This window comes from Oryctolagus cuniculus, chromosome 2, assembly GCF_964237555.1.
Source record: "Oryctolagus cuniculus chromosome 2, mOryCun1.1, whole genome shotgun sequence".
In the NCBI taxonomy this organism is placed as follows: Eukaryota; Metazoa; Chordata; class Mammalia; order Lagomorpha; family Leporidae; genus Oryctolagus; species Oryctolagus cuniculus.
This window is the reverse complement of record NC_091433.1, coordinates 65270315-65412893: the sequence shown is the minus strand read 5'-3', so window position 1 is coordinate 65412893 and position 142579 is coordinate 65270315. Positions and strand designations below refer to the sequence as shown.

Sequence of the window (142579 nt, the reverse complement as noted above, 5' to 3'; positions counted from 1 at the left end):
TCTCTAATCATAAGCTTATGGAACCAGAATTTCAGTGGCCACGTAAGACAAAAAATTCAGACTTTATGGAACTATTTCAGCAGAGTTACTAAACAATAAAAATACACACACTGGCAGTAAGAACAAACTCCAGGGGGTGGGGAGAAGCTGATTTCCAGAGTCATAGGATTAAAAGTGTACAATTTTCAGTGAAAACTTAGGAGATATGCCAAGAAACAAGAGTGTTCACAGTCAAGATAGAAGTAATCAACAGAAACCACCCCTCAGGAAGCCCAGATGTTGAACTTACTAAATAGAGATTTAAATCAGCTATTTCTAATTTGTCAAAAACTAGAGGAAACCACATTTAAAGAAGTAAAAGCAAAAATACAAAACGAAGTCAAGAATGTTAATATAGAAATGGAAATGAGAAAAAAAGAGAGATTCTGGAGATAAAAATTTACAATAATTGAAATTTAAAAGTCACTGAATTGTCTCAATAGAAAAATTTGAGCCAGAAGAAGAATAAGAAAACTAAAGACAGCTTAGTGGAGATTATCCAGTGTGAGGAACAGAAAGGAAAAAAGAATGAAAAAAGAGAAGAGCCTCAGTGACCCGTGGGACATCATCAAATGTGCAAACCTGTGTGCGCTAGGAATCCTGGAGGGACAGGAGAGACAGAAGGGAGCTGAAAAGTGTGACACAATAATACTGAAAATCCCCAAATTCGCTAGCAAGCATTTGTCTGCACATCTAAGAAGAGTAACAAGTTGTAAGTGGAATAAGCTCAGACGCATATGTGGACACCTCACAATCTAACATCAACATCTGATGACAAAGGGAGTGTTTGTAACATTATTTATGTATGGGGGGGGGGGGTCCATCCCCTGGTTTACTCCCTAAATGCCCACAACAGCCACGACTCCCACCTCAGCTGCTGCAGGCATTTGAAGAGTAAACTAGTGGATGGGAACTCTCTCCAATAAATAAATAAAATCATCTTTAATGCTGGCGCCGTGGCTCACTAGGCTAATCCTCCGCCTTGCGGCACCAGCACACGGGGTTCTAGTCCCGGTAGCTCCGGCCGTAGTGGCCATTTGGGGGTTGAACCAACGGAAAAGGAAGACCTTTCTCTCTGCCTCTCTCTCACTAACTCTGCCTGTCAAAAAAAATCATCTTTAAAAATTCCTTTCTTGGTTTCCATTATTTTCTCTACTGCTTTTCCTGTTTTATTGATTTCTGCTGTTATCTTTGTATTGCCTTTCTGCTGTTTGATTTGAGCTTAATTTGCTTTCCCCGCCTCATTTCATAAAATAGAGGGTTGCATGATTGATTTTTCACTGCTCTTTGTTGTAATATAAGCAGTCAGTGCTCTGATTTCCCAGTAAGCCATATTTTATTTTCAGTCCACAATTTTTGAAACTTTGGATTCCATTTTTGTTCAACGCAAAAGCAATTCTAATTTTCCTTGTGACTCCTTCTCTTATCCTTGGATTATGTAGAATATTGTTTGATTTTTAGATATTTGGGGATTTTCCAGATAGCTTTTCATTAAAGCTTTCTCGTTTAGTTCTCCATTGTTCAGGCAATACACGCTATAATTTTGAGCCATTTAGATTTATTGAGCTTTGCTTCATGTTCTTATGTGTCAGAAAAAAAGGGTGTTTTCCTCTGCTCTCAAGCAGAACAATCAACACAGAAGACTTCTGTGACTCCAAAGGTCTGGGGGTTTCTCTCTACGAGCAACAAGCAAGCTACCCTGAGCAGCAGACACCAGCCGGGTGCCCTCACTCCACTTCAGACGTGACACCATCTGCCTGGAGCAGCATCAGCTTCCACAGGTGGAGGGCTCCCCCCAGGGAATGCTGAAACCAAGCCAACTCAATGGTCACTAAGAGCACAGCCAAGAGGACCCAGCCTGCCACTCTGAGCCCAAGATGACCTTGCCTGCCCTTTAGGACCCAAAGGAGTTCACTGAATTGAGAGAGTGGCACCAGAACCAAGAAGTAATTTGTCCAGCGGGGTTTTTTTAGGGGAATTCCAGGTCCAGACAGGGTAGCTTCAGGTTTGGGGCACATGGTAACCACCACCTGCATGTAGTACCCCCAGATCAATTGAAGCCCACCTGGCCACCATGAAAATGTCCTAAAGAACATGGCGTCACTGACCAATCAAAAGAAAGTCACGAGTACCACTGAGCAGCCAGGAACTTGGACATGTGCTGAATTGCAGTCTATAATAACCTTTACCCCTGACCCCTTGGAAAGCCTGGGGAATTACACTTAATTCCCTGCCTGGCTCCTCGCTCTGTGCTTTTCAGATAAATACCTATGTTCTTCCATTACTCCAACATCAGTTACTGTGCACTGGGTGAACAGATCTAAGCAAATCCTTCAGTTAGCTTGGGGAGTTATTCTGTAACACTGCCCCATTTCAGTCCCAGTCAAGTCTAGGCCTCCAGAACTTGTGATTAACTGGCTAAAAATTGGGGTTGCCATAACCCCCTCTTCAGGTTTCATTAATTTGCAAGAGTGGCTCAAAGAAACACTATGCTTACCTTGAGCAGTTTGTTATCAAGGACACTGTAAAGGATACAAATAAGCAGCCTACTGAAAGCAGACACAGGGTGAGGTCTGCGGTGATCCTGAACGCAGGAGCTTCTGTCCCCACGGAGCTGGGGTGTGCCCTCCTCCTAGCATGTGGACGAGCACTTGTTCACCTTCTTAGGAGCCTCCGCATGGTCAGTGGCCAGAAGCTCTCCAAACCCCATCCTCCTGGTTTTTTATGGAGACTTTATTACATCAGTGTGATTGCTAATAAACTGGGTGGGAAACCCAGCAAAGCCTGTCTGTTCATATTCTGCAGCATTGCTCCCTGGCAGGTTCGGGATAGGATCCTGCTAGAGTGAAGTTTATGGTCTGTCACCTGAGCTTCCATGGCCTGCCTCATAGAGGGGTTTTGAGCCGGAAACTGTATATGTTGTACACACACAGAGACACATACACACAGACACACTCACACTCACACACACACAGACACATACACTCACACACACGCACACACACACGCAGAAAAGATGGCTTGAGTTTGAGTGCTTGAGTGGGATGGCCGGCGCCATGGCTCACTAGGCTAATCCTCTGCCTGCGGCGCCGGATTCTGTCCTGGTTGCTCCTCTTCCAGTCCAGCTCTCTGCTGTGGCCCAGGAGTGCAGTGGATGATGGCCCAAGTCTTTGGGCCCCGCACCCGCATGGGAGACCAGGAGGAAGCACCTTGCTCCTGGCTTCGGATCGGTGCAGCGGGCCGGCCGTGGCGGCCATTTCAGGGGTGAACCAATGGAAGGAAGACCTTTCTCTCTGTCTCTCTCTCTCTGCCTAACTCTGCCTGTCAAAAAAAAAAAAAAAAATCACTTTGTGGGATGGGGAGGTGGGCAGGGAAGTAGGAGCAGTGAATCCCATTAGGGTAGGTGTGGAGCTGACACCGGTGGTTGGGCCATGGGGTCACCTGGCTTCCGGCCATGGCGGTGGGGGCTAGAGCCTAGGATGGTGTCAGGGTGTAGATCGCGCCATTGATAAGACTGCACCATTTTACTAACTTTCCCCCCTTTTGTTTTTTATAAAGCAGGAGTTGTATGGGATTACATTAGTCCCAAAAGCCCAGGACAGGTAGAGGGATGATGATCTGTCTTAAGAGCTACTTCCTGGCGACACGGGGCGACAAGATACTCTCTGCTGGCATGGAGTGGTCTCAGGTCACTGTCTCCTGGGTGGGGAGCCAAGTATAACCCTGTAGCAGCATTTGGCTTGCTGTTTTGTAAATTCATTTATTAAGTCATGAAAAGTTCTACTTTTAACATTTTTGTTTTCAATTGATATTAAAAGCAACATTAGTCCCTATTGGCAAATGAAATCTCATCATTATTGATAATTTTTAAACTTTAGAAGAATTAAAGTGTTTCTGGGGCTGGCACTGTGGCATAGCAGGTAAAGCTGCTGCCTGTGGTGCCAGCATCCCATATGGGTGCCGGTTCGAGTCCCAGCTGCTCTACTTCCGATCGCTCTCTGCTATGGCCTGGGAAAGCAGTGGAAGATGGCTCAAGTCCTTGGGCCCCTACACTCGCCTGGGAGACCCAGAAAAAGCTCCTGGCTCCTGGCTTTGGATCGGTGCAGTTCCAGCCATTGTGGCCGATTGGGGAGTGAACCAGCAAGTGGAAGAACTCTTTCTCTCTCTGCCTCTCCTTCTCTCTCTGTGTAACTCTGACTTTCAAATAAATAAATATATCTTTTAAAAAAGAGTGTTTCTGGAACTAAGAACTTACAACAACACAGGGATATATTTCTTTTTCTTTCTTTCTTTTTTTTTTTTTTTTTTTTTTTTTGACAGGCAGAGTGGACAGTGAGAGAGAGAGAGACAGAGAGGAAGGTCTTCCTTTTTCCGTTGGTTCACCCCCCAAGTAGCCGCTGTGGCCGGCGCACCGCACTGATCTGAAACAGGAGCCAAGTGCTTCTCCTGGTCTCCCATGTGGGTACAGGGCCCAAGCACTTGGGCCATCCTCCACTGCACTCCTGGGCCACAGCAGAGAGCTGGACTGGAAGAGGAGCAACTGGGACAGAACCTGGTGTGCCGGCACCGCAGGAGGAGGATTAGCCTATTGAGCCACGGCGTCAGCCCCTTTCTTTCTTTTTGTTAAAGATTTATTTATTTATTTGAGAGGGAGAGCTACAGAGAGAGAGAGAGAGAGAGAGAGAGAGAGGTCTTCCATCTCCTGATTCACTCCCCAAATGACTGCAGCAGCTGGAGCTGGGCTTATCTGAAGCCAGGAGCCAGGAGCTTCTTTCAGGTCTCCCATGTGGGTGCAGGGGCCCAAACACTTGGGCCATCTTCTACTGTTTTCCCAGGCCATAGCAGAGAGCTGGATTGGAAGTGGAGCAGCAGGGACTCGAACCGGCACACATATGGGATGCTGACGCCGCAGGCAGAGGCTTAACCTACTACACCACAGCACCAGCCCTGGGATATATTTTTGATAAATTAATTTAAAATATAAATTTTAGCACATCTAGAGGTGATGATTTTCATGGAATGATTTTTCTAAAAAAGATTCAACTCATCATATAGGTTAGCTTTGCATACATCTGAATTTGATTTTAAATGTAAATTTACCCTCATTGGTATTTTAAGATTTTCCATGACATTTACCCTAACTTGTTGAGGTTAAAATTAGCTTCATGAGGGCCTGGCTTTGTGGCGTAGCTGGTAAGGCCTGACATCCCATGTAGGGGCCGCTTTGTGTCCCAGCTGCTCCACTTCTAGTTCAGCTCCCTGCTAATGGCTGCAAAAGCAGCAGAAGACGGCCCAAGTGTTTGGGCCTCTGCACTCACATGGGAGGCCTGGATGAAGCTCCTGGCTCCTGGCTTCGGTCTAGCCTAGCCATGGCAGTTGCAGCCGTCTAGGGAGTATAGCAGCATGTGGAAGAGTTCTCTCTGTCTCTCCCTCTCAGTAACTCTGCTTTTCAAAAAAAATTTTTTAATTGTTTCATGATTTTTATATAATTTTTTAAGATTTATTTATTTGAAAGACAGAGTTACAGAGAGAGGCAGAGACAGAGAGAGAGGTCTTCCATCTGCTGGTTCACTCCCCAGATGGCCGCAAGGGCTGGAACTGCGCCAATCCGAAGCCAGGAGCCGGGAGCTTCTTCCGGGTCTCCCATGTGGGGGCAGGGGCCCAAGAACTTGGAGGCCATCTTCTACTGCTATCCCAGGCCACAGCAAAGAGCTGGATCAGAACAGGAGCAGCCGGGACTCGAACCTGCGCCCACATGGGATGCTGGCGCTGCAGGCCAGGGCTTTAACCCGCTCCACCATAGCACCAGCCCCCAGATTTTTATATAATTTAAATCACTTATTTATGCATTCTATAATTATATCTTCAAATTATGAGGAAACTTTAATTTTAAAATTTTTTTCATTAATAATTAGTTCACTGAAATTTATTAAAAAATACCATTTTCTATTCTAAAAATGAAATGACCTTTAAAGTTTAATTTCTAAGGTGGTGGATATTTACTTTGCAGTGTTCCAATAGTTTAAAAAAAAACACCACACACACACACAGATTTCACATAGAATTCTTTGAAAATTCTAACAACTTCCTGACATGGTCTCTTTTTTTTTTTTTTTTTTTTTTTTTTTTTTTTGACAGGCAGAGTGGACAGTGAGAGAGAGAGAGACAGAGAGAAAGGTCTTCCTTTGCCATTGGTTCACCCTCCAGTGGCCGCTGCAGCCGGCGCACCGCGCTGATCCGAAGGCAGGAGCCAGGTGCTTCTCCTGGTCTCCCATGGGGTGCAGGGCCCAAGCACTTGGGCCATCCTCCACTGCACTCCTGGGCCACAGCAGAGAGCTGGCCTGGAAGAGGGGCAACCGGGACAGAATCCGGCGCCCCGACCGGGACTAGAACCCGGTGTGCCAGCGCCGCAGGCAGAGGATTAGCCTAGTGAGCCGTGGCGCCGGCCTCTCAGTATGCTTTTCGTCTGTAACAAAGTTTATTGCCTTATCACCTGCAGTTCCTGTCCCAGCTCTCAGGTAAGAGTTAACATTTGTGTAGACAATGCAGAGATGGGCTCCAGAGAGAGGACTGAGAACCAGCACTGTCCCATATGGAACCTCTCCTCTTTCACTACCACTGCTTCCAAGGTACCACTGAAGCTCATGGTGTGCCTGGCTGCCTGGCCGTGGCTCAGTGCCTGGGCCCCTGGCATATTTCCACTGCTAATATGCATGTTCTATTTGACTTCCAAAACACAAATTCAAAGATAAAGGTGTTGAGCATAAATAAACAAAAGGATTTCAAGATAACAATGAAACAAACCAAACATGATACCGACTGAAAGAAATTAGTCATAAAAAAAAAAAAAACCTCAAACATAATAGGACCCACTTATATGAAACCAAATCACACATCATAAAGCCAACCATTTCACTTGCTGGTTTAGTACCTGTGGTGCCATCCCTCTCAACAGCTCCTGAGAGCCCCTAGGGGTGGGAGTAGGCATCTTTTACATCATGCACACCCCTCTGCGGTCATCCAGTGCAGTCACCCCCTCTCCTCCTCCTTCCCTGCTGTGTCGGGAAGTCCTCCCAAGGTGGCTGAGACCGTCTTCTCCACAGGCTTTTGAGACCATCGCTCCACAGCACCAACGGGACTGCTACTTCCTATCAACATGCTGCTGTTTTCCCAGGACTGACCTCCGTGCATGAACAAAGGGCTGACACCCCTTCAAAAACAGGACCATTCTTCTTCATGACCCCCCACCTGTTCTCTCCGCCAGGTGGTGTCTACAAGGTTGGGATTCAGGCTACATTCAAAAGATGGTCTGCTAGCAAGGTAAGGGTTACAATCTAAGGAGAAGACACATTTGGGTACTGTGTTATTCTATGGCTAAGCTGTAACATTCCAGAGAAGTTAACATGACAGGAAAACAAAGCATTGCTGAAGTTTTCCTGCATATTCCTGATAAGACTTGTGTGTGTGGGCTTTGCTCTACATGGAGTTTGTCCTCCAGAAGTTCATGAGCTGAAAGCTTGGTCCTCAGGGTGGCAAAGTTGGGAGGCGGTGGAACCGTGATGAGGTGAGACCTGATGGGAGATGTCCCAGTCATTGGAAGCATTGCCTTCAGGAAGGATTAATGCTGCTCTTGCGCCCTGAGTTAGTTCCTGCAAGAATGGACTGGCATGCAAAGAATGACCCTGGCCCAAGTCTTTCTCACTTGCTACGTGATTTCTGCCACGTGTGTTCCCTCCACTGCCGTGCTATATACCACGAGGCCCTCCCCAGACTCAGACAGATGCTGGTGCCATGCTCTTGGACCTTGTGGGTGACTCTGTAGGACTGCCTGCCCTGCCCATGCAGGAGGTTGGGAGGGACCCCACAGCCCAGCTGCTGGCAGGCGGCAGGAGCTGCGGCCCATTTCCCCCATCCCCCCTTTCTTGTTGGAAGCCTTGTGGCTGTGCCTTTACGATTGAGATGGATAAACAGAGCCGATAAGCAACTCCCACATTCCAGATGTGGGCCAGTTGCACAAAGGAGCCCAGGGGCCTACATGGCCTACGTGACCTATAAGTCGATTGGTTAGGGGTCTTTTGGCACGCTGCCCCTTCTACCCTATAGAATTGCTGTTACTACCCCAGGTTTTTTCTTCCCCTCTTGCCCTATAAAAGTCTGTGTGTGATTGCTAATAAATGGACATGCTCATCAGGCCTGTCTCCAGTATTTCTTGTCAAGAGATGCCGTTGTTCTTCTACCTTGACAGCTGAGGGTCTCACACAGAGACTTCAAGACCTAAATAAACCTCTTTCTTTTTCACATTGCCCGGCCTCAGGCATTTTGTTATGGCAACCGAGTGTAGACTAAGACAGTCCTCATCAATGAAGCACAGGTGTAACCTCAGGGAGTCACTGGAAGCCAGTGCTCATTGCCCAGTGGATCATGCAGCATCTTGAGTAATGATGCTATCAGCACTAAATAAGTGCAGGGAGCTACAGAGAGAAGACCTCGATAGCCATCAGCACATTTGGGTTCTGAAGAGCCATGCTATTTGAGTTTTTTGTTGTTGTTGTTTTGACAGGCAGAGTGGACAGTGAGAGAGAGAGACAGAGAGAAAGGTCTTCCTTTGCCATTGGTTCACCCTCCAATGGCTGCTGCGGCCGGCCACCGTGCTGATCCGAAGCCAGGAGCCAGGTACTTATCCTGGTCTCCCATGGGGTGCAGGGCCCAAGCACTTGGGCCATCCTCCACTGCCTTTCCAGGCCACAGCAGAGAGCTGGCCTGGAAGAGGGGCAACCGGGACAGAATCCGGCGCCCTGACCGGGACTAGAACCCGGTGCGCCGGTGCCACAGGCAGAGGATTAACCTATTGAGCCACGGCGCCGGCCTGCTATTTGATTTTTAGCAACACTACTTTTACTCTTGATGGAAAATGTGAAAGTAGCCAGGAACAGGGTACTTGACAATAAAGAACAGAAAGAGATGATTTCTGGACCTGAATAAAAAAAGATGGTTCTTGGACATGAAAAGAAATTTTGTATGCATCAAATAGACAAACACTTTAGTCTCTATTCTCTAGCCAGTATTCTATATATTCATCAATATGTCAACCACTACACCATATGCAGGCCCATGTATTTTGCAGTGTGTTCTTAAAATCCAGACAAGGGACATATAGAATCATATTTCCCCAGAACTCCCAAGCTGTTCGCGGTAGGAGCAGCTCTGACCTCCCCTGGGAGACTGGAAGCTGCTGCTGCTTTTTTTTTTTTTCTTTAAAGATTTATTTTATTTATTTGAAAGAATTACACAGAGAGGTAGAGCCAGAGAGAGAGAGAAGTCTTCCATCCGCTGGTTCACTCCCCAAATGACTACGATGGCCAGAGCTGAACTGATCCAAAGCCAGGAGCCAGGAGCTTCTTCCCAGTTTCCCACTGGTGCAGGGGCCCAAGGACTTGGGCCATCTGCTACTGCTTTCACAGACCATAGCAGAGAGCCGGATCAGAAGTGGAGCAGCTGGGACTCAAACCGGTGCCCATATAGGATGCCAACACTGCAGGCTGGGACTTTAACCCACTGTGCCACAGCACCGATCTCTGTAAGCTTCTTGAGGGTAGGAATTGTGTCTGTTTTGCATACTATGTATGTATCCCTGGTAATGTTGAATTGAACTGACTCTTCCGCACAGATCATCTGCTAATGAAATCCATAGGTCTTTCGAAATGACTGTTTTGTAAAGAAACTGTTTGGATGCTATTGCAATAATTGTGGCTTGGAAGCTGTTTTGTAAAACAGAGATTTCTATATTAGTATTTGACATCCACCAAGTTGGAATCAATTCTCTCTTCTCAGATTCAGATTACAGAATGCCTGCCCTGTTTCAGACACTTTTGCATACATTATTTCCATTCAGGATTCTGAAATTATTAGACCGTCTGGGTGTGCAGGGAAGTAAACAGACATGAAAGATTGGTGTTATATTAGCAGAACAAGCGAGACAACACAGCACCTGTGTTTCTAGGGCATTTGTTGCCAGTCTGGGCCTCTGTGTTCCCTTCTCTGGCACCTCCTCTTGCCTCTGCACCCCATGCTACAATGTTTTGCTCATAAATCCTTCACATCCTTCCAACCGGTCTGTTATTGCTTTCAGGGCGCTTTTTCTCACACATATCAGTTGATGAGGGTCACCTACAGATTATGATAGTGACAACTAAGCCGACCCTGTCACTGCTACAGCCAGTGCTGTAACTACTAATCCTGAAGCAATGAGATAATATCATGTATGAGAATGATTACTGGCAAATAAGCTGCCCAGCTCTGTAAAAGTTGGCTGAGGTTATGTCTGCACCTGAGGCCCGAGTGTCCTTCATGGACAGTGAGTCATCGCACGTGGAAGTGCCCCAATGAGGTGTCCCCCATCTCTCTGTAGCCCAAGACTCCATGCAAATATCTCCTTACCAGAGTTCTAGCTGGGTAGTCGTTTGGAAGACTTGAAAGTATGCAGAGCATTTATTTTTGGGTAGTCTGGAAGCCCTGACCACCCAGGACATTCTTCGTTGAGCCATCACCAGGTGAATGCTGTATGAACTTCGCTGAAGCGTCCCGGGCAGTCTCTTCAGAACACTCCCATCCGACTGTGTCGGCAGGACCACGCTGGACGCATGCTGTGTGCAAATGTCAGAGCGAACTCTCTGCTAATCCAGAAAAGCCTGACTAAAACACCACACACGCTAGCACCCACGGTCTGTGTCATAATTCATACCCACACTTTCAAGTAGGATTTTAAAATGATCGCACAACATGTGTAAGGGACAGAGAAACTTCTATGATTGTATATGACACGACTTTTTCTTAAAGAAAACTTTTGTGTTGAGTGTTTATCAAATGATAACTGGGTACATAAATTGTGGTATGTGTGTATAATGAGTACTATGTGTCAATAAAAAGAAACAAAATTCTGACACATGATAGGACACAAGTAAACCTTGAAAACATTACACTTAGTGAAATAAGCCACCTCTCAAAAGATCACATATCATAAGAGCTGTTTGTAGGCAATGTCCAGAATCAGTAAATCTGTACAGATAGTACGTGGTTATTGGCTGCACAATCTGGTGGAATGTATGAAAAAACTCTCAATTGTCTATTTTAAAGGGGTGGCTTGTGTGATACTTACATTTTGTCTCAATAAAGCTATAAAATGTTCATTTGAGGTTTTAAAGTGTCAGTGGTTTCCTATAAATTACAATTTAACTCTAAATATCACAAGAATCTCTGTTCAGAACTGGGGCACGAGATCAATAACTCCAGGTTAAGGCCACAGGCATAGTACTCAACACGACCAGCAAAAAGGGCAACGTTATAAATAGTCTGGTCTGGCCCCTCTCCTGCCTGTAACATGACTACTGCTCTTCTCTGGCATCCTGTCAGATTCTGGGGTGAGGATCTAAAGAAAGCTGTTAGGACACTGGGGGAGGGTGGAACTAGTGCAGTGGGCCATGCTCGTAGAAGCAGAAGCTTATAAATCAAGCTGGAAGTTGGTGAATCTGCAAGAGTTATGGCTGTGTGAAAATGTGCTAACTCAACTGTAAGTTGATCCTGCACCAAACTGAGCTCCATCTTCTTACACAGCAGTGTTTAAGCCGTCAGGCCTAGCCTTGGGAGAACTCAGTGTGGTGTGTGAGTGCTGCCTGAGACAGCACACAGTGGCCTCCAGCTCGCTTGCAGGAGAGATGGGAGAGGTTATCTCACACATCTTCTGCCAAAGCCATGGAAGAGGCTTGCAAAAATTAATTGCTAAATAGCTTACTAAACCAGTCATCAGTGTAGCACTCAGGCTGCTGCTGGGGACGCCTGCATCCCATACCAGAGTGCCTAGGTTTCAGATTTGGCTCCACTTGACCCAGTTGACATTTCTAAAGCATACCACCCCAACAGCAAAACACACTTTTTTCTTCCCAGTGCATCACTCAGGATTCTTACTAGCCCTAAAGCTTCAATAGAATGGTAGCTAGTTCTCTCACAAGACATTGGGGCCTGGCATTATGGCACAGCACAGTAAGTTGCTTCTTGCAACGCTGGCAGAGTTCTGGTTCAAGTCCTGGTTCCATCCTAGCTACTCCTCTTCCAGTCAAGTTCAATCCATCTTCCTGCTAATGTACCTGGGAAGGAAGTGGAAAAGGGCCCAAGTGTTTGGGTCCCTGCCACCCACATGGAAGATCCAGACGGCGTGGCAGGCTCCTGGCTCTGGCCTGGCCCAGCACCAGCCATTGTGGCCAGTTAGGGAGTGAACCAGTAGACAGGGACTCTCTTCACCCCCCACCCCCCCCACCCCGCCCTTTCTATCATTCTTTCAAATTAATAAAAATCAAGATTTTAAAAATTAAAAATAAAGCGTATGAGAAGACCATTTACGTTAGAGACTGAGCTTGCATCCTTGGGAGCCCTGGAACCAGTTCTCCACGGATAGTGAAGAGCAACTGCACGTGATGTTTTTTCACATTGCTTTGGGGAACTAACTTGAGACCAACTTACTGATTTAATTATAACAGGAATTCATGACTCTGTGTTACCAAAAATCAAAGTAAAATCAAATTCTGTCTGACTAAACAGAAGGCGAAGTATAAGAAGCAGTCAGTGATGAAGCCATGAAAAAAAAAGTCATCATGGCTGAAAGCCCAGAAATATGCCAAGTATGTAGTCAAACGGGGACAGTCTGGAATACAATTTAATCTGGAGTCACAAAATTAAAATGTTTTAGCTGATTGTGATCAATGCTGATCCCCTAATTCTGTTAATTCTGACAGAGATGTTTCCTGCTCACGGCTGAAGCTATAACTTCTATTGAGCAGGAATGGCCTTGGCCTCCTCTATGCACAAGTCCTGGAATTTGATGCTGTTCCCCAGTAAGACACTGCATGCATTGCACTAGGTCCAGTCACAGCTTCTTATGCCAGATCCGGCTGTGATCTGAAGCCAGTCACTGTCTCCACTCCTTACTAACACTGAATTGCTCACTTGGATAGTGCTTGAGAGAGGTGATTAAGCCATAGGGAAGAACTCACGTTGGTGTGGAGGTACCAGTGCCCAGGTACTTCTAGATGAAGTATCTATGCACTAGAGACCCTAAGCCTGCTTCTAGATTAGAGCTCTCTAATAGAAATAAGGGAGGGGCCGGTGCTCTGGTGCAGTGGGTTAATCCTCTGCCTGAAGCACCAGCATCCCATATGGGCACTGGTTCTAGTCCCGGCTGCTCCTCTTCTGATCTGGCTCTCTGCTCTGGCCTGAGAAAGCAGTGAAAGACAGCCCAAATGCTTGGATCCCTGTAGCCACATGGGAGACCCGGAGGAGGTTCCTAGCTTCTGGCTTTGCATCAGCGCAGCTCCAGATGTTGTGGCCATCTGGGAAGTAAATCAGCGGAGGGAAGACCTTTCTTTCTGTCTCTTACTCTCATTAGCTATAACTCTACCTCTCAAATAAATAAAAATAAAACATTTAAAAAAAAAAAAGAAGGGAGTCACACATGTAATGTTAAACTTTTTTTTTTTTTTTTTTTTTTTTTTTTTTTACAGGCACAGTGGACAGTGAGAGACAGAGAGACAGAGAGAAAGGTCTTCCTTTGCCGTTGATTCACCCTCCAATGGCCGCCGCGGCCGGCGCGCTGCGGCTGGCGCACCGCGCTGATCCGATGGCAGGAGCCAGGTGCTTCTCCTGGTCTCCCGTGGGGTGCAGGGCCCAAGCACTTGGGCCATCCTCCACTGCACTCCCTGGCCACAGCAGAGAGCTGGGCTGGAAGAGGGGCAACTGGGACAGAATCCGGCGCCCCGACTGGGACTAGAACCCAGTGTGCCAGCGCCACAAGGCGGAGGATTAGTCTAGTGAGCCGCGGCGCCAGCCTGTAATGTTAAACTTTCTATACTCACATTTAGATAAGCAAAAAAGAAAAGAGCAAACTTTATATTATTTACATATTTTAAATTTTTTTAAAGATTTATTTGCAAGGCAGTGCTACAGAGAGGCAGAGGCACAGAGAGAGAGAGAGACAGACAGACAGAGAGAGAGGTCTTCCATCTGCTGGCTCACTCCCCAGATGGCCACAACGGCTGGAGCTGTGCCGACCCAAAGCCAGGAGCCAGGAGCTTCCTCCAGGTCTCCCATGCGGGTGCAGGGGCCCAAGGACTTGGGCCATCTTCCATTGCTTTCCCAGGCCATAGCAGACAGCTGGATCGGAAGTGGAGCAGCCGGGTCTTGAACCGGTGCCCATATGGGATACCAGCACTGCAGACTGGGGCTTTAACCCGCTGTGCCACAGCACTGGCCTGTAAAATTTTTTAATTCATTTTTATTTATTTAAAGAGAGAGAGACAGAGACAGAGAGAGAAATGACAGAGATCTTCCATCCACTGATTGACTCCCCCAGTAGTCACAAAAGCCAGGGTGGGGCCACGTCAAAGCCGAGAGCCAAGAACTCAATCCAGGTTTCCCACACGGGTGGCAGGAACCCAGCCACTTGAGCTGTTACTTGCTGTCTACCAGGGTGCCCATAAGCAGGAAGTTTAGAATCAAAAGCAGAGTCAGGACTCAAACTCAGGCACTCCGACATGGGATGTGGGCATCCCAGTGGCATTTTAACCACTTTGCCAAAGGTCCGCCCCATTAATTGTGTATTTTATTTAATGCAACATATCTAAAATATTTTCATTCACATGTATTAATACAGAATTTATTACTGAGATATTTCATCTTTTTCTATTCCAAGTCTTCAAAATCAGGTGTGTATTTTATGCTGTCAGTCGATCTCAAGTTGAACTAATCACACTACAGGTGCAGGAGAATCACACGTAGCTACTGGTGACCATGCTGGAGAGTGGAATTGCAAAACATATTCTAGAAAACCTTCAGCAATACAAAAGTATAAATGAAATATTTTTATGAGCAGAAGGAAATACCAAATATCAATATCTGACTTGTTGAAGTCTCCTGTCATTCTGCTTTTCCAATAAGTAACACCACTAGGTGCCCCATAAATATGTACAAGTTTTATGCACCAGTTTAAAAAAAAAAAGAGCAGGCAATTTCAAGTTAAGGACAAAGACATCTATGTGCCTATTAAATTAAACCTAATCAAGTTGCTATTGTTGCTCCTTCAAAGGTCACAGTCTACTGAGCTAGCAAAATCCCTCCTAGTAACAACACAGTTAGCTCTCTGCATCCTCAGTTGCCCTTGTCTGAATTCAACCATCTCAAATTTAAAACATTTTAAAAAATTCCATTTGCAATGAACTTGTACAGACCCTTCTTCTCCAGGAGCTTTACCACCCAGGGTGCTGCTTCCAATTCAGCTGCGTGCTAAGGCACCTGAGAAGGCAGAAGTGAAGGTCCAGGTGCTTGGGTCCCTGCCACCCATGTGGCAGACCAAGACGGAGTTCCAGGCGCCCGGATTCTGCCTGACCCAGCCCTGGCTGTTGCAGTCATGTGGGGAGTGAACCAACAATTGGAAGACCTCTGTCTGTCTGTCTCTCTGTTTCCCTCTATCTCTGATACTCCGTCTTTCAAAAAAATAAATTTTTAAAAAGGTAAATAGGTAGGGTCCCTTGAGAAAATAGCAAACAAGTAGTATGTGTCCAAGCTTATGTGTATATGTATGCGCATGTGTGTGTGTGTATGTATACATGTCTGCCATGGATTTAATTTTGTATCATTAATCACATCTGAAAATCCCAGCCACTAGGCCACAGTCCGGTGCAGACACTGGGGAAGGAAGAAGACAAAGAAGGGGAGAGGAAAACCATCCTCGAGCCAGTACTTCCTTGGTGAGGAAAGAGACGGGGCCTCTTGCAACCCTGACTCTGGGCAAGTGTGGAGCATCACCCCGATCCAGGAAATTCTCTGTTTTGTTTCTTGTTCAACCCAGGCCATGTAACTAAAAATCCACTCCAACCTTTGGCAAGCTCACTAGTGAATTCAGAATTGCGATAGGCTGATATACGTCAGTGATATACGTCAGATAAAGAATAAAGTCTGCTATGTCAGAGAAGGAAGATAGGGTTGTTTTTTTGTTTGTTTGTTTTTTACAGGCAGAGTGGACAGCGAGAGAGACAGAGAGAAAGGTCTTCCTTTTCCATTGGTTCACCCACCAAGGGGTGATCAGCACCACGCTGATCTGAAGCCAGGAGCCAGGTGCTTCTTCTGGTCTCCCATGTGGGTGCAGGGCCCAAGCACTTGGGCCATCCTCCACTGCACTCCCGGGCCACAACAGAGAGCTGGCCTGGAAGAGGGGAAACCGGGACAGAACTGGCGCCCCGACTGGGACTAAAACCCAGAGTACCAGCACCGCAAGCGGAGGATTAGCCCAGTGAGCCGCGGCGCCAGTGGAAGGTAGGTTCTTAATCCTAATGAGGTAGGAGGTGGAGGAAGAGAATTTATTTCCTGGGGACAAGAGTTAGCAAGGAAGGCTGCGTAGGGAGAAAGCACTTCTGTAGAGAAGGAAATGCCTGTGCCAAAGCCTCAGAGGGAGAAAACGGACAAAATATAAAGAATGCGAATACTGTAGTTCACAATTATGGGATGGAAAAGTGATGAGATCAAAACCAGGCTGACTTTTATTTTATTTATTTGAGAGGCAGAGAGACAGAGACAGACAAACAGACAGAGCAAGCTCCCATTCGTTGGTTCACTTCCCAAATGGGTGCCACACCCAGGGCTGGGTTGTCGGGCTGGGGTCAGAGCAGGAATGTAATCAAGGTCTTCTGTGTGGGTGAGAGGAATATTTAATAGCTACTTTTCAGCATACAATTGCACATATAATTTATACATAGATATATTTGGAGGGTAGGTACCCAATAAGTGTTAGGGATGTACAATCAAAGGGAAACAAATGCTTAGTGACAGGGAAATAGAAGACAGATTGAAAGAAAGGCCAGGATGTCTCTCCTCTTGGTAGGCTTGCTCCCCACACTGGCAGGAAGGGCTCCATCCAAGCCTCATTCACAACTGACGCCCACAGTAGGAGCCACACAGCACCGTGGGCTCGACTGTGTAGAGAGTACGTGGAAGGGTTTCTCAGGTGCCCAATCTGCCCTGGCCCCAGCAGAGTGTTTTCTGGGAAATGGAGGAGTCCCAGGGGCCCAAGGTAGAAAGGACAGAAATAGCAAGTCCTGGCAGGACTCACGAGAGAGAGGCTAGCAGGACCATTTGGCCAATGGCCCCAAGGTTGAGGGAGCCTCCAATTTTGGCTGCTGTTCAACAAGGAGTTTGTGCAGAACAGGATGAGGCTGTTTTACAAATGCAGAGTTTGACCTTGAACTTTATCTTTTTTAAGAGGCACACTATGAAGCATTACAGAGGCTGTTGTCATGGTTATGCATGGCCCTCGGTTGTGGTAGTAAGAGCTGCCCAGGCTGCACAGCGAGAAAAGAGAGTTTTTCCTGTTGAAACTACTTCTACACATTTGGTGATCTCTGAGACAGCACTTGGAGATACAAAGACATGTTTATTGTATATTGTGATTGTATTACCCAATTGAAAACATCTATTCTTTTATTTGGACTTGCTTTGTATGAGGTTTTGAAATGTTTTAATTTAGTATTTACATTTATTTCAGCTTTAAATTGAGCTTATGCAGGGCCGGCGCTGTGGTGTAGTAGGTTAAGTCTCTGCTTGCAGTGCCGGCATTCCATATGGAGTCCCGGCTGTTCCTCTTCCGATCTAGCTCCCTGCTAATTTCTTGGGGAAGCAGTGGAAGATGGCTTAAGTTCTTGGGTCCCTGCACCCACTTGGGAGACCTAGAAAAATCTCCTGGCTTCTGCTTTCGGATAGGCCCAGCTCCATCCATTGTGGCCATTTGGGAAGTAAACCAGCGGATGGAAGACCTCTCTCTCTCTCTCTCTAACTCTGCCTCTCAAATAAATAAATAAATCTTGAAAAAAATAAATTGAGTTTATGCAAACATAATAGGATTTTGCAGTCAATTTTTTTATTGGTGCATACCCTTTATAAAATCTGCTCTGTGTACTATTTTCAGACTATTTTAATTTTTTACAATCCTCATCACTTACATCAATAATTACATCAATAATTAATTGTTGTCAATTGCACACCCAATTTTTTAAAATGTCAGCCCGATTCAAAATACAATATAAGTAAATAGTAACCAATGAATAATGTAAAAATTCAAATATTGTAGGTGTATAAATGTTCACTGTGCTCATAAAGTCACTAGGCAATTGCTTATCATCCCATGGTTCACTGCTAGAACTTATGGAAATCTATGACCAGTAGTATTAGTTCAATGTGAGGAGAGAGTGGGACATCCGAGTGCTAAAGTGCACCGATTTTACTGAAGTTCCTTGAAATTGTTTAGAGAATGACAGAGGAGGAAAATTCAAAATCTACTTAGGACTTATATTAGCAAAATTCGTGCTGCACTGGACCTGGAAGGTGGAGAGAAGCAATAGTTAGGGGCAACGCCCAAGTTCTTGCTTGTTCACCTGAGTGGAAGGGACAATGAGGAAGACCAGCTTTACACGAGAAGGGAAAAACAAATTCAGTCTTGGACATGCTGAGGTTAGGAAACTTGAGATAGACAAGTAGAGAAGATATGAAGTGGACAAAATTTGTAGTTAAGAACAGAAGCCTGGGCTGGCGCCGCGGCTCACTAGGCTAATCCTCTGTCTGTGGCACTGGCACCCCGGGTTCTAGTCCCGGTTGGGGCACTGGATTCTGTCCCGGTTGCCCCTCTTCCAGGCCAGCTCTCTGCTGTGGCCTGGGAAGGCAGTGGGCCCTGCACCCGCATGGGAGACCAGGTGGAAGCACCTGGCTCCTGGCTTCAGATCAGCACGGTGCCCCGCCCATAGTGGCCATTTGAGGAGTGAACCAACGGAAGGAAGACCTTTCTCACTCTCTCACACTGTCTAACTCTGCCTGTAAAAGGAAGGAGGGAAGGAAGGAGGGAAGGAGGGAAGGAGGGAAGGAGGGAAGGAGGGAAGGAAGAAAATGGTCAAACAAGCCCTAGAACACCCATACCATGAATTATTATCCAGCAACAAAACCACAGGAACTGGTGATACCTGTAACAGCTTGGATAAATTTCCAGAGAATCATGCTAAGTGAACAAAGCAAATCTCCAAAGGTTACCTACTCTGATTCCATTCATATGATATTTCTAAAGTGATAAATTCCTAGAAATGGAAAATAGATTCATGGTTGCCCAAGTGCTTGGACACCTGCACCCACATGGGAGACCAGGAGGAAGCACCTGGCTCCTGGCTTCGGGTCGGCACAGCATGCCGGCCATAGCAGCCATTTGGGGGGTGAACCAACGGAAGGAAGACCTTTCTCTCTGTCTCTCTCTCTCACTGTCTAACTCTGCCTGTCAAAACAAAACAAAACAAACAAAAACAAAAACAAAAACAAAACAGAACCCTGGGCTATCAATAGCAATGTGGGAGTCATTGTCATATAGTTATTGAAGCAATTGTTAAAGCTATAATTTCCAAGTCAGCATAGAACGAGCACAGTACTTAGGACAAAGCAGTAAAGAACCCGATATTTAATGGCCTGGGGATGAAAGTTTCAAAAGGAAAGTAAATTGTTAGCCGGTGCCGCAGCTCACTAGGCTAATCCTCTGCCTGCGGCACCGGCACACCGGGTTCTAGCCCCGGTTGGGGCGCCGGATTCTGTCCCGGTTGCCCCTCTTCCAGGCCAGCTCTCTGCTATGGCCCGGGAGTGCAGTGGAGGATGGCCCAAGTGCTTGGGCCCTGCACCCCATGGGAGACCAGGAGAAGCACCTGGCTCCTGCCTTCGGATCAATCAGCGCAATGAGCCAGCCACAGCGCGCCAGTCAAGACGGCCATTGGAGGGTGAACCAACGGCAAAGGAAGACCTTTCTCTCTGTCTCTGTCTCTCGCTGTCCACTCTGCCTGTCAAAAAAAGAAAAGAAAAGAAAGTAAATTGTTACTGTTCTAAATGCTGCTCAGAGATCAGGTAGAACAAACATGAAATGAGGAGTGCCCTGGAGATCCTGATATAAAGTACCTAGGTGTGATGGGGGTGGGATGAACAGTGAGAAGCAAGGAAATAGACATAGAAGTCTGGGGGGACCGGTGCTCTGCCGCTGACTGCTGTGCCAGCATCCCATATGGGTGCCTGTTCGATTCCAAGCTGCTATACTTCTGATCTAGTTCCCTACAAATGTGCCTGGGGAAAACAGCGGAAGATGACCCAGGTGCTTGGGCCTCTACACCCACATGGGAGACGGGGAAGAAGCTCCTGGCTCCTGGCTTCAGTTCTGGTCATTGCGGCCATTTGGGGATAGAAATATACTCTAGTTGTTGGAAGGAGTGCCACTCAAGGGTACATTTGCTTTTTTGTTTGGTTGGTTGGTTGGTTTTGCTTTGTTTTAAGATGGCAGAGATATGAATATGTCATGGAAACAAGCCAGTTGAAAGGGAGAGGCTGAAGTCATAGAAAAGCAGAGACCGTTGAAAAAGTGGAGGGATTAGAGATTCACAGATCAGGAAGAAAGAACACTTGCAAATACTACAGGGTTGGGCCAGGCAGAAGCCAGGAGCCTGGAACTCCATCCAGGTCTCACATGGGTGGCAGGGATCCAAGCACTTGGACCATCTTTTGCTGCTTTCCCAGTAGCATTAGCAGGGAGCTGGATCAGAAGTGGAGCAACCAGGACTGGAACCAGCATCCATATGAGATGCAGCAGCTGCCTAACCCACTGTGCCTCAATACAGACCCTGTTTTGTTGTTTTTCCCTTTACTATTAGAAAAAATTACTAACGTGGCTAAAACACATTAATCCTTGAACCCCACTCCCCAGATACAATCTCAGTGTTAGATTCTGGAATGCTGATTAGGGTATATACGTAAAAGCGTGGCATGAAAACAGCAACTTCTGCAAGGTGGATTGGAGGAAAGGTAAGCTAAAAGTGTGAAGAATTCACAATTCATGAGGAATAAAGAAGCCACTAATATTCAGTTAAGGAGACTGTAGTCAGTACTAAACTCAAAAAACTAAATAAACCCAACAACTTGGCATTCTACACCAAAGCAGCCATGTTATCCTGAAGAGGACTATTAGACCCACAGAAGGCTGTGTGAGGGTTAAGTTTCTGTGTTGACTTTGCTGGGCTAAGAGATGCCCCGATAGCTGATAAGACATGATTCTGGGTGGGTGTGCATTTCCCGAAGAGTTTAGCATAGAATCAGTGGACTGATTTGACCTCACCAACATACATGGGCATCATCCAATCTACCGAGGGCCTGAATAGAACAAAAAGGCAGAGAAAGTGCAAATGTGACCCCTGTTTCAGTAGGAACATCCATCTACTCCTGCAGTTAGACATCAGAGCTCCTGATTCCTGGGCATCAAGACTTTGGGATTTACACGAGTGGCCCAGGTGCTCCTACCGTAGCCTCAGAGTAAGAATTACACCATCAAGGCCGGCGCCGCGGCTCACTAGGCTAATCCTCCACCTACCGGCGCTGGCACACCGGGTTCTAGTCCCGGTCGGGGCGCCGGATTCTGTCCCGGTTGCCCCTCTTCCAGGCCAGCTCTCTGCTGTGGCCAGGGAGTGCAGTGGAGGATGGCCCAGGTGCTTGGGCCCTGCACCCCATGGGAGACCAGGAAAAGCACCTGCCTCCTGGCTCCTGCCATCGGTTCAGCGCGGTGCGCCGGCCGCAGCGCGCTGGCCGCGGCGGCCATTGGAGGGTGAACCAACGGCAAAAGGAAGACCTTTCTCTCTGTCTCTCTCTCTCACTGTCCACTCTGCCTGTCAAAAAAAAAAAAAAAAAAAAAAAAAAAAAAAAAAAAGAATTACACCATCAGTTCCCTGGTTCGCAAATCTTTTAACTTAGACAGAATTCCACCAATGCCCTTCCTGGTTCTCCCGCTTGAAGACAGCATATCGTGTCACACTGGACCTGTGTGAGCCAATTCCCATAATAAATCTCCTCTTCTATATCTATACACAATAATTCATTTTGTTCCTCTGGAAATCCCTAGTTAATAGAGACCGATACAGTACGAAAGGCAATGAAACAAAGGAAGAGGGCAGATGGTGAATGAGGAAGACAAACACGCGGAGAGGAGTGTGCACATAGAGAGGAGCAAAGGCAGGAACCGAAGACAGTATCTTAAACGCGCTACCGTGGACGGTGTCATTCGGTCCTCGCTGGTGGGAGGTTCCTGGAGAGAGTAGCAGCACGTGACTTGTCCCAGGTGTTTTCACTCTACAGCAATCTCTTCACTGTTGAAGGTTAGGCAGACCCTCACCTGGGCTGATCACGTCTGTCCTCAGCGTTAGTCTTTCCTCTGCAGATTCCCATGAGAGATGACCTTCACTTCATACGTGTGCACACCTGTCTTTCTGTGTATGTTCGAGAAATTCTAAGTAAGTCGCGTCAGGAGGTTCCCCTGCCATCCAGTCAGTTCCAGCAGCCTGGAAATTGTAGCCAACCCCACCATTTCGCTCGCTGCCCACCCACATTTAACCCACACCCAAGCCGTCTCCGTTCTCCCTCTGACACGTCTTTCTGTTCCCTATCCCTTTCTCTCAATCTCTGTTTCTATTTTGGGTCAGCATCGTTCCTCACACAAGTTACAGCTACCTTTAGATTAGTGTCCCTGTTCCAGTATTTTTTTAAAGATGTGTTTTATTTGAAAGGCAGAGCAACACAGGTACAGGGTAGCGGGGGGAGCAAGAACGAGAGAGAGAATCCTCAAACCACTGGTTCACACCCTAGATGGCCACAACAGCCAGGTTTGGATGAAGCTGAAGCCAGGAGCCAGGAACTCCATCCTGGTCTCCCACGTGGGTGTCAAGGGCCCAAGTACTTGGGCCATCCTCCACTGCCTTCCCAGGCATATTAGCAGGGAGCTCAATTGGAGGTGGAGAACTTGGGACTTGAACTGGTACTCCCATATGAGATGCTGGCATTGAAGATGGTGGCTTAACCTATGGCTCCATGCCAGCTCCACTTGTTATATTTCATTGCTCCTATTTGCTTGAAAGCTCACTGATGGATCATTTATTCTGCTCAATACTATAGTCCTGAGCACAGTGGTTAGGCTGTAAGAAGCTTCCTAAAATAAAAGAGTACTTCAAAAAACCTTTGGGAACGTGGAATTAAAAGATACATTTATTGACCGGCGCCGCAGCTCACTAGGCTAATCCTCCGCCTTGCGGCGCCGGCACACCAGGTTCTAGTCCCAGTCAGGGCGCCGGATTCTGTCCCGGTTGTCCCTCTTCCAGGCCAGCTCTCTGCTGTGGCCAGGGAGTGCAGTGGAGGATGGCCCAAGTGCTTGGGCCCTGCACCCCATGGGAGACCAGGAGAAGCACCTGGCTCCTGCCATCGGATCAGCGTGGTGCGGCGGCCATTGGAGGGTGAACCAACGGCAAAGGAAGACCTTTCTCTCTGTCTCTCTCACTGTCCACTCTGCCTGTCAAAAAAAAAACAAAAACAAAAACAAAAAAAAAAACAAAAAAAACATTTATTCTGCTGCAAAAAATCCACTTACAGTTTTTTCATAATACACATTTTGAAGTACTCTTCTTTGTGCTCAATTGAACAAATGAGTAATGAAATGAATGTCCAGTGCAGCCCACAGAGCTGTTGGAACTTAAAAAGCAGATTTGGCCCATGTTATAGATTGGACCAGATGTGAAGGAAATGCTAAGACACTGATTTATATTCATCAAATTTCTAATTTGTCTATTTCAATGAGAAATATTACTGATAAGTGGGCCCAGAGTTTACTTTAGTTCCTCTGTGGATTTGAGAAGCCAAATCACAGAGTGCTTCTTGGTGAGCATAGATAGAGAAAGAAGTTATAATTCAGTTGTTTGAGAGCAGAGGACTTTAATAGCCTGATTTCTGATCTTTATAACTGGTGGGTACACCTGCCAGGTGAAGCCACTGCCTCCTGTCTGTGAAAACATCACCAAACTCCCGTACTACAGTGATGCATGGTTTAGACAAGCTGGTGTCTGCCGCTGGTGGGTAGGCTCTCCAACCAGCCCGAGAGTTATTAGGAGATTGGCAGGCACATTTCTATGCTGATCCCTTGGAATTTTTTCTTTTATTTATGGTGGAACTTTCCCAAAAACAATCCCATTTCCTTCATTTCCAAGCCCTTGGGGATTGCCTGTCACATTCTCCACTTGGGCATTTCTGATGCTGAAGCAGAGATGGGTGGAGCTCTAGACTGCGTGAGGTTCAGTTGCGGTGAACTTGGTTGAAATTGAGGGCTTCTTGACAATGATGTTTGAGAAGAAGAAAATGTTGAGTCTAGGATCCCAGACAAGCATTAGAGGGCTTTTGAGGTCTAACAGCAGATGCTCAGACCAAACAGCAGAAAGGCCGGTGGCAAAGTGCCAACTCTTTGAGAGTAGGGCACAGTCCTTGTCAAATGAAAAACCTATGTTTTGTAAAATGGCATGTGTAAAGCCCTTGTCATTTGTGTCTTCTATAATTATTTTCTTCTGCTGCTCCTGTAAGGTATGCAAGTTCTTTATGTAAACACTGAAGAGCCTCTTACCGGTGCTCAGGACTAACAACAGCAATCTTTTCTATGTAAGTGTTCATTACGTCTTCTCCCACGAAAGCAACAGCTCCTTTAGGAAAGAGTCCTGTCTGCTTCATTCATCCCTGCTGCTGGGACCTGAAGGGGATTCAGCACAACAAAGACGGAAGTTGGCCGTCTTCCAGCAAGTGCACGCCGTGACTGCTCGGGGAGCCAAGGCCAGGCTGTTTTGGCCAGGCTCGAGTCAGGGTTTGGAAGGTGGAAGAGCACGCTCCAGTGACCCAGAGAGAAGGTGAGGAAGGCAGCGCAAGGGAGAGATTCACACTGGGAAATGAAGGCAAATTTCAGCGCCAATTCAACCCAGACTGGCCGGCACCTTCCAGCATCCCCCAGGCTGAAGCCCGGGAGAACCTGTTTTTGTATTAAAAAGGGAGGCGGAAGGCAGGCAGCGAACACTGTGGCGCAGGGGGTTAAGCCTCTTGGGACACCTGCATCCCATAGCAAAGTGCTGGTTCGAGTCTGGGCTAGCCACCTAAGTGGGAGATCTAGATGGAGCCCCTAGCTACTGGCTTCACACTGGCCCAGGCCAGGCTGTTGTAGCCATTTGGGGGAGTGAACCAGTGGATGGAAGATCTTTTGATCTCTCTTTCTCCCCCCTCCTTTTGTCCCTCTCTATTACTCTGGTTTTCAAATAAATAAGTAAATAAAATGAGAGGTGGCTTCCTGCTAGACAACTAAGCCACACCCAGAAGCAAATAACTCAGAAGCATTTGAGATTTGAAAAATGTCAACTTACTTAAGGTAACAAGATGTTAAATCATTTACTTTTTTAATCAAAAAATAAATTCATTAAATCAAAGTAGAACAAAGGAAAAGAAAATTTGAAAAAGTCATCAGATAAGTAATGACTATACTACCTTGACTTCCTAAAACTCAGTTTTGAACTGTTTTTATCTTCTCTTTTTTAAAGATTTATTCATTTATTTGAAAGAGTTAAACAGAGAGAAGAGGCAGAGAGAGAGAGAGATCTTCCATCTACCGTTCACTCCCCAATTGGCCACAATGACCAGAGCTGCGCCGATCCGAAGCCAGGAGCCAGGAACTTCTTCCAGGTCTCCCACCTGGGTGCAGAGGTCCAAGGACTTGGGCCATCGTCTACTGCTTTCCCAGGCCATGGCAGAGAGCTGGATTGGAAGTGGAGCAGCTGGGACTTGAACCGGCGCCCATATGGGATGCCGGCACTGCAGGCAGCAGGTTTACCTGCCGCGCCACAGCGCCGTCTCCCCTCTCTCTGTAACTTTGCCTTTCAAATAAATAAATAAATAAATATTTAAACAAAACAAAAAGAAAACATCGGAGGGCTGACAACAGGCCTGGGGAGGTGGGAGTTAATCTCTCAGGCTGACATACACTAAACCCGTAATCAGAGCAGGATAACAGAAAGGGTGCTTCCAAAGAAGGAACAAAAGAATGAAGGAATGCGGTTGTGCAGATAAGAGGCTCTGTGAGATGGGCGTAGCACATGGAGATCTTCCTCAGCATCAAGAGCTATCTGAGCTACAGAGAATCTGTAGCTTCTGTGGAAAATCGGGTTTGGATAGAACTGCAGAGAGGATAAGAAAAGGAAAAGAGTACGAAATGTCAATTTTGGGGGCAGATGTTGTGGCATAGTGGGTTAAGCCGCCATCTGCAATGCCAGCATCCCATATGGGCACCAGTTCAAGTCCCAGCTGCTCTACTTCTGATCCAGCTCCCTGCTTATGTGTCTGGGAAAGCAGCGGAAGATGGCTCAAGTGCTTGCCCTCCTGCTACTGATGTGGAAGACCGACCGGCTAGAAGCTCCTGGCTCCTGGCTTCAGCCTGGCACAGCTCTGGTTGTTGCAGCCATTTAAGGAGTAAACCAGTGGATGGAAGATCTTTTCTCCCTCCCTCTCTGTAACTCTGCCTTTCAAATAAATGGCAATTTTGAGTTCAACAAAGAATAGTAACAAAAAGACCGAAGATTGTTTTTAAAGATTGTATTTATTTATTTGACAGGTAGAAGTTACAGACAGTGAGAGAGAGAGACAGAGAGAAAGGTCTTCCTTCCATTGGTTCACTCCCCAAATGGCTGCAATGGCTGGAGCTACGCCCATCTGAAGACAGGAGCCAGGTGCTTCCTCCTGGTCTCCCATGTGGGTGCAGGGCCCAAGGACTTGGGCCATCCTCCACTGCTTTCCCAGGCCACAGCAGAGAGCTGGACTGGAAAAGGAGCAATCAGGACTAGAACCAGTGCCCATATGGGATGCTGGCACTGCAGGTGGACGATTAACCTAGTGTGCCACTGCACAGGCCCCAAGACTAAAGATTTTGGCACAGGGACCTGCGCTGTGGCATAGCAGGTAAAGCTGCTGTCTGTGGCATCAGCATCCCATATGGGTGCCAGTTCATATCCCAGCTGCTCCATTTCTGATCTAGTTCCCTGGCTATTGTGCCTGGGAAAGCAGTGGAAGATGGTCCAAATCCTTGGGCCACTGTACCCACGTGGGAGACCTAGAAGAAGCTCGTGGCTCCTAGCTTCTGTCTGCCCAGCTCCAGCCGTTGGGCTATTTGGGGAGTGAACCAGCAGATGGAAGATCTCTGTCTCTCTGTAACTCTGCCTTCCAACTAAATAAATAAATCTGTAAAAAAAAAAAAAGATTCTAGCATAGTACTACTGGCATATTAGGGCTTAATGAGTATTACTGTTGTTATCATTATCATCATTATCAGATTATTTTGCATTAATGGATGAATAGAAATAGAAAGTAAGGAAACCTGGCATTTTTTGTGTGCCAGTTAGGTTAACATCAATTTATTTTTCTCTTTGCTGTAACTCTGAGATGAAGATATTGATTCCAACAGTTTTGTAGTTCAAGATATAAGATTCAAAATAGCTAAGAAAAATAGAGCTTGTAAGCTAGATTTGGACTTAAATCTGTCTGGCTCCAAAATCTATGCTTTTTCCACTCTGCCTTTGAACTGGGAGTCAAAAGAGCTGCCAGGAGCTAGAAGAGTAAAAGTGTGATTGGAAGCCATGAAATTCTACAGACACACCTCAGGAGTAAGTGTGCTCGAGGAAGGAGGATACTCATCAAAGGGGCACAGGAAAGAAGGGAGCTGGGGGCAGCCCTGGAGTGGATTAGCTCTGTACAGAGGAGGATGGGCACTCTGCCTGGTAGACGGTTGAGAGGTTGCCCTGAAACGCTCTCGGTGCTCTGATCTCACAAGGCTGCGGTGCTATTTCCCTTATCTTTCCCAGTTTCCCAGAGATTTTATCACTGGTTTCCTAGAAATTCATTAGAGGGAACTCTGTGCTCTCTGTTCTGGAGGATTTCAGCAGAGGAAAGGAGACAGCACTTTATATATTAAAACACTGCTGTCTCATTTATATCCTGGCCACGTGTGAACTGTATTAGCCTGCACCATTTTCCCCATGAAGCCAATCGATGTCACACCAAGAAGATGAAGTTTCTGGATGTGCGTAAATGAGACAAGAATGTCATAAAGGAAATACTACAGTGAGGCCTGGATGGCCAGCCACACGACTTCCTCCTGGTGGGGTCACTCCTCAAAAAGCTGAACCATGGCGACTCCATAGCACTTGGCACTTTAGATCCCTTGCTGTGACTCCACTTTCTGAAAATCTTTTCTGCTCAAATTATTCTCATAAAAGCTTCTGTGTGGAAGCGATATCTCTCAGGGCAGGCATTGTGGTGCAGTGTGTTAAGCTGCCACTTGACATACATCCCACATCAGTGTGCTGGTTCAAGTCCTGCCTCCTCTACTTCTGATCCAGTAGATGTGGCCAAGAACTTGAGTCCCTGCCGTCCATGCAGGAGACCCATATGGAGTTCCTGGAACCTTAGAGAATGAACCAGCAGTTGAAAAAATTCTCTCTCTGTCACTCTGCCTTTTGGATAAATTAATTTTAGAAATGACATCTATCAATCCATTCACATTTCCCTCAATAAAGCAAGTCCCATGGCCACACCTGATGTAACAGTGTGTGGAGGTACATTTCATATGAGGAGCAGCTAGTGACTGACAGCAATAATATAATCTACTACACAGCCTGTGAGTCTTTGTTCACATATGGGTTTAAGCCAAGATTCTATTCCTGGGGCTGGTGCTGTGGCATGGTGGGTAAAGCCGCTGCCTGCAGTGCTGGCATCCCATAGGGGCAATGGTTCGAGTCCTGGCTGCTCCACTTCCAATCCAGCTTTCTGCTATGGCCTGGGAAAGCAGTACAGGATAGCCCAAGTGCTTGGACCCCTGCACCCACGTGGAAGACCTGGAAGAAGCCCCTGGCTTCGGATCGGCCCAGCTCTGGCCATTGAGGCCATTTGGGAGTGAAGCAATGGAGTAGATGGAAGACCTTTCTCTCTCTCTCTCTGCCTTTCAAATAATAAATATTTTTTAAAAGATTCTATTTCTTCCAATAGTCAAAGATAATATTTTCTGTCTTCAGTAAATTCCCTGTTACTTTATTGGTATTTGGTTCCAGGGCTCATGTTTAAGACTATTTTGTTGGGCCAGCGCCGCAGCTCACTAGGCTAATCCTCCGCCTTGCGGTGCCGGCACACCGGGTTCTAGTCCCGGTCGGGGCACCGGATTCTGTCCCGGTTGCCCCTCTTCCAGGCCAGCTTTCTGCTGTGATCAGGGAGTGCAGTGGAGGATGGCCCAAGTGCTTGGGCCCTGCACCCCATGGGAGACCAGGAGAAGTACCTGGCTCCGGCCATTGGATCAGCGCGGTGCGCCTGCTGCAGCGTGCTGGCCGCGGTGGCCATTGGAGGGTGAACCAACGGCAAAAGGAAGACCTTTCTCTCTGTCTCTCTCTCTCACTGTCCACTCTGCCTTTCAAAAAAAAAAAAGGGGGGGGGGACTATTTTGTTGATTGTTTCAATCTAAGAATTTTGGGCAGTAAAAAAAAACTATTCCAAAAAATACCACCTCTGTCAATTGTGTTATTGAATTTTTTAAAAGATTGATTCATTTATTTGAAAGGCAGTGTTACAGAGAGAGGAAGAGACAGAGAGAGAGAAAGAGAGAGAGCACTGGTTCACTCCCCAAATGGTCACATCAGCTGGGGCTGGGCCATGCCGAAGCCAGGAGCCGGGAGCTTCATTCAGGTCTCCTTTGTGGGTAGCAGGGCCCAGGCCCTTGGGCCATCTTCAGCTGATTTCTCAGGCACATTAGCAAGGAGCTGGATCAGAAGTGGAGCAGTCAGGACTTGAGCTGGCACCCTTATGGGATGCCGGCACTGCTGGTAGCTATGTAATCCACTGCGCCACAGTGCCAGCCCCTGTGTTCTTGAATTGACCCTCAGCTTCTTGGAATTTATATATATATATATATATACTTTTGTCTTGCTCAAGTTCTCAGTGTGGCAGCAGTGAGGTGGTGGAGTCTTTACGAGACAGAGCCACAGAGATTAAGTCACTGGACGCTGTGCTTTTGGAAGAGAGTAAGAGAGTTCTCACGGGACCCAGGAAATTCCTGGGGAAGTAAGCTGCTATGAAAGCACAAGCCTGACCCCTCTCTCCTTCCTGTCTCACCAGGCGACCTCCCTCTCTTGCGTGTGCTCCTGCCATGAGGCCGTCTGCCACGCTATGACACAGCCAAGGTGGCCGTCACCAGATGGGGCCGCCACCCCATCTTGGGCTGTCAGCCTCCCAAACCATGCGCTACATAAAACTCTTCTCTTTATGTGCTACTCAGCCTCAGATATTTTGTTACAGCAGCTCCGGGCTGCGGCTCTGCTCCCACAGTGGGGGCTAGTGGCAGCTCTGCTCTGGGACACGCGATGGCAGAGGGCAGAGCGAGAGTCCGTGCCGAAGCAGGTGAGTTAGTCAGGGTTCTCCAGAGGAGCAGGACTGGCAGGGTAAACACAGCTACGCACGTGGGAGATTTGTTGTAGGAACTGACTCACACGGCGGTAGAGACAAGACTCACCATCTGCGGTAGAGACAAGACTCACCATCTGCCCTGTGCAAGCTGGAGAACCAGGAAAGCCAGTGACGTCACTCAGGGCGAGTCTGAGGGTCTGACAATCAGGAGGACCAAAGGCCCTGTCTGAGTCCAAAAGCCCTTGAATCAAAAACTCTGATGGCCAAGGGTAGCGGATGAAGGAATGTCCTCCCTCAACCAGAGGGAAACAATCGGCTCTTCCTCCTTTCTCCTTTCTGTTCTGAGCTCACAGATTGGTGATGTCAGATCCTCTTCACTCAATCTGCCATTTCAAATGCTAATCTTTTCTGAAAATACACTCACCAACATATGGAAAAATAGTATTTTTTAATGATTTATTTTATTTATTTGAAAGACAGAGTTACAGAGAGAGGTAGAGACAGAGAGAGGTCTTCCATCCACTGGTTCACTCCCCAGACGGCTGCAACAGCTGGAATTGCACCAATCTGAAGCCAAGAGCCAGGAGCTTCTTCCGGGTCTCCCCCGTGGGTGCAGGGGCCCAAGGACCTGGGCCATCTTCTACTGCTTTCCCAGGTCATAGAAGAGAGCTGGGCTGGAAGAGGGGCAGCCAGGACTAGAACCAGCTCCCATATGGGATGCCAGTGCTTCAGGCCAGGGCTTTAACCCACTGTGCCACAGCGCCAGCCCTAGAACAATAGTGTTTTACCCATTAACTGTGGCTCCATTAGCCCCATCAAGTTGACACCTAAAATTCACCATCACAGCAGGCAATCACATGGAAAGCTTCTGCTTGATCATGACCTGCGTTGCACTGCTCACATTCCACTGCCCATCTGACAACAAGGACTGGACACACTGGGGCCAGCGTTGTGACATAGCAGTAAAGCTTCCACCTGCAGTGCCAGCCCGCCGTGTGAGTGCTAGTTCCTGTCCCAGTTGCTCTACCTCCAATCCAGCCCTGTGCTAATGCAGCTGGGAAAGCAGCAGAAGATGGCCCAAGTGTTTGGACCCCTGCACCCACGTGGGAAACCCGGAAAGTTCCTGACTCCCGGCTTTGGCCTGGCCCAGACCCGGCTATTGTGGCCATCTGAGGAGTGAACCAGCAGATGGGGTCTCTCTCTCTCTCTCTCTCTCTCTCTCTCTCTCTCTCTCTGTCTCTCCCTCTCTCTCTAACTCTGCCTTTCAAATAAATAAACAAATCTCAAATAAATAAAATAAAACGGAATGGACATGCATCCTGCCCCTGCTTTGGGGGAGGTGTTCTGAGATAGCCTGTAAGGGACAGGGATACCTCATCATCTTGTGTAGAAAGAAGCAGGGAAAGATCACAAACAATGTAACTCCCCAGGGGCAGGCATTTGAAGCAGCAGGTAAAACACCATTTAGGATCCCACATTAGGATCCCACATTAGGATCCCACATCCCAGCCGGCGCTGCGGCTCACTAGGCTAATCCTCCACTTTGCGGCGCTGGCACACCGGATTCTGTCCCGGTTGCCCCTCTTCCAGGCCAGCTCTCTGCTGTGGCCCGGGAAGGCAGTGGAGGATGGCCCAAGTGCTTGGGCCCTGCACCCCATGGGAGACCAGGAGAAGCACCTGGCTCCTGCCCTCGGATCAGCGCGGTGCGCCGGCCGCGGCAGCCATTGGAGGGTGAACCAACAGCAAAGGAAGACCTTTCTCTCTGTCTCTCTCTCTCTCACTATCCACTCTGCCTGTCAAAAAAATAAAAAAAAGGATCCCACATGCCATATTTGAGGGTTTGTGTTTAAGACCCTGCCCCACTCTCCATTCCAGCTTCCTGCTAATGTGCACCCTGGGAGGCAGCAGGTGATGGCTCAGGTGTGTGGGTCCCTGGCACCCACCTGGGAGACCCAGACTGAGTTCCTAACTCCTCAGCAGCAGCCTTTCCAGGTGCATTATCAGGGAGCTGCATTGGAAACCAGCAGCTGATGGTCCAAGTGCTGGGGCCCTGCACCCACATGGGAGACCAGGAAGAAGCTCCTGGCTCCTGGCTTTGGCCTGGCCCATCCCTGGTTATTCTCTCTCTCTCTCTCTCACTGTCAAATAAAATAAAAAGAGCTCTGAAGATGGATGAGGGTGATACAACATTATGAATGCATTTAATGCCACTGAACTTCACACTTAAAATGAGTTAAGATGGTAAATTTTGCTTTGTGTGCACACATTTTACCATAACTATTAAAAAATATTTTGAAAGGCTAGACACTATGGGGAAGTGGGTATCTCTTCTAGGTAAGATTGTTAGATAAGGATTCTTTCCATAGTCTAGGCATACTCTTATCAAATGGCTGAGGGCTCCTTTGACAACCCATTCACCATGAGTGTGTCAGCACCCAGAGCTGGAGGAGGATAAAGTAAGTAAGGCGCATGTGGGAGTTGGTGGGGCTGGAGGTGGTGGAAGGAGGTGAGGTTTCCTAGCAAACATTTTGAATGACAGAGTCTGGGCATCTCAGACAATGCACTCATCTAAGAACACATCTGCCTCCTTTCACAAAACAAAGCCTCATCTTTCAGTGCTGGCAGTTGGGGGTGGGGGACTCTACACCAAAGAGGCCACTGTCCCTCACTGCAAATTCACCTTTGTGCGAGGCACCTCTCCTAATTGTTGCTGTTCCTCACTGGTGGGGAGGGAAGGGTTATATGCGTACAGTTCTTTCATGTTCTCAAAGCCATTACAACACTACTACAAAGAGGCTCTAGTATTTTTACAAGACTCTGCTCAAGGACAGGAAAACACAGAAAAACCCATGACCACACATAAGTATGTTGTTTGGCTTGTAAAATGTGACCTCTGAATCATCTGGTGACAATCTACCTGCAGTCTGACCTTCAACTTCTGGAAATGCGGCCTGCAGGGAGGGGGCTAGCGGTGCCCCCTGCTGCAGCCCACGTTTCCAATTGCAGCTCCTTGGCTGAGGAAGTTCTTCCTCCCCCAGCTGCCTGCCACTGGACCCTATGCCCTGCCCTCCCACACAGGGGCGGCTTCCTTGTAGCCCCCACAGGAAAAGCCTATCCCAAGTCAACACAGTCAAGGACCGGCTTGTTCCACTCCAGTCCAAGATGAAACTCTCTGTTTTTCCCTGAGCAGAGAGGAATGCGAGGTCTCAAGAGACACGCAGAAGACCCAAAGAAAGATAAGGACATTGTGTGCACCAGACAAATGAGAACCAGAAGGCACTGGGAAGATGTTCAGCAATGAAACTGAAGGAGGGAAAATACAAAGTTAATTTAGTGCGAAGTTTAGTTTAACTTTTGCTATCTATGGGGAATGAATTCTGTAAGTAGTGCCATTGATCTGTTGGGGAGAAGAAAGGGTATAATTTTCCAGTTCAGTGATCCTCAAAAGGTCATGAAGGGGATTGCTGGGTCTCCTAAAGTGATAAACCTTTAAAAATTGGGGGGGGGGGGGGCATAAAGTGTGGTTGGGGCTATGGAATGGCCTCTGTATTACAAAATAAAGCCCCGGATTTCCTCATTCCTCAGTCAGTCTGCAGGAGCCTGAACTGCTATCACTGTCACACTGCTCTGCAGTCGCTTCTGTTTGTTCGTGTCCTTTATCGGATTGTGAAAGCAGAACCTCCACCCTTGTACCCATAACACTGAAGCGAGTCTCAGCAAATATTAATAGTGCATAAGTGAGCTGGCGCCGCGGCTCACTAGGCTAATCCTCCGCCTTGCGGCTGCACACCGGGTTCTAGTCCCGGTCGGGGCGCGGGATTCTGTCCTGGTTGCCCCTCTTCCTGGCCAGCTCTCTGCTGTGGCCAGGGAGTGCAGTGGAGGATGGCCCAAGTGCTTGGGCCCTGCACCCCATGGGAGACCAGGATAAGTACCTGGCTCCTGCCATCGGATCAGCACGTTGCGCCGGCCGCGGTGGCCATTGGAGGGTGAACCAACAGCAAAGGAAGACCTTTCTCTCTCTCTCTCTCACTGTCCACTCTGCCTGTCAAAAAAAAAAAAAAGTGCATAAGTGACAAGAGTAATGCAATGTATGATATTCACAATGATGTGATGGGGTGAGCATTTGGTCCCCACCCTAGGGCTGTTGGCCATCTGTATAAAACTAATCTTTAGTATCCTGTCCCTTCAGAGAATAAAACTGATTTAAAGGAAGGGGGAGGGGTGCTGGCACCGTGACTCACTCAGTTAATCCTCTGCCTGCGGCACCAGCATCCTATATGGGTGCCAGGTTCTAGTCCCAGTTGCTCCTCTTCCAGTCCAGCTCCCTGCTGTGGCCCGGGAGGGCAGTGGAGGATGGCCCAGGTGCTTGGGCCCTGCACCCGCATGGGAGACCAGGAGGAAGCACCTGGCTCCTGGCTTTGGATCGGCGCAGCGCCGTTCGTAGCGGCCATTTGGAGAGTGAACCAATGGAAGGAAGACCTTTCTCTCTGTTTCTCTCTCACTGTCTGTAACTCTTCTTGTCAAATTAAAAAAAAAAAAAAAAAGGAGGGGGTCAGGGAACAGCTCTCAAATCATTCCATTTCTCTCCATCCCCAGTTGCACTACCTCATTACCCATCTTCATCTCTAACTCCAGGTGCCATGCACCTTTAAGGCTGTCTTTCTGGTCTTTCTGTCTCCTCTTCCATTCCAGTCCTGTCATCACACGACACACACTGAGTTCCCCAAAGCCAAAGCTACTCACATCAGTTTGTTACTCAAAACCTTTTCACTAGGGGCCAGCGCTGTGACACAGTATGTTAAAGCCCTGGCCTGCAGTGCCAGCATCCCATATGGGCATGGGTTTGAGTCCTGGCTGCCTCACTTCCAACACAGCTCTCTGCTATGGCCTGGGAAAGCAGCAGAAGGTGGCCCAAGTGCTTGGGCCCCTGCACCTGCATGGGGACCTGGAGGAGGCTTCTGGCTTCTGGCTTCTGATCAACTCAGCTCTGGCCGTTGTAGTCACTGGGGGGGGGGGGGGTGAACCAGTGGATGGAGGACCTCTCTCTGTAATTCTATCTTTCGAATAAATAAAAAAATAATTCTTAAAAAAATCATTTCACTGGTCCCCCACTGCCTACAAGATCAACCCTAAAACTCTCACAAACAAGTTCCAACCTCCTTGTCTTATTTCTTCAATGGGCTCAAAACATCTTATCCATTAGCCTTTGGAACTATTTTAAGTTTCCCCAAAACACGGCCTTTCACAGCTCTCCGAACTTGTTCCAGCTGTTTCCTCAGCCCAGAATGTCTTCACATTTTCCACCGAGCAAATTCTTAGTCTTCCTTAAAAACTCATCAAATGTCTGTGTGTGTAATTTCCAGTGGGAGGTCTCCCTGACTCCCCTGGACAGCTAGCAGCTTCCTTCTTTCTTATTGGAATTTTTTTTTTTTTTGATTGCTGAGTTGAAAAGTTCTTTACATATTCTGACATACATTTCTTACTGGAAATACAATTTGTACATTTTTTAATTTTTTTTTTTTCATTTTATTTTAAAGGCAGAGATACGGAGAGAAAGAGACAGATAGAGATCTTCCATTAGCTGATTCACTATCTCAAATGAGTGAACAGCCAGGGTGGGGCTGGGCTGAAGTCAGGAGCCCAGAACTCATTTTGGGTCTCCCACAAAGGTGGCAGGCACCCCAGTTCTTGAGCCGTCACCTGCTGCTTCCCAGGGTGTGCATTAGCAGGGAGCTGGAAGGGAAGCAGAGCAGCCAGGACTTGAACCGGGCACTCCAGTATGGGACACGGGCATCCCAAAGGCTGTGCCCACCTGGAAGTTTCCTTCTCTGATTCTAAAGCCCTTTGAATAGAATCCTAACAGCTTTTTTCAGATTCTGTGGTAATGATTTGTTTTCAATTCTGACATTCCTCCTCCTCCCCAGCACGCTTCTGAAGAGAGAAGACTGTCTTCAGATTGTCATCCATTAGCACAAGACCTAGACCCAACAGAAGCTAAAAAAAAAAAAAATGTTAATTCATTAACTTAAAATAGTCATTCAGTGTCTGCTGCCTGCCAAACCCTGGGCTCAGTGATGGGGATGCATTAGCGGTGAAGAGAGACGCGGTCGCTGCTCTCTGGGGACTTGAAAGATGGATGAATTTGCTAAACATCCTTCACTTCTTTAAAGCTTATTTCAGTTTAGCCTTGCCTTGTCCCAAGGAATTCAGATTAGTTGATGCTTATGCTACCATCGCTGTCTTCAAATGCCAACTCTGCCAAGTGACAGTGTTAATTAGGGTGGACAAGTATCATTGTGCTGGGAATTGAAAAAGTTTAAGTCAGACCTCTGCCTTCCAGAGTCCGCACAGCGCAAACCCACACATGGAACAATTAGGAGACAATATGGAAACATAATGAAGTGCTGATTGTTTGGGACAGATTGCATATTTTCAGGAGAGGATAATGAAGTCGGCTATGCAATTAGTACACAATTTATAATGCTGCTGTGCACACCATCAGTGAATTTAGCACGGCAGCAAAATAGCTTCCGATATAATAAACAAGGCCTTGCTCCCTATCTTCCTATAAGCACCAGATCTGGGGAAATACTGATCTGTTCATCTGCTTGGAAAGTGAACAAAGCTGTTCTCACAATGGTATGTAAAAAGAAACAGAAAAAAGAAAACACTGCCCCAAACTCAGATTTCTGGAGTGCTTTCCAAGGAGCTTGGACTCTCCAAGGATGGAAAGAACTAGAATTCTAAGTGTCCGTTTATTTCAGAGTGAGGAATTGGAGAACAATTAGGGGGAAGGCACCATTCTGGGCCCCAAAGACCTCAGCGCCCCTAGGGGAATTGTGTCAAACCTATGGGGACAGCATCCGCCTTAGTCAGGTGTTTGAGTTCTCATCTGAATATATTTTTCCCTTTGAATATTCCTTTCCCACCTTCTCTGCTCCCAATCCCTCGTAAGCCAGCAAGCCCAGGCTGTGGCTCTGACAGGAACCAGCAGGGCTGTAAGCTACTCTCTCCATACCCAAGGGGTCAGCGACAGGGAGAGAAGGGCAAGTGCAGAAAGAAATTCCTAAAGCTGTTTGCAACTAATCCCTTCTCTTGGAAATCCACACAGCTAGAAGATCCGGGGTTTACCCTGATCAGCCACATGGATAGGAGAGTAAAGCCTCCTTACTCTTGCCCTTCATGCCACACCTGCCATCCAGGGAATCTGACCCAGGACCAAGGACTCATCGTCCCCATTTGGCCAAAGAGCATGGGGGAAAGGTAGGGGAGTCGCTGCCTCAATGGACAAACTGCCTTTGTCAAACTTCAGGCAACAAGCAACAGAAAAACTAGAAGTCACTTTGAAGGCATAAAGACTGTATATTAAATGCCTTAAACAGCTTCAGGGAAGACCTTCACAAGAACCCAGCCTCGCAAGCATCCGCACATCACTGAGCAACACAGGAGCAGAGGGGAGGAAGGGAAGGCAGGCAGCCTATGGTACCGTGAGGACTGCCCTTCCTGGTCTCAAGTCCACGTGGCCCTAGCTGGGTTGGCCCAGGCTCAGCACTTGAAATGAATGCACTGAAGGTTCTGCAAGGGACAGAGGTGCAGACCCCTAGACTGCTCTGCTCCATCAGGCTCTGCAGGGATGAAACACACAGCTGCCCTTGGGAGTGTTTCAAGGACACAGCACGCTCCACATGTTAGCCCCAACAACTTGTAGCTGTCGAAGAAAAAAAAAAAGCCGAACTCGACTTTCATTCTTCCCTTCCATAGGCACTATTTTTTCTCTGTATTTCTGATAATATATGTCATATGGGCAATCAGAAACATGATTTTTTTCTTCTTCTTCTTCTAGCACCATACCTAAATTTTTCTTTAAAAATCTGTTTCCAAAAAGATGAAACAAAAAATTCCATTTGAAGGAAGCCTGAAGATTTTTCCTGTGCTTTGGCTCCTGCGGGTGAAATTAATATTCAGACTCAGATTCAGCCCCTGTGGACTGGCACGCGCAGGCCTGTGGCTCCCAGGCAAGCCTGCAGACAGGCCGGCCTCAGCTGTTCAGCAAATCCACCAGCCTCGCGGGTGTGAAAGCTGGTGCGGCTCAAGCACTTGGCCTGTCTTGGAGATGCGGTGCCATGGCCATTGCTGATTAAAATGGCTCCTCTGATAGAGAGGTCAAAAGAGGCTTTTCACACTGTGCAATGAATGGCCATCGACATTCATGGAATATCCATGATGAAAGGGGCTGCAGAGACCACCCCGCACAGCCTCACAGTTGAGAGATGAGAGAAGTGGAACTCCCAGCGGTGCTGGGACCGGCCCAAGCCTGACTGGCTCCAAGGTCATCCACCACTGCTTTTATCCCCATGGTTCCCAGCTCAAAGCCCAGAGGCCGCATTCAGCAGCCTGCAAAACTTTTTCCCATTTGGGGAAAACATCCTAAAATTTTGCAAATGTAATTCTAGGAAATGTTAATCAGTAGGATTTGATTTTCTTGCCTTTTAGAGCTGCCATTTTTACAACAATTTTCTCTTTAAGAGTAGGTAGTACATAAACACAATACAAGATTCAAAATACAGGGGCAGGCTTGTGACACAGCAGGTTAGGTGCCTGTGTCTCATATCAGAGTACTGGCTTGCAACTCAGCTACTCCGCTTCCAGTCAAGATCCCTGCTAATGTGCCTGGGAAGTGGATGATGGCTCAAGTACTTCAGTCTTTGCCACCTATATGGGAGACAAATGGAGTTCCTGGCTCCTGGCTTCAGCCTGGCCCAGCCCTGGCTGTTGTGGGCATTTAGGGAGTCAATCAGCAGATATAAGATCTTTCTATCTCTCCCCCTCTCTGTTGCTCTGCTTTTCAAATAAATAAGTAAATCTTTTTATTAAAAAAGATTCAAAATATATAAACGGGTATATAGTAATAGAAATAAACCTCCCACTCCTGGCCTCCTGTCCCACGTCCTCTTCCCTGGAGACAGGCACTGATGCTAGCTAAATTTTTATCTTTAGACATACCCTAAAATGCAAGCTTTAAAATGTTTAAAATGCCGTTCTGTCACTTTTTCCTTGTGATCACTGATGGAGTAATACCCAGGTGGTGAGCAGATCCAGGTCATTCCTCACGAAGGCTAGAGAGCGATCCCCTTGGAGGACTGCAGCGGGGAAGAATGTGCAGTGTGGCCCGACTGCTGCGTTCCCTCCATCATCAGCATTTCTGTGTCCACAAGCAGATGAACACACAGAATGAACGGCTCACAGCACGGCTGCTCAGCATTTGCGGCTTTCAATGACCACGTGTGAGATTTAGAGCAACAGAAAGCCAGAGAGGTGAAAGTTGACAAGCCTGCCTTTTCAGATAGCTCTTCATTATCTGTGATCTAAAAATCAAGCGCCGTAGAGGATTATGGGTAGACGTCAACGATGAACCTTGTTGCTTCCTTTAGAAACGGCTCTAAGATCTGCACTCCTGCTCATGCGCTCCCTGCCCCAAACCCCAGTGTTTGCTTCAGGTCAAGTCATCTTTCTTTACTGGACAACTACAATAGACTCTGTGTTATCCCCTCCCAAGCCAGTCCCTGTGGCTGAATCCTAGTGGGTGACCAGCAGAGGCTTGTAAATCCAGTCTGAGGTAACAGGGACCACACGTGACAATGAGTTTAGATGCCACTGCTCTAACTGACACTGAGAGGCCACTGCAAGATCTGAGGCAGATTTCCTTCAACACGTATGTCTTATCTGTGCGTTTACAACAAAATACCCTAGACAGGGCAGCATAGAAGCAACAGGCATTTGTTTCTAACCCAGCTGGAGTATGGGAAGACCCAGATACCAGCAGACTGAGGATGTGTGCGGGGCCCCTTCCTGGTTCACAGACGGTGACTTCTCCCTGGCCTCCTTCACAGCGTTGCAGCCTTTTCTGGGCCGAGCCTAGGGAAATACATACGAATCATGAACTGCCTGTGAAATTCTCTTCCCATCACTCCCTGCTCTGGGCCCAGAGGCAGATCCACCTGCAGGTGGGGAACCCTTCAGAGAAAAGCATTAGGAGAACCGTGTGGTGACCCCGTGAAACTGCCTGCCTAGCCCATGCAGTTAGCCTGACTGCTGGTGGGCGGCGGCGGGAGCCCTGGGCACATCTCCCCCCACCCCAGCCAAACAGGCAAACTGCTCCCCGGGTGTGGCCCAGGCCCACCAGGCAAGCTGTGGTAGCCTACGTGACCTTCAAGCTGACTGGAGAAGCGTAGCGGCACCAGTATCAGCTTCATCCTATGGCATTAGTATTGCCCTGAATTAGCTACGCCCCCTTTAAAAGCTTAGGCTTGGTCATTAATAAACGGACATGCTCACAGAAACTTGTTTTTCTTGTCCAGGAGCACCATCGGCCCACCCATGACGACAGCGCAGGGGCCCTGCGGGATGAGCCCGCAGAACCGCCCCGCCAGCTCCCGAGAGCGTGAGTCTTGGCTCATTCCAGCCGAGTAATCACCAGGCTTCCCTCAGTAAGCGGAGTTCCTTTATCCAGTACAATAGAAAGGCTTCCGGGCTTAGGGTCAGCGGCTGGACAACTCACACACAATCACACTGAAGGAATCTTCTGGGCCCAGCCAAGGAGAACGCCGGGAGCATAAAGATGGATGCTTTACCTTAAATCAAAAAGGTAAGCCCTCAGGCGAATGGGGCGGGGGCACCTGCCAATGTCAGGTATCTTTCGTGGATTGTCAGGAGTTTTCTGAGCTGGAAAGATTAAACAAAAATACGCAAATGATAAACTAAAAAAAAAAAAAAGGGAGGTTGTTTTACAGCATTCTTTCTAATATTACAATCCATGCTATCTTCCGAAGAACTTGAAAGCATATCTTGAATATTTCCTAAAATAATGAACCTAGCAACCACACGTCTTACATAACAAAGAACACTACACAGGCAATTGGTGCAGGAGTTAAGACGCCCCTTGGAACACAGATCTCTCATATCAGAGTGCCTGGCTTTGAGTCCTGGCTCTGCTTCAGATTCCAGCTTCCTACCAATGTGAACTTGGGAGGCAGCAGGTGATGGCTCAAGCACTTTCCGGCCCCGCATATCCCATGTGGGATACGCAGAGTGAGCTCCTGGCTCCTGGTTTTGGTCTGGCCCAGCTCTGGTTCTTGGATATGTATGGGGAGTGAACCAAAAAATGAGATTGCTCTATGTATATCTACCTCTGTCTCTTTGCTTTTCAAACTAAAAAATAAATAAATCTTAAAAATTTAAAAAAAGAACATCTTATAAATCATAACCATTTGCTACTAGTAATTGTTATCCCTGCCTTGACTGACAGCTCCTTTGGCCCCATCGTATGAATGTATGCACATAGTGAGGGCTCAGAACACTGTCTTAGTGTCTGTGCAGTACTAGGCCATGTCTGGGGTCCACTGTAGATAAGACTCATGTACAAACAATTACACAAAATAAACAGCAAGATGTTTTTCATTTCTTTATTTTCTGCATTTGAGAGGCAGAGAGAGAGAGAGCACATGATCCCACTTGCCAGTCCCTCCCCCCCGCCCCCCCCACTGCCTCCATGGACTGAGGCTGGGCCAGGCCAAAGCCAGGAGCCCAGAACTCTAACTGGCAGGGACATGAGCCCTCACCTGCTGCCTCCCGAGGTGTGCATTAGCAGGAAGTTGCATCACAAGCAGAGTGGAGACCTGAACCCAGGCACCCTCTTATGGGATAGAGGGTTCCTCAGCTGTCTCTCAGCCTTAACTGCCCACCTCATGCAGCAAGATCTGACCCTGCTGGGAGAGGAAAGTGGTATCTTTCTGAAAAGTTATCCTAGCTATCTGCAGGCATTTATGGGGGTTGTTTAACAAACGTTTCTCCTCCAACTTCCTTTTTTTTTTTTTTAATGAACATTTTGGAGCTTATAGAGCTTTTTTTTTTTTTAAAAAAAAATTTATTTGACAGGTAGAGTTATAGACAGAGAGAGACAGACAGAGAGAAAGGTCTTCCTTCCATTGGTTCACTCCCCAAATGGCCGCCACGGCTGGCGCTGCACCGATCCAAAGCCAGGAGCCAGGTGCTTCCTCCTGGTCTCCCATGCGGGTGCAGGACCCAAGCACTTGGGCCATCCTCCACTGCCCTCCCAGGCCACAGCAGAGAGCTGGACTGGAAGAAGAGCAACCGGGACTAGAACCCGGCGGCCATATGGGATACTGGCGCCACAGGCAGAGGATTAGACAAGTGAGCCACGGCGCCAGCCCAAGGAGCTTACGCTTTGGTTTTTTGTTTTGTTTTTGTTTTAAAAGATGTATTTATTTATTTAAAAGGCAGAGTTCCAGAGAGGCAGAAGCAAGAGAGAGAGAGAGAGAGAGATAGACAGACAGACACAGAAACAGAGAGGTCTTCCATCTGCTGGTTCACTCCCCAGATGGCTGCAACGGCTGAAGCTGGGCCTCTCCAAAGCCAGGAGCCAGGAGCTTCTTCTGGGTCTCCCACTCGGGTGCAGGGGCCCAAGGACCTGGGCCATCTTCTACTGCTTTCCCAGGGCATAACAGAGAGCTGGATAGGAAGTGGAGCAGCTGAGTCTCAAGCCAGCGCCCATTTGGGATGCTGGCACCACAGGCAGTGGCTTTACCTGCTGTGCCACAGCACTGGCCCCATCCTTCAACTTCTTATTACCAAATATTTATATTACCATATGAAAAATGTAAAAGGATAGTGCAATGAGTGCTTTCGTGTCCTCTGCATAAGCCTACTACTTGCCACATTTGTAGGGATGTGTATATTTCACATATTTCTGTTGTTATTGTTGAACCATTTGAAATAAATTGCAGACATCAGGCAATTTCCTACCTAAATACTTCAGCACGCATCTCCCAAGTGTAAGGGTGTTCTGCTACGTTGGGGTGGAGAATATTTTTCTGCCAATGGCCATTTGGATATTTATAACATCACTCTGAGCCACACAAAATGATCAACTTAAAAATTAAGTTGGGGCTGGCACTGTGGCACAGTGGGGTAAGGCCCCAGCCTGCAGTGCTGACATCCCATGTGGGTGCCAGTTCGAGACCTGACTGCTCCACTTCTTTTCCATCTCTCTGCTATGGCCTAGGAAAGCAGTAGAAGATGGCCCAAGTCCTTGGACCCCTGCACCCGAGTGGGAGACCCAGAAGAAGCTCCTGGCTCCTGGCTTCAGATCAGCTCAGCTCTGGCCATCGTGGTCATTTGGGGAGTGAACCAGTGGATGGAAGACCTTTCTCTCATGTTCACTTTGGCAGCACGTATACCAAAATTGGAACGATACAGAGAAGACCTTTCTCTCTCAGGCTCTACCTCTCTCTGTAACTCCGTCTTTCAAATAAATAAAAATAAATCTTTAAAAAATTAGCCTTCTATAGATTTATTGAATTTTGAATCTACCTACAGCTGCCTTGGCAGGGCGAGACCAAATGATTTTGCAGGTCTTAAATGGCCTACAGGTTGGACATTCCCCATCACCATTATGTAATCACAATACCATCATCACATCTAAGAAAATTAACAATAATTTCATATCATATCTGATATCCATTCCTAGGCCAATTTCCTCATTTGTTCCAAAGCTGTCCTTTGTAACTGGTTCTATCGAAGCCAGGATTCAAACAAGGCTCATACATTGCATTTGATATGCCTCTTTTCACCCAGAATTAATATTTTCCTGCCTTTTCCTCCCAAACACTGTTTTTTTGAAAATCCATGACAGTGAATTCACACTCTGTATTTTCCTAATTATTTCACTATGTTGTACTATAACTTGTTCTATTATCCCCTCCAGATGTTAGATGCAGAGAGATTTTATCTGAATTTGGGTCACCATTTCTGGGCATTTCAGAACGTGTCATGTCACAAGGTGGCAGTGGACAGCCTCACGCATAATAAAGCGGGTTTGATTAAGGGGCTTATGGCAGATCCCTCCACTGACCTGGCACATTCCCCTTGGTAGTCAACAGTGTGTGAGGTGCTACTTTGGCACCCCGTGAGGGAAGCATTCCAAAGGCTTTCACACGGGTAGATTTCTGAGGGAATCGCCCCATCAGTATTTCTTTAGAGAGCAAGTAGAGACCTCACAGCTTGAGGAATTTAATTCCCTTGGGTTGTGAGAATCCAAGAAGTAGAAGTGTCATTAACGGAATGGTGGAAGTGGGTTGATGACTCCATGTTTGGGTGGGAAGAAAAGTTGGGAGTGATACACTGATAGATACAGCACAGTTTACAGGTGGAGGAGGGCCAGGAGAGAATTAGCATCTTCTCTCACTAAGTACCATTCTCTATCAAGTCAGCTCTTTATATCAAGGGTAAAAAACAAGCACATTGTGCCCTATACAGCTGAAGGCATTTCTAAGATGAAGGTGTTAGAGTCACCCTGCCCATTCCTAATGGGTGGAGGAGGTGTTTAAATTAGCTTACCAGGGGCAGGTGTTTTGGTGCAGTGGGTTAAGCCACTGCTTGAGACACCACATCAAGTATTGGAGTGCTAGTTAGAGTCCCAGCTCCTCTGGTTCTCATCCAGCTTCCTGCTAATGTGTCTGGGAAGACAGCAGATGATGGCCCAAGAACTGGGGTACTACCACCCTTGTGGGAGACCCACATGGAGCTCCTGGTTCTTGGTTTTCACCCGGCCCAGACTTAGCTGTTGCAGCCCTTTGGGAAGGGATCCAAAAGATGGAATATTTCCCTCTCTCCTCTCTCTCTGTCCCCCTTTCTCTGTCACTCACTCTGCCTCTCAATAAGCAAATCTTTTTAAATGTCAGCTTAATCCATCAATACCCACCGCAGGCCTGGTTCTAGAAACCCTGTGCTTGTGTGGATAGGCCACCCAGAGGGAATGGGCCCCTCTAAATCACTCTCCTCTGTCACTTGTGTGAGTTCAGCTTTTTGGATTCCTTGGGATAGGAAAGTTAAAGAAAAAGACAAATAGGAAATGGGTTAAAATAATGGAAAATTTTCAACAAATATTAGTTTAAAAAATGACCTTGGCATTTATCTATTTCTCTTTGGTAGAGATGAGAAGATTAAGAATATTTTATTCAAAATAAAATTGAGTTCTAAAATAGGGTTGATAAAAGTTATCCTGGAGTCATTTTTCTGTTGAATGAGGTAAAATATGCTGACTGGACTAGGAAAGGATGGTGCGGCTCTTAAGGGGATGTCTGTCTTCACCTTACCTCACCCGTGCTGGAGATCCTGACTTCCAGGATAAGGCTATATATGTGCAGGACATCTGCCAAGCACGCTAGCTGTGTGCTCTGCACCAGAGATACCCCTTGGCTTTGGCAGCTGCAGTTCAAGTAGGTTGTGTCCTCAGCCACGCCCAATGATATGAGACAAGGAGAATTTGTACAGTGGAGAAGTTCTTTAATTACGTCTCATTTATTGAGGGCTAATTATTAACTAGGTGTGGAAGTTTGAGAGAGTCAAGAAATCACATCTTTGTTTTCCCACCTAAGCCTTAACAGAGAAATTAGAAGCAGGAGATAGGTAAATGTTGATAGAAATGCCAGTGCTTTAATATTAAGCTGATAAGAGAGCATGAGGTTCTATCTGCAGCCAAGTGATCTTGCTGCTTGGATTATATTCATTAACCACCCATTCCCAGGCTGCCTGCAAGGCCATCCACTATGAGAACACACCCTTCCTGCTGGCAGATGAGACCCACAAGGGAATATGGAAGGAATAAATTCCTTTCCCCAGATGCTACCTATTCTTCGATCATTTCTCACCTCCCAACCACTTTCTCTCCAGCTTCTTTCACAGCTCTGCCGCTACTACATGGCTACACCAGGAAGATCTGAAGAGTGTGCTCACAATTGCCCTAGGTTCCTCTGGCTCAACCAAACTCTTCTTTCCATAGCCATCTAGGTTAAAATATGAGCCCTGATAATCACATGATGTTAATTCATATGAAACTCAAGTTTATTGAAAATTAGGTTGTGTAACAAAAGAGAAGATTCAAACAGAAAAGTAGGGGCAGCCATGTGGCCTAGCAGTTAAGCTACTGCTTGGAAGGCCCACATCTCATATCTGAACACCTGAGTTTGAGGCCTGGCTCTACTCTGATTCCAGCTTCCTGCTGATGCACACCCTGGGAAGCAACAAGCATTGGGACAAGTACCTGGGTGCCTGCCACCCATGCAGGAGATCCAGACTGCTCCTACCTTCCACCTGGCCCAGTTCTGACTCACGTGGGTATCTGAGGAGTGAACCAGCAGATGGAAGATCTCTCTTCATCTGACTGCCTGTCTCTCTCTCTCTCTCTCTCCCTCTCAAATAAAATTTTGTAAAAAAAAAAAAAAAAAGAGAATACATAATTTGGGACAAAGTGACCCAAAGTGACAAAGTGCAGAGGCATGCAGCTATACTGATAACTGTTAGTTTTTTTGTTCACAGTATCTCCCCTTCCTTGGTGAAGAATCCATTGGCTGTCTAGAACTTCAACCTCACAAGATGATGAGAATGAGGAAGATTTGCTCCCAAACCTGCTGCAGTAGAGGGTAAAGAAGTGAAAATTACCTAGGGGAAGTTTAACTGACAAGGAAATTGAAAGGGAACTGGGCCAAAGAGAAAACACGTTGACGTCAGCTGATTCAGGGCCGTCCAAGTGGATTAGCTAGTGCAAGCTGGACTGAGCAGTTGCATGACAGGCTAAGGACTGCTGATGCAGGTATGCAAGGGGATGCTTGAAATCACAGTATTAAGATTTGAGAAGAGTGTGTACAAAGCCATGATAGGCCAAGGCTGAGCATCAGGCCCCACTCCCAGTTAAGGAGCCAGAGAAAGAAGAGAGACTAATGCAAACAAAAGTCAGAGAAGTACAAAACAAGGAAAGAGAGGGTGCTTTCAAGGAAGGCACAACACAGTTTAGAAAAATAACACTGTCGGGTATAACAAAAGTGAAGGAGAATGAGAGGCATTTTAGAAGGCAGTAGGGACTGGTGCCGTGGCGTAGCAGATAAGGCCACAAGCTGCAATGCTGGCATCCCATATGGGCGCCAGTTTGAGTACCGGCTGTTCCATTTCCGATCCAGCTCTCTGCTATGGCCTGGGAAAGCAGTGGAAGGTGGCCCAAGTCCTTGGGCCCCTGCACCCATGTGGGAGACCCGGAAGAAACTCCTGGCTCCTGGCTTCGGATCTGCACAGCTCGGCCATTGCAGCCAATTGGGGAGTGAACCAGCGGATGGAAGACCTCTCTCTCTCTCTCACTCTCTCTCTCTCTCTCTGCCTCACCTTCTCTCTGTGTGTAACTGTGACTTTTAAGTAAACTTGTAAAGATGCCTTACTACAAACAATATTAGATCTTAAGAGTTCCAGCCTCAAAAAAAAAAAAAAAAAAAAACAGTTCCGGCCTTAATGAGGGCAAATTAATGACGAGAGGTAAGCCAGGCATAGCCCTCCCATTGCCAACTGTTGGTGATGTTACATAGTTAACAGGGGATCTAAGCCTGAACTGCTGGTCTCTGCTTTCTCAACTCAGTGTAGCCTGGCATTTTCAAGGTACGTCATTCCACACCGAGAGAGGGAACAAATCCCCAGGTTTGGGATCTAGCAAGCAGAAAGGTAAAGTCTCCATGCGGTTCTTGTGTAACGGTCTGTGATGACTATTTCTCTTGACATTTTGTAAAATTGTCACATAGAATTATCAGGGTACTTCAAAGTGTTCATGGAAATGTGTAGTATGGGAAAACTACAGCCTTTTTGCCTTGTTGCGCTCCTGAAAGCAAGACGGGTGACCGCCCGTGCTACTGGAGCCACCCGTGGCAATCTGGCCACGGTTCCTGCTGTTGCCATGTCTGCTCGAACAGGCACGGTGTGATCAGAAATACAGCCTCAATATGCGCCGCCAGTGTTCCGTCAGTCCACTAAGGATACTGGCTTCATTAAGCTGGACCAAGTCATTCATTCTCCTTGAATGGATTCTCCAAGACATCAGCGCTACAGAAAGTCATGGTAATCCTTTGTACATAAAATAAAGAACTTTAATTAAAAAAAAAAAAACACTACACATGAATTTCAAAATTTCTTTACACCAAAATAAACTTATTTTTTAAATGTTTTAAAGCTTTATTATTTGAAAGGTGGAGTTACAGAGAGAGAGAGGGAGAGCAGAAGGAGAAGTCTTCCACTTGCAGGTTCACTCCCCAAATGACCGCAACAGCCTAGGATGGGCCAGGCTGAAGCCAGGAGCCAGGAGCTTCATCTGGGTCTCCCACATGGGTGCAGAGGCCCAAGCACTTGGACCATCTTCCGCTGCTTTTCCAGGCCTATCCATTAGCATGGAGCTGAATCAGAAGTGGAGTAGCTGGGACACGAACCATCACCCATATAAAATGCTGGTGCTGCAGATGGCAGCCTAACCCACTACACTGCAGAGTGGGCCCCTAACAAACATTATTTGCATTCAGCTGAGAGACAGATTAAGACAGAGACAGCAAGAAACAAAAGACAGTGACAGAGTCAAGAAAGACAGAGATAGACATAAAAAGAATTCTATTACTGGTTCGCTCCCCCAAACACTCACAAATGCCAGGGGTGGCTCAGGCCAAAGCTGGGAGCCGGGAACTCAGTCCAGGTCTCTCACATGGGCAGCAGGGCCACAGCTCCTTGAGCCATCACTTGCTGCCTCCCAGAGTGCGCATTAGCAGGAAACTGGAACAGGGAGCTGGAGGCGGGTTTTGAACCCAGGCTCTCCAATATAGGAGGAAGGCATCTCAATTTTTAGCCTAACCACTGGGCCAAGCACCTGCCCTTAAACTTACCTTTTAATTCCATTTTCCCACAAACTTTTTGAAGCATCCTTGTACAACCAGACAGCAGAAGGCATACCTGTGAAGAATTTTTAAAGCTCCATTAGAACTGCAATAGCAAATGGGCTTGATCTTTAGTACTCATACCAAACACTTGACAGTAACTCGTTAAAGTCACAGACTGAGAACTTTCAAGGTCAAAAAGGTTTAGCAGTGAAGAAAGCAGCCAAGGGAGAAAAAAAAGCTAGGTCTGGTTCGGGGACATGACTGGCTACACTCTTGCCAGATTCTTGCTATCCCGGTACCTCTCTGTTCCTGAATCTTGCAAGACTGTAGCCAATCAGAATCTTCCTGACCTTGAATTTGAATTGTTTGTCTTTGCTTCTTTAGGTGGGGAACAACAGGAAGCATTGCACACGACAGAGACAGCCCCTGGGAAAGGAACCCTCTCTTTAAAGCAGAAAAAGTTTTGGTATCTAGAGAACAAAGAAGGGCTGTCCACCATTTGACTCAGGAAACAAAGGGTAACAAGCCGACGTCTCATCTTTCCCATTGGGTAGGCAGCAAGCGCTGTGTGTATGGCTAGACCATTACGGAATCTGACAAATTTATTCTGAGGTCATGGTTAGAGTCAAGGAGAACTTCTGAGAGCTCTTCCTATATTCAGACCAAACTGCCCGAGAAACAATTAGTGTGTTGTGATCCCTGACTGTGTCTCCTTAAAGCTGCTATGACAGTTTTATGCCATACACTATCCCTTGAAGAAATAAGGATTAAAATTATTTCTTTTTAAAAGAAAAATTTATTTATTTCTTTGAGAGGTAGAGTTACAGAGAGAGGGAGAGACAGAAGGAAAGTTCTTCCATCCGCTGGTTCACTCCCCAAGTGGCCACAATGACTGGAGCTACACCGATCCAAAGCCAGGAGCCAGGAGCTTCTTCCTGATCTCCAATGTGATTGCAGGGGCTCAAGCACTTGGGCCATCTTCTACTGCTTCCCCAGGCCATAGCAGAGCTGGATAGGAAGAGGAGCAGCTGGGACTCAAACCGGCACCCATATGGGATGCTCCTGGCACAGGTGGAAACTTAACTTACTAAGCCACAGCACCAGCCCCAGTTCTCTTTTTTTTTTTTTTTTTTAAAGAGTTATTTTATTTTATTTGAAAGACAGACATACAGAGAGAGGTAGAGCCAGAGAGAGAGAGAGGTCTTCCATTCCGCGGGTTCACTCCCCAAATGACCGCAACAGCCAGAGCTGAGATGATCCACAGCCAGGAGCCAGGAGCTTCTTCCAGGTCTCCCATGTGGGTGCAGGGACCCAAGCACTTGGGCCATCCTCTAGTGCTTTCCCAGGCCACAGCAGATAGCTGGATCGGAAGTGGAGCATCCAGGACTCGAACTGGCACCCATATGGGATGCTGGCACTGCAGGCTGGGGCTTTAACCCACTGCACCATAGTACCAGCCCCAAGTTCTCTCCTTCTTAACATCAAATTTTACTTCTTGCTTTGGAACCAAAGCGTCTGTGGGTTCTTCTCCCTTTGAAATAAAGGTGTCTGTTTTTAAATGTACAGGAAGGGGCTAGCACTATGGTGCAGCGCCAGCATCCCATATGGGCACTGGTTTGAGTCCCAGCTGCTCCACTTCTGATCCAGCTCTCTGCTATGGCCTGGGAAAGCAGTAGAAGATGGTCCAAGTGCTTGGGACCCTGCACCCACATGGGAGACCCAGAAGAAGCTCCTGACTCCTGGCTTCAAATCAGCTCAGCTCTGGCCATTGTGACCATTTGGGGAGTAAAGCAGCAGATGGAAGATTTCTCTGGCTCGACCTCTCTTTGTAACTCTTTCAAATAAATAAAATCTTTGCGAACATTTTTTAAAAAATAAATGTAGAGGAAGAATACAATAGCTAAATGCTCCCATGATGTCATGACAAGTGGATTTCTCCACCAGAATCACTGTTAGTAATATGCATAATCACTTAGTAATATGTATAAGCACTTGATCCACTCACCATTCCAAGAAAACAGGCCTAGTGAGAAGGGATGGTATGCTTAAACACCAACAACATTGGACTGGATTAAGAAAGGTTTCATGATGCTCATTCAAAAAATATTCATTAAGGGTGTGTATCAGCACTGTTCTAGGCATTGAAAACACATTTGTAAAGAAAACACATGGGGGCCAGAGCCGTGGCTCACTTGGTTAATCCTCCGCCTGTGGTGCCGGCTTCCCATATGGGTGCCGGATTCTGTCCCAGTTGCTCCTCTTCCAGTCCAGCTGTCTGCTCTGGCCCTGGAGGGCAGCAGAGGATGGCCCAGGTGCTTGGGCCCTGCACCCGCATGGGAGACCGGGAGGAAGCACCTGGCTCCTGGCTTTGGATCGGCGCAGCGCCGTCCGTAGCAGCCATTTGGGGAGTGAACCAACGGAAGGAAGACCTTTCTTTCTGTCTCTCTCTCTCTCTCACTGTTTAACCCTGCTTGTCAAATAAATTTAAAAAAAAAAGAAAAAGAAAACACATGGTTCCAGCTCTCAAGGAACTTACATTTTAGTGGAGAAGTCAGCAAATCACCGGATGCTATAGAGAAAAGGTAAGGGGATAGGTAACATGTCACAAGAACACTTTCTCTTTCAATTGGGACTCTTTTCTATTTGAATTATGTCTGGATAAGTGAACTGAAACCCAAATTCAGTATTTGTTTGGATTAATGTCCCTTTATCTAAGCTAATAATATTAAATTTTTCTGAGGAGATTAAGGTCAGATAACTACCCTGTAGGGTCATAGATTACAGTGTTCCTCCTAACCTAAATGGAGTTAGATAAGCGTTTTGATGGATCAGAGGAACACAGGGCATTCAAGAGCATGGAACAGGGTCTTGTAGACACCTGATAGATGGAGCAAGTGAAATGGGAATCTGAGACATGAGCACTGTAAGCAGCAGGAAGACCAAGTCCACGGGGCTGTGGCTGGAGAGAGCCTGGTGTGTTCAGGGAGCAACAAAGCGGCCCATGTGGCTGGAACAGAGTGAGCAAAAGGAGAGCGTTAGAAGTCAGAGCTCAGGGTCAGATTAAGCGTGGCCTTTTAGGGCATCATAAGGACTTCAGATTTGACAGTAAGATGACAAGTCATTGGAGGACTTTAGGTAGAGAGACTGATTTGTTCAGCGATTTTGTGGACAATGAACATAAACAGCGAAGGGAGTTGAAGCTGGTGCTGTGGCATAGCAGGCTAAGCCTCTTCCTGTGACGCCAGCATCCCATATGGGTGCCAGTCCCTGTCCCGGCGGCTCCTCTTCCGATCCAGCTCTCTGCTATGGCCTGGGAAAGCAGTGGAAGCTGGCCCAAATGCTTGCGCCTCTGCACCCACGTGGAGACCCAGAAGAAGCTCGTGGCTCTTGGCTTCAGATTGGCTCATCTCCAGCCACTGCAGCCATTTGGGGAGTGAACCAGCAGATAGAAGACCTTTCTCTTTTTCTCTTCTTCTCTCTGTCTATAACTCTACCTCTCAAATAAATAAATAAAATATTTTTAAAAAAAGAGCAAAAGTGGAAGGCAGAAGGTTGAGGAGGAGGTTGTTACAATTGCCCCAGCCCAGTGCTAATGTCCTAGATAAACGAGGAACAGCAGAGCAGTGGATACATTCTGAAGGTCCAACCGACAGGATTGCAGACAAATTGATTTCAGAGTAAAAGAGAAAAAAAAGTCAAAGGTGATTCCAAGATTTTGGGCCTGAGTGACAAAGAATGGAGTTGCCATTTATCCTAAAAAGGGAGGCAAAAAAAAAAAAAAAAAAAAGAGTAGGTTAGTGGTTAGGAGGGGGTATGGGGTATGAAAATCAGGAGCTAGCATGTTAAGTTTAGGTGTTCCTTAGACACACAAGGGAAAAGTTGACGGCATCTGCATGTGGATGTGGCTGCTGATTGCTGGGGTGCTGATATACATTTGGGAGTCATCAGAGATCCCCTTGGGAATGGCTGCAGCTGGGAAGGACTTCTGAAGCCTAAGCCTAGGACATTCTAGTATTCGGAGACAGAGGCAGAGCAGCGTGAGTTAGAACACTGTGTTAGTCTTCAGGAGATTCAGGAAGCATACTTTGTACCTGGGAGGCCAAGTGAGAAAAGGGTTTAAAGAAACAATGATAGGGACTGGCACTGTGGCAAAGCAGATTAAGCCGCAACCCACCACACCAGCCTCCCATACAGGCACTGGTTCAAGTACCAGCTGCTCTACTCCCAATCCAGCTCCCTGCTGATGTGCTTGGGAAGGCAGTGGAGGATGGCCCACATGCTTGGGCCCCTGCAACGGTGTAGGAGACCCAGAAGAAGCTCCTGGCTCCTGGCTTCAGTCTGGCTCAGCCCTCGCCACTGTGGCCATTTGGGGAGTGAATCAATGGATGGAAGATCTTTTGCTCTCTCCTTGTAACTCTGCATACTTTCAAATGAATAACTAAATCTTGAAAGGAAGGAAGGAAGAACATCAAAAGAAAGGTTGGTCATCTGTGTGGAATGCTGGCAGGAAAAGATAACACAGAGAATGACCAGCTAATGTGATCACGTGAAGCCAGTTTCACTGGAGAGCTGGAGACAGAGCCATTCTGGAAGGACTGGAAGGAAAGAAAGCAGAGATAAGAACAGATAGTTGCTTAAGGAGTTTCTCTGCGGAGGTGTGCACACATTCAAAAATGGGACAATAATCAGCAGAGGACTGGAGCCACTGGCATCATTTTTTCTCTCTTGTGGCTCAGACTGGAAGTAGGTTAGTTACATACCAATAGAAAAGCACAATGGAAAGGGAAGCATGGCTAATAGGGAGAGAATAAAGAAGTTCCTGCGCACAAACACAAGGGTTAGCCCTCAGAGCAGGTGCTCAGCCAACAGAAGGGGCTGGAGGGCTGGTAGGTCCTTAGTCCTGGGAGACAAAGCAGAGGGAACTCTGGGGAATTTTGTTGTTGTTGTCTTATGAAATAAGAACTGTGTTACTCCCTTAGTGAGTGTGGAGGCGGGGAGGGGCACTGGAAATATAAAACAGAAATGAAGTAACGGTCTCTGGGAGCCAGTCAACAGACAAAGGCTGTCAGACAACCTTCAAGGCCTGCTTGAGGTTAGCTGAGAAGTGAAGGGAAGAGCGGTCAGCGGTCAGCGGTCAGCACCGCTGTGCACCTGCCACTTCCCAGTTCCCTGGTTACAGCGGCAGACTAGGCTGAGGGCTGGGACAGGAGCAAGGGCATTGAGGAGGCGTGCCAGCAGGTGGTTAGCATGAAGGGCCTCGAAATCTGAGTGGGACAAAGAGGCAAAAAGCCAACCCGGGAAGGGAAGGGTGGTGAGATCTGGTGGAACTATCTGGGATGCCTTGGTGGTCCTGAAGAACAGCTCAGCATAGAGCAGCAGGTGAGCTGGACGAGGAGTGGGTCTGAGGGCAGGATGCTTAGAACTGAGAATTTAGTTTCTTGTAGTAGGTAGATTTTGGTCATTATGAAAATCTAAGGTAACATCATAGAAATTGGTTGCTGGGGCAGGGTAGATGGCTAAAGGAAGACAGTCAAAGCCAGAGTACTAAACAGATTGTTTCTGCCAATGATTTGTAATATCCAGTCATAATTTCTACTGGTGTTACTCTATCTTCTAAAAAAATAAAAACCTTTAAAAACACCTGTGTCTTGGGGTGGCCATCTGGCACCGTGACTGACGCCACTTAGGATGGCTACATCCCATGTCAGAGTGCCTGGGCTTGTGTCCTGGCTCTGCTACTGATTCTGGCTCTTGTTAATGTGCATCCTGGGAGACAGCAGTGCTGGGGCCCTGCCACCACTTGTGTTGCCTTCCCAGATCCTGTGCATTTGGGGAGTGGACAGGCGGATGAGAGCTATCTCTCTCTCTTTCTCCCTCTGTGTCTCCCCGCTTCTCAAATAAATAAAATAAGAACTGTGTACCCTCTCACACACAAATGTTGACCTCCCAAAATCTTTCATAAGTTCACATGATTGCAAATAAATTTCTGGCATATTATCTATATAGTCATCTTAAAACAAAACATTTAAAATCACATCAGTCCCGGCGCCGTAGCTCACTAGGCTAATCCTCCGCCTTGCGGCGCCGGCACACCAGGTTCTAGTACCGGTCGGGGCATTGGATTCTGTCCCGGTTGCCCCTCTTCCAGGCTAGCTCTCTGCTGTGGCCAGGGAGTGCATTGGAGGATGGCCCAAGTGCTTGGGCCCTGCACCCCATGGGAGACCAGGATAAGTACCTGGCTCCTGCCTTCGGATCAGCGCGGTGCGCTGCCGGCCGCAGCGCACCAGCCGCGGTGGCCATAGGAGGGTGAACCAACAGCAAAGGTAGACCTTTCTCTCTGTCTCTCTCTCTCACTGTCCACTCTGCCTGTCAAAAAAAAAAAAAAAATCACATCAGCCAAGTATATTTGAAAGCATATAAACATTATATCATATGCTAAAATAAATTTATTTGGGGCTGGCGCTGTGGTGTAGTGGGTAAAGCCTCCGCCTCCCGTGCTGGCATCCCATATGGACACCGGTTTGAGTCCTGGCTGCTCCACTTCCGATCCAGCTCTCTGCTATGGCCTGGGAAAGCAGTAGAAGATGGCCCAAGTCCTTGGGCCCCTGCACCTATATGGGAGACCTGGAAGAAGCTCCTGGCTCCTGGCTTCAGATCGGTGCAGCTCTGGCCATTGCAGCCAAATGGGGAGAGAACCAGTGGATGGAAGACATTCTCTCTCTGTGTCTCTCCTTCTCTCTGTGTGTAACTCTGACTTTAAAACAAATAAATAAATTTTTTTAAATAAACTTACTCATACACTATGTTTCTTTTAAAGATAAAAGTTTTTATTTATTTGAAAGGCAGATTGCCAGACAGGGAGAGACAGAAAGAGAGCTCTTCCATCTGCTGGTTCACGTCTCAACTGCCCACACAGCCAGGGCTGGGCCAGGCTGGAGCCAGGAGCCGGGAACTCCATCCAAGTGTCCCCCCCAGGAATCCAAGTACTTGAGACCTCTGCTGCCTCTCTGGTGCATTAGCAAGAAGCTGGATAGGAAACAGAGCTGGGACTGACAACTTGGTACTCTGATATGGGATGCAGGCTGTACTACAACATCCACCCCCACACTGTATATCTTTAAAGTACCTACAAATAAAATTTTTCCCCTGAAACTGCATTTCCTCCCCATTTCTCCCACAAAAGAGTATCATAGTCATGTATTTTTATTTTTAAATAGTCATTTGATTAATATACGTCTTTGCAACAAAAATGTCTTTAAAAACTTCCTTCTGAATTGAGTTAGTATTATAACTGTTAAGTCATAATTGATTATCGGAATTATTAAAAATGAGTTAGACTGTCAACCATGACCAAGTTCTTTAAGGAACTTCATGGTGCTTTGAGGAGAGGATATTTCCAAGGACCAGTAATCAAATGTTCCTTATGGTGTACAAAAGCTTCTAAAAGTTGAGGCAACTAAAGCAAGACCAGAATGAAGCACTGAGTGTAAAAAGTCGGTATTTTGCATTGTTTTAGGTATTCTGATCCTCCAGCAATTTGCAAAAACTCGGGATAATGCACCACAGTAAATGATGCAAGGTGAGGGCTTTGCATTTACTTCCCCCCATAAAATGATGGTCATGCCAAGGGAGACGGGAACTTCCCCTTCACACCGCATCCTCACCTGGACCTGGCACTTCACTGTCTTCAGAACGAACATTATCTTCAGAAGAGTTTTACCAAGCAAATGTATAGGCCTGGGCAGAGAAACTCTCATCCCCCAGTACATAGACACCAATATATCAAATACTGCTGGAACTTAAATTTATGACTCGAGGAGTAATTTAATTATCTCATCCTTCATAGCTATTGATCTTCCTGGAGACCTCAACTAATTTCCAAGGTGAAACAAACCAAGATGTCTTACTCTCACGCTAAACTGTGCTAGAAATAGCCAGTTTGGGACTCCATCAGTGACTCCGTCGGGAATCATAATTGGTTACCCTTTTCTCTGGCGGTCGTGTGCCTCAGACACAATTCAGGTTTTAGTTCTCTCTGCAGAGGGTATTTCCCTACTCTTTCATGTACATTTTTGACTGATACTGGTTAAGCAAAAGAGACTTCCCAATAAATGTGTTCTACAGAAACAAATTATATTAATTACTTTGGGAATCTCCAAAGAAATAATTTAGTTGATTTTTGCAAGTTCCAGAGCAAAAGGAGCCTCATTGACATGGAATTCTAATAAACAGAGCTCGCCGAGAGCACAAGATGCTGCCACCAGGTCACTTATCACAGCATCTGCTTGACCCTTGCAGTAATAACAAACTGTGGCTTGAATTCAAATCCTCATTATCACTTGCCTTTTGTAGTCCATGCTTCCCCAGACACAGGTACAAGATTAACAGTGGTCCCTGCTGGAGTTGCTCTGATCAAATACGAAGGTTTCAGTCTATGTGTGCCAATGGAATCTAGGCCAATTCTATCAATCAAGAAGCTGAACAAGTTATTTTCAAGGCTGGGCTAGTAGGACACACACAATGATTTGAACAGCATTGTTACTGGCAATCAGATTTGGTTAGGAAGGCTTTAGACATGTACACCTCCTCCACCCAGTTGAGTATGACTGTCTAACACAGAGAAGGTACAAGCCCTTACCCTTGACCTTACCTTTAATCAAGGGTATGCATGGTATAACGACCCCTGTCCCAGGTGTCGCTCCCCCTCTTCATGGAGGAACGACACTAAACCCTGCCTAGGCTTCATATCCGAGTCACGGCACCATTATGTCGCTCCCCGTCTTCGTGGAGGAACGACACAGGACCCTGTGCTGTTCTTTCGTCTGCTCGGCCCTCCCCGGGTTTGCTGCTGGTTCTTCCCGGGTTGGCTACCGTCCCTTCCACCTCCGTGGAAGGGCGGTTCCCCCTAGCCACTTTCCCCACTTCCGCAGGGGAGCGGCACACCGCCGGCCGGCTCTCTCGGGGGCTGCACAGGTGTTCCTTCAGATAGATGTTCCTCTCAGATGTTCCTGGTGCATGTTGTCTCTCTCCTCCTTTATAGTCCTCTTCCACCAATCCCAACTCGGCTGCCCACACGCCGAGTACGCTGCTCTCCTCCAATCAGGAGCAGGATCAGCTCCTGGAGGTCATCACTCAAGTTGGCAAGAGGCAGCTGTGTAGAAGTTGTTTCTCCTTTCTCAGCGCCATATTGTGGGAGAGCAGATGCATAGAATAAGTCTTAATTCCAGTAACTTAGTCTAGTCCGGGTTGCTCCCAGTTGCTCCCCACACCAGGGATGTAAGAAAGTGAGGAGGCGGGGTGTAACTCCCTAACAGTAGGGTTAGCCAGTGTATTTGAATATGACCCATCTTTCTATGGCACGGTTTACCCCAAAGTTTTAAAACATTTGCAAGGACTTTACTGCTTCACACCACTCACTTTAACAGGAATTATAGGGGTAAACAGGATAATCTTCCCAGGACCTCTGAAATGAGGGGTCTCCAGAACATTCTTGGAAAATGTGTATCATGAAAAACCCATGCGTGGATTTCAATTCCTTCTTGCACCAAAGTAAACTTATTTTTCAATTCCATTTTCCACTTGTATTTTTTTTTTGACAGGCAGAGTTAGTGAGAGAGAGAGACAGAGAGAAAAGTCTTCCTTCCATTGGTTCACTCACCAAATGACTGCCACGGCCGGCCCGCTGCGCCGATCCAAAGCCAGGAGCCAGGTGCTTCTCCTGGTCTCCCATGCAGGTGCAGGGCCCAAGCACTTGGGCCATCCTCCACTGCACTCCCGGGCCACAGCAGAGAGCTGGCCTGGAAGAGGGGCAACCGGGACAGAATCCGGCGCCCCAACCGGGACTAGAACCCGGTGTGCTGGCACTGCAGGCAGAGGATTAGCCCAGTGAACCACAGCGCTGGCCCCACTTGTACTTTCTAATGTATGTACTTTCTAAATCTTCAAGAGGAGGAATATAAAATGCAAAGTATGCCGGCTTTCTAGGGAAGATTAGCATCCATGGAACACTTTGACAAGCTCTGGTTTGGAGCCTAATCTCATCCAACCCAGAGGATGTTGCCTAGTTACCGGAAGAACATGCTTCTAGCTTTATGTGGCGTGCTTTGGCAAATTATTTTTTCACATTCGACTTTATCTTTGAATTGTTCGTTCTACGTCAAAAGTCAGGATGAGACAGAACTGGGAAAATACATCAGGGAAACAAGTGGCTCCTAGTTTACACCTGAGGATTATTTACAAATGACTGTATTCAGAAAAATCTCTTTTGTTGCATATTTGCCTCCTTTGCCCCTCGGTAGGACAGATCTCAGTGAAGCATAAAAAGTGGAAAAAAGTGCAAATATCTGGAAAAGAAATGACAAATCAGTGAATCATCTACCTTAATCCAAGATATGAAATAAAGTAGTATAAAAATTCAACCTTTGGCTGGCGCCGAGGCTCACTTGGCTGATCTCCGCCTGCGGCACTGGTACCCTGGGTTCTAGTCCCGGTTGGGGCACCAGATTCTGTGCCAGTTGCTCCTCTTCCAGTCCAGCTCTCTGCTGTGGCCCAGGAGGGCAGTGGAGGATGGCCCAAGTACTTGGGCCCTGCACCCCATGGGAGACCAGGAGGAGGCACCTGATTCCTGGCTTCCAATTGGTGCAGTCCCGGCCGTGGCGGCCATTTTGGGGGTGAACCAACGGCAAAGAAAGACCTTTCTCTCTGTCTCTCTCTCTCTCGCTGTTTAACTCTGCCTGTAAAAAAAAAAATTAACCTTTGGCTATTTACAATTTACTGGATTAGCCAGCAGTTGAATACTAAAGCAGGAACTGCAAACTCTCTCACACATAAAGTATTTTTTACAAAGGAGCTTTTCTGGGGTCCTAAACTCTTCTTACCTAAAAGGATGAGGACTCTTGTCTTGAGCCTACAAATGACATGAAAATGATAAAAAGTTTTTAATCCCTCAAGATAATTGAGCACTTAATCTACTACTGGAAAGAGAAATAACTAATTTAAGATAAATTTCACTACAATGAAGACTTAAGTTGAAAATAATTTAGATACATCTATCTTTTTCTCTCTTTTCAAAGATTTATTTATTTATTTGAAAGGCAGAGTTACAGAGAGAAAGAGAGATCTTCCATCTGCTGGTTCACTCCCTAAATAGCTGTAATGGCCAAGGCTGGGCCAGGCTGAAGCTAGGAGCCACGAGCTTTATCTAGGTCTCCTATAGTGGGTGGCAGGGATCCAAGTACTTGGGCCATCTTCAGCTGCTTTCTCAGGTGCATTAGCAGGGAGCCGGACTGGAAGTGGAGCAGCTGGGACAGGAACCGATGCCCATATGGGATGCCGGCATTTGGCGCAGCAGGTTAAGCCGCCAGCTACAGCACCGGCTCCTCCTTTTTTCCTCTCTTAACTAGTCATAGGAAAGTGCTAGACTGTCATTTCCACGAAGTTATACTTAAATTTAGCCAGAATTATCCCAAAGCAACATTAAACGATGGAAATGTAGGGAAAAAATGGATGCAATCCTCAAACACTATAGTCAAAGCTGCCACCAGGTTTTGTTGTTGAAACTGAAGGACTTTTCAGTCCTATTTTGCTACAGTGTTCTATGAATACTTTTCTCCATCTGTGAGAATGTACTTTTTACAAATTGACAGGAAATGAACATTTGTAATCAAAAAGCAAAGCGTTCTAAAGATCACAGAAGAAAATTTCTGATATCCAGGGGTTGCTGTCACATCTCAGGAAGGCACAAAAAAGCAAGAAAAGTCTGTTAAAGACTTGGAAATGCTGTACATTATCATTTTACATCCTTGGAAAAGCAGCTTCTACTGGAACCCAAATCATTACTTCCCACTGAGGCCTGATTCTGTATTACTAATCTAAGACCTCAACACCCAGGGAGAAAAGTAGCCATTTGGCCTAACACCTGTGTTTCTATGTGGGCTGTTTCTAAGATTAGTGTACTGTATAAATAACTTAAGGCCTCTGCACAAACAAAGTAATTAGATCTTGCTGTGCAAAGCAAATATATAATGAAACACTGCTAATTGAACACAGTCAAGAAACAAGGAAGAAAAAAATCCATATAGTTAAAAACTCAGAGCCATACGATGAAGTTCAAACAGTAGATCCTTAGAATCTGTTGCTTCCTAGACTCGAACTGGACTAAATGCTTGTTCCACACCAAACAAACTAAAAGGATATACGCTTTTAGACAGTGTCAGATGCGAGAAAGAACAAAAACATTACAAGCAGCCAAATTTATTTTTAAAAATCACTCTGAGGCAAGTCCAGAGGCAAATTGGAGCAAAATTTAAGGATATCACTGTACAATAACATGATGCTGAATCAAAGGATGAACATACTCAATACTTGTTCATGTCCCACTCTATGCCAAAAAGGTTTTAAGGACATATTTGGGAAGTCAGGACAATTTTTATCCAACACAATCAAATCTGAAAGACTATTTTGTTTTATTGGGGCAAAGCTATCCAAAATACCAAAATATGCCGTTGTACTTTTAAGATTTATTTATTTATTTGAAAGGCAGAGTTACAGAAAGAGCGAGAGAGAGCAAGACAGAGAACTTCCATGTGCTGGTTTACTCTCCAAATGACTGCAATGGCTGAGCTGGGCCAGGCCAAAGCCAGAGTCCAGGAGCTTCATATGGGTCTCCCATGTGGGTTCAGGGACACAAGCACTTGGGCAGTCCTCAACTGTTTTCCCAGGTGCATTAGCAGGGATCTGGATTGGAAGTGGAGCAGCTGAGACTCGAACCAGTACCCACATGGGATGGCAGCCTTCCGGGCAGTGGCTTACCCTGCAGCACCAGTGCTGTCCCCGCTGCTGTACTTTATTTATTTATTTATTTGACAGGCAGAGTGGACAGTGAGAGAGACAGAGAGAAAAGTCTTCCTTTTCCGTTGGTTCACCCCTCAATGGCCGCTGCGGCCGGTGCACCACGATGATCCGAAGCCAGGAGCCAGGTACTTATCCTGGTCTCCCATGCGGGTGCAGGCGCCCAAGCACTTGGGCCATCCTCCACTGCCTTCCTGGGCCACAGCAGAGAGCTGGCCTGGAAGAGGGGCAACTGGGACAGAATCTGGCACTCCAACCAGGCCTAGAACCCGGGGTGCTGGCGCCGCAGGCGGAGGATTAGCCTAGTGAGCCGGGGCACTGGCCCCGCTGCTGTACTTTAAAAAAAAACCTTATTCCCCGAGTGTTTATTAGACACACACATTGTTGCCCAATTTTAGGAAAATCAGAATTTTTGTTTTTCTAATGGATACTCTGCTAAATCCAGAACCCATTAGCAAGTGGGTAATTGAGAAAGTTACTTAGGTAATTCTAGACTTTTTTTCTCCAAGTCTGGAATGTGTGCCCCCAAAACAATTACATGACAATGGTGGCCCAGGAAATTTCTCTCATCTTCCAAAAAGCAGTGGAGAGGCTGCCATATTTTTTTAATGCTCAGATTAGAAATCAGAAGAGTGGGAACTCTGGTGGAGTCAGGATGCTGCCAGTTACCCTAAGACTGATGATGTCAGTCAATATGTCACGGTGTTTGCAGGAATTTTGATTAAAAAGCGACATCCACTCGCATGTAGCTAGATAAGTGCCTTTAAACTTAAAAATGCTGTTTCTGTTTTATACTGAAAGAAACTGCAGTGGTGAATCTGGTGCTTCAAGTGTTTTTGAGTAGTATGATAAGGAATTATGAAAATTCTCTTTAAATCCTTTTGATTATATCATGCAGATAGACTCAATTTGATGTGCATCTTTCACCCTTACCTACCATTATTTCATGAAGGGATAGACATTTTTTCACAGGCAATACCACACAGCTAGAATTTAGTAAAAACAGCTGTTTTCATTAAATTTTAAGGTAATCTTCTATTCACAGAAAATTATACTCATTTTCCATGTACCAAAATGAAAGGCTTCCTTTCAAGATGAATTTACATCAAATAGTGAGTCCAGGAGCGGGCACTGTGGCACAGCCTGTGAAGCTGCCCCTTGGGTAGCCCACATCCCATATCAGAATGCTATTCAGAGTCCTGGTACTCTACGCTTCTCATCCAGCTTCCTACTCATGTGCCCGGGAGGCAACATGCTCTTGGGTCCTTGCCACCCACGTGGGAGACTCAGATGAAGTTCCTGGCTCCTGGCTTTGGCCAAGCCAGCCGTGGCTGTTGCCGGCTTCTGGGGAGTGAATCAGCAGATAGAAGGTACCTCTCTCTGTCACTCTGCCTTTCAAATAAATCTTTTATTTTTAAAAGTGACTCTATTTCCATTAAAGTATTAAGTAAATAATACTTTTAAATTTAAGAGTAGGATGGTATGTGGAAATAGCACTATCCATCAAAGTCTTTCTATAATGTATAGGATAATCACATATGAAATCACTAGTTTTCCAGCTGAACAAACTGAAAGCCACCCAGGTTGAATGACCTGAGGCCACAGATAAAACTGAATCCATGGAACCCTGGGCCAGAGCACTTCCCTCATGTTGAAATAGGAAAAGGGGGCTGACGCTGTGGAGTAGCAGGGTAAGCCTCTGCCTGCGGCACCAGCACCCCATATAGGCGCTGGTTCACGTGCCAGCTGCTCCACTTCCAATCCAGCTCCTTGCTGATGAGTCTGCGAAAGCAGCGAAAAATGGCGCAAGTCTTTGGGCCCCTGCACTCACATGGGAGACCCCGAAGCAGCTCCTGCTGTGGCCCGGTCCAGCCCTGGCCGTCTGTTGCTGCCATTTTGGGGAGTGAACCAGTGGACTGAAGACCTGTCTGTCTCTCCCTCTCTCTCTGTAACTCTACCTCTCAAATAAATAAATACTTTAAAAAAAATGGGAAATGATAAAAGAACTATGGTTTCTCTTATCAATGTATAGAGTTTAGGCAATCTTAGAGTAAGTCATTCCAAAATACCTTACAATATATTTTGAAAGACATAAAACTACATCAATGCAGAAGAGCAGAAGAGCTGCCTACCTCATTTATAGCAAATGTTCCTTGGAGATTTGCTCCCCTCCATTTCAGGTGGGAGTAGGGACAGGACTCTCAGAGGAAGCCATCTGGGTATAATACGGACAGGGGAGATGGAGTTTTTCTGGCTTGCTTTAGAGATTTTGAAAATTTAAGTTCTGTGTTTCTTTCCTTCCACTCTTGCATCCAGGCAACAGTTACGTTCTCAGCTAATTTGCACTTATTCTCCAGTGTCCCCACAGTTCTGATGGGCATTCCTGGCTCATTTGCTGTCCCACTCTCCTAAGTGATACCTCACACACACCTCTAAGAAATCTTTCACACTTCCAACACCCCGTTCCCACTCTAGGCTTTTCACCGGGTGAGTGGAAGCTATTAGAGAGCAATCTCATTTTCCAAGTACCAAATTTAGCCACCTCTTCCCAGCACAATCTCAACACAAATAGGTCACAGATTTTTATTATAGTTAGTGCTTTATCCCCAGTACCTAAAACGATGCCTTGCAAACAATAGGCACACAATTGTATTTAAATAAATAAAACATCACCTTCCCTACTGACAATGAATTTCCTTTGACTACTAAGACTAACCCGTTCTGGGTTCCAGATCTCATTCCTGCAATACTCTACTCCTCTCTACAGTATTCATTCATTCCTAATGAAATACTCCACTGGTACATAACCATGCTATTATCCCCTCAGCTACAACTCAATTCTGTTCCCTTCTACAGCAAAGCTGGAGTTGTCTAGAATCGTCACCTCTGCTTCAGAAGTCCCCTTCTGCGCACCATCCTCTCCAAACAGGCCTTCATCCCCTAAATTTGCAGCTTGGAAAAACTCAGCAGTCCCCCCTCTGCCCCACCGCAACCTCCTTTTAATGGTTAATTCAGTGCTACCTTAACAGTATTTGAGTGAGCTGATGACTCACTTCTTTAGATACTTTGTTCTGTTTCTGGTGTGCCACACTTTTCTGGTTTAACCTATGAATTCCCAGAAAGCTCCTTTACTGGTTCCTTTTTTTAAATGGTGGAGTACTCCAGGGCTCACCCCTCCCTAATTTGGGTCCCTCCATAGCAGCCTCAATATCACTGAAGAGCTTGTTAGAAATGCAGAATTCAGGCCCTACACCAGGCTATGAATCAGGCTCTGCATTTTAACAAAATGAGGTGATTCATGCATATTACATTTTATGCAGTAATCTCATTACCTGTGTAATTTCAATCACATGACTTCAAAACCCACAAATGGGCTCTCCAAAATCTCCTGTCCTCTCCTAATTTCAGTCATGCTAGTTTCCACTAGACCATCTCAAACCAAAGTGCAGAACAGAAATTTTTTTCTCGAGCTTTATTTATTTTTTATTTGAAAGGCAGAGTTAGAGAGAGGCAGAGAGAGAGAGAGAGAAAGGTCTTCCATCTGCTGTTTGACTCCCCAAATGGCCACAATGGCCAGAGCTGTGCCAATCTGAAGCCAGGAGCCAGGAGCTTCTTCTGGGTCCTCCACCTAGATGCAGAGGGTCCAAGGACTTGGGCCACCTGCTACTGCTTCACCAGGCCTAGCAGAGAGCTGGTTTGAAGTGGAGAAGCCGGGACTCGAACTGGAGCCCATGTGGGACGCCGGCACTGCAGGCAGCGGTTTTACCTGCTAGGCCACAAAACAGAAATCTTTATGTCCCCACCTCCTCAGTCAAAACCCTACAAGCTACCCCTGGCATCTCTTTACTTTCCAAACTTTGGGCCAAAGTCCTCTTGGCTGTACTTGCAAAATAGAGTCTTACCACTGGTTACCATTTAGCCTCTACTGCCCTAGTTGAAGCCAGATGCAAAGACCCCAGTTCTCTAAATCCCCCTTTTTCTGAGGTTCCCCATACACTGTAGCCAAAGTGATTTCTAAGAATAAATCAGGGCCAGCGCCACGGCTCAATAGGCTAATCCTCCGCCTGCGGCGCTGGCACCCTAGGTTCTAGTCCCCTTCAGGGTGCCGGATTCTGTCCTGGTTGCCCCTCTTCCAGCCAGCTCTCTGCTGTGGCTCGGGAGTGCAGTGGAGGATGGCTCAAGTCCTTGGGCCTTGCACCCGCATGGGAGACCAGGAGAAGCACCTGGCTCCTGGTTTCGGATTAGCGCAGTGCGCCGGCTGCAGCGGCCACTGGAGGGTGAACCAACAGAAGGAAGACCTTTCTGTCTCTCACTGTCCACTCTGTCAAAAAAATAGAAAATAAAAAAATAAATCAGGGGCCGGTGCTGTGGCGTAGCGGGTAAGGTCGCCGCCTGCAGTACTGGCATCACATATGGACACCAGTTCAAGTCCTGGCTGCTCCACTTCCTATCCAGCTCTCAGCTATAGCCTGGGAAAGTAGTAGAAGATGGCCCAAGTCCTTGGGCCCCTGCACCTGCGTGGGAGACCTGGAAGAAGCTCCTGGCTCCTGATCAGCGCAGTTCTGGCCATTGCAACCAATTGGGGAGTGAACCAGCGGATGGTTCTCTGCCTCTCCCTCTCTGTGTGTAACTCTTTCAAATAAATAAATCAGACCATGGTTCAAAAGCTTTCAATGGCTTTGCAAATTTCCTCCCTTGATTTCCAAAAGCCTACCTTGGCTTGCCCTTCCACACCTTGCTACAGAATAGTGCTCTGCTTTAGTCGAGTTGACAAGCTTATTCTACTCCCCCCTCCCCCAAATCCTTGCCTGCTCTACTATTCCTGCTGTCAGCTCCAAGATTATTTTTTAAGAGACCTTCTTTCATCACGAGACTCTCATCCTTTTCTTCTAGTATCTGCTTACTCTGCCTTACTTTCATTTTAGCACTAAAATAGTTATCTGACACTCTATGTATCTTCATTCTTCCTTCAGGATGTATGGTCCATGAGCAGGGAATTTTTTTTTATTCAACTCTTTACAATGCCAGCCCCTAGGTAGCACCCAGGTATTGAGTATTCAAGAACTAGTGGGCGTACAGGGTAAAGCCACCGCTTGCAGTGCCGGCATCCCATATGGACGCTGGTTCAAGTCCCAGCTGCTCCACTTCCTATCCAGCTCTCTACTATGGCCTGGGAAAGCAGTGGAAGATGGCCCAAATCCTTGGGCCCCTGAACCCACGTGGAGACCCAGAAGAAGCTCCTGGCTCCTGGCTTTGGATCAGACTAGCTCCAATTGTTGCGGCCATTTGGGAAGTGAACCTGCAGATAGAAGCCCTCTCTCTCTGCCTCTCAAATAAATAAATTAATTAAAAAAAAAAAATTGGTGGTGGAATTGTTGGAAGCAAGGGATAAATTTACCTGCAGGTATCAACATATTTATATATGCCTAAGTTGCACAAATCTGGTAGAAGAATTCATCCATTCTTTTCAATAGAACAAAATTTTTAAAATGTGGCATTAATTCCAAAACTAGCAGGCACCGCGGCTCACTTGGCTAATCCTCCACCTGCGGTGCCGGCACCCCGGGTTCTAGTTCCAGTTGGGGCGCCGGATTCTGTCCCGGTTGCCCCTCTTCCAGGCCAACTCTCTGCTGTGGCCCGGGAGTGCAGTGAGGATGGCCCAAGTGCTTGGGCCCTGCACCCACATGGGAGACCAGTAGGAAGTGCCTGGCTCCTGGCTTCGGATCGGCACAGCACGCCGGCCATGGTGGCCATTTGGGGGGTGAACCAACATTGAAAGGAAGACTTTTCTCTCTGTCTCTCTCTCTCACTATCTAACTCTGCCTGTCAAAAAAAAAAAAAAAAAAAATCCAAAATTAATACATCAGAACAGGGACCTTTAAAACAAACCAACCAACAAAAAACTTTTTGATGCTTAAGCCACATTGCAAATGAATCAAGATCACAATTACCGGTGTGGGGCCAAGTATATCAGTATTTTACAAAGCTCCTGAAGTAATTCCAAGGAGACAAATTTGGGAACCACTGGTACTTGGTATGAGATCTAGAATACCCAACAAAAGAAAGCTCAATCATAATGTTATGCAAACCTAAGACTTCTATGTCCTATGTGGCATAGAAAACAAAATGATACTCATAACAATAAAACTGTTTCACACAATAGGTCTTAAAGAGAGTGCAATCCAAGATTTTTCAGGTCTGTTTTCCTGTTCAGACGGATCCATATTTGGGCACTTTCTATTAGGAAGTTTATTTTGGAAGCAAATTTATGAAAATTATGAAGTGCTGACTTCTATAAAAGTCACATACATTGTGACTTGCCAATATTTGTTACTTTAATGGTGTCACATAATTATCTCCATTCTTGTAACGTCTATGATCTAAAACAAAACAGTACACTTTCAAGAGAGAAAGTATCTCTTTATAACTAAAACAAAATAAACTTTTAATCGTGCTGCCTAGTAATTCTCACTCAAGTAATTTGACCAGTGGGCTCTGGTCATCAATCAAAAATCCTCCTAGGGTAAGTCTAATCAAGTAGTGTGCATTTACTTATTCCTAAGCTCATCTTTACAGTCTTATGTCAGAATGGAGGAAAAATTAATCAAAGGAAAAAAACAAGTAATTTCATTACTAAAGTCCTCACTCAGTACAAACACTACAGATTTTCAAAAGAACCTTGGAGATATTTAAGCCAACTCATTTGACAAGTGAATGACCTGAAACCCAGACAAGGTGAAATGAGATGCCTAAAAGTCACACAGGAGAGTGAGAAGAGAAAAAAACAATTTTTTTTTCCAAACAAGCAGACAGGATTTTTCACATGTTAATCAAAAAGAATCAAGATCATCAGATTAGGAAGAAATGAATAAAAAAGTATGTTACACAAAGATTTAAAGGACTAGTCAATCTGCTGCCCCCCAAAACCAAACTTTTCTTCAAACATGTGGACACGTATCCATCAGATGCTTATCCTTAAAATATCAGAATCTTGGAAAATTCAATTTACAAATACATTATTAATTGCATTATTATAATGAAATTAGCTCATCAAACAGGAAAACATCAAACAGCACCAATACTAGAAAGTTAAGAAGGTAAATACACTATTATTTAAAATAATATATAATCACTAATTGAGATTGAAATGAACTGACTATAGCCACTAGCAAAAACATCTAAAACAACTGTTTGATATAAAGGCATTATTTATAAGACTAGTGTATGCCCTTTTCCCACTGATAGGCCTCTGGCTAAGCATCCCAGAGGTGGGTCACATGGAAAAATACTAAGATGTGTTTTTTCAATTGCTCAACCTTGAGCCATGATTCTACGTAACCCAAATTTTGCCAATACAATCCAATGGCAGCATTTCTGGTGTCCTAACTAGTTACCTGTCCCAATTAAAACAAAACCAAAACAAATCCCTTATTAAGCACTAGATTAATTTTATCTGTGAAGAAGCAGCAAGGCATTTACAAATGGACTACTGACAGTGTATCAAAATGCTACTAAGGAAAATACAGCAGCAAATACTCTAATAAGAGCACATTATTCCACATGGAATCCCAAATGATTCTTATCTCTAGTTCCATAAATTCCCGGAAGACTAGAGATGAACAGGTGTATAATAGATGGGGCTAGGGAAAAAGAAGCTCTAAACCATATAGTGTTCATATTTTAAATTACCCAAGATAATCTGAGGCTTAAAGAGAAATCCAACAATATCTAAATTTTTTGAAGCATATAATATGAACTAAAAATGCTAGCAAAATTTGTGTTTATTCCTCCAAAAACAGCATTGTAGTTTTAAGTGAAAATGAAATAGGCATGGTTTGTGATATCTTTATAATGTTCACACCCCCACTCTCCCTGTCCCCTGCTCCTCTCATCAGGTGATCTGAAGACTACCTGGTTTAAAATATTTGGTAATTCAGTGCAGAAAATTAAGGTCACAGACAAAGTACAACAACTTTTAATACACTATTAATACTAATGATTAAAAATTATTGCATAGTCTTTATGCATTTACCCTAAAACATTTTCTGAAAGTAAACGAATTATATAAAAGACAAATAACCCTTTAAAATGTGGACGGCCTTCACTACCTCGATCTTCTATCTTTTTTTGTTTTTTCAGTACTTTTGTCCATTGTTTTCTCATTATCTCCCCTGCACTTTGGACAATACCATTTCCCCTTTGGTTTGTAGGTAAGTGAAACACATGAAAAGTGAAACCACTCGATTGGACACTGTTCATTGTCACACCCTATCATTTCCCCATAAGACACTTGGTTACACAGACAGTATGTAGGTTCATTGGGATCTATTGCAAACTCAACAGGGGAAGCTTCCCTTTCTTGCTTGGCCTTGGAACGTTTCTTTTTCTTGGCTGACTTGGATTTCTTTTCTTTAGGTGGCTGATCATCACAGTCTTCAATCCCATTTGTCATGTGACATAAATCGCGGCTCTCACTGGTACGCTGTCTGCGGGGTCTTCTCGAGGATCTTTCTGGTTGACTGGAATCCATCTTTGCTTTATCTGAGGCTCGTTCATTTTCAGCAGGATCTTGGAAACACTGTGAATGTAACTCCATTTGTCTCGCACGATTTTCCACCAACTCAAGCATTTGTGTAACAATCTGAATTTTTTCATCTCCCAATTCTTGACTATTGATTAAAGCTCTCTGGAGATGCTGCTGTAGGCGTTTTTTCTGGTTTGAGTCATCTTCTTTCTTATATTTTTCATAGACATCATCAATTTCCTTTAATGTTTCTAACAGAAGAAAAGAAAAATGAGACTGTTATTGTGTGTTAGCACATATAACATTTTCAAGTCAGTTATTTTGTTTTGTGATGTTTAAAGTTATGTGTGCATTTATTTAGGCTGGCGCCACGGCTCACTAGGCTAATCCTCCGCCTGCGGTGCTGGCACCCCGGGTTCTAGTCCCAGCTGCTCCTCTTCCAGTCCAGCTCTCTGCTGTGGCCTGGGAGTGCAGTGGAGGATGGCCCAAGTGCTTGGGCCCTGTACCCACATAGGAGACCAGGAGGAAGCACCTGGCTCCTGGCTTCGGATCGGCGCAGCGCACCGGCCATAGCGACCATTTGGGGGGTGAACCAACAGAAGGAAGACCTTTCTCTCTGTCTCTCTAACTCTGCCTGTCAAAAAAAAAAAAAAAAAGTTGTGTGTGCATTTATTTGAAAGGTAGTGAGAGAGAGGAGAGAGAGACAGAAAGATCTTCCATCTGCTGGTTCACTTCCAAATGGCCAGAAATGCCAGGACTGGGCGAGGCTGAAGCCAGCAGCCTGAAACTCCATCTGAGTCTCCTGCATGGGTGCAGGGGCCCAACTACTTGGACCATCCTCTGCTGCTTTCTCATGTGCATTAGCAGGGAGCTGGATCAGAAGAGGAGCAGGCAGGACTCGAGCTAGTGCCAATATGTGATACCATAGTCACAGGTGGCGGCTTAACTTGCTGCACCATAACACTGAAAATAGTCAGTTATTTTTTATAGAACTGGTGAAGTTAGAACTAAACTCATACCATGAAACTATACTTCCCTACAGTACATATACATTATTTTCCATATAAAGACCATGTTATCCAATACTCAGAAATAAACTACTAAAAAGAACACTGAACTTATTAAAGTTCATTAATATTAATGATTATTACTAACATAATCATTAATGTTAACAGGATAAAAGACGTGTGGTCAATTAAAAATCCAAAGTAGTTAACAAAGGCAAGGACACTGAATATCGGGTTAGAGTCTACCTACTGCCATATCACCTATACTTCATTTGAATATCAAAATAACCCTCCATGTAAAGTTAACATGCTATACTGCTTCTACAATACATGAAGAAGTTCCAGGACTAGGCTGCAGATTCTCGCCCAACTGTGTTTAGAGCATTAACTTGCTACATGATTCTAGACAGACACTATCTCCTCACTTTCACATCAGATTGTTGGATATTCTTGAACCAAGCAGAATAAGCAACTCCTAACTTCCCATCATCCTAGTTTCAATGGGTCTTTTATTTTATTATCACATGTGAAATTCTGAAAAATCAAACTATTTCCAGAGTAGGTTCTGGTTCTGGCATCATCTAAACAAACCACTAACAAAATTACAGTAAAGTCAGCATTGGATCACTGTGCTTTTATAGATAACTCAGCAGTTGGTTCTAAGCTTTTAAAACTGCTGATTTGCTAGTATAGCATTTGGGACATTTACTTAAATCAAATAAAAATAGCTGAGTCACTAGATGATATGTAAAAATCTGAGTCTGAGATGTCATGAATAATTCAAGATTAGCTTATTAAAATCTGCTCAATTTCTTATTCTTATGATATATAATGCTGTTTGTGTGTTGTTTTAAGATTTATTTATTTATTTGAAAGGCAGAGTTACAGAGAGGCAGAGGCAGAGAAAGAGAAAGGTCTTCCATCTGCTGGTTCACTCCCCAGATGGCCGCAATGGCCGGAGCTGCGTTGATCTGAAGCCAGGAGCCAGGAGCTTCCTCCAGTCTCCCACGTGGGTGCAGGGGCCCAAGGACTTGGACCGTCTTCCACTGCTTTCCCAGGCCATAGCACAGAGCTAAACGGAAGTAGAGCAGATAGGACATGAACCGGCGCCCATATGGGATGCAGGCGCTGCAGACTGGGGCTTTATTAATCCACTGCGCCACAGCGCTGGCTCCTAGATACAGTGCTATTTGAGAGATCCACCTTACTAAAGGTAGAGAAAAAAATCTAATTCATAGTATCATTTGGCATACCACTGTTTTATATTCCAGTATTACTAAATACAAGAACAGAAATGTTAGACAAGTAAAATATACACACTGGTGCTGTCTACAAGTAAGGTAACACAAATCAAACATTCATTTCATACGAATTATCTCCTCCCTGAAAACTGCAGGTACTGACACCTGTTGGACTACTATTTGCCCTAGGATTTGTGACAAAATACCACTATGAAGTTGAAGGTAATCATATTTGCATGGCATGCTTTTGAACAAAGTTCCTGTCTATCCCACTTGCTGAGGTAGGCACCTATGTGGATTTCTTAATAAACTAGTTTTTCTAAAGGAAAAATAAGGAAATTAAGTATTTTGCCCTTAGACATACAAAAAAAATGAGGATTTTTTAAAAAATGCTAAACCTCATTCCAAATATTTTGCATCTAATAATGAGTTAGAAATTAATTATACCATACACAACAAAAGATAAAAATAATAAAAATTAAAATTACACTATGTAATACCAGTACATTAATACCATGAGACAAAAATTCACATTTTTATAAAGATGAATTATGTAGTGACAAGAAGGGAAACTAACATTTACTCAGCCCTTATCTATGTGGCAAAGATTTTCTCATCCAATCCCCATGAAGACATTACTTTCACATGTGAAGTTAAACTCAAGAGGAAAGAACCCCAGACTTTGAACTCTGTCAGATCTATATAGTGGACCCCACAATTTAGGTACTTGCTATAAGTAACATGAAAGGCACTTGAAATTAAATATTAAATTTTAGTTCAAAGGTTGTTATTTACCTAATTATGAATGAGAATACTAAAACAAAAAATAAAGGTTATCTAATGCCATATCCCATAATAATTTACTGAATTATGAAACTCTTCTTCTTTAATTCTCTATTTTATAGGTTCATCAGCAATTTCAGGAACTGTCTCAAATAGTTGGAGAGAAATTTCCTTGAATGCTTATATAATTTATATCATTAAATATTGCGCTAAGTATTAGATGCCAACCAAAAAAAATACTTAAGGACTAGCAAATAAGAAACATGAAAATGGGTGCCAGCACTGTGGCATAGCAGGTACAGCCTCTGCCTGCACAACCCCGGCATCTCACATGAGTACCAGTTTGAGTCTCGGCTGCTCCACTTCCCGTCCAACTCCCTGCTAAAGTGCCTGGGAAAGCAGAGGAAGACCTCCCAAGTGCTTGGGTCCCTCCATCCCCCTGAGAGACCCAGATCAAACTCCTGCCTCCAGGCTTCCGCCTGGGCCAGCCCTGGCAGTTACGGCCATTTAAAATAAACCAGGGGTGGGAATGTAGGCATGGTGGGAAGAATCACCATGTTCCTAAAGCTGTAATTATGAAGTTTATCAAGTTTGTAACTGTAAAGCTGTATAGTTCTGCATAAAAAAAAATAAAATAAATCAGGGGATGGAAGATCTCTCTGTGTAGCTTTCAAATAAATAAATAAATGTTTAAAACAAATTAAAAAAATGAAAGTGAACCAGGAACACAATAGTATGTAAAGTTAGTAAAAAACCATAAAGGTTGAGTTTAGCAACTATGTGCACAGAGCGAAAATTCTATTGCTTTTCTATTAATGTGGAAGTTAATCACAATTTTACAGAATTGAGAATTTTGACAATCTCTCAATCTTTTAAGTCCTACCATATCACTCATACTACCAGAACTAATTATGACAATTATAGATGGTCAAATAGATTTCTCTATCAACAAATTCTAGCATTTCTTCCCAACTTCAAATAGTTTAAGGCAAATTTGTGCCTTTAAAGTATAAAAATCTACAAGCTTTACAATCTTCAAAGTTACCACTTGAAAAACCACAAATATTCAATATACAATTCTTAAGCACATACGTATAATTTTCTGGGTTACGACTCACATATGTGCACCACATCGGAAAAAATAACATTGGACAACTCTTACTTAAAATAAAAAGGTTTAAACAGTTTGAAACAAAGGACATTCACCTAAAGTAACAGGCTTAGGAGACAAAAATTCCCCCATTCAACTAACTGGACAAGTTACTTTTATCTGTAAAAATCAGTTTTACTTCATATAATGTCCTGGATCTGGTGCAGTAACTGGCACACAGCGACAATCAGTATCAGCTTTATTCCCACTAAGAGATCGGCCCTATCAATCATATGGATTCAGAGAACAAATTTATGCATTCAACAACAGAGACTTAAATGTCGCTACACGCTACAGGCCACAGAAGTCACTCTTGAAGTGGATTCCTTGAAATCATCGGATTAGTGACGTGCTGGGAAAAACAGAGCAAGGGTACAAGAAGTTCGTGTCCAAGGTCTGTTCCTCGACTTCGGGTTATCAAACACATTTCAACTCCCGATCCGAAGTAAACCACTCCCCTGCTCGTAGCAGGCGGAGAGTGGACGACGAACGACACTATGCGACAAAGGTCGAGTCCCTGTCCTAGCTTCTTGGGTCTGACCACAAAGGGTGGTTTTCGTCCCGTCGCTGAAACTTGGCGGAGTCGCGACCCAGGGGCGAAGGGACGCCGGGCGGTTGCCCAGTCAACCAACCCACTTCCTCCTGGGGCCCGGAAGTGACACACGGCCCGGAACCTGCGAGCCTTCAGGGACAGCTACGGTGCCAGCAGCTGTGTCCCCGTGCCGACTGACCGGCTGCGAAAGAGAAAAGTCACACAGACGCCAACACTGGCTCTGCTGGGGCCGAACGAACGAGCCACTGGCCAGACTGGCTCTCGAGCAGCCGGTCCCACCCAAGCCTCTGCAGCCACTAGCCATTTCCGAGGCCGGCGGAGCGCCTCGCGTCCCCGCCCCTCGCCCACGTCACGGCCGCAGGCCCCGCCCCCAGGGGCCGGGGGCCCTCCCGGCCACACACGCCCCTCTCCTCCCCTCTCAGCGGGAGACCCCTCCCCTTTTAACCATTTGGCAGAAGGAGCTGGGCAAAGGCTACTGCGCTGGGCAGCCCGGAACTTTCCCCCCGGCGGGAGAGGGGAACAGACCGCTCGGTTCCCGAGCCAGGAGCCGGAGCGCGGAGGGAGGGACCTGCCCCGAGTCCGCCTTCGCGGCCCTCTCCCGCCCCCTCCCCCCGACACGTTCCAATGCATCTCCTCTCGGGGCCGGGGGCCGGAGGGGGTGGGGAGCGCGGGGCGCCGCAGACCGGCGGGAGCCCGGCCGGCCGCGGCCCCCCGCCTGGCTGCACACTCCCTCGGCCAGGCGAGAGGGCTTGCGGCACTGGGCCGGCAAGAGCCGGAACAAATGCTTGCTGCTTAAAATGGCTGATTCCCCTCCACGACAGCTGCAGCCGCTGGGTCTGCAGCCGGGGCTGACGCGCGGCCCCCACCCCCACTCCGGGGACCCCGGCGAAGTCCTCGCCGCCCGCAGCGGGGAAGGCGAGGGCCTCGAGCCCCCTGTCCAGCTCCTCCTCCCCGCCCCACACGGCAGGACCCCCGCCGTGTTGCACTCGCGGAGACTGTCACCGGAGAAAGGCAAAGTGGCACAGCCGGGGCAGGCTCCGGGCGGCCGTGCCCGAGAGCCCCGCGGCCCCTACCTTGATATTTGTTGTCCAGCTCCCGCAGCACAGACACGTTCCTCTGCATGTCGTGTGGCAGCGACTCCACACACTCGAGGTAGTCCTGCACGTAGCAGGTGAGCAGCCGGCTCCGCTCCCCGGTCAGGAGCGCGGCCGACGAGTACAGTTGCTGCTGCTGCTGCTGCTGCTGCCCTAACATCCTGCCGCCGCCGCTGCTGCTGCTCCTGGCCGCCGCCGCCGCCGCCGCCTCCGCATCCAGCAGCCGCACATGCAAAAGCCGCGCTCACCGCGGCTCGTCTGCTCGGCTGCCCGGCGCCGCGGGGACACCGGCCGCCGCTCCGGAGGGCACAGCCGAGTCCCCCGACCTCCACTCCCCCCAAAAGAAGCCCTCACTCCCCGCCCCCGCGGTAACAAGCCCAGGGGCGGGGCGAGATCAGGGCTCCCCCTCCGTTCCCCCCGCCCTCCCCAGGACGAGAGCCGCGGGGATCCCCCCCCCTCAGCGGAGCTGGCGCCGGGGTCCCGGGCGGGGACACTTCCTGTCCCCCGCAAAGTCCCCAGATGCTACCCACGCCGCCTCGTCGCTCGGATCCCCCTGACAAACCCCTCGCCCCCCACGGTCAGCCTCCGCGACTGTCCGAGAGTCTCTCACTGGACTGCCCCCGCCCCTTCGGCTGCGGCCGCCTCTGCGCCTGCGCAGGACGCCGTCCTAATAAGGCCGGGGGCCCGCCCCTAGCGCCCCACCGAAGGGTTCGCATTCTCCCGCTTTCCGTCCGCCGCCCGGGCGATTGGTCTGTCAACTCTCGGCCGCGGGGGGAGGGTGCGGAGGGCGGCCAAACGGCAGGCTGTGCCCCGCCCCCCCTTAAAGGGGAAGCACTGTCAAACCCGCGTCCCCGCCCGCGCTCTGAATGGGACCTGAAAGGTGGCCGAATTCTTCCTTCCGTCCTTCCCACTGGGAGAGGGGAGCCGTGGCCCGGCTCACTCGGCCCAGGGTGATCGACTCTTCCCCACGTTGGGCGGATCGAGCGCGGCTCCCCGCGAGCCTTAAAAGGAGCCGCCGGCAGCTGCTCTCCGTTGCACCCTGGAGTGAGGCCTGCGGGAACTACCGACCCAGTGTGCAGCGGGGCGCTGCTCCCGGCATGCACGGCGGCTGTGTTCCCGCCGAGCCGCCGCGGCTCGCTGGCCGCCGCCTCAGCGCTGCCCGGGGGCAGCGAGCCTCCTCCCGGCGCCGCCCTGGGGCTTCCCCAGCAGCGGGGAGGTAGGCGATGCTCCCTCTGACCGCCGCCGTTTTCCCTATCTTCCACGTAGTCGCCTGCAGGGACCCGGTGCGGCTTCGCTCTGCCTTGGGGTGACCCGGAGGGCTCCCGGCGCCGGGGTGGCAAGCTCTGGCCAGGGTTCCCCTCCTGTTGAGTCCTGTTGAGGGGGCAGGGGTGCGAAAGTGGCCGGTAGACAGCCGTTCAGAACGAAGCAAAACCTTTTCGGGGGTCGGAACGTTCAGGCATTAGACGTGGGCGAGGGCTTGCGGGCGGAGGGAGGGGCGCTGCACGATATGGTCACTCCGTCCTCCCCTCCGGCCAAGCCGAAAGAGGCCCAGGGACTGACGGTGAGACCCCAGGCCACAGTCCAGCCCACGAAATGATGGATTCCCATCGATTAATTTCTGGGTAACGTAAATGAAATAAATGCCAGCCAAAGGAGCTGCTTTTCATTACAGGCGGACGTTGAGTTTATAGAATAACGAGTGTTACCAAAAGAAAAGCGTGGAAGTAGATCGAATACACGGAGGATTTTAATGGAACGCCTATGTAAGCAAACCCTATTGTGAGTCAAAGCAAAATGTGACCGAGTGATGAATTTAGCCATTATAATCAGTTTAGAAGCATGGGACACCTGTAGGGTGACCGATTTAGAGCAGTTTCGAGACAGCTGTTAGTGGTAAGTACCCACTGACATGCAGAGAAAACTCTAGAGCTTGATCTGGAGGAAAAATTGAAACTTCAGGGAGTTCCATGGCTTGGAAACAATAAAATATTGCGAAGGCTTGGGAGACTGTCCTGTGTTATCCTGTGACGCTTTGAGGTTTCGACCCCTTGAATATTAAGTCAACCCAGACGGCACAGTGAATTGCATTCTTGAGACTGCCTCGGGGGTTTTTCTTGTCATTCTGTAACGCTTTCAGATTAAGCACCCAACTTGTCAAAAACCAGACATTGTTAAGTATTAAATTTTACTGAATTTTACCTGAACCCTGTCGTGTTGTTTTGTTTTCACACAAATTTGAAGCAATTTGTCATTATTGAAAAATAATACCAGACACCGGGGCCAGCGGGGCCAGCGTCGTGGCTCATTTGGTTAATCCTCCGCCTGCGGCGCCGGCATCCCATTTGGCCGCCGGTTCGAGACCCAGCTGCTCCTCTTCCAGTCCAGCTCTGCTATGGCCTGGGAAAGCAGTAGAAGATGGTCCAAGTCCTTGAGCCCCTGCACCCACATGGGAGACCAGGAAGATGCACCTGGCTTTGGGCGGTTGCGGCCATTTCGGGGTGAACCAACGGAAGGAAGCCCCTTTTCTCTGTCTCTCCCTCTCACTGTAACTCTACCTCTCAAATAAAAAAATAAAATCTTTAAATAATAATAGTACTAATACCAGACACCTTATTATTTACCGATTCGGGTTCTTTATTGAATACACCCCTGGTTTTTACTCACCTGATGAGTGATCTTCAGGCAGATAAGTCATGTGGCTAGAAACTGGAAGTGAGAGAAGGCCATGAAGCAGAGTACACCTTCTAGGAACCTAGAGCAAGGTGAGAGGTATGAAGGATGAGTAAGTAAGGCATAGGAGACTTCATAGCATTGTTCTCATTCTTTCATCATTCTATTGAACAGCTGAAAGGAAGCAAAGAATCCAATAATATTTCAGCTGGTATTGGTCTAAACTTGTTAAACAATCTAGCATGATCATCTCTGGTGTGAGTTATTTCAGACATTTGCCTTTTTTTTTATTTATTTATTTACAAAGGTTAGTAATGTAAGGCTTATTCCTGCCGTACTTGTAAAAGGAGAGGGTGCTTACATTGGGGGAAAAAAATCACCAAACTCCCTAGATGTAACTTTTTTAAAAAACATTTTTATTCATTTATTTGAAAGGCAGAGTTAAAAAGAGACAGAGGCAGAGAGAAGGAGGGAGAGATAGGTCTTCCATCCGCTAGTTCACTCCCCCAGTGGCCACAACAGCCAGAGCTGGGCCAATCTGGAGCCAGGAGCTTCCTGGGGCCTCCCACATGAGTGCAGGGGCCCAAGGACTTGGGCCATCTTCCACTGCTTTCCCAGATCCTGCCAGAGAGCTGGATCAGAAGTGGAGCAGTTAGAATTCGAAACAGCGCCCATATGGGATGCCGGCACTGCAGGCGGTGGCTACGCCACAGCATCGGCCCCTAGTCGACTTTGGTTGTTCATAAATGTCCTTTGCTACTCAGTAGTCATCTACCTGGAAATTTTGGGCCTCCTCACATTGGCTCTCTTGACTCTTCTAAATACAAAATTTAAAAATCCTCAATTCTCTGCAACACAGAAGTTAATTGGTGCTATTTAATAATATGAATAAAGCAAACTAGCATCTTAATTTCTCTTTATGTTTTCTGTTCTTAAAGCAACTCTCACAGTAACCTTAAGAAAGATAACTAACTGATGCCTCCAAATTAGTGTCTGGATTTTCTTTAATTTGTAAGACAGTTACTTGAAAAAGTCCCTGGCAAGAAATGCTTATGCCACCGTACCATCTCTTAACATCCCTTATTTATATTGTGAGGGGACAGCAGCAACTTCAAAGGGATTAAAAAGAAAACTAACAAATAGTGAACAATTTCTAAAGATACCTCCTGGGAAGTTTCAGCTTCTGCTGAGTTAGGCCAATTAAATTTGAAGTTCTTTTCGTTTTCCTATTTTTAAATGTTTTATCATGGAAATTTTCAAATATAAAAGTTTCCTTATCATATAATGGCTAATACTATTCAGTTTATAACCTGTTCTCCCTTACCCTTAGTGAATTATTATATTTTATCCATAAATGCTTTAAATACAAACAGATAACTTTTAAAAAAATATTTATTTTTTTATTTGAAAGGAGTAGGTACAGAGAGAGAGGCAGGGGAGAAAGAGAGAGATCTTCCATCTGCTGGTCCACTGCCCAAAAGGCTTTAATGGCTGGGGCTGGGCAAGGCCAAAGCCAGGAGCTTCATCCAGGTCTCCCACATGGGTGGAGGGGACCAAGTGCTTGGGTTATCTGCTGCTTTCCCAGGCACATTAACAGGGAGCTGGATCGGAAGTAGAGCAGCCAGAACTCCCATATGGGATGCCAGCGGCGCTTGCAGCTTAACCTTCTATGCCATAACACTGGCCCCAAGAGATAACTTTTTAAAACATATCCACAATACCGCTGTTATTTAATATCTAGCAATTCACATCTTCTGATTTCCCTATTTCCTCATTAAATCTTGTTATGATTAGTGTGTTTAGTGGGGTCCAAAAAAGTTCTGCACATTTCATTTGCTTAGGGAGGTCTTTAGTAAGAGGCTGATAATTCCCCCCATTCAATTCAATTAAGCAGATGGCAGTGTTTTTCTAGGGAACACATTGGATGCTTGAAAAGCACTGTTTTGGAAAATTCAAGAAAATAACTTGAAATTAAATCCTCAGGTCAAAACGTTACCAGTAGACAGCCTACTCCAGAAAGGTAATCATACTTAATACAAATAAGTCCTTACTAATCTAGGAGGTTGCCTTACTTTTGAGTAATTTGTTCTAGAAGATCCAGTGAAGCATTTAAAATTACACTAAAAATACCCAAACTTTAAATTCATTAGTATAAAAAATAAGCTAAAAGAAAATCTGAGCTAATTTTTTTAAAGATTTATTTATTTTGGGCCGGCGCCGCGGCTCACTAGGCTAATCCTCCACCTTGCGGCGCCGGCACACTGGGTTCTAGTCCCGGTCAGGGCGCCGGATTCTGTCCCTGTTGCCCCTCTTCCAGGCCAGCTCTCTGCTGTGGCCCGGGAGTGCAGTGGAGGGTGGCCCAAGTGCTTGGGCCCTGCACCCCATGGGAGACCAGGATAAGTACCTGGCTGCTGTCATCAGATCAGCGCGGTGCGACGGCCGCAGCGCACCTGCTGCGGCGGCCATTGGAGGGTGAACCAACGGCAAAAGGAAGACCTTTCTCTCTGTCTCTCTCTCTCACTGTCCACTCTGCCTGTCAAAAAAAAAAAAAAAAAAAAAAGATTTATTTATTTTGAAAGGCAGAGTTACAGAGAGAGAGAGAGAGATCTTCCATCTGCTGGTCTACTCCCCAAATAGCCACGATGGCCAAGACTGGACAAGACCAGAGCCAGTAGCTTCCTCAGGATTTCCCATGTGGGTACAGGGTTATCCTCACTTTTTTTTTTTTTTTTTTTTGACAAGCAGAGTGGACAGTGAGAGAGAGAGACAGAGAGAAAGGTCTTCCTTTTGCCGTTGGTTCACCCTCCAATGGCCACCACGGCTGGCGCGCTGCGGCTGGTGCACCATGCTGCTTCTCCTGGTCTCCCATGGGGTGCAGGGCCCAAGCACTTGGGCCATCCTCCACTGCCTTCCCGGGCCACAGCCGAGAGCTGGCCTGGAAGAGGGGCAACCGGGCAGAATCCGGCATCCCGACCGGGACTAGAATCTGGTGTGCCAGCGCCGCTAGGTGGAGGATTAGCCTGTTGAGCCGAGGCGCCAGCCAATCCTCATGTGTTTTCCCAAGCGCACTAGCATGGAGCTGGATCAGAAGTAGAGCAGCTGGAATGCCAGTGCCACAGGTGGCAGCCTTAACCTAAAAAAAAAAAAAAAAAAAGCTGAATTTGAAAGCATTTAAAATTGCTTTGTAAGTAGCACATACTAGTTGTAGTAAAATAAAAAATAGTAATAAAAAGATATATAAAAATCACTACAAACTAGAGATGTCTATTAGTATCTAAGTAAACACCCTGAAGTTTAATTCCATTTTAACAGTTTTTTACTGTAAGAAAACACTTAAGGACTAAAGGGTAAGGTTAAGAAAATACCAGATTTCCTAGATGAGGTATTAGAAATCTGAGCAATGTCAGCCCTTACATGTAGGCCTTATGTGTAGTTTATGTGGTAGACTGAAGTCAATTTTTTATAACATTTATTTATTTTATTTTTTTATTTGAAAAGCACAGTTACAGAGAGAGACAGAGAGGTCTTCCATCCACTGGTTTACTTCCCAAATGGAAATGGCCACAAATGGTGCTGGGCCAGGCCAAACCCAGGAGCTTCATCTGGGTCTGCCATGTTGGTGCAGGGGCCCAAGCACTTGGGTCATCTTCGGCTACTTTCCCAGGCACATTGACAGGAAGCTGGAAAAGAAGTGGAACAGCCAGAACTCAAATGGCACTCATATGGAATGCTGGCCTTGCAAGCAATGGTTCAACTTACTGCACCACACTGCTGGCACCCTTTTGTTGTTGTTGTTGTCTGAGACAGAAATACATGGACATAGAGCTTCTGTGTGCTGCTTGACTCCCCAAAGGCCTGTGAGAGCTGGGCCATTGTCAGAGCCAGAGCCAGAAGCTGGGGACACAATCCTAGTCTCCCATGTTGGTAGCAGGGACCCAAGTATTTGAGCCATTGCCACTGCCCTGTAAGGTCTGCTTGATGGGCAGCTGGAGTTAGGAAGCAGAGCCTGGAATTGAACCCAGGCACTCCAATGTGGGATGTGGCTGTCTTATCCATTAGGCTAAACAACCGCTCCTGACAGCACAGATTTAAAATTGTGTTTACAATCAAACTTGCTACCTTGGCTTATGATACTATTCAGCATAGAAGATTATTATTAATAGTTAAAAGATGATCCTAAAACATTTTTTTACAGGCAGAGTTAGATAGTGAGAGAGAGAAAGGTCTTCCTTCCGTTGGTTCACCCCCAAATGGCTGCTACAGCCGGCGCGCTGCGCCGATCTGAAACCAGGAGCCAGGTGCTTCCTCCTGGTCTCCCATGCGGGTGCAGGGCCCAAGGACTTGGGCCATCCTCCACTGCCTTCCTGGGCCACAGCAGAGAGCTGGACTGGAAGAGGAGCAACCGGGACTAGAACCCGGAGTACCAGCACCGCAGGCGGAGGATTAGCCTAGTAAGCCGCGGCACTGGCCAAACCTAAAACATTTTAATGAAGGAATTCTGAATTATGGAGTGTTGTCAAGGGGAAAGTCAGTATAATAAAATATCGTATTCCCATAACCAAGAAAAAAAATATGGGCGGGTGTTTAGCCTAGCACTTAAAACAACCATATCGCACATCAGAGTGCCTAGGTTTGATTTCCAGCTCTGACTGCTCTAACTCCAGCTTCCCACTACTGCAGACCCTGGGTGGCATAGGTGATGACTCAAGTGATTGGGTTCCTACTATCCATGTAGGATGTGGAAGACCTGGATTGCTTTCCCATCTCCTGGCTTCTGCCCAGCAAGAATTTGAAGAGTAAACCAGCAGATGAGAGCTCTCGTTCTCTTTCTCTCCGTTTCTGTCTCTCAGATTAAAAAGAAAACAGAAAGTAAACACATCGCTCTCTAGGTTATCAGAGAGAGAAAAAATAACACATATGGTATGCTTTGCATATTGCTGACCAGAAAAACATTCAGTTTCCCCCAGTGGTTACCATAGTTACATGAACTGTTTATAACATTAAGAGGAGGGAACTAGGTCACAGTATTGAGGGAGTTTGAATTATGCAGTTATGTTTCCTAAAAGCAAGAAAAGGGTTTAAAACTCAGGAAAAGGTGCCGGCCTTGTGGTCTAGTCCGTTAAGCTGCCACCAGCATCCCAAATGGGCCCTGGTTTAAGTCCCAGCTGCTTCACTTCTGATCCAGCTCCCTGCTAATGCGCCTGGGGAGGCAGCAAAGGATGGCCCAAGTTCCTGGGCTCTTGTACCCACATGGGAGACCCAGTAGAAGTTCTTGGCTCCTGTTCAGCCTGGCCCAGCCCCAGCTGTTGTGGCTTTTTGGGGAGTGAACCAGCAGATGGCAGATCACTCTTAGTCTCTCCCTGTCTCTCTAACTTTGCCTTTCAAATAAATAAATCTTAGAAAAAAAATCAGGAATAGATTTATACTACATGTTCAAAATTGAAATTCTGGTCTAATATTGCCTGTGAAACTTAAAAATTTGTCTAAAATTAAGTAGTTGCTATAGTAGATATAAATTATTCAGCCTATACAAATAATAGGCCCATAAATGTAATATAAAAGATGCCAGCACATTCTTGTAGGTTCCCTTTTATCTTAGTGGGGTATCTTACCCTAAATGTTTTTGCAAGTAATTGATAAACCCAACAGTTATCTAGAATCTGAGAGTAGTGAAAACGTATATAACTTGGCTTCTTACCTCCTTTGAAAGCATGAAATAAAACTTGGCAGCAAGATGGCTGTCAGATACTATGCTTTAATTTGTTGTACAGTGGTTTTCCTATTAAATTCACCATCCAGAAATAAAAGAGTATAGAAAGGAGATATATTGAAAGCCACAGTAGCATAACCTTCACTCCTGCTTTACATGTCTTATATATGGGCTTTTTGTTTGTTTTTCACTAAGAATCTCACAAAAAGATCTTTTTATTCAGAAGTAATTTCTGTTGTACTAGAGCACTGTGCAGTAGTATTTAACTAATAGAGACTGGACAAAGGAAAAGAACGGAAAAAATACATCTCAAGGTTGCATGATTTCAGATTTATTTTTTTAATTTCATGATCACTCTAAAGGACTCATGACTTACAAGTGCTGAAAGCAAGCTTACATCAGTGATTTCGCCACAGGAAGGGAGAGCAGGGAACAGCCAGTGCTGCTGGTGGTTGAACATTGCAACCATCATATATAAAGGGACAGGAAAGAAGCTGAGGACCACTACTATATAGCACCTACAGAATTTTTTTTAGAGTTGATAATATCAACTATACAGACAGACATTTGCTGTACTAGCTTACGGTTGTTACTTGGATGCCCAAATCCATTATCAAAATGCCTGGTTTGACAGCCAGCTACTCCACTTTTGATTCAGCTGCCTTCTAATGGGCACCCTGGGAGGAGCAGATGATGGCTTCCACATGGGAGGCCCAGGTTGAGTTCCTTGTTCCTGACTTTAGCCTGGTCCAGCCTTGACTGTTGTGAGATTGTTAGGAGTGAACCAACAGATAGAAGATCTCACTCCGTCTCTCTCTGCTTTTCAATAAAATGAAAATTAAAAAAATAATTATTGATATCTAAGCAACTTGCTCAATGTCAGATAGTAATATGTAAAATAGTATATACCTAAAAATGTAAGAGTAAAACAAATATTAGTCTTATTTGCTGGCCAGTAACCATTAGTGAAAAGTGCCATAGGAGGGAAAAAATACCTTAAAACTTGGGATATTTTAAAATTTTTTTCTGTGAAGTCTTACAGCAAATTTTACAAAATCGGCTCTAAAAAAATAAGAATTTCTTGAACAATGTTGAAGTTAATCATAAAATCAAAAGTACTAAAAGCCATGTATTCTTTAGACTTTTTTTAAAAAAAGATTTATTTGAAAGGCAGAGTTACAGGGAAAGAGAAGGAGAGATGGAGAAAGACAGAAAAATCGTCCATCCACTAGTTCACTTCCCAAATGACTTCAATGGTTGTAGCTAGACCATGCTGAAGCCAGTAGTCAAGAGCTTCATATGGGTCACTTACATGGCTATAAGGGGCCCAAGAACTTGGGCCATCTTCTTCTTTCCCAGGCACATTAGAAGGGAGCTAGATCAGAAGTGGAACAGCCAGGATTGCAATCAGCACCCTTATGGGATGCCAGCATTGCAGGTGGTGGCTTTACCTGCTATGCTGTGATACAACCCCTAGACTTATTTTCAAGGGTTAATACCATATACCTTCAGTTAAAGTTGAAGAATGGTCTTAAAAATAAAACTAATAGGGGCCAGCATTGTGATGTACTAGTTTTAGATGATGCTTGTGATGCCACCATCCCATATTAGAGTACCTATTCAAGGCCCAGCAGTGGAAGATGCCCCAAGTACTTGGTCCCTGCCAACCACATGGGAGACCTGAATGGAATTCCAGGCTCCTGGCTTCAACCTGGCTCAGCCCCAGCCATTGTGGCCACTTGGACAGTGAACCAGTGGATAGAAGATCTCTGTCTCTCCCTCTACCATTCAAATAAATAAATAATTCTTTAAAAGATATAAAAACATAAAAATTTATTAGCTAGGTGCTTTGGGCTAAATCTTTTGTTCCTCTTAAATGATTCTAGTTGATTATTTAATGAGGCTTTATTGAAGCTATTATTACATTAATTGCTCTTGGCACAGTTAATTTAATTCAGCATTTTGGTTAATATGGGTTCATCTATTCAAGGGTAATGGATTATTGCTTGTCTAATTTATCATCAAAAATTGGTGTTTTTTTGACTTATAAATGAAATCAGTATATCTCATACAATATATTTTTCTGGAAAATTGTGCTTAAACATTTTGCTACATCAGGTAATTTTAAATGCCACTTCTATGAAGAGATTCGAGTTTTAAAAATGAAAATATTCATTTATAAGTAATATACCTGATTTTCTCTTGTTACCTTGAGAAAATACAGGTAGTGTTCCTCACTAACTAACCAGTCAAGGTGAAATTTCTTTTCTTTTTTTTACAAAAAAATTTATTTATTTGAAAGGCAGAGCAACAGAGAGGAAGATCTTCTATTCACTGGTTCACTCCAAAAATGGGCACAGGAACTCTCCTCTGGGTCTCCGACATGAGTGGCAGGGGCCCCATATTTGGTGTCATCATCTCTGCCTTCTCAGGCACATTAGCAGGAAGCAGAGTCGGAAATGGAGTGACTACAGGCTTCACAAGCCCGTGTTTAACCTGCTGCACCATAGTCCTGGGCCTAGCTGTAGTTTCTTTCGCTTATTCTAACTAGCGTACATTGCAGATACTTTAACACAACATTCTTTTGTCACAGAAATGGTATCTTTAGGGAGGGAACTTTGGAGAAGTACCTGAAGGCATATTTTCTTGTTATCTGGCTACAGTAAATACTAGAATTAAGGGAGATAAAAGAGAAAGATATAAAGGATATGGGGGAAAGTTTTATATGGAAAATATTAGAGGTTAAAAGGCTTTACCTTATGTGAAAATAGAAGAATTTGAGAAAGAAATTTAAAGTAATGAATAGTGGTGGTAGAACATTAAAATTTAGGAACATAATATATATAAACTTTATGTGGAGACCACTTGTGATACTTTTTTTGCTGAACAAGAAAATACAGTTTTAATATAGGGTTAAACAAATAACCTATTTAACTCAATCTTTGAAAATTGGCATGTTAATTCAAAAATACTTTCAGAAACAACCATGACAATTTGTCTCTCAGATGTATTCACTGAAAAATTTGCCTCCAGATTTTTGTACTAAAGTATACTAAAACCCAAAATCAAAGCATCATACTGGTTAAACAGGAAACTGCGATAAATATGGTAAAAGAGAATTGAAAGGCCGGCGCTGCGGCTCAGTAGGCTAATCCTCCACCTAGCGGCGCCGGCACACCGGGTTCTAGTCCCGGTCGGGGCGCCGGATTCTGTCCCAGTTGCCCCTCTTCCAGTCCAGCTCTCTGCTGTGGTCTGGGAGTGCAGTGGAGGATGGCCCAAGTGCTTGGGCACTGCACCCCATAGGAGACCAGGAGAAGCACCTGGCTCCTGCCTTTGGATCAGCGCGGTGCGCCGGCTGCAGCGCGGTGCACCGTGGCAGCCATTGGAGGGTGAACCAACGGCAAAAGGAAGACCTTTCTCTCTCTGTCTCTTTCTAACTATCCACTCTGCCTGTAAAAAAAAAAAAAAAAAAAAAAAAAAAAAAAGAGAGAGAGAGAAAGAGAGAATTGAAAGCACTACTTCTAAATTGATCATGTCACATAATTTGGTCAGTGGTGCAAAATAGACAGTAAAGTTCAGGCAGAATAGATATCAATAATTTCTAAATAACCAGTAGCTAGTTGATGGGTACTATCTCCCAAACCAAAGATCCATATTTTCCTCTCCAGGTGACAGCTGTGTTGGTACATGATTCTGTGAGTAAAACACGCCTTTTCTGGGGAGGGTGGGAGTGGGAGGTGGTTAAGATTTATGTATATATTTATTTATTTGAAATGTAGAATAAGAGAGGGAAAGACAAAGATTTTTCCATCCATTGGTTTACTCCCCAAATGATTGCAACAGCTGGTCTGGACCAGGGTGAAACAAGGAGCCAGGGACTCCATCTGAGTCTCCCACATGGATGCCAGGTGCCCAAAGACTTAGTCCATCATCTGCTGCCTTCCAGGCACTTTAGCAGGGAGCTGGATCAGAAGCGGAGAAACTGGGACTCAAGCTGGCATTCCCAAATGGGATATGAGAATCGTAAGCAGTAGCTTAACCCTCTGTACTACAAAACTGGCTCCCAGATGGGACTTGGTGATTTGCAAATAATGACCTGACCACCAAGCTGTACCAGATACAGTTCAAAGTAATGTTTGCATACTTTGCATCAGAAATTGTAGATATTGACCATAGTGTGGACCAAATTTCCAAAAATAATAGTAGCTACTTTCTGACTTTTGTAGACAGAAAGAATAGAAGATGAAGACACATTTTCAGGGAGACATTGGCATTTGCAGAGAAAAGATTCCTTCTGAAGAGAGACCCATGGCAACTGGCAAATTGTTGGTGAATGTGTTGCTGCAAACAGCTGACTTTCCATTGGCATCATAGCTCTGCACAAGGGTTGGTGAAGAATATTCAGGAGCCACAGGTAAGAAACTACAAATTGTTCAACCGGAGTATCAGTAGAAGAATTTGAGAAATTTGACAATCAGGAATAAGTTATTCAGGTAAAAAATTGAAGAATTTGACCCTTAAGACAAATTGGTTTTGGGGATTCTTTTGTGAATTTTGCGGGTTGGTACATGTGTTATTTTAAGAAAACATAACCACTTTTTTTTTTAATTACTTATTTTAAAGTCAGAGAGAGGGAGAGACAGAGAGATCTTCCATCCTCTGGTTCACTCCCTAGATGGCCGCAACTGCCAGGGCTGGGCCAGGCCAAAGTCAGGAGCCAGGAACTTCATCTGGGCCTCCCACCTGAGTGGTGGGGGTTCAAGTACTTGGGCCATCTTCTACTGTTTTCCCATGCCATTATCAGGGAGCTGGTTCTAAAGTGGAGCAGCTGACACAGGAACTGATTCAATTAGCGTTTCCCACATTCACATGAAACAAATACATATATACTGCCTACTCAAGAGAGCATGAATAGATACACTGGGGCTGGTGCTGTGGTGCAGTGGGTTAACGCCCTGGCCTGAAGCGCCGGCATCCCATATGAGTGCCGGTTCTAGTCCTGGCTGGTCCTCTTCCAATCCAGCTCTCTGCTGTTGCCTGGGAAAGCAGTAGATGATGGCCCAAGTCCTTGGGCCCCTGCACCCACGTGGGAGACCTGGAAGAAGCTCCTGGCTCCTGGCTTCAGATTAGCACAGCTCCGGCTGTTGCAGCCATTTGAAGAGTGAACCAGCAGATGGAAGACCTCTCTCTGTATCTCTACCTCTCTCTGTAACTCTGTCTTTCAAATAAATAAAATAAATATTTTTTAAAAATAAAAATATATAAATAAATAGAAACACTAAGCACTTAGGTTTGGAGCTGGTGTTGGGACATCAGCATCCCTTATGAGTTCTGGTTTGAGTTCTGGAGGCTCCACTTCTGGTCTAACTCCCTACTACTGTGCCTAGGAAAGAAGCAGAAGATGGCCTGAGTAGGTGGGCACCTGCCATCCCCATTGGAGACCCAGATGGAGTTCTAGGCTCCTGGCCCAGCCCCAGCTCTGACCATTGAAGCCTTTTGGGAAGTGAACCAGTGGATGGAAGACCTCTTTCTTTCTCACCCTCTCTCTGTGAAATTATTCCTTACCAAATAAATAAATATCCAGATTTAATTCACTTCTATGAGAATTTTTTTGATCAAGGGAATTAATTTGTCCGTGCAGGCCAAATTCTTCAAATTCTTCCATTGTTCTTCAACTGAACAATTTTGTGAATCAGATGATTGAAAATTTGTATTTAGACTGATGTTATGTGTTAACACCCTCTATAACTTGTGCCTACAACCTCAAAAGGAACCTAGGAAATACAACTAACTACACAGAATCCCTCTCTTAAAGTCTTTTATTAAGCCCTAGTCTTCTCTATAGAAATGAAATTTGACAGAATTATCTAATGAAGAGGAATCTGACTATAGCAGTTGAGAAAGGAAAAAAACTGGAAGACCCACATTCATAGAAGGGGACAGAGAAGCCGACGCCGCGGCTCAATAGGCTAATCCTCCGCCTGTGGCGCCAGCACCCCGGGTTCTAGTCCCGGTCGGGGCACCAGATTCTGTGCCAGTTGCTCCTCTTCCAGTCCAGCTCTCTGCTGTGGCCCGGGAGTGCAGAGGATGGCCCAGGTGCTTGGGCCCTGCACCCGCATGAGAGACCAGGAAGAGGCACTACCTGGCTCTTGGCTTCGGATCAGCGCAGCGCCGACCATAGCGGCAATTTGGGGAGTGAACCATCGGAAGGAAGACCTTTCTCTCTGTCTCTCTCACTGTCTATAACTCTACTTGTCAAATAAAAATATTTGTTACACTGTAGCCAATAAGAAATTATTTAGGGGGCCAGACTGTGGTGTAAAGGGTAAAGCCTCCTGTATGGGTGTGGTTCGAGTCCCAGCTGCTCCACTTTCGATCAAGCTCTCTGCTATGGCCTGGGAAAGCAGTAGAGGATGGCCCAAGCACTTGGGCCTCTGCATCAGCAAGGGAGACCCAGAAGAAGTTCCTTGCTCCTTGCTTCAGACTGGCCCAGCTCTGGCCATTGTGGCCATTTGGGGAGTGAACAAGCAGATAGAAGGTCTTTCTCTCTCTCTCTCTCTCTGCGTCTGCCTCTGCCTCTTTGTAACTCTGCCTTTCAAATAAATAAATCTTTTTTAAAAAGTTATTTATAGAATAAAAAAAGTAAGGACTATAAACCTTGCAGTTTTTACAATTTTGAGCTCTATCCATCTTTAGTCCTCCTTTTCTAAACAGCATAGATTCTTTCTTTCTTTCTTTTTTTTTTTGGACAGGCATTGTTAGGCAATAAGAGAGAAAGGTCTTCCCTCCGTTGGTTCACCCCCCAAATGGCCACCACGACCGGCGCTGCGCCGATCGAAAGCCCAGAGCCAGGTGCTTCCTCCTGGTCTCCCATGCGGGTGGCAGAGGCCCAAGCACTTGGGCCATCCTCCACTGCCTTCCTGGGCCACAGCAGAGAGCTGGACTGGAAGAGGAGCAACCGGGACTAGAACCCGGCACCCATATGGGATGCTGGCACCGCAGGCAGAGGATTAACCAAGTGAGCCAAGGCACTGTCCCTGATCAGTAGGGCTTTTAAATGGATAGCCCCCAGGGAAGCCCATTCTGACAGGTAGGCTTAGGGTAGATGGGAGCAACTGGGACAGAATCTGGCGCCCCAACTGGGACTAGAACCTGGGGTACCAACGCCACAGGCTGAGGATTAGCCAAGTGAGCCGCAGCTCCAGCCAAGTACTGACTTTTTAACACACACTCACACACACTCATATACACATACATATCTTTTTTTTTTTTTCAAAGATTTATTTAAGTGGCCATTTGGGGGGTGAACCAACGGAAGGAAGACTTTTCTCTTTTTCTCTCTCACTGTCTAACTCTGCCTGTCAAAAAAAAATTTTTTTTAAGTCAGTACTCACTTTTTGTATTTAAAAACTGATTCCAGGTCATCCAGTAGAAGATGACCCAAGTGTTTGGGCCCTGCACCCACATGGGAGACCAGGAGGAAGCACCTGGCTCCTGGCTTCGGATCAGCACAGTTCTGGCCATTATAGCCATTTGGGGAGTGAACCAACGGAAGGAAGACCTTTCTCTCTGTCTCTCCCTCTCACTGTAACTCCACCTCTCAAATAAATAAATAAAATCTTTTAAAAAGATAAAAACTGATTCCAACTGAAAAAAATTCCAAAAAAAATAGTGGCAGAAATTTCCCCAGATTTGGTGAAAGACATAAATTACCAGATTCTGGAAGCTCAGTGAAGCCCAAGCAGGAAGTAATAAAAGTCACACCTAGGTACAACAGAGCCAAACTACTGAGAAAAGTAAAGATAAAATTTGACAGTAGGCAGAGGAAAATGACATACCATGAAGGAAACAAACATTAGAAATACAACTAGCTTCTCGTCAGAATCAAGTGAAATGGCATCGTTATAATTTTGGGGGTGGATGTGGGGAATGTCAGCCCAGTATTCAACCTTCAAAATTAAATGAAGGGGCCGGTGCTGTGCTGTAGCGGTTAAAGCCACTTCCTCTAGTACCAGCATCCCATAAGGGTGCCAGTTCAAGTCCCGGCTACTCCGCTTCTGATCCAGCTCTCTGCAGTGTCTGGGAAAGCAGTAGAAGATGGCTCAATTCCTTGGGCCCCGGCACCCACATGGGAGACCCAAAAGAAACTCCTGGCTCATTGCTCCTGGCTTCGGATCGGCCTAGTTCCAGCTGTTGCAGCTATCTGGGGAGTGAACCAGCAGATGGAAGACCTCTCTCTCTCTTTCTCTCTCTCTCTCTCTTTCTCTCTGCCTCTCTGTAATTCTGCCTTTCAAATAAAATAAATAAATCTTTTTAAAAACTTATACGAAATAACAATGGTTCAAGAACGAAGGCAAACTAGGGCCGGCGCCATGGCTCACTAGGCTTAATCCTCTGCCTGTGGTGCCGGCACACTGGGTTCTAGTCCCAGTCGGGGAGCCGGATTCTGTCCTGGTTGCTCCTCTTCCAGTCCAGCTCTCTGCTGTGGCCAGGGAGTGCAGTGGGGGATGGCCCAGGTCTCTCTCCCTCACTAACTCTGCCTGTCAAAAAAAAAAAAAAAAAAAGGCAAACTAAAGACATTTTTATTTAATGTGGGTAACTATAGAAGAATTTTTTCCTTATAATTTCTCTGGAATAAGTGACTGTTAAAGCAAAAATAGCATTCTGTAAAGGGGTATATAACATGTAGATACAACATATATCACAAGCCTATCATAATGTACAGAAACGTCCTTGTATTTCCTATAAATTGGTATAGTATTTTTTTTTTGACAGGCAGAGAGAGAGAGACAGAGAGAAAGGTCTTCCTTTTCCGTTGCTTCACCCCCTAAATGGCTGCTACGGCTGGCGTGCTGCGCCGATCTGAAACCAGGAGCCAGGAGCTTCCTCCTGGTCTCCCATGTGAGTGCAGGGCCCAAGCACTTGGGCCACCCTCTACTACCTTCCTGGGCCACAGCAGAGAGCTGGACTGGAAGAGGAGCAACCAAGACAGAATCTGGCACCCCAACCAGGACTAGAACCCCGTGTACCGGCGCCACAGAGCGGAGGATTAGCCTAGTGAGCCGCGATACCGGCCAGTATTAATTTTTTAAAAGATTTATTTATTTATTTGAAAGTCAGAGTTACACAGAGAGGAGAGACACAGAGAGAGAGAGAGAGGTTTTCCATCCAGTGGTTCACTCCCCAGATGGCCGCAATGGCCGGAGCTGTGCTGATCTGAAGCCAAGAGCCAGGAACTTCTTCGGGGTCTCCCACGTGGGTTTAGGGGTCCAAGGACTTGGGCCATCCTCTACTGCTATCCCGGGCCATAGCAGAGAGCTGGAGAGGAAGTGGAGCAGCCGGGTCTCAAACCGGTGCCCACATGGGATGCCGGTGCTTCAGGCCAGGGTGTTAACCCACTGTGCCACAGCGCCGGCCTCCAGTATTAATTTTTAAAACACAAATATTGTAATCTCTTGGGAAAAATTCAAAGATGTTTTGCTAAAATTAATTAAATAGAATTATAAAAATTATTCAATTAATGCCAAAGCGGTCAAGAAAGGCGTGACAGAGAGACATAAAATATATGAGATAATGGGCTGGCGTTGTACAACAGGTTCAGCCACTGCCTAGGACACTGACATCCACATGGGCACCTGTTTGAGTCCCAGCTGTTCCATTTCTGCTCCTGCTCCCAGCTAATGTGCCTGGGAAAGTAGCAGAGGATGGCCCAGGCTGTTGTGACCATTTGGAGATTGAACCAGTGATGGAAGACTATCTCTCTCTCTCTCTCTCTCTCTCTCTCTCTCTAAGTCTGCCTTTCAAATAAATAAAAAATATTAAAATACATGCTATAAAACAAATAGTAAAATTATACTTAATAATTTCTCTATATCAATAATTACATTAAATGTAAATGACTAAATACTCCAGTTAAAAGGCAAGGGTGGCCAGAATGCATTAAAAAGAATTGGGGACTGGTGCTGTGGCATAGTAGGTTAAGCCTCTGTCTGCAGTGCTGGCATCCCATATAGGTGCCGTTTCAAGTCCCAGCTGCTCTACTTCCAATCCAGCTCCCCGCTATGGCCTGGAAAAATGGTGGAGGATGACCCAAGTGCTTAGGACCCTGCACCCATGTGGGATATCCAGAAGCAGCTCATGGATCCTGGCTTCAATTGGCTCAGCTCTGGCTGTTGTGGCCATCTGGGGAGTGAACCAGTGGCTGGAGGTCCTCTCTGTCCGTCCCTCTCTCTGTAACCCTGCCTCTCAAGTAAATAAATGAATCTTTTTTTAAAAAAAGTAAAAATTATATACTGTCTACCAATTGATGCAATTTAAATATAAAAACACAGATAGGTTGAAAGTAAATAACAAATGAGGCCGGCGCCGCAGCTCAATAGGCTAATCCTCCACCTAGCGGCGCCAGCACACTGGGTTCTAGTCCCGGTCGGGGTGCCGGATTCTGTCCCGGTTGCCCCTCTTCCGGGCCAGCTCTCTACTGTGGCCCGGGAAGGCAGTGGAGGATGGCCCAGGTGCTTGGGCCCTGCACCCCATGGGAGACCAGGAGAAGCACCTGGCTCCTGCCATTGGATCAGCGCGGTGCGCCGGCCGCAGTGCGTCAGCCACGGCGGCCATTGGAGGGTGAACCAACGGCAAAAGGAAGACCTTTCTCTCTGTCTCTCTCTCTCACTATCCACTCTGCCTGTCAAAAAAAAAAAGTAAATAACAAATGAAATATACAAAATAAAAGCATATGGAGGCTGGCGTGTCCATATATTGTATAAAGTAGATTTCCATACAAAAGGAAGGGAATCATCAGAGAGAAAGAGAGACACTTCATAATGATAAAGTAGTTAGCACATTGGGAAGACATTATGAATGTGTTTTCACTAATACAGCTTGAAAATACAATCAGTCCTCTGTGGGTTTCACATCCATGGATCCAGCTAACTTCAGATTGAAAATATTTTTTTTTTTAAATTGCATCTGTACTGGGGCTGGCGCTGTGATGCAGCGGGTTAACGTCCTGGCCTGAAGCGCTGGCATCCCATGTGGGCACTGGTTCTAGTCTGGGCTGCTCCTCTTCCAGTCCAGCTCTCTGTTATGGCCTGGGAAAGCAGAACAAGATGGCCCAAGTGCTTGGGCCCCTGCACCCACATGGGAGACCCGGAAGAAGCTCCTGGCTCCTGGTTTTGGATCAGCGCAGCTCCAGCCATTGCGGCCATCTGGGAAGTGAACCAGCGGATGGAAGACCTCTCTGTCTCTACCTCTCTCTGTAACACTGTCTTTCAAATAAATAAAATAAATCTTTAAAAAAATTTGCATCTGTACTGAACATATGCAAACTTTTATGCTTTAAACAATACAGCATAAAAAATATTTCCTTAGGATCTACATTGTATTAAAAGTAATCTAGAGGTGATTTAAAATATACAGGAAGATGTGCATGGTTATATGCAAATTTACCATTTTCAATAAGGGAGGTGAATATTTTCAGATTTAGTCTCCATAGGGAATCCTGGAACAAATCACCCCCCATGGATGCTGAGGGGTGACTGAACATTAAGCAAAAATTTACCGCGGCGGCCATTGGAGGGTGAAGCAATGGCAAAGGAAGACCTTTCTCTCTGTCTCTCTCTCACTGTCCACTCTGCCTGCCAAAAAAAAAAAAAAAAAAAAAGGCCCAGAAATACATTTTTCCTTGTATACCATATTTCTCTTTTAAAGTTAAGTATGAGTTCAATTTTATAAAGCCATTTAAAAACAGCATTATGGAGCTGACATTTTATACCAAAAGAATAACTTTTAAAAAGATCATTGGGGCCAGCATTGTGGTGTAGTAGGTTAAGCTGCCACTTGCAGTGGCACATCCCATATGGGTGCTGGTTCGTGTCCTGGCTGCTCCACTTCTGATTCAGTTTCCTGCTAAAATGCCTGGGAAAGCAGCATAGAATGGCCCAAGTATGTGGGTCCCTGCGCCCATGTAGGAGACCCAAAGGAAGCTCCTGGCTCCTGTCTGACCTAGCCCCAGCCGTTGTGGCCATTTGGGTAGTTAACCAGCAGATGGAAGAATTCTGTCTCCCTCTCTTTCTTGTAACTCTGCCTTTGAAATAAAAATTAAATCTTTTAAAAAATTCATTTATTTACTTGAAAGAGCAAGGTTGAGAGAGAAATATCTTCCATCCACTGGTTTCCTGTCCAAGTGGCTATGACAGCCAGGGCTGGGCCAGGCTGAAGCCAGGAGTTCAGAACCCCATCCAGATCTCCCACATGGATGGCAGGGATCCAAGCACTTCATCTTCTCCCTCTCCCAGGTACACTAGCAAGAAGTTGGATTGGAAACAGAGTAGCCAGGATGTGAACCGGCACTCTAATATGGGATAAGGGTGTTCTAAGCTTAACTCACTGCACCATAGTGCTTGCCCTGAAAAGAATCATTTAATAACTCCTTGATTTTTTGTTCATGACACTTCATATTTCACAAAGTGTTTCCACATTTGTTCTTCACACCAACAGTGACGTAGACAACATTTCTCAGATGAAGGAGCAGGCTTAAAGCGATCCAAATGTAGGATAGCTTCTAGCTTGAGATCAGCTATAGCTACTGTGCAGAGCCAGGTCTTCTGGTTTCCAATAAAAGTCTTTCTATTATCCTAATGCAAATTAAAGGAATTTTTAATAATACCCTTTATAAATTTGAGTTTTTGTTTTATAAATTTGTTCTATAAATTTGAGTTTTAATAGAAATAATTTTACATGTTTGTCTCCTTGTGAGCCTGTGTAAAATTTCTTCTGCATTCTGTCTAGGAATGGAATTGTGAGATAACAGCAAATGAACTTTATCACTTTCACTAAATACTACCAAAACTTATTTGCAAAATGGTCACACCAGTTAATGATGAGCCTTGCGTTTGGGTTCTTGCTCCCTAAGACCCTCTCCATCGCTTGTTGTTATCCAACTTCCTAATCTTAGTCAATTTGCTGGGTTACGTCTGATTGTTCTGATTTAGATTGGATTTGATTGCTGCTGAGATTGGCAATCTCTTTTTTTTTTTTTTTTTTTTGACAGGCAGAGTGGACAGTGAGAGAGAGAGAGAGAGACAGAGAGAAAGGTCTTCCTTTGCCATTGGTTCACCCTCCAATGGCCGCCGCGGCCGGTGCGCTGCGGCCGGCCGGCACACTGCGCTGATTTGATAGCAGGAGCTAGGTACTTCTCCTGGTCTCCCATAGGGTGCAGGGCCCAAGCACTTGGGCCATCCTCCACTGCACTCCCTGGCCACAGCAGAGAGCTGGCCTGGAAGAGGGGCAACTGGGACAGAATCCGGCACCCCGACCGGGACTAGAACCCAGTGTGCCGGCGCCGCAAGGCGGAGGATTAGCCTAGTGAGCCGCGGCGCCGGCCAAGATTGGCAATCTCTTTACAAAAATGATTCCTCATAGCCTTTAATCATTTTCCTTGGGAGTTTCCCATTTTTCTAGCTGATTTGCAGAAGGTCATTGTAGTTATTTATCCTTTTATTGCTTTTATATGTTATAAGTACGTCCTCCCAATAATACGTTAATATTTCCTATTGCAACTCTCTTTGGACACACTTTTTGACTTTGGTGTACTTGTACCCATTTATGAATTGGTGTCCTATCTGAGAAATCTTTTTCACCCTGAAATTTTAAGTTGATCTTCAGTTTTTTTCTCAAATTCTTTCAGTTGCAAAGTCCATTGCACAAGACTGCGAGCGAACACAGTGGAACTCCTGTACAGGAGGTATCTTCAGAGAGCTCATGGAAAATGCAAACTGTGAAAAAACTACACCAATTTTCATTTTAATTTTACACCAAAATTAACTTTTTTCTTTTAATTTCTGTTTTCCACAAACTTCTTTAAGCACCCTCATTTCTAAGGCATCACCTAAAAAAGAGAGAAAAGTTGGAGAGTCATGTTTTTTACACTTGCTTCTTAAATTCTCTTTGTAACAACCTTAGCCACAGGGATACACATCCACATTGAGGAATTAAATTTTACGAAGACTCCATTTTGTAATTTTTTCTTTACCTATTTCATATTACCATCATAATGGTTACATTAAATAGATCCTTTTTATTTTATTGATGCAGAAATTGGCTACAGAGATTAAATAACTTGACAAAAGACTTATACTAAATAAATTCAATATTTTAATCCATTTGTCTCAACTTCAAAGTTTTTCTCCACTATACCCCTTTCCAGTTAAAAGAAAATTGTGAGCAAGTGCCTTGTGAATTAAATGCTTAAATAATTTTGTAGGGGAGAGAAGTTTTCCTCTACCTTATTCTCTGTGCCCAGAGCCTGCAAATCAGACTGACAAGAGACAGATTACCAGGAAAAAAAAGATACACATATTTTGTTTGATGTTAATATTTTAATTTTTTTTTACATACCAAAGACTTTTGTAGAGAGTGAAGACCCAGAGAAGTAAGTTTTGGGGAGCTGAGACATCTGAAGCACCATCTTTGAAAAGGTGATAGAATAGGAAGAAGTGGCCAGAGGAAAGGGGTCTGGCCTCCTAGGGTAGTGAATTATGGAAAGGTAACTACACGGCAGAAACTAATGAAAGAAAAGGTTGATCCAGCTCCTTGGTGATGGCCTGGGGAAGCAGTGGAAGATGGCCCAGATCCTTGGGCCCCTGCACCCACGTGGGAGACCCAGAGGAAGCTGACTCCTGGCTTCCATCTGGCCCAGCCCCAGTCATTGCGGCCATTTGGGGAGTGAACCAGCAGTTGAAAGATCTCTCTCTCTCTCTCTCCTCCTCCTCCGCCTCCTCCCTCCCTCTCTGTAAATCTACCTTTCAAATAAATAAAATAAACAAATAAATGAATATTAAAAACAAAGAAGAAGGGGCCGGTGCCGTGGCTCACTTAGCTAATCCTCCGCCTGCAGCGCCAGAATGCCATATGGGCCCCGGGTTCTAGTCCCGGTCGGGGCGCCGGATTCTGTCCCGGTTGCTCCTCTTCCAGTCCAGCTCTCTGCTGTGGCCAGGGAGTGCAGTGGAGGATGGCCCAGGTGCTTGGGCCCTGCACCCCATGGGAGACCAGGAGAAGCACCTGGCTCCTGGCTTCGGATCAGTGTGGTGCGCCGGCCACAGCGTGGCGGCCATTGGAGGGTGAACCAGCGGCAAAGGAAGACCTTTCTCTCTGTCTCTCTCTCTCTCTCACTGTCCATTCTGCCTGTCGAAAGAAAGAAAGAAAGAAAGAAAGAAAGAAAGAAAGAAAGAAAGAAACTTAAAAAAAAAACAATAAGCATAATCTGATGCAAAAAAATTTAAGAATGCTACCAGAATGTGGTCCTCAGTAGTACTGAATGCACATTGTTTTACAAATCGCTCAGGCCAGTGTCCTCATTTCCTCAGATTGTTGCTCCTGGAAACCTGGTCAGGATCCGTAAAGACCATGAAAACGAATAAGTGGGACAACAGAGCAATATATGATCATGTAAACTTGTTGGAAAACTATCAAAATAGAGAACTAAAAAGAAGGCAGGGCAGGATTATGGCATATTTATTTGGTCAGTACATAAAAAACTTCACTAAGGAAAATACTGAAAGGCCAATATTAAATGGCCAAAGTCGTGAAACACATCAGTGCCAATGTTAGAGTTTTTAGCCAATGTTCTCCATGTTGGAGTCCCACAACCCTCCATCAGAATCACTGGCAGCACTTACCAGAAATCCATGTTTGGGGGTCAGTATTGTGGCACAGCAGGTTGAGCCACTGCTTGTGACACTGACATCCCGTATCAGAGTTCCAGTTCAAGCCCTGGCTACTATGCCTCCAATCTGGCTCCCTGCTAATGCGCCTGGGAAAGCAGCCAAAAATGACCCCAGTGCGTGGCTGTCTGCCACCTATGTTAGAGACCAGGATGGAGTTCCCAGCTCCTGGCTTCAGCCTGGCCCAGCCCTGGCTGTTGCAGCCCTCTGGGGAGTGAACCAGTGGATGGAAGACCTTTATATATCTCTATCTCTATTTCTCCTCCTCCCTCTACTACTCTGCCTTTCTCCTTCTGTAACCTTATAAAAACAACAAAAAAAGTTATTTCCCCAAGTAAGCTCTTATCATGGATATTTTTCTGCAGAAAATTTCAAATGTTCCTTAATCTCTTTACTATAACTCATCCTTTGAAACTTTTCAGCATATGTTTAGATTTTGCATGCCAAGAGGGGAAAAAAAAAAAGAAAAAGAAGTTCCTGTAATGACATTGGTAGGAAAAGTCTGACATATGTCTATAATTTTAAGAAGGAAGTGGCCATTTGTAACAATGTTTTTTTTTTAATTTACTTATTTGAAAGACATAGTTACAGAGAGGCAGAGGCAGAGAGAGAAAGGTCTTCCATCTGCTGGTTCACTCTCCAAATGGCTGCAATGGCTGGAGCTGGGTTGATCCGAAGCCAGGAGCCAGGAGCTTCTTCCGGGTCTCCCACACGGGTGCAGGGCCCAAGGACTTGGACAATCTTCTATTGCTTTCCCAGGCCATAGCAGAGAGCTGGAGCAGAAGTGGAGCAGCTGGAACTCAAACTGGTGCTCATATGGGATGCTGGCACCACAGGTGGCGGCTTTACCTGCTATGCCACAGCACCAGTCCCTGTGACAATATCTTTTTACTCTATTTGTAAAATGATCAGAGCCTCACCTGGACTATGACCCCTCCAAAAGTGGAGGGACTAGAGGTGAGAAAGAAGAGGAAAGTACAATTTTGTTGAAAGACTGGCATGGCTATTTGGAGAGATGATTATTGGGCTAAGATATTGACAGGATTGGAAGTAGGTAACTTTGCTTTTGATATCAATTATCACCACTCCATCTTCTGTCAAATGTAAATTCCCTACATGTGTGGAAGATAACATGCCTAAAATGCATTTGCTGAATAAGACGTTATCTTTTTTTCTTCCTTTTGAAGCATGTTAGGAAATTGGTGCCCTAATGCTGCCCCCTGGTGGCTATCGGATCCCTTCATCGTATAAACCTTCCTATGCAGTGTGCCATGGGCCAGGAACCTAGGTTCTGTTTGCTTCACCACGTAGAAAAATCCCCTCCCCGCAAAGAATATTACGTATATTAAAGTTGCCCATGCAAATAATTTCTAGTGAATATTATATTCTAAATAATATAAAGTATGTTAAATTAGTTTAGATGGAAGAGATGGTTTTTCCTTCTTTTAACTTTAACATTTGATTTTTTATACTTTATCCATTTGGCCATGAAGTCTGATTATAAATTTTTAATATGTGGGCCGGCGCCGTGGCTCACTTGGCTAATCCTCTGCCTGCAGCGCCGGAATCCCATATGGGCGCCAGGTTCTGTTCCGGTTGCTCCTCTTGCAGTCCAACTCTCTGCTGTGGCCCGGGAGGGCAGAGGAGGATGGCCCAAGTGCTTGGGCCCTGCACCCGCATGGGAGACCAGGAGGAAGCACCTGGTTCCTGGCTTCAGATCGGTGTAGCTCCAGCCGTGGCGGCCATTGGGGGGTGAACCAACGGAAGGAAGACCTTTCTCTCTCTCTCACTGTCTAACTCTTCCTGTTAAAAATAAATAAATAAAAAATCTTAAAAATTTTTTAATATGTAAGAAGGAAATGAGGGGCTGATGGTTTTTTGTTAAGATGTATTTATTTATTTGGAAGGCAAAGTTGGGGGGGGGATTCCATCCACTGGTTCACTCCCCAGCTGGTTACAACAGCAGGAGCTGGGCCAATCCAAAGCTAGGAGCCAGGAGCTTCTTCTGGGTCTCCTACATGGGTACACGGGGCAAGTACTTGAGTCATCTGCTACTACTTTCCCGCGCCATACCAGAAAGCTGGATAGGAAGTGGAGTGCCCAGCACTCAAACCAGTGCCCATCTGGGATGCTGGCGCTGCACATGGTGGTTTTACCCACTATGCCACAGCAGGAGCTGGGGTTGCTTACAACGCTGTCATTTCATATCAGAGTCTGATTCAAGTACTGGCTGCTCCACTTACAATCCAGCTTTCTACTAATGCACCTGGAAAAGCAGAAGAGGGACTAAGTGCCTGGGCCTCTGTTAGCTGTGTGCAAGACTTGGCTGGAGTTCTAGGTTCCTGGCTTCAGTCTGGACCAGCCCCGTCTCTTGTAGCCATTTGGGGAGTAAATCAGCAAATGGAAGATCTTTCTTTCACTGTGTCTCTCCCTCTCTGTCTGTTGATCAGCCTTTCAAACAAATAAATCTTAAAAGAGGGGAATAGGATATGGCATGTAAAACAGATATATATGAGAGTAGTATCCCCAGCCCAATTTAAAACTAAAGATGACTTTTTAGCCTGACTTACTTTTTAAATAAAAGTTAAACTTAGCTTTCCTTCCTTTGGATTCATATTACTTTTCATCTTGTAAAGTTTGAAAACTCACAAGGCAAATCTAATAAAACAAATAATAGCTTAAGCCAAAATTAGGATTTAATTTTTTAAAAAAGATTTATTTATTTATTTAAAAGGCAAAGTTACAGAGAGGCAGAGGCAGAGGCAGAAAGAGAGTGAAAGAGAAGTCTTCCATCCTCTGGTTCACTCCCAAATGGCCGCAATGGCTGGAACTGGGCCAATCCAAAGCCAGGAGCCAGGAACTTCTTCCAGGTCTCCCACATGGATGCAGGGGCCCAAGCACTTGGGCCATCTTCCACTTCTTTCCCAGGCCATAGCAGAGAGCAAGATTGGAAGTAGAGCAGTCAGGACTCAAACCAATGCCCATATGGGATGCCGGCACTACAGGTGGAAGCTTTACCCTCTGCGCCAGAGCGCCAGCCCAGTATTTAATTTTTTAAAAAAATTTATTTGACAGGTAGAGTTACAGAGTTGGAGAAAGACAGAAAGGTCTTCCTTCCGCTGGTTCACCCCCCAGATGGCCGCCACAGCCCACGCTGCGCCTATCTGAAGCCAGGAGCCAGGTGCTTCCTCCTGGTCTCCCATGCGGGTGCAGGGGCCCAAAAACTTGGGCCATCCTCCACTGCCCTCCCGGGCCACAGCAGAGAGCTGGACTAGAAGAGGAGCAGCAGGGACTAGAACCCGGCGCCCATATGGGATGCTGATGCTGCAGGCGGAGGATTAACCAAGTGAGCCACGGCGCCGGCCCCAGGATTTAACTTTTTAAAGGTAGTCTGAATACATCATTTACATGAAGGCTGTAAATTGATTTTAATTACTGCTATTGCCAATGTTGGATAGCAAAGTGATTAAAGCCATAAGTCAAAGCAATTTTAATAAAAATCTTTTCTGAAGCAGAATTTTGTATGACTTTGAAAAATATTTCTTATTGAGTGAGATGATTTGATTTACATATAAGCTCAGCAATTATAAAATTATTGCTATTTTATGATCTCTTTTATATGCCTGTGTATACATTAAAATTATTTTTTAAACCAGAAACAAATAATAAAATTTTCCTTTTAAAAAGAAAATCTGGTAAGATGGCCATTTGGCCCAGCAGTTAAGATGCCCCTTGTGACACCTACATTCCTATCACAGTGTGTGGATTCCGGGCCCTGCTCAGCTTCTGATTTCAGCCTCCTGTTAGTGTGCACCCTGGGAGGCTGCAGGTGATGACTCAAGTGGTTGAGCCACCGCCACGCACGTAGGAGACTGGGATTGAGTTCTGCACTCTTGGCTTCAGTCTCACTCAATCCAGCTGTTGTGGGCATTTGGGGAGTGAGCCAGCGGACTGTCTCTATCTGTGTCTGTTTCGCTGCCTTTCAAATGAAAATGAAAATGATGAATTTTTAAGAATTTTTAATTAAAAAATGATATCTATGCTTAGTTTTGGTTGCACAAACACTGAATCCTGAGGTGAATTTAAATCAAGCACCCACATATTTCATTTTCAATTGAAAAAAAAATTTCTGTCCTTGATGCTTATTAAACCGCAAAAAAAAAAAAAAGCAAAAAAAAGCCTGCAGTTGACAAAGTTCTTCCTCTTCTCTCAAAGTCAAGTTCTCAAGCTGAGCAGAACAATCAGGGTAAGGACCCCTCACCCAGTCATTCAGTGGTGTTGAAAGGGAGGGGAAACACTGCTCCATTTTGTCTGCAGTTCTTCCAGGCAACTTTCAATAAGACTTAAGATTTACTGATATTTTCCTTCACCTTTAGGGTCAGAAAGCATTGGAAAAATTTCAAGATTTTCTTTTTCGATTTTTTTTTTCCAAAAATTATTTTCCTTTTAAGTCCAAAAATCTTGCCAGTTGGAGTCAAAACATGTTTTCTGAGGCCTCGTGTTCACTTGTTCCACTAATTCCTGTGATGAAGTGTTTGCTAAGTAGGCTAGTTTCTGCTGGCATTCTTTATCTTCAGAGCACTCAGACAAATCTGCCTTGTTATTTTCCTGGAAGTACTTCTGCCAGTCACCTTTCAGCTCAGACACTGGGGTTGACAATTCTTCCTCTGCGAATCCACATGATTTCTCTACATACCAGGACATGTTTGTGCCTTTGTCCAGGTTTTCAGTTTTTAAAACATACTCAAGTGAATTGGACTTTGTTTAGTAGAGTCTACCATTTTTATAAAATTGCTCAGTCATTTCGTCTCCAAGAATTGTTCACAGCAACACTTCCCTGTGAAGAAGCAATGTGCCGTGATGTTGTTGGGCTTTTTCTCTCCATTGATGAAAATCCTCCTGGAGGCGTCCATTCGCAGGACACCATGGCACAGCTTGGGAATGCAGTTCCTCCAAGACAGACCTCTTGTTACCAGAGGGGAAGACAAAATGTTAGACATATCTTAGCCTTGGCTTGTTTTAGGTGAATCTTTATAGCAGGAAAACATTGGTCTGTGAGTCACTAGTATTCGCAAATCTTGACAATGCGTACCGACGATATGTATTTGTAAAAATCTATTGACTCATCAACCCAAATAGGGAAGCTGATGTCTATCAGTTCATTACACAAAATCTCCCAGCGTTGTATGGAAGAAGTAAAAACATCTTTCTCCACCCCTTATGTTCCTTGACGTATGCCCTGTGAATCAGACTGACAAAAAACAGTTAACAGAAAAGTCACACAAATGTCATTTCAGCTTAATTTTTACATGACATGAAGGCATTCCTAGAAAAGAAATGAAGAGCCAAAGAAAAAGATAGGCCTAAAACTTTGTATACCATCTTCAACAAAGAAAAATAAATTGTGACGTGATAAGACAAAGAAAAGGGTTTTAGGCTTCTAGGAGCTGCAAACTGGGGGAAGGTAAACAGAGAGTGGAAACTAAGGGAAGATACAAGTTAAATTAGTAGAGTTCATCTGCGTAGGTCCGTCTCAGTGCCAGTTTTCTGTCTTCTTCATGGCCATATAACTTTCCAGGAGAGGGGCTTTATGGCAGTCCTAGTTTCTCCTTTAGTCAGATAAGGAAAGCTCCAAGAAGGCTTGCTGAATTTCAAATGCCTTCCACTCAAAATAACTCATGTGCCAAAGTAACGTATTTTGAGGTTGTATGTCCTGGTCCCCTCCAACATCATGTGATATGTCATCACTTTATCAACTTAAAGTGTCAAAGTGGGATCCAGTCATTTCTCACACTGGATCTTATCCTAGCATTTTGAACTCTGTAATTTTACATGCTGAGCTTATGAGTGGCTCAACTACATGAGCTTTCCTTTTCTGAACAATTAGCTCAGCTAGTAAATAAATTGATATGAGTCTTCCCAGCGAATGTGATTCTGTTTAAAACAAGAGCTTTCTTCCCTTTAAGTTTCCAATAGTCATTTAAAATAATCAGCACCTTTACTATTAAGTGGCTGTAATTTGTAGTTAAATTCTTTTCAAATTTTGGGGGGCCACTGCTGCATTTTAAAGAGAAGTTTATCAAATTTTTATTTTTTAAAAGTTTTTTATTTGTTTAAAAGGCAGAGTGACACAGAGAAGGGGAAAGAAGGAAGGAGAGAGAAGACGAGATCTTCCATCTGCTGATTCACTCACCACAGGCTTGCAGTAGCTGGGCTAGGCCAGGCTGTAGCTAGGAGCTAGGAACTGTCTAATGTGAGTAGCAGAGACCCAAGTACTTAAGTACTTCTGATCCAGCTGTCTCCCAGGTGCATTAGCAGAAAGCTGGATCAGAAGTGGAGGCAAGGGAGGCCAGTGCTGTGGCACAGTGGGTAAAGCTGCCACCTGTGGTGCTGGCATCCCATGTGGGCACTGGTTTGAGTCCTGGCTGTTCCACTTCCAATCAGCTCCTTGCCAATGTTCCTGGGTAAGCATCAGAGGATGGCCCAAGTCCTTGGAACCCTGCACCCACATGGGAGACCTGAAAAAAACTCCTGACTTCTGGCTTCAGCCTGGCCCACCCCTGGTCATTGTGGTCATTTGGGGGAGTGAACCAGCAGATGGAAGACCTCTCTCTCTCTCTCTCTGTCTCTCTCTTTTTCCCTCCCTCCCTCTCTGTAACTCTGCCTTTCAAATAAATAAATCTTTTTTTTAAAAATGGAGGCAAGATTTCATCTAAGAAACTCCAATATGAGATGCTGGTGTCCTGAGCACCAGCTTACTCTGCTGTGCCACAATGCCCACCCCACACCTTCAACTTTCTAAGTTGACACATAACATAATAGAATAGGCCAACCTGGATCACCAGCCCTCCTACAATCCAGTGACAAGTCATTTTCTTCTTCTTCTTTTAAAAAAAAAGTTTATTTATTTACTTTAAAAGGTAGAATGACAGGAAATGAGAGAGAAAATCTTACATGTGCTGGTTTACCCCCCAAATGCAGGAACTAGCCAGAGACTGGTCAGGCCAAAGCTTGGAGTCAGGAACTCAATCCAGGACTCCCATGTGGCTGGCAGGACCCAAGTATTGAGCCATCATCTGCTACCTCTGTGGGGGCACATTAGCAGGAAGCTGAATTGGAAGCATGGGAGCATCCCAAGTGGTGGCTCAACCTAGTTTAGTCTACTTTAGTACCACAACGCCAGGCCTTACAGTGTTTGAAAAAAAGAAACTGTTCAATCTAATGGACCTGTCTTACTGCACCCTGCCATTCAGTGCTGAAAGACCTCTAACAAAATTGCCAATAGGCCATTTGGTCATCATGAATGGTAACATTTTTACAACATGCCAGGTTACAAATGCACACTGCTGGGGCCAGCATTGTGGCCTAGCAGGTAAAGCTTCTGCCCATGATGCCAACATTCCCATATGGTTGCTGTTTCATGTCCTGGCTACTGCACTTCTGATCCAGCTCCCTACTAATGGCCTGGGAAAAGCAATGGAGGATGGTTCAAGTGTTTGGGTCCCTGTCACCCACATGGGAGACCCGGATGAAGCTCCTGGCTCCTGACTTAGGCTTGGCTCAACCTCAGCTCTTGCTGCCATCTGGGGAGTGAATTGGCAAATGGAAGATTCTCTCTCTCTCTGTCCCTCTCTCTCTGTAACTCTGACTTTTCAATAAATAAATATTTATATACCTGTGTATATGTGTGTTGTTGTTGATTTCAGTCATGGGCTCTTGTGACCTTAGTGACACTTGCAGAACCCCAGGGTTCCCTAAAATCCTACTTGAGAAATCATTCAAAGATAGTGTGGCAGCTAAGAATCGCAGTATTTAAGACAGTGTGGTTAAAGAAGGCCTCTCGGTGGGTGCCTTCTGAACTGAGGCCTGAGTATATGAACCAGGTCTTTGATCAGTCAGCATATCCCCACTATCAATCTTGAAATTCTCCAGTCCTTTCTTTTTTTTTTTTTTTTAACAATTATTTTATTTATTTGAAAGTCAGAGTTACACAGAGAGAAGGAGAAACAAAGACAGAGAGAGAGAGAGAGAGAGAGAGAGAGAGAGAGAGAGGTCTTCCATTCCGCTGGTTCACTCCACAAATGACCACAATGGCCGGAGCTGAGCTGATTCGAAGTCAGGAGCCAGGAGCTTCTTCCTGGTCTCCCTCATGGGTGCAGGGGTCCAAGGACTTAGGCCATCTTCTACTGCTTTCCCAGGCCATAGCAGAGAGCTGGATCAGAAGTGGAGCAGCAGGGACTTGAACCGGTGCCCATATGGGATGCTGGCGCTGCAGGCTGGGCATTTAACCCACTGCACCACAGTGCTGGCCCCTCCAGTTCCTTTCAAAGTTGATTTTATTCATTCCTTTCATTATTTCATGGTGACAAAAAAAAAAAAATGTTCAGCAGAGTTTATGGACTCACGTGGCGATTGCAGAGGCTGTCACCAGAGCTGTGCAGATGCCGTGCAGCTGCTGTCCGGACCTCAGCCAGCCTCAGCCAGCCTCAGCCAGCGCCAGGAAAACACCTGCAGCCCAGTAAGAGGTGGTGAGACTCACCACGTGGAGGAGTAATTAACCACCCATTGTTTGCCTCTCCTTGCATCTAGATCACATTCTGCGTAGGAATCAGAATCAGTGTGGCAATAGAGTGTACCCTTCATTTACCAACAATCAATATTGATTATTGTTGGGTATTCCATCTTCAGTGAGGTATTCTTCAGTTTCCAAGGTGCCTGATACTTGTACATAAATCTGTGTCATTTAAACCTGTTCACTGCACACACCTACACTGCAAGAGGAGTATAAAACCTGTAACCAAACTCAGGCTTTCAGGACAGCCAGGCCAGGCAACTCACTGGTTGCTTCTGGGTTTAAATCCTCAGTGTGACTAGCTAAAGAAATTTGAACTCTGGTTTTGCAGTCAGACTCTGATCATTTCAGTCAGCAGTTGAATTCAAAACAGTACTGGATGCATACACCACTGTGTTACTCTCTATTATTGGCTTTCAGCTCAGGGCATTGGAAAGCTCCAGTATTTAAGCTGGGCATAACCGGTTGGTGTTCTTGTTTTACTCAGGTATTTTTTTATATGTGAAGGGTGGTTGTGCTGCATTGTAGTAGTGAAACAATAGAGGCCAGCGCCGCGGCTCACTAGGCTAATCCTCGCCTAGCGGCTGGCACACCGGGTTCTAGTCCCCGTCAGGGCGCCGGATTCTGTCCCGATTGCCCCTCTTCCAGGCCAGCTCTCTGCTGTGGCCAGGGAGTGCAGTGGAGGATGGCCCAAGTGCTTGGGCCCTGCACCCCATGGGAGACCAGGAGAAGTACCTGGCTCCTGCCATTGGATCAGCACGGTGCGCCAGCCGCAGCACACCAGCTGCGGCGGCCATTGGAGGGTGAACCAACGGCAAAGGCAAAGGAAGACCTTTCTCTCTCTCTCACTGTCCACTCTGCCTGTCAAAAAAAAAAAAAAAAAGAAACAATAGGCCATGATCCCTCTGGGTACAGATCTGGGCATGCTCTGGAACTGCTAACAGACCCAAAACTCTGTAGCATAAGGACAAAACGGGGGCAGGCCTGCGGCCCAGGGAATAATGCACCTGCATCCACTTGGTTCCAGTCCTGGCTCATCTGCTTCCACTCCAGATTCTTGCAAATGTGCACCCTGGTAGGTAACAGATGATGGCTCAAGTACTTGGGTTCCTTCCACCCTCATGGGAGTAAAATTCTAGGCTCCTGGCTCCAACCTGGCCCAATCCCTGTGGTTGCAGGCATTTGGGGAGTGAACCAGCAGATGGAAGATCTCTGTCCAGCTGTGTCTCTTATTTTCAAATAAAATGAAAATAAATAAATAAATAATTATAAGGGAAAAAATGAAGGCAGACTTCATATTTTGTTGTCCCTGGTAAGAATCATCAGAATTAGTGAGACGAGTCATTTTTTAATATTAAATACACACACACATACACACGCACGATTCTAGAGGAGCAAATTTGTAGTGAGACCCCAGGAATGATGTAGGTACCAATGGCAACTGCGGCTCATGCCGCAACTGTAGCTCATGCTACCTCAGGAAGCCCCTGCGTAGGCCCAGGGACCGCCCCTGCTCCCCACAGACCCTGGCCCCCTGGCCATTTTATGGCCACCTGAATTCTTCCACGGTCTGTCTCTGCTCAGGGAAACCCACATGCAGTGACACTGCCTTCAAAGCTCCCCCATAGCTTGGCAGGCAGTGCAGTCTCTAAGAAGCGAAAGAAAACCGGAAACGGGGTCTTTGTGGCAAACAGAGGTGAGAAAGCCTCAGAAAATCCCACCCAGAGGAAGCTCCCTTCAGTACTGAGGCCCCGGCAGAGCAGCTGGCCCAGGAACTGGCCTGGTGCACGGAGCAGCTGGAGCTGGGCCTCATCTGCAGAGACCCACCGTGACACAGAAAGAGCAGCCTACTGGGGCCACCTGAACCCCCGCGCAGCCCCAACCCCAAAGAGGCAACTGATATGTTTCTTATTTGGGGACCTCAAGGCCCAGATGGAAACAGAATGACATGAGGCCCTGTGGCTGCTCAGAGCGGCTGCGTGTTCCGTCCAGGGCGGCCTGTACGTGAGATCACCAGGAAGAGCAAAAGGATCTGCAGGCCTCGTCCAGCAGGGAAAGCCAGGGCCACCCTGGACACCCCGAGGAGGACTCGAGGTTCAATTCCCTTGTAGTCTCTCCCCAGACGTGGAACAATCCCTCTCCCCAGGGTGGTCTGGGTGTTTGTCTTGAGTTCAGCGCCTTTCCAAGCGTTCTTGGCAGGTGGGGAGTTAGTGCAAGAATCCAAGTAACAAGTAATTGTTTTCCTTTCAGAATGGAATAAAACATTAAGGATTATCTTAGCTGGAACAGCTTCCTCCGGAAAGTAGCAATGTCCAAAAAATGAGGGTTGGGAACCAAGGGGACCACGTAGACTGTAAGGCAAGACTCTTGGTGTCCTTCAGCAGCCACTAATGAATGGTTTTATTCAGTGGACAGCTGGTGCCCGTGGTGCCCACAGTGGCAGTATCGGCAGCAAAGAGCTGCTTTAGCTGGCTGTGATAGCAGCTTGAACTCCAGTAAAAAGGAAGTCACAGGAAACAGGGGTAGGAAACTCCATTGTAGAAAAGGCGCCAGCCCCACCCACCCTATTCAGCTAGGTTGTCTGGGAGAGTTTCTGAGACAAATCCCTTGACCATTTTTCTCCTTGTAGCACAATTATTTGGGGGTCGGGAGGGTGGAGGGACTTGTGGAGAAAATGAGTGAGAATGGAGGGTGTGCTCCAGGACCCATGTAGCTGGCTGGCTTTAATGACTTATACTATGCACAATGACAAGATGTAGGTCTCAACAACTGCTTATTCACCAATAATCATTCTGGGGGACGTCTATTTTAACCTACCCAGAGCACGTCTTCCTTTTTGTGACTGAAGCAACCCTCTGGAGAATCATCCCTGAGTAATGAGAACTCTGGAGAACTAGCCCTCCTCCCCCGCTAACACCCTCTCCCCCACCCCCACCCCCACATCCAGCCATGTCATTCCAGTGGGGATGTTGATCAAGGTGCCCAGCTCAAGACACTCTGGCTGGCTCCAGGGCCTGTTGCTCAACTCCCAGGGGCAGATATGTAACTGACCTTTGTTCTGCCGCCACAACTGTGAACTCAGGTGTGTGCCTCGCTCAAGCCGTGTTACCTTGAGAAAGCTAAGAGCAATTGGCAGAAAGTTTTCCAATCTGAAAGGAAATCAGAAATCTGGAAATCAGAGTGCGTGGAACGTAACTTTGATAGAGGCCCCATTTCGCCCAGGTATGGTGGCCTCCAACAGGAAGCTAAACAAAACTGTCTCTCAGTCTGAGCCTCTGCTACGTGAAGGTGAGCCTCGTTCACTCAGACATCATCTGCTGATGATCTGGGGCTTTTGTCTTTAGAGACTTTGTTGATCTCTTTGGGAGATATTCTGACTGTGCTAACTTCATTCTGTATCCTTTAAAGGAATAAACTTTGATTTATCCAAGTAGTATCTGTCTGGTCCCTCATCAAGTCAAACCTACTGCTGATACTCATAGATATGTAACTTCTCCTTGACCACCTTGGATCCTTTTTCCTAAGAATATGAATCTTGGCTGGTGCTGCGGCTCACTAGGCTAATCCTCCGCCTGTGGCGCTGGCACCCTGGGTTCTAGTCCTGATCGGGGTGCTGGATTCTGTCCCGGTTGCTCCTCTTCCAGTCCAGCTCTCTGCTGTGGCCAGGGAGTGCAGTGGAGGATGGCCCAAGTGCTTGGGCCCTGCACCCCATGGGAGACCAGGAGAAGTACCTGGCTCCTGGCTTCGGATCAGCACGGTGTGCCAGCTGCAGCATGCCGGCTGCGGCGGCCATTGGAGGATGAACCAATGGCAAAGGAAGACCTTTCTCTCTGTCTCTCTCTGTCTACTCTGCCTGTCAAAAAAAAAAAAAAAAAAAAAAAAAAGAATATAAATCTTGATATAAGTAACATAAAATGGTTGAAACTGAATGGTTGTAATGGAAGTGCTTTGATAAAATTGTCTGCTGGGAACAGACTCAGCACTCAAACCCAGGGACTCTGATACGGATGTAGAAATACCAAGCAGCCTTTCCCTATTTCTTTAAAAAAAAATCCGTAATTTTAGAATTATATTGTCTGGGGTAAAACATATGCTGTCATTTCACTCGTGAGTACATTAACACTTCCCTGTTACCTCTTTAGTATCCTTGCAATGAAATTCTAGATGTGTAAAATCAGTTTTTTTTTTTTTAAGATTTTTTTTATTTACTTGAGAGATTTAGGGTTATAGACAGAGTTCACTGCTAGTTCACTTCCCAAATGGCCACCAATGGCTAGAGCTGGGCCTGTCTGAAGCCAGGAGCTTCTTCTGGGTCTCACATATGGGTTTAGGGGCCCAAACACTTGGGCCATCTTCCACTGCTTTCCCAGGCCATAGCAGAGAGCTGGATTGGAAGAGGAGCAGCCGGGACTAGAACCGGTGCCCATATCAGATGCTGGCACTGTAGATGGAGGCTTAGCCCACCACACCACAGCACTGACCCCACAATTTGATTTTTTTTAATGTCTATGATATATTTCACTGTTATTATTAGATTGTACAATCAAGTGTTTTTAAGAATTCTGTGTCCTTGGCTGTTTGTTGAGCTATACTTAAGAGTTATAATTTAAAATTTAAGATGTATTTTTGCTCAGTAATAAGAAGTTGACATTTGGCCGGCGCCGTGGCTCACTAGGCTAATCCTCCGCCTTGCGGCGCCGGCACACCGGGTTCTAGTCCCGGTCGGGGCACCGGATTCTGTCCCGGTTGCCCCTCTTCCAGGCCAGCTCTCTGCTGTGGCCAGGGAGTGCAGTGGAGGGTGGCCCAAGTCCTTGGGCCCTGCACCCCATGGGAGACCAGGAGAAGTACCTGGCTCCTGCCATCAGATCAGCGCGGTGCGCTGGCCGCAGTGCGCCGGCCGCGGTGGCCATTGGAGGGTGAACCATCGGCAAAGGAAGACCTTTCTCTCTGTCTCTCTCTCTCTCACTGTCCACTCTGCCTGTCAAAAAAAAAAAAAAAAAGTTGACATTTAACATTTATGAGGTCAGAGTCAGGCAATACATATTATTTATTTGAAAGGCAGAGTTAGAGAGAGAGGAAGACATGGAAATCTTCCATCCACTAGTTCACTCCCTCAAATAGTCACAATGGTTTGAGGCTGGGTCAGAACAAAGCTGGGAGCCTGGAACTCTGATCTCCCACGTGGGTGGCAGAGGCCCAAGCACTTGGGTCATCTTCCTCTGCTTGCCCAGGCCCATTAGCAGGGAGCTGGATCAGAAGTGGAGCAGCTGCAGGACTTGAACTGGCACTCATGTGGGATGCTGGCATTGCAGGCAGCAGCTTAACTCAGTACTCAATGCCAATTTCTCAATTTACTTTTTTTAAGATTTATTTATTCATTTGAAAGTCAGAGTTACACAGAACAGAAGCAGAGAGAGAGGTCTTCCATCCGTTTGTTCACTCCCAATTGGTCGCAATGGCTGGAGCTGTGCCGATCCAAAGCCAGAAAATTATTTTGGGTCTCCCATATGGGTTTAGGGGCCCAAACACTTGGGCCATCTTCCACTGCTTTCCCAGGCCATAGCAGAGAGCTGGATCAGAAGTGGAGCAGCCAAGACTCGAACTGGTGCCCACATGGGATGCCGGCACGACAGGTGTTGGCTTTACCCACTATGCCACAGCGCCGGCCCCTCAATTTACTTTTTACAGTAATATTTTTCTAAAAAGCTTAGTTATTCCAAAAAGGGTCATCTCGTACCCCAACAACAGAATTGCTTGGTCTTCTATAAAAACACCCCTTAATCTTCTATACAAACACTGGATTTGAGTCCCTACAATGTTGATACATTTGAACCTTGGTAGTTGTATATGAACATTCAATGATTATCAGACTTTATATGTATGGGATTTATGGATTCCTGCTACTGTATTTCCCAATAAAAATGTAAGAAATAAAAGGCAATTGTTTTTAGTGTTATTGAGGCCCCACTAATTACATATTCTAGTATGACATATTACTTAAAAGCAGATTAGTTCCATTTTGTTGTAAACTGGCAGCTTCTACTTATTATCTACTCTAATAATATCTGTTGAGGAAGAAACTGGCTATTTACATTGGGCGTCATAATTGCTGAATTCCCTTCTGATCATAGTCCAATGAGATGCCTCAAAAATTGAGAATAGAAGGCAGAGGGAATTCAGTTGTGAGATGTGGCTGAGCCAAACTAGTTGTACTCACCTGTTTTACATAGACAAGCCATTTTTCTTTGAAGAAATATTAGAATTTAAAAAATTTTTCATTTATTTTCATTTTATTTGAAAGGCAGAAAACCATAGACCTTCCATTCGCTAATTTATTCCCTAATTCCTGCAACAGCTGGGGTTGGATCAGGCCAAAACCAAGAGGCCAGAACTCCATCTGGGTCTCACACATGGGTGGCAGGAACCAAATACCTAAGCCATCATCTGTTACCTCCCAAGATGTGCATTAGCAGGAAGCTGGATTGTAAACAGAGTAGTGGTGGCTGGAACTGAAACCAGGCATCCCAGTGGGAATCTTAAGTCGCTATGCCTGTCCCCAGCTGAAACAGTAAACACCGACTGTAAAGAAGGCATTGTGGCACACCAGGCATCGAGCCACTGCTTGGGATGTTCACATCCCATATCAGCGTGCTTCTAACCCAGCTCCCTGATAATGTGCCTGGGAAGCACTGGATGATGGCCCAAGTACTTGGGTCCTTGACACCCACACAGGAAAGCTGAGTGGAGTTCCTGGTTTCTGGCTTTGGCCTGACCTAATCCAGTCATTGCAACCATTTGGGGAGTGACTCAGCAGATGAAAGATCTGTCTATCCTTCTGTCAATATGTCTTTTGAATAAATCAATCTTTAAAAAAAGGGTCCAAAAGGCCAGTGCTGTGGTGTAATGAGCTCAGCCTCTGCCTGTGGTGTCGGCATCCCATATGGGTGCCAGTTCATATCTCAGCTACTCCTCTTCTGATCCAGCTCTCTGCTATGGCCTGGGAACAGAAGATGGCCCAAGTGCTTGGGCCCCTGCACCTGCATGGGACACCCGGAAGAAGCCCCTGGCTTCTGGCTTTGGATCTGCCCAGCTCCAGTCATTGCAGCCATTTGAGGAGTGAACCAGAGGATGGAAGACTTCTCTCTCTCTCTCCTTCTGTTTGTAATGCTACCCCACAAGTAAATAAATATTAAAAAAAAAAAAAAAAAAAAAGGCTTGGGGTCCAAGCCCTGGTACATTGAGAACACTCTAAGGAAAACACTAGGTGATTCTTAGCCTTCCAATACACCTTTTTGTGCATTTGTTTTTAGATGCCTTTTTATTTCAAGTTACATACGCGCAGACTTCAAAAAGCTCATGGAAAACTGGAATTTAAGAATGTTTATTATGTTGTAAAAAATTGAAATCTATGCAGTTTTCCCATTATATGCATTTTACACAAACTTTGAAAACTATTTATTGTACAATGGACCAACTTCGATGTAAATATAGTTTTATAGTTCATTTAACTGTTTACTATACTTTGTTACCTATGACCTTCAAGGATTTTGATTCCTGATTAATAAAATTTGAAAATGAAAGATATTTCTGATGGTTTAAATTATAGCACATGTGTGGGGAGCAACTCGGACTATACTGTTACTGGAATTAAGACTTATTCTATGCATCTGCTCTCCCACAATATGGCGCTGGGAGAGAAGAAAACAGCTTCTACACAGCTGCCTCCAGTTCAGCCAATAAACTGTAGGACTTGCTCCTGATTGGAGGAGAGCAGCGAACTCGGCGTGTGGGCAGCCGAGTTGGGACTGGCAGAGGAGGATTATAAAGGAGGAGAGAGACGGCATGCACCAGGAACATCTAAGGGGAACACCTGTGCAGCCCCCGAGAGAGCCGGCCGGCGGTGTGCCGCTTCCCTGCGGAAGTGGGGAATGTGACAGGGGGAACCGCCCTTCCACGGAGGTGGAAGGGACAGTAGCCAACCCGGGAAGAACCAGCAGCAAACCCGGGGAGGGCCGAGCAGACGAAAGAACAGTGCAGGGTTTAGTGTCGTTCCTCCACGAAGAGGGGGAGCGACACACATGAAGTTCCTGTTTTTTACTAAAGACTGTCCTGGGGCTGGCGCTGTAGTGTAGCAAGTAAAGCTGCTGCCTGCAGCGCTGGCATCCCATGTGGACACCGATTCCAGTCCTGGCTGCTCCACTTCTGATTCAGCTCTCTGCTTAAGGCCTGGGAAAGCAGTGGAAGATGGCCCAATTCTTTGGTCCCCTGCACCCACATGGGAAACCCGGAAGCAGCTCCTGGCTCCTGGCTTCAGATTGGCACAGCTCCAGCCATTGCAGCCAATTAGGGAGTGAACCAGCAGATAAAGACCTCTCTCTCTCTCCTCTGTGTAACTCTTTCAAATAAATAAATCTTTTTTTTAAAGATTTATTTATTTATTTATTTGAAAGTCAGAGTTACACGGAGAAGGAGAGAGAGAGGTCTTCATCTGCTGGGATCTATGGCATTTATGGGATGCTGGTGCTTCAGGCCAGGGCATTAACCCGCTGCGCCACAGCGCTGGTCCCAACAAATAAATCTTAAAAGAAAAGGCCATTTTGTATCTAACTCTTTGTATTTAATATTTAAGCTTTCTTTTTTCCTTCCAAATTACAGTCAATTTACTTTGGGAATTAGTCTGTTAACTAAATTACTTCCCTCTCTCCCTCTCTTCCTTCCTTCCCTCTGTCCCTCCTTCCCTACCAAAAATGGACTGTATTGGGCAGAACTTGGCACAGTGGGTTAACGCCCTGGCCTGAAGCGTTGGCATCCCATATGGGCGCCGGTTCGAGACCTGGCTGCTCTACTTCCTGTCCAGCTCTCTGCTATGGCCTGGGAAAGCAGCAGAAGATGGCCCAAGTCCTTGGGCCCCTGCACCCATGTGGGAGACCCTGAAGAAGCTCCTGGCTCCTGGCTTCGGATCGGTGCAGCCCCAGCAGTTGAGGCCATTTGAGGAGTGAACCAGCAGATGGAAGACCTCTCTCTCTCTGCCTCTCTTCTCTCTGTGTAACTTTCAAATAAATGAATAAATCTGTTTAAAAAATGGACTGTATTTTTTAAAATATTTATTTCAAAGAGTTACACAGAAGAAGAGACAGAGATCTTCCACCTGCTGGTTCACTCCCCCAGATGGCCCCAAAAGCCAGGGCTGGGCCAGGCTGAAACCAGGAGCTTCAGCTGGGATTGCCACATGGGTGGCGAGGGCCCAAACACTTAGGCCATCTTCTGCTACTTTGCCCAGGCCATTAGTAGGGAGGTTTGGAAGTGGAGCAGCCTGGACTCGAACCAGCACCCACTATGCTACAACACTGCCCTGGGTTATACTTTTAAAACTTTTTCCCCCTTGGAGAGCAAGTGGAAAAATGGCTTGATAACCACCACATTCATCTATTCTTGTTGCTGGTATAAAGTGAAATGATTTCTTTTATTCATTAACCACAGAAAATTGTTTTTGAAAGCCATGTGCAAATGATCATTTTAACTTAGCAACGTCTAGAAAGTGGATAAATATAAAACCTTAGTGACATTTTTGAGCCCACAACCCATTTACACTATAGTAATAGTACAATTCCAGTAGCACCAACCTAGTTCCCAGTCGCTGCTTGCTTTGGTTACCTTCTCACTACCATTACTTAAGAATTAAACAGCAAAGAGAAACGTATACCAACAATAGCTGCGCTTGGCAGGGGAAACAGCCCTTTCACATATGGTTTACACTGGAGGAGGATTTTGATATTATCTAAATCTGTGGAGCTATATGTGCCTTATGACAATTATACTAGCCTATGAAAGCAGCAGCAGGTCCCAAAAATTTGGGCAAGAACTCAGGCAGGTATTGTGGCGCATTGGGTTAAGCCACTTGGGAAGCCCATATTCCGTATCAGAGTGCCGCTTTGAGTCCTGGCTACTCCACTTCAGATCCCGCTCCCTGCTAATGCACCTGGGAAGAGTATGATTGATCAAGCGCAAGAGTTCCTGCCACTCACATGGGGAATTCCTGGTTCCTGGCTTCAGTCTAGCCCAGCCCCCGCTGCTCTGGCCACTTGGGTGGTGAACCAGCAGAGATGATCCAACTCTGCGTTTCAAATAAGTAAGTTGTGAAAAAATAAAACACTTCATGACAAAGCATTCTTCAAAATCAACCTTTTAACTTTAGCGTTTACAAAAATCCTTGACTTTAGCAACAGGAAAAATCAGTCTCAGGACCATCAGTCTTATTTATCTACTTGAAAGTCAGAATTACAGAGTGGTAGAGACAGAAATCTCTCTCACCCACTGGCTCACTCCCCAAATGGCTACAATTGGAGCTGGGCCAAGCCAAAGCCAGACGCTTCAACCGGATGGCCCACTTGGTGCAAAGGCCCAAGTTCTTGGGCCAACTTCCACTGCTTTCCCAGGAGCATGAGCAGGGAGCTGGAAAAGAATTGGAGCAGCTGGGACTCCAACTGGTGCCCATATGGGATGTAAGCATCACAGATGGTGGCTTAACCCGCTATGCCGCAATGCCAACCTCTTTATTTTTTTTTTTAAGATTTATTTACGTGGGGCCTGCTCCGTGGTGCAGGTTAATCCTCTGCCTGCAATGCCGGCATCCCATATGGGCGCCGGTTCTAGTTCCAGCTGCTCCTCTTCCAATCCAGCTCTCTGCTGTGGCCTGGGAAAGCAGTAGACGATGGCCCAAGTCCTTGGGCCCCTGCATCCGCATGGGAGATCGGGAAGAAGCACCTGGCTCCTGGCTTCAGATCGGTGCTGCTCTAGCCATTGCGGCCATTTGGGGAGTGAACCAATGGATGGAAGACCTCTCTGTTTCTCTCTCTGTCCGGAACTCTACCTTTCAAATAAATAAATAATATCTTTTTTTTAAAAAAAGGGACAGACTTAAAAAATTTATGTATCTGACAGAGCCACAGAGGCAGAATCAAGAGAGGTCCTCCATCTGCTTGTTCACTCCCCAAATGGCCACAACAGCTCGAGCTGGGCCAATCCAAGGCCAAGAGCCCGCTGCCTTCTCCAGGTCTCCCACGTGGGTACAGGGGCCCAAGGACTCAGGACATCTTCTATTGTGTTCTGAGGCCATAGCAGAGAGCTGGATTGGAAGAGGAGCAGCCAGGACTCGGTCAGGCGCCCATACGGGATGCTAGGAATGCAGCCCACAGCCCCACCTGCCATGCCACAGCACTGGCCCTCACCTGAATTCTTATACTAGCATTTCCAGAGCTGGTGCTGTGGCAATAGGTTAACCCACCATCTCCACTGCCAGCGTCTCACATAAGCACCGTTTTGAGTCCCAGCCACTCTACTTCAAACCCAGTCCTTGGCCATAGCCACCCATGTGGGAGACCTGAAGCAGCTCCTGGGTCCTGGCTTCGGTCTGGCCCAATCCTGTCGGTTGCACCATTTGGGGAGTGAACCAGTAGATGGAAGATCTTTTTCTCTTTCTGCATCTCTGCCTTTCAAATAAATCTTTAAAAAAATTTTTTAAAAGAAAAAAAACCAGTATTTCCTAAAGTGGAGCAGCCAGGACTCCAACTGGTGCCCAAGTAGAATGTCAATGTCCCAGGCAGCAGCTTTACCTGCTACACCACAATGCCAGCCCCTTACCTGACCCAGTAATTGCTACTTAAGTTTGTAAGAAGGGCCGATGCTGTGATGTAGCAGATTCAGCCACTGTCTGCAGCACCTGCATATGGGCACTGGTTCAAGACTGGGCTGCTCCACTTCCAATCCAATTCCCTGCTGACGTGCCTGGGAAAGCAGCAGAGGATGGCCCAAGTGCTTGGGCCTTGCACCCTCATGGGAGACCTGGATGAAGCTCCTGGCTTTGGCGTGGCCCAGCTCCATCATTGTGGCCATTTGGGAAGTGAACCAGTGGGTAGCTCTCTCTCCACTGCTCTCCCTCTTGCTGTAACTCTTTCAAATAAATAAATCTTAAAAGAGCAAAATTGCAAGGAAATGAGGTTATGTAATAATTAGTAAACTATGACACACCTGCACACTATGATACACTTTTAATTGTACAATGGGTCTTAAAAAAAATTCATGGAAAACACATTAATTCCACTTTCATGGTCTTTTTGAAATACCCTTGTATAAATCTCACTGAATCGTCACACTTCTGAGGCAGCTACAGTACTGTTTTATAGATGAACTGATTCCCAGAGATTAGTCTAGTGAAAGGCAGAGCTCTATCCCAAGAATGGATTCCAAAGCTTGTCTTCTGCACTACACTATCATAGGAAATTGTAAAATCATGCATTTTTTCAAATCACATTCAATTTTCATTAACTTGAGTATTTCCAATGTTTTAGATAGAACAAATGTTTATAAATGAAGTGTCTGTTTTTACACTAGGCAGTTTTCCGCACATCAAAAAGCCACTAAAAGTTAAAAGATTTTTCAGTAACCCTTATATTAACATTAAACAAGTCAATTTAGATAATTACCAGACTACCTATTAGATAGAACTCAAATATTTTAAAACAGATTTTAGCTTGCTTTTCTGGTAATGCTCATCCCACAAAACATGGATTTGCCTAAGAATAAGTGAGGCAATTAAAGTGCTTTTACATTCCACCCATGTTATTGCTTTCCACAATATATAGCAGCGATCCATTTATAGAACATGGATTTTAGCTTTGGCACCTAATGAAAACCCTTAAAAAGTAGTTTTTAAAGATTATCTGATTAAAAAAAAATCCCTGATTAGTTCAGATCTGGGAAAACACAGGAATAACTTCTACATATTTAACTTGTGCTACTTATGTTTAGTCCATTTTCCCACTCTAATACAAATGGACTATAAAATACCATATTTGTCTGCAATTTCACCATCATTGCTCAAGGTGTAGCATCTATTAAGCTCCTAGAAAGCTCAAAGACCAAAAAAGACCTCGTCTGTTGGACCAGTCTGAAGAAAAATATACAATAGATTAATGCAGTCAGAATCACCTGACACAGAAACAAGATTCCATTTCATTACTGACAATCATAATTCAAGTGAACAATCTCATTGAACGCAGCTCTTTTCTTCCAGCACTCTTTCTATAAGATTTGTAAACACAAACCATCTAGTTCTAGATGTGAAAATTCTAATTTCCTATCACTATAAAAACTACCTGGTTATAATTTATGAAACTTTTGACTAATTAGAAGACCACAAGAACTGGCTCTTAGAAGGGGAGGAAAAAAAAACACAACTTCTTGAAAAGGTAAAATAGCTTAAAGCATTTAATATCTAAACAAATCAATCTGTTAATAGTAGTCACAAAATAGGCTTAATATAGAAACCCACATTTATGTCTTTAAGAAAAAGTGTAAATTGTATTTTACCTCAAAACATAAATTAACCCGCTTAAAGAATCAGCAGCGGTGAAAATCATGGTGAATTTTAACAGCTTCAGAATAAAATAACAGTAAGTACTTTATACTGCTTTGTATCTCAAAAATGCTTACAACTTCTCATAAAAATAGTCTGAGACAACTATTTTTTCTTTTATTCTTTAACAGACATGTTCAACATTATGGGCAACATTCTTAAAACCTTAAGCTTCACAGACTTTCAGACATTCAAATACTGTGGTCCCCTTTTCTTTGATGTGGTTTATTCAACTAGGAAAAAAAGCATGGTAGACAACTTAATACATTTTCACCAAATTGATAGTACAAAAGTTTTTAAGACTACAGAACTACACGTCGTACCTAATGTATCATTAAAAATAGAAGACAGTATTTTCTCCAGCAAATAAAACAGCATACTGGTATGCTGTTAATGCAACTTTTTAATGTGTATTGTCAATCATAAATTATTTACAACCTCTATTTTTGTGAAGAGAACTAGAATGTAAATTTTCTGCAAAACTGGAAAAAAGCAATACAAAAATTTGTGAAAGCCTATATTTTATATTGTACAAAAGTAAGCCAGTTTTTCTCTTCAAATACCAGATCCTATATGCAGTTTTATTTGGGACATACTACAGTAATTCTTGAGGATGTTTTAATGCTGGAGGCAAGTTTACAGGTCTTGACTCTTCATCAAGAAGTACCAGATCTTCTATTTCACTGCCTCTGTATTTCCTTTTACATATTTTTACCACCACCTTTTTCTTGAGGAATAGCTTCAGTGCTTCTCTTGATGCAACCGCTTTTGCATTTTCTTTGCTTTTTCCACAACCAGTGCCCAAATACACAGACTTGCACCTCAGCTCACAAACAATACTTTCTTGAGAGCTCTTATTTTGAGGCAGGTCCGCCAGTTCCTTTAGTGGCACAAAAAACACATCCAGCGTGGCTTTCAGAGCCTCAATTGCTGCCTTTAGAAGCTCCCCATGATTCACAGTGGGGCTGAAGCCTCCAACAGCGACCAGCTTCCACGCCACCGTTTTGTACAGTCTATTGAAGAAAGGCTGCTTCTGTTTCACGTCTTCATTGGTTAACTTGCAACAAGAGAATTTGACAGAACTCTCACTCGACTGTGAAGTACTTTTGGAAGGCAACTGTGAGGTGCTACTCTGAGAACTACTCTTAGAGGCCAGCTGGGATATACTCGCTAAGGAAGTGCTTTTAGGAAGCAGGGATCCACTGGAGCTGCTCTTGGAAGCTAGCAAGGACGCAGCTACCTGGGAAGTGCTTTTGGAAGTTAGCAGTGACGAACTTGTTGCGGAGCTGCTCTTGGGAGTGAGTAATGTGCCTGACGAGGCGCTGTTTTTAGAACCACTCACCTCTGAACTAGTTTTAGAAGTTAACCCACTTGAAGGTGTCTCTGAACTAGGTTTAGAAGACAATAATGGCAACTCTACTTCTGCGCTTCCCGAGGAACCCAGCAAGGGCACCTCGACCTCTGCACTGCTCTGAGAAGCTGAGGCTGAAGAGCCTTCCACAGCACTCTTTTTAGGTGATTCACTTTGTTGTCTGCAATCAGTGGGCTGGGTCACATGACTATTCACACTAGATTTCAACAATGAAGAAACAAATGATGCTGAACCCTGTTTATCTGCAGCTTCTGATTCAGCTTTTCCAGATCCCACTGTTACCTGAGAGGAAACACTGCTGCCGCTGTGGCTGGAAGCAGATCGATCTCCATCGCTTGAGGAGCTGTTCTGACTGGAGACGCCAGAGCTCCGAGCTGAGTTCCCACTGCTCTCCGATTTGCCGGATGACCCCATACATGCTGACCTGTTTTCCTGCTGAGCCGCTACACGTTCTGTTCTGGCAGAAACTTTTGCATGATCCTGCTCAACTGCAGAATTGTTTTTTCCTTCTAGGACTCGTTTTTTGGGTGGTTCTTCTACCCCTTCTAAAAAAAAAGGAAAACACACATGACTAAGAATACCTCATAAATACTCAACTGAGAAGACAAACACTAAAGTAAAGCAAAAGGTGAAAATATTTCAGGACTAGTTTCTTTTAAAAATATGAAAATAATCAAGTTCTTAAAACAGTGTTGAATATCATTAATTTCTAATATTAAAAAATTAGACAAATTAGACACTTCAAAATCTAAAGCAAAGAAAACTATCAAATTTAGAGATTAAAACACATACAGTTTAACATTCCAACTTGACTAGTTAACATTATATAAATTCTGGCTTGTTAAAAAAAATTAGTATTAACAGTAATTCCTAACGATATCAAACTTAAGTTCTAAACTCCTATGTATGTTCACATCTATGATCTGCTAACCATTGCTACTCGATATCCCTCTTTTCTTCACCTTGGCAACCAGTTCATCTCTTGTTGTATGGATTGGAGCATCTGTCACTTTGATGCCTTCAGCCATACTAAGTATTTTATCCATAACTTTTTGAGGGTACCTGAAAAAAAAAAAAGGAAAAGAAAAATCACTTTAAAAAAAAAGAGTTTTTTCTAAGCTACCCCCTTTGGCGTGCAAACACCCGGCCACAAGACTTGCATTTCCTGGTTGCAATCAAGAAACAGTACCAACCGCCAACAACTTTCTGTTTCCCGGAATCCCGTAAACAAATGCCCGAGTCTGGGAGGCGGGGTTCCTCCTTCCAAACCTTGAAGCTCAGTTTCCATCCGCAGAAGCGCTGTCAGCTGAACACCAACTCCACCAGCAGCCCCCCGCGACACGGGGGCCCCTCAACACGGTCTGAGAGTCACGTCGGCTCGGGGCAGGGACGCCCTTCTCACCCTTAGAGGGCAGACGGTGCCGCCAATTCCCGCGCTTAACTTCCCCTCCCCACCGAGACCGGTCGGCGGACGATCCGGCGTCCGGGGGCCGCCTAAGGACGCTTCCTCACTCACCGGCACCCGAGGAAGACGTGGTTTGCCCAGGCCATGGAAAAGGAGATGAGCTGCTGCAGCTGCCGATTACGGGTCCCGCTTTCGGCGTCGGCGGCTTCGACCGTGTGAGCGCCGCCGGCGGGGGCCAGGTCCCCGGCGTTGCGGAGGAGAAACTCCCGGCGGTGGCGCCAGTGTTTGTCAGTCTCGCCCTCGCAGCGCAGTGCCTCCACCCAGGCGGCCACCCGCGGGTTCTGGCTCAGGTACTCCGACACCTCCTGCGCCATGTTGGGCCTGCAGGCCGCCGAGGCCGCGAGCAGACGCTGCGAGGCGGGGTGCGCAGGGGCGAGCGGCCCTGTCACTGCGGCCTGCACCGGCGGCCCTCCAGAGAACGCCCCTCGAGAGGCCGAAACGCCAAACAACAGCGCCGGGAGCTGCTGAACCGCCCACTTCCGCCTGCCGCCGGCCTCGTCCCTTTTATAACCTCGCCGCCACCGCGCGCCCGCGCGTCCTTCCGGCGCGAGCCGGCTCTCCCAGGACGCTTTGCGGCCTCCGCGCTGCGGAGGCGGAGCCGGAGGGCTGGGGCGGGGAGGAGAGGGGAGGCGGGCGCCGGGCGCCGCCCGCCCTGGCAGGGAGGTCCTACGCGGGGTTCGCCCGGGTAGCCCGGAGCCCGGGCGGGAGCCCCCAGCAATCCGGCTTCGCTTTGTGACGCGGGGCGCGGCGCCTCGCGGGGAGTGGAGGTTGGGCTGGGACCTGCCGGAAGGCGGCCGCGTCCTGGTAGACCTTGGGCCGCCGCTCTGCCGCGCGGGTCTGCGGGTCTCCGCCCCGCGTCGCTTGCTTTCCAGCGGGGCCAAAATAAACAAAACCTCGCCTCCATTTTTTTTTTTTTTTTTTTATTATGTCGGAGAACAGCTTCTCGCTCCGTGGTAAACGTAGACAGCCTGAGCACTCCGAGACCATCAGGGTCCTGAGGGCACTTGGGGACGTGGAATGCCCACGAAATCGGAGTGATAAAAACCACGGGGCCGCACGCCCGTGGAGGGCGGTCTGGGAGGCGAGCTCCTGCCCCCGGGGTTGGGTTTGGCCTCCGCAGTGTCTTAGGGCTCTAAGACCCGGGCAAAATCTCCGTCGTCTCCCCGCTCGTTTTCTGCCCGTGACGAGAGAGCGCTCTGCGGCAGCTGCATTCGGTATTTTTGGTGTTCCCCGAAGTTAACTCTGTTGCCTCCAACTGGACCAACAGCCGGGAGCTGGAGTGGGCTGTGCCCGTCCCTCTGCCACCCGACTTGGCCCTCTCACGGCGGCTTGTTCTAGTTTGCAGTGTCCGCAGTTAGCACACGCGCTGCCGCTTGCCCGCTCCGTGTTGAGGTCCAAGTCCAGGTTACATGTGTACTCTAAGATGAGTACATTTTAATAAGGCCAAAGGTTGTGAAATGTAAATGTCCTTTGGGTAAATGTTGTGGGTTTTGTTGTAAAAAATGCTTGAGTAGCCGCTCTGGCTCCATTAGTAAAAAAACAAAGGTCACTTTAGATAAAGTCAAATTAATGATATATGTATACATACAGGAGCAATCAAAATCCAGCTAGCTTATGAACACAATATTGCCTTCTTTCCTACCCTGCTAAAAGAAATGACGTAAAAATAAGAGGCACAAGGAAAATTTTAAATTGGGGTATTGTATAGTTTTTACTATTTCCCCCCTCCTTTTCACAGATAATTGCTGAAAATTTAGAAGGATAAAGATGATTGAAGAAATCTAACTACTTTTTTAAAAAGACATTTATTTATTCGAAAGGCGAGTTAGAGAAAGAGAAGTCTTTCATTTGCTGGTTCACTCCCCAAATGGCCACAAAGGTCAGAAATGGGCCCATCCGAAGCCAGGAGCCAGGAGCTTCTTTTGGGTCTCCCATGTGTGGGTGCAGGACTTGGGCCATCTGGTAATTGCTTTCTCAGGCCATAGCAGAGAGATCCGGATCAGAATTGGAGCAGCCAGGACTTGAACCAGCACCTGTATGGGATGCTGGAACTGCAGGCGGCAGCTTTACCCTGCAGGGCCACAGCCGCAGCCCCAGAAGTCTGACTACTTAAAGATGGAACATTTTTATGGTTTCTCCTTTCATGAAGTCTTTGGCATGGACGTTACAGCAAGTAAAAGCATTTACGGTTTTACCTAGGTAGTTCTTGTGAACTTAACCAAAAACTTTCTTTTTTTTTCTTCTTGTTGCTCTGTAGCCTTCCATTTATGTACTCCATTACCTTGAAGGAAGAGAAAACAGCTTGAATTTCAAAATAATTTATTAACATTATAATACAAGATATATAGTCTGAAAGCTGGAGTTCTTATTTACAAAAAAAAAAGGTGCTTGACAGAAAAGTTACATGAATTTTTCTTTTTGATTTTTTCTTTTTAGATTTATTTATTTGAAAGATAGCATGATGGTAGGGGAAGGGAGAGTCTTCCATCCACTGGTTCACTCCACAAATAGCCACAACAGCTGGGTTTGGGCCACGCCAAAGCTAGGAGCCAGAAATACCATCTGGGTCTCCCACGTGGGTGGCAGAGAGTATAAGCACTTGTGCCGTCTTCCACTTCTTTCCCAGGTGCATTAGTAGGAAGCTGGATTGGAAGTGGAGGAACCTATACTCTAATATGGGATGCGGGCTTTGCAAGTGGTGGCTTAACCTGCTGCCCCACAATAAAAACCCTGCTTTTTGACATTTTTGTTTAAGAGCTTCTCCAGGGTACCTATCTTCAGAATGACTTTTTAAAGATTTATTTATTTATTGAAAGTCAGAGTTAGAGTGAGGAGAGACAGAGAGAAAGACAGATCTTCCATCCACTGGTTTACTTCCCAAATGACTGCAATGCCTGGGGTTGGGCCAGGATAAAGCCAGGAACCAGGAGCTTCTTCCGGGTCTCCCACATGGGTGTAGGGCCCCAAGCACTTGGGCCATCGACTGCTTTCCCAGGTGCATTAGCAAGATAGCTGGATCGGATGAGCAGCTGGGACTAGAAACAGTGCCTATATGGGATGCCAGCATCGCAGGCAGAGACTTAACCCCCTGTGCCACAGTGGGCCCACCCATTTTAAAAAAAATTATTTTTTTAATTTGAAAGGCAGAGTTACAAAGAAAAAGGGGGAGAGACAGGGATCTTCCATCTACTGGTTCACTCCCCAAACCATGGCTGGGGCTGGACCAGGCTGAAGTTTCATCTGGGTCTTCCCTGTGGGTGCAGGGGCCCAAGCACTTGGGCCATCTTCTGCTGCTTTCTCACATATATTAGCAGGAAACTGGAGTGGAAGTGGAGCAGCTGAGACTCCAACTGGTTCTCATACAGGATGCCTGCGTCGTAGGCAGTGGCTTAACCCGCTACACCACAACATGGTCCCCAGCAGACATTCTTCATAGGTCAACAATTTCATTAGAAAGAGATCTGATCTTTCCTGATAGTTTCTGCCAGCTTCCCGAAGTTCTCTTGGGAATTAATTGGTTCTAATGGGTCATAGGCTAAATATTCTGACTGTACAGGTTTGAGTCGTGTGTCCACCCTAAGAACAGTAAAACAGCTACACAAGGAAAACGCAGTCAATTAAGGAGTTTACACTCAAGGAAATGGAGATAACAACAGAGGAACAGAAGGATTTCTCTGTACCAGAAAATATATTAATTAAAAAGTTTGGGCCAGCATTGTGACACACTAGGTTCAGTGGCTACCTGGGTTGCCAGATGCTGTATTGGAGCTCTGGTTCAAGTGATGGCTGCTCTGTCTCTGATCCAGCTCCCTGCTAATGTGCCTGGGAAGACAGCAGAAGATGGCTCAAGGCCTTGGACCCCTGCACACACATGGGAGGCCCAAATGATTTCTGGGCTCCTGGCTTCAGCCTGGCCCAGCCCTCACCATGGTGGCCATTTCAGAGAGTGAATCAGTAGGTGAAAGAGCTCTTTCTTTCTGTCATTCTGCCTTTCACATGAACAAAATAAATCTTTAGGGGCCACCACTGTGGCATGAAAGGCTGGGCCTCTTGTTGCAGGGCCAGCATCCCATGGGGTACCAGTTCAAGCCCCAGCTACTCTACTTCCAACCCAGCTCTCTGCTACTGCACGTGGGAAGGCAGCAGAAGATGGCCCAAGTCCTTGGGCCCCTGCACCCCTGTGGGAGACCCAGAAGAAGCTCCTGGCTCCTGGCTTCAGATCGGCGCAGCTCCAGCTGTTGTGGCCATTTTGGGGGAGTGAACCAGCAGATGGACGACCTCTCTCTCTCTCTGTCTCTCCCTCTCTCTGTAACTCTGCCTCTCAAATAAATAAATCTTTTAGAAAAAAAAAAGTGGGTGACAGATGCAATAGGAATGTTCAAGAAAAGTCTTGGGAAGCCAAAGGAAAGGAGTGCATGGAGCTTAGTGGTGAAGAGTATCAACTTAGGAGTCAGACATTCCTGGGTTTCAGTTCTGGCTCCACTATGTAGCACAGCTGTGGCCCTAGGCAAATTGTTTAACTTCTCTGAACTCTGCTTTTTATGCATAAGATGGGAGATCGGGACACAGACTCCTATGAATTACCAAGAATATTTAATGAGATGTAAACAAAGTTCCATAGTTTATTTTAATCTGTGAATTTTAGAAACCTTTTTTAGGTTTTATTGAGTAACATTTATACAGTTTAATCATGTAACTGTTTGTTTAAAAACTTATTTATTTATTTGAAAGGCAAAGAGACCAAGAGGGAAAGAGATGGAAGAGAGAGAGAGAAATTCTCCATCAGCTGATTCATCTTTCAAATGCCTACAACAGCCAGGTCCGGGCCAGTCCAGAGGTGAGAGCCAGAAATTTCATCTGGTCCCCCTCATGGCTAGCAGGAGCCTATGTTCATGGGCCATCTTCTACTACCTTCCCAGGTACATTAGCAGGGAGCTGGATTGGAAGCATCCGGGACCTGAACCTGCACTGGGATATGGGATACTGTGTCATATTGCCAGCCCCATGATATAACTTTTCTGATTATTCAATTTATTTTCTATTTTAAGGTCCCATTCTGTCAAGTGATGAAAACTTAATTTCACTCAGCTCAGGATTTTGCTTCCTTCTCTGTGAATTTGAGTATCCACTCCAGGGAGCCTACATAGTGTTGAGGCCCAGGTGCCCAGGGTGTAGGTCGAGCTGAGGACTCCCAGGTGTCCTCTGAAATGCCCATCTTTTCTGTCCGTTGTTGGTCTATGTAGGTCCCTGTGGGCCACTGCCACATCCTCAGCATCCTGCAGCAGGCCCTCTGTAGGTCAGGCTCTCCTTGCTCTACTAATGCCTGTGTCAGGCACAGGTAGAGTCCACTGCTGACTGTACCATGGTGGAGCAACAGGGAGCCAGCTCAAGTCCACGTGCGCAGGCACCAGCATGGCCCCTCCACACCACACGAGGAGAAGGGAAAGCCCTACATGCATTGCACTTTCCCTCTGCTCTGCAGGGAAAGGGCACAGGGGCACCTTGCTTGCAGATCCCCACACCTGCTGGGCAGCTCATCATCCGTCCCCATCTCTTTCCCTTCCCTTCCTACCCCTCCCACTGCTGTCTAGCCCTGGAGGTAAGGGTCAGGAGGGCATGGGGCCCCTCCACACAGAAACGGACTGGCAGTCTCGTTCTCTCGGTTCCCTGTCTATGCTCTGGGTCTCCCACGTGGGTGGCAGGGGCCCAAGCACTCAGGTCATCTGCTGCTGCTTTCTTAGATCAGAAGCAATATGGGATGCAGCGGCTTGACCTCCTGCACCACGATGCCTGGCCCGAGAATTTCTTTTCTGAATATGAGGTAGACTGGTTCTTTATCTGTTCTTCTGAACCTGTTGCTATTATACCCTTCCTGGACTTTGACCTGTAAAAGTAAGACTTTGCCAGCCTCTGAATTTCACCTTCTGCATTCTGCCTGCGTTGCAAAAGGCAGTAATCACAGAATGGCCCCCCATCACAAACACTGTCAAAGAGTCATAAAAGTTAGAGCTACCATCTGGAATCCCCTGAGAAAAATGGGAGAGACATTTTTAGTCATGTTTATCAAAGCCCCCTCAGAAGTGTCAGACTGAAATAAGTTTGACTTAAAGTTGTGTCAGTGCCCCGGTGAAAAAGTTTGCCCCTAGTAACCTCTGTACTGGCGCAAACTGTACCCTAGCTTGATGTGTAAACAAATTGTAACCTAACTTAAGAGCATATCCTTGTAACCAAGCAACTGAGTCTCAGCCAATCATAGCAGTTTAAATTCCAGCCAATCAGAGGCTGCAAGCTGCCAAAACATAACCATGTAAGGCAAATACCCATTACAGCCAATCTTACTGTTTCTGCATGCCGCTTCTTTTTCTCTGCTATGACTATAACCTGTGCAGGTGGTGGGGTGAGGCATTCTGAACCATCTTGGTCTGGAATGCTGCTACTGGGTTCTAGAACCTTTCTCTCGCTCAAGCACACTGGTCTCATAGCCCATAGGCCATATATGGTCCAGGAAATCATTTGGTCTGGCCCTGCCAAGGCAGCAGTAGACAGGACTTGAAATTCAATAAATCTATGGCAGGCTAATTTTTATGATGATAGTTCTGCATGGTCCCAGAACGCTGTTATGAATATCCAAATGGCCCTTGGCAGAAAAAAAGCTCCCCACCCCTGTGTGCTCAAACTAGAGACTACTATTAATTTTTAATAAGCAATTTCTTGAACCTCACAGAACAAGTAGTGTAGGTTTGTGGAAAATTAGCAAGCTAATAAAGTATATCTGGGTCAGTGGAGTTGTTGGTTCTTTCCTTCCTTCCAGCAAGTATCTATTAATTCCCCCCAAAGGCCAGATGGATGAGGCCAATGTCGTAAACCATAACGTGGGGAAGTAAGGCAAAGGGGCAGAAAAGTGTTCAGCAAGTGTTCTGAACGAGGAGAATGTGTGAAAGCCTTTGATGGCTATCAAAGACAGCGTTTCTCCTTTTCCATGCAACTGTTGCTTGAATAAGGATGAGTTTTTAAAAACCTCAATTAATTTTGAGGAAGGAAACAAAGTAAGTGTTTTTCTTCTCACCAGGGAAGGCAATTTTGATGTTAAACACCTCATTGATAGTGGTAATACTATGCAGTTAATTTTAAAGATGGGAACAAAAGAAGTGTTTTCCTTCTCACCAGGGAAGGCAGTTTTAAACACCTCATTGAGGGTAGTACTGCCAGGCTCATTTGGGGCTTATAATAGCTTCTCTAGACAAGACAATACAGAAGACACAGGGTGAGATCCACCAGCACTTAGAGGCGTGTTCGCCCCCACCTACTAGCAAAAGCACATTTTCTCCATTTCCTGAAAGGAGTGTGAGAGTCAGTGCAATCCAATTATTTTTACAATGCCAAGCCCCATGAAAATGAGTTCAGAAGCTTACTCCATTGATTTCAGTGGGACTTGGTAAGGTAAAATTAATTCCACAGGGCTTTGATACAGAATGAATAGAGTAGGCAATTTATGTTCACATTTGTTTATTTTTCCAAGGTAGAGGTTAAGAGGATGAGCATGTTTCTTTTATCACTGACATCTGCAAGTAGAATTAGTAAACACAAAGAGAAAACAATGGAGTTATATTCCCTCATGGCCGCGAATTCATTCATCTTTGCAGGGGAGAATCTGAGGGCACTTCTCAGTGAGCCGAGTGAGTGTTTTGTTGGCAGCTTCAGTTTAGAATGACAGGAGGCGCTTGATGGGTTTGCACTGTCATGCTGCACATGGCCTCAGTGACTCTGGGTCCTGGGTTCTGGGTCTATTATCACTTCCGATTGTCTTGAAAGACAAGAGACCATCATGAAATTGAAACTCCCATAATATAAAAGGAGGATCCAGCCTCTTGCCTGCCTCTCTTAGCCCAAGGCTTCTTAGCCAGTCCTTTATCAAAAGGAACTCAACTGACTTGAGGGAGTGATCCAGCTAGCCTTACAAGATTCTTTTTTTTTTTTTTAATATTTATTTATTTATTTGGAAGTCAGAGTTACACAGAGAGAGGAGAGGCAGAGAGAGAGAGAAAGAGAGAGAGACCTTCCATCTGCTGGTTCACTCCCCAGTTGGCTGCAATGGCCTGAGCTGCGTCAATCTGAAGCCAGGAGCCAGGAGCTTCTTCCGGGTCTTTCACAGGGGTACAGGGGCCCAGGTCCTTGGGCCCTCCTCTGCTGCTTTCCCAGGCCATAGCAGAGAGCTGGATCAGAATGGGAGCAGCTGGGATGCGAACCCGCGCCCATATGGGATGCCGGCACTGCAGAGGGCAACTTTACCCGCTATGCCACAGTGCCAGCTCCTACAAGATTCTAATCACTGGTCTCAAGGAGTCTTTCTTATAGATAAGAATCTCGATGGCCAGTGTTGTCCTGGGCCAGTTTGTGCAGGGGAACTCCAAGTCTGTGCGGAATGTAACTGCTACCAAATGGAGCCCACGTGGCCATCATAAATTCCCTAAAAAGCGCAGCATCACCGCCCAATCAAAAGAAGGTCCTGAGCACCACTGACCAACCAGGAACTTGGACACAAGCCGATCATGCACCTTCAGTCCAATTTCAGTATAAAAGAACCTTCACTCCTAACTCCTCGGAAAGCCTGGGAATTAAGCAACAGCTGTTTGGCTCCTTGCTCTTCACTTTGCAATAAAAACCTACTTGACTCCACCACTCTAACGTCAGTGATCGGCTTTCTGCACGTTGGGTGAGCAGACCCAGTCTGAGGTTTCTGGAGCAACATCACCAACTAATTTGGGGTGTTGTTCGCCAACAATAAATGCTCAGCTTTTTTGGGAAAACAAATTTTATAAAAGAGATAATAAGAAAAAAACTGAAAAGTAATTCAATGCCAATTACTCATTTTTAAATTCTTTAATTCCCTTATGACATTATAGATTCGTGGGATTCTTTTTTGGGCAGGCTGTTTACAGATAACTGAGGCGGTTTCCTCATTTTAAGGAAATGTGAGATAGGTCAGGAATCCAAGGCTCAGAGCGGCCATTTAGCAATGACTAACATTTCATTTCTAGGCCGCATTCTTTCCACTAGCCCTGGTTTTGAGAAGATGAGTGGTTTACCTACTAACCACTTGAAGGATCCAACTCAGGCACACATAAAAATCTCTTTCAAGGTACAAGTTCATTTATAGGTAAATTCATTTTGGAAATTCACAATGCATAAAAAGACAAGGAGAAAACAGAATACCAACCTGCACACACCACAGTGCAAAGAACCACACAGCAGCACAGCCATTTGGAGCAACCATGGTAATTTCCTCCATTTTGTACCTGCCTGGGGAGTCTGGCACAGAGAACTACTGCCCTGCTACATTCCAGAATGGGGTCCACAGGAGCCCACTGGGGAGTTACTTGTGGCCTGGGAACTATAGTCTCCTTCATTTGTGAAGCTCTAACATTTAGAAACTCAACTTGGAGGCAGGTGTTGTGGTGCAGTGGGCTAAACTGCTGCTTGGTATGCATGCATCCTATACTGGAGTGTCCATTCCCGTCCTGGCTAGTCTGCTTCCTGCTAATGTGCCCAGGAAGGCAGTGGAAAATGGTCCAAGTACTTGGGTCCCTGCCACCACCACTATGAGAGACCAGCAGAATTTCCAAATTCTGGCTTTGGCCAGCCTTGTCTGTTGTGGGCATTTGGCTAGTGAGCCAGCAGACAGAAGATCTCTTTTTCTTTCTCTCTGTTGCTCTTCCTTTCAAATAAATAAATAAATCTTAAAAAAAAATAAACCCTTAGGGCTGGCATTATGGCACAGAGGATTAGGCCACCCTTTGTGATGCTGGCATCCCGTATCAGAGTACCTATTCAAGTCCTGAGTGCTCCATTTCTGACCTACTTCCTTGTTAATTCACCTGAAAAAGCAGCGGAAGATAGTCCACGTTTGGGTCCCTGCACCTATGTGGGAAATCCAAATGAAGTTACAGGTTCCTGGCTTCAGCTGTGCCCAACCCTGGCCGTTGCATCCATTTGGGGGAGTGAACCAGTGGATGGAAGATCCTGCACTCTCTGTCCCTCTGTCATTCTGCCTTTTAAACAAACAAACAAAAACCTTAAAAAACCCTTTAATTACATTCTTAAGAATGAATTCTGAACACTTACTACAAGCAAGAAGTTGGTTTTGAATATATGAAGGGAAATTTTTCTAAAGAAAACATGATAAATCAGTAAGGCAATGTTGGCCAAGTGCTCTGGTATTGGAATATTAAAAAAAAGTACAGTAGAAATATAAGGTATATTATTCTATATATTTTATCCCAGAGTAATATAGATGATATTATATTAGCTTTTATAATATTAGGCTATTTTTTCTCTGGATATAGTGGTATCACTCCCAAAACAGCTGAGAATGAGTTTCAATAACCTGAAATGTTAATATAATCTTTCTGTGAACTCTGTCACATTACTGTCTGTAGAATCCCCTCTTGAATGTTTTAGTTTCCCTCAGGGTTAGCAAGAGACAGACTTCTTTGAGCCTTCCCAACTCCCAAGAATCCAAGGGAAGTTTCTGATTGCTCTAGGCTTCAGTTCTTTATTAGCTCTCGGTGAATCTGCTCAACACTCCACTCGCGTGCCTCCTTTGATGTCTCAGACATCCCGCCTGGCAGGGGATGCCAGAGCCCACACCATACACCCTTGAGGCAGAGTGCACAGGAAACCATGACCAACTCCACCCCCTCCAAAACATATCCCTCCAGGTCTTTCTCACAACTCTGGACGGGGATTGGAGGAGAGAGGTGGCGAGGGAGTAGGGAGAGGGGGGTGGGAGGGTGTGCTATGTTTTCCCAGGGGGTGGCACTGAGCAGGCCCTGAGGTCCCCCGCATGGTCAACAAACCCTCAAGCTCACATCTGCTTCTGTGGGCTGGCTAAGCCACCCGCAAAGCCCTATGTCCTAAGGGCAGAGGTCCTTCACCCCACCCTCCCACACCTAGCCCAGCCCAGCCCTGCCCTGCAGAAATGCTTCCAAGTCCAAGAGCAAGTCCACATTTGTGTACAAAACCCAGCAATATGGGGCTGGTGTTGTAGCGCAGAGGGTTAAGCAGTTGCCTGCTATGCCAGCATCCTATATGAGCACCAGCCTGAGTCTCGGCAGTTCTGCTTCTGATCTGACTCCCTGCTAATATGCCCGGGAAAGCTGTGGAAGATGGCCCAAGTGCTTGAGTCCCTGTAGACACATGGGAGACTAGATGGAGTTCCAGGCTCCTAGCTTTGGCGTGACCCATTCCTGGCTGTTGTGACCATTTGTGGAGTGAACTGGTGGATGGAAGATCTTTTGCTCTCTGTCACTCTGCCTTTTAGGGAAATAAAAACAAGTCAAAAAGAAAAGAAAAATCCAGGGACAACTGTCACTCCCATGCCTCAGGGCACCAGAAGAGACGAGCTTTGGCCAAAACTGCCTCTGACCTTTTAGGATATTCCTCTGGAGAAACAGTCCACTAGGCCGGCGCCGTGCCTCACTAGGCTAATCCTCTGCCTTGCGGTGCCGGCACACCGGGTTCTAGTCCTGGTCTGGGCGCTGGATGCTGTCCCGGTTGCTCCTCTTCCAGGCCAGCTCTCTGCTGTGGCCCGGGAGTGCAGTGGAGGATGGCCCAAGTGCTTGGGCCCTGCACCCCATGGGAGACCAGGAGAAGCACCTGGCTTCTGGCTTCAGATCAGCGCGGTGCGCCGGCCGCATTGCACTGCCGGAGCGGCCACTGGGGGGTGAACCAACGGCAAAAGGAAGACCTTTGTCTCTCTCTCTCTCACTGTCCACTCTGCTTGTCAAAAAAAAAAAAAAAAAAAAAAAAAAAAAAGAACTAGTTCACTAATACCCTTTCCATGTCCTTGAAACAAATACCTGGGGCCCCTGCGATAGGGTGCACTGGGGAAGGCTTTAGTGGAAAGGTACTAATGTACATCATTTAACAATCAGGACAAATATCACAGCTCTTTCCATTTGTAATTTGGAGAGATTCTACTAACTGTGTTACATTTAGGTGTGCAAAGGCATTGGCTTTGGGTTGTCATTAACTCTTTTTTTAAAAAAAGATTTATTTATTTGAAAGTTAGAGTTACACAGAGGGAGAGACAGAGATCTTCCATCCATTCGTTCACTTCCCAAACAACCCCAACGGCTGGGGCTGGGACTGGGGCAGGTGGAATTGAGGAGCCAGGAATTTCATCCGGGTCTCCCACATGGGTGCAGGGGCCCAAGCACTTGGGCCGTCTTCTGCTGCTTTCCCTGGTACATTAGCAGGGAGCTAGATTGGAAGTGGATCAGCCAGGACTCGAACCGTCACCACTATGGGATGCCTTAATTCGCTACACCACAGCGCCGGCCCCAGTCATTTAACTCTCAGTCTGAATGACCTTAGATAAGGATCAGCTGGTAACTGGGCTCATGTGTACAACAGAAGTGTGTAACATTTTTCTCCTTCCTTCCTTCCTTCCTTGCTTGCTTTCTTTTGACAGGCAGAGTTAGACAGTGAGAGAGAGAGAGAAAGATCTTCCTTCCGTTGGTTCACCCCCCCAAATGGCCACTACAGCCGGTGCGCTGCGCCAATCCAAAACCAGGAGCCAGGTGCTTCCTCCTGGTCTCCCATGGGGTGCAGGGCCCAAGGACTTGGGCCATCCTCCACTGCCTTCCTGGGCCACAGCAGAGAGCTGGCCTGGCAGAGGAGCAACCGGGACATTTTACATATAAATATATTAATGCCCTGAAATGAATTTCCTCAAACTCTTCCCCCCCATTTTCTTTCCATACTGTCAATAGATCTCACCCAAGCATCTCTGAACACAATTCATCACTTTCTTACAGACTCATAGTCGCCCTCATGAATATTAGTCATTGCTCAGTGGCATAAGACAACTCAGGAGCGCTCCAGGGTTGGGGGAGGCACCTTGCGTTGGTGGTGGGGTCACAAAGGCGAATGAGTCACTGTCTCTGCCTTTAGGGAGCTTTCTGTATAGTACGTATGAACAAAGACACATTTTTAAAGGTAAACGAAATATTCCTAAGCGTCAAATGAAAGCTCCAGGTGTCTAAGGGGTGGGGGAGGGGGGAGGAGCTATGTTCTGGATCCTGAAGGAAAGCTTGGGGTTGGCCAGAGCAAAGGAACACTGAGAACAAAGGCTGAGAGGGAGACGTGGACTGGCGCTGTGAAGGGCACAGCTGCTACCTGCCCGCTGTTTGATCTCAGGTGAGTTACTGAGCCTTTCTGAGTCTTGGTTGCTCATCTATAACAGGAGACGATGGGGAGACTCCCTCGCAGGGCTGCTGTGATGAGATGACAAGTTGCCTAGCTCCTTGTGGGCGTCACATGCACAGTACTGCTCCTAACTGTAGATGGTCTTTATTAGATTAAGCGCGTGTGTTGATGAGAGTTTTGAGTTGGGAGACAACAATGAGAAAGAAAACACACATATGGAACATTTGCAAGAGAAGAATCGTTGATGAAGTATGTGGTCTTGAATGGTCATACTTTTCTTTGTGCGTGTCTTGCCACACTATTTGCCAGCCGTCAATTCATCGAGTCTTCATGGTGTCTAGGTCTGCAAACCTAGTTGCCCTCTTTCTAGATTGTTGAAAGTGGGCTGACGAAATATAATGTGTATGTGTTGCTGTCCCCCTTTTCTTTTTTTAATATTATATAATGCCACTTTTTTTTTTAAAAGAATCATTTATTTATTTGAAAGGTAGAGTTACAGAGGCAGAGGCAGAGAGAGAGGTCCTGCATCCGCTGGTTCACTCCCCAAATGGCCGCTATGGTCAGAGCTGGGCCAATCGGAACCCTGGAGTCAGGAGCTTCTTCTGGATCTCCCATGCTGATGCAGGGGCCCAAGGACTTGGGCCATCTTCCACTGCTTTCCCAGAAGGTGAGTGCAGCAGACGGGGCTTGAACCAGCGCCCATATGGGATGCCAGCACTGCAGGTGGCGGCTTTACCTGCTATGCCACAGCAGTGGCTCTTGTTGTCCCCCTTTTCTGATAACAGTTCCACGACTTCCCTGGGATTCTTTTTTTTTTTTTTTTCGGCCCCGGGATTCTACTCTCCTTCCCCTCACACATTGTTCATGGTCTGTGTGGGGCTGGTCCCAATCCCTAGACCCTGGGGACCCATCAGCTAGGCCGGCCACTTACACTGGTTGTGAGACTTTGGCAGGAGCACCTAGGTCAAGAATGTGCTTGTGCATAGGATGCATCCAGTATAGAACACAGAGTGTAATTCTGCAGTTGCTGGCAGTTACTGAGCCCAGAAATGGGGAGAGAGCAAGTCCCAAGTACCTGCTTGGTGCCAGGTGCAAAGATTCAATAGCGAACAAGTCTCTGCTTTTGTTATGCTCTGGTGAGGAAAACATCAAGGTATATAGAGGGTGTTTGGCACAGCTGCTAAGTCACCACTTAGAATACCAGTGTTCCATATCACAGTGTCTGGATGGAGTCCTGGTTCCTCTGCCTTTTTTTTTTTTTTTTTTTAAGACATTTTCCTGAGAGGCAGTTACAGACAGAGCGGGGTCTTCCATCTGCTTGTTCACTCCCCAAATGGCCACAAGGCCGGAGCTGGGCCATTCCGAAGCCAGGACCCAGGGACTTCTTCCGATCTCCCATGTGGGTACAGGGGCCCAAGCACATGAGCCATCTTCTGCTTTCCCAGGTTATAGCTGGATCAGAAGTGGAGCAGCCGGGACTCGAACCGGCACCCATATGGGATGCCAGCACTGCAGACAGCGGCTTTACCCACTATGCTACAGCACAGGCCTCTCCTCTGCTTTCAATCCAGCTCCTTACTAATGTGCATGCTAGGAGGTAGCAGATGATGGTTCAAGTGCTTGGGTCACTACCATCCACAACAGAGACCCTGGATGGAGTGCCTGCTTCCTGGTTTCACATGGCTGTTGCAGGCATCTGGGGAGTGAACCAGCCGATAGACTATCTTTTTCTTTCACCTTTCAAATAAAATGAACAAATTAAAAAATTTTAAAAAGATAGATATAGGTGGGTAGGAGGATGGGCTTATCGATAGACAATGTCTGGCCATGGCAGATTTTATAACGGGAAAAAGAGCAGAGTAAGAACAGCATGGGGCGGGGCTGTTTTAGAGAGTGTGGTTAATGAATCAATGAATCCTTTTTTGTTTAAGCCTGTTTAAGTTCGATTTCTGTACTTTGCATCCAAAACAAGTCTTACCTGATAATGTATAATATAAATTTCACAACTATATTTCAGTCAAAAGTCAGTGAACTATGAATAAGGGACTGAAATTCTCAGGGTCTAGGACCTGGATGCATTTCTGACCACTTCTTTTGTGCAAGGAAGTCATGCCAGTATTTTCTTGTTCTAGGTGAAAATTAGAATGGTGATAGAACAGCGAATTCATGGACAAAATCTAGTTGCAGGGACTGGCATTGTGGTGTAGTGGGTTGGGCTGCCACCTGCAATGCTGGCAACCAATATGGGTGCTGGTTTGAGTCCTGGCAGCTCCACTTGTGATCCAGCTCCCTGCTAATGCCCATAGGAAAGCAGCAGAGGATAGCTCCATGTGTTTCGAACCCTACACCTATGTGGGAGACATGGAGGAAGTTCCTGGCTCTCAGCTTTGACCCAGCCCAGCCCTGGCCATTGCTGCCATTTGAGGAACAAACCAGTGGATGGAAGATCTCTCTCTGTATTTCTCCCTCTCTCTCTTTGTAATTCTGCCTTTCAAGTAAAATGAATTAAATCCTGTTGCAAAATCGAATGCATGGTGTGACTCGATCTTTCGTAAAAACAACTTGTTTTTTGTTGAGTGCAGGGGAAACGTGGGCAATGAAGACAAGTCGGCCAGTGGAAGAGGAATGGAGAATGAGAAACTTTACTAGCAACCACGCAAGTACAAAGCAAAGCAACAGGGGTAGCTTCTTTTGCTCCAGAGATTATCACTGGTGGAAAGGTGACCCACACCCATGTTAGCGGGGGAAATGGATGATCTCTACACCTTGGTGGGAGTCGATTACTGAAACTTGGTGGAAAGTGTCAGCATTTATTAAACGTGTTTAAATGCCTATGCCTTTCTTTCTTTCTTTTTTTTAAAAAGATTTATTTTATTTATTTGACAGAGTTACAGAGAGAGGTAGAGGCAGAGAGAGAGGTCTTCCATCCGCTGGTTCACTCCGCAGATGGCCACAACGGCCGGAGCTGAGCAGATCCGAAGCTAGGAGCCAGGAGCTTCTTCTGGGTCTCCCACATGGGTGCAGGGGCCCAAGGACTTGGGTCATCTTCCACTGCTATCCCAAGCCATAGCAGAGAGCTAGACTGGAAGTGGAGCCGCCAGGACTAGAACCGGCGCCCATATGGGATGCCGGCACCTCAGGCCAGGGCGTTAACCCACTGTGCCACAGTGCCGGCCCCAAAATGCCTATGCCTCAACACAGCACTTTTACGTCTAGAAATTCATCTGGCAGAAATAATTATTGTTGCTTTCTAATAGCCAATCTCACTGCCTTCTTCAGGAATGGAATCCCTGATGACGAGCTTGGCATATGGCCAACTGGATAATGACTGTGTTTCCCATCAGCCCTTATCTCTCAGTGCGATCATGGCTCTCTGGTTCTAGGCAACACCATATATGCAGAAATCGCAACTTCCAGGAAGTGTGCTCATGGCCCCTCCCAGAGACCTGCTTCTTTCTCCCTGTGGTGTGCAGAGTGCTGGCTGGAGTTCTGGCAATAAGCTTGGGCTATTAGGTATCCTGGAATGCAAGACATGAATTCAGAACCAGGCAAGAAGGAAAAAGCCTGAGCCCTGAGCCAACCCCAGGGAATGCCAACCAGTCTTACCCAATCACCCTCAGACTTCTGAATGTGAGAGAATGCAGTAGCTATCTTGGTTGAGCCACGGCTATTTGGCTTTTCTTCTTCTTCTCCCCAAAGCTAATCCTAACTAATTCCAGTGCAAGCAATTTATGTACAAGGATGTTTATTGAAGCAATATTTGAAATAACAATAAACAACAATCTGACTGCTGTGAAAGCAATGGCTGAATACTTTGTGGTCCATTTGCCTATTTAATCCAACAGACATTTTTGAGCATCTGTTCTATGCCTGGCACTATTCTAGACTTGGAAGCTGGATCAGAAATAGTGCAGCGGGGACTCAGATCGGCACTTTGCTATGGCATACCTGAATCGCAAGCAAAGGCCTAACCTGCTGCCCAGGATGCCAGTTGCCTTCTTTTCTGTAGCCTTGATGTTCTGACATTTGGGACCTTTTTATTCTGGAAAGACCATCTCCCCCAGGGCTAGCT

General features: G+C 46.1%; 2 protein-coding genes and 4 long non-coding RNA genes across 11 annotated transcripts in view; 3 read left to right on the top strand and 3 right to left on the bottom strand.

The window, feature by feature from the left end:
* Positions 1 to 11727, bottom strand: part of LOC138848478 (uncharacterized) — a 22939-nt gene extending 11212 nt beyond the window's left edge. Inside the window, exon 1 of the long non-coding RNA XR_011386304.1 lies at positions 10477 to 11727. This is a non-coding gene — a long non-coding RNA (uncharacterized lncRNA). The remainder of the gene's footprint in view (positions 1 to 10476) is intronic.
* A 22092-nt stretch (positions 11728 to 33819) lies between these two features.
* Positions 33820 to 43773, top strand: LOC138848475 (uncharacterized). Its single transcript, XR_011386298.1, has 2 exons — positions 33820 to 41065; positions 43502 to 43773. It is a non-coding gene; the product is annotated as an uncharacterized lncRNA (long non-coding RNA).
* A 25020-nt stretch (positions 43774 to 68793) lies between these two features.
* On the bottom strand, positions 68794 to 76536 carry ING2 (inhibitor of growth family member 2). 2 transcript variants are annotated; one of them, XM_002709489.5, is made up of 2 exons: positions 76356 to 76536; positions 68794 to 70799 (listed from the first exon to the last, which is right to left on the bottom strand). In XM_002709489.5, the coding sequence occupies exons 1-2, from the start codon at positions 76534 to 76536 to the stop codon at positions 70129 to 70131; spliced, it is 852 nt and encodes a 283-aa protein (XP_002709535.1). In that variant the 3' UTR covers positions 68794 to 70128. The 2 variants fall into 2 exon arrangements, with proteins under 2 accessions (XP_002709535.1, XP_008248454.1); XM_008250232.4 differs by lacking the exon at positions 76356 to 76536 and adding an exon at positions 74786 to 75612.
* A 917-nt stretch (positions 76537 to 77453) lies between these two features.
* On the top strand, positions 77454 to 90346 carry LOC138848474 (uncharacterized). The gene is made up of 3 exons (XR_011386297.1): positions 77454 to 77592; positions 88983 to 89170; positions 90144 to 90346. It is a non-coding gene; the product is annotated as an uncharacterized lncRNA (long non-coding RNA).
* Positions 90347 to 101999: 11653 nt separating this feature from the next.
* Positions 102000 to 125959, bottom strand: CDKN2AIP (CDKN2A interacting protein). 5 transcript variants are annotated; one of them, XR_011386295.1, is made up of 5 exons: positions 125350 to 125959; positions 124765 to 124895; positions 124116 to 124378; positions 112099 to 112196; positions 102000 to 105726 (listed from the first exon to the last, which is right to left on the bottom strand). XR_011386295.1 is itself a non-coding variant. In XM_017338377.3 (4 exons), exons 1-4 carry the CDS (start codon positions 125610 to 125612, stop codon positions 122653 to 122655), a joined length of 699 nt encoding a protein of 232 aa, XP_017193866.2. In that variant the 5' UTR covers positions 125613 to 125959; the 3' UTR covers positions 122287 to 122652. The 5 variants fall into 5 exon arrangements, 3 of the variants coding, with proteins under 3 accessions (XP_017193866.2, XP_017193870.1, XP_002709534.4); XR_011386296.1 differs by having other exon boundaries at positions 124796 to 124895; positions 125350 to 125956; XM_017338377.3 differs by lacking the exons at positions 102000 to 105726; positions 112099 to 112196 and adding an exon at positions 122287 to 122694.
* A 184-nt stretch (positions 125960 to 126143) lies between these two features.
* LOC138848476 (uncharacterized) lies at positions 126144 to 141333 on the top strand. Its single transcript, XR_011386299.1, has 3 exons — positions 126144 to 126512; positions 130030 to 130217; positions 141090 to 141333. It is a non-coding gene; the product is annotated as an uncharacterized lncRNA (long non-coding RNA).
* The last annotated feature ends 1246 nt before the right edge of the window (positions 141334 to 142579 follow it).

What these genes read in the sequence shown, in the direction of transcription:
- ING2 (XM_002709489.5), bottom strand. Translation starts at nt 76,536, where the DNA reads ATGTTAGGGCAGCAGCAGCAGCAGCAGCAGCAACTGTACTCGTCGGCC. An exon ending in GCTGGACAACAAATATCAAG is followed by an intron (nt 70,800 to 76,355) that starts GTAGGGGCCGCG and finishes TTCTTCTGTTAG; the next exon opens with AAACATTAAAGGAAATTGAT.
- CDKN2AIP (XM_002709488.5), bottom strand. Translation starts at nt 125,612, where the DNA reads ATGGCGCAGGAGGTGTCGGAGTACCTGAGCCAGAACCCGCGGGTGGCC. An exon ending in CACGTCTTCCTCGGGTGCCG is followed by an intron (nt 124,896 to 125,349) that starts GTGAGTGAGGAA and finishes TTTTTTTTTCAG; the next exon opens with GTACCCTCAAAAAGTTATGG. An exon ending in AGGGATATCGAGTAGCAATG is followed by an intron (nt 124,379 to 124,764) that starts GTTAGCAGATCA and finishes CTTTTTTTTTAG; the next exon opens with AAGGGGTAGAAGAACCACCC.